This window comes from Rhopalosiphum maidis, chromosome 1 (assembly GCF_003676215.2).
Source record: "Rhopalosiphum maidis isolate BTI-1 chromosome 1, ASM367621v3, whole genome shotgun sequence".
NCBI classification, from domain to species: domain Eukaryota; kingdom Metazoa; phylum Arthropoda; class Insecta; order Hemiptera; family Aphididae; genus Rhopalosiphum; species Rhopalosiphum maidis.
The window spans coordinates 25,410,621-25,539,064 of record NC_040877.1 but is presented as its reverse complement, the minus strand read 5'-3'; the positions used below and the strand labels follow the sequence as shown (position 1 = coordinate 25,539,064).

At 25.9% G+C, this 128,444-nt stretch overlaps 9 protein-coding genes across 21 annotated transcripts; 5 read left to right on the top strand and 4 right to left on the bottom strand.

The window, feature by feature from the left end:
• The first annotated feature begins 2,921 nt into the window (after positions 1-2,921).
• Positions 2,922-16,784, top strand: LOC113560384 (beta-glucuronidase-like). 4 transcript variants are annotated; one of them, XM_026966222.1, is made up of 13 exons: positions 2,922-3,235; positions 5,995-6,221; positions 6,435-6,617; positions 7,533-7,708; positions 7,807-7,952; positions 12,738-12,928; positions 13,023-13,160; positions 13,890-14,062; positions 14,228-14,371; positions 14,587-14,671; positions 14,911-15,087; positions 16,260-16,401; positions 16,471-16,784. In XM_026966222.1, the coding sequence occupies exons 2-13, from the start codon at positions 5,997-5,999 to the stop codon at positions 16,611-16,613; spliced, it is 1,923 nt and encodes a 640-aa protein (XP_026822023.1). In that variant the 5' UTR covers positions 2,922-3,235; positions 5,995-5,996; the 3' UTR covers positions 16,614-16,784. The 4 variants fall into 4 exon arrangements, with proteins under 4 accessions (XP_026822023.1, XP_026822022.1, XP_026822025.1 ...); XM_026966221.1 differs by lacking the exon at positions 2,922-3,235 and adding an exon at positions 4,492-4,644; XM_026966224.1 differs by lacking the exon at positions 2,922-3,235 and adding an exon at positions 4,526-4,587.
• Positions 16,785-20,712: 3,928 nt separating this feature from the next.
• LOC113548076 lies at positions 20,713-42,083 on the top strand. Of its 2 annotated transcripts, XM_026948742.1 has the most exons (6): positions 20,713-21,081; positions 21,855-22,181; positions 33,302-33,454; positions 36,416-36,599; positions 38,518-38,684; positions 41,389-42,083. In XM_026948742.1, exons 1-6 carry the CDS (start codon positions 20,713-20,715, stop codon positions 41,572-41,574), a joined length of 1,386 nt encoding a protein of 461 aa, XP_026804543.1. In that variant the 3' UTR covers positions 41,575-42,083. The 2 variants fall into 2 exon arrangements, with proteins under 2 accessions (XP_026804543.1, XP_026804544.1); XM_026948743.1 differs by lacking the exons at positions 20,713-21,081; positions 21,855-22,181 and adding an exon at positions 29,614-30,487.
• Positions 42,084-52,885: 10,802 nt separating this feature from the next.
• Positions 52,886-57,446, top strand: LOC113548822 (acylphosphatase-2). Its single transcript, XM_026949901.1, has 3 exons — positions 52,886-53,024; positions 55,455-55,581; positions 57,199-57,446. The coding sequence occupies exons 1-3, from the start codon at positions 52,958-52,960 to the stop codon at positions 57,311-57,313; spliced, it is 309 nt and encodes a 102-aa protein (XP_026805702.1). The 5' UTR covers positions 52,886-52,957; the 3' UTR covers positions 57,314-57,446.
• A 253-nt stretch (positions 57,447-57,699) lies between these two features.
• LOC113548821 (WD repeat-containing protein 26) lies at positions 57,700-65,641 on the bottom strand. Of its 2 annotated transcripts, none has more exons than XM_026949900.1 (14): positions 65,488-65,641; positions 65,266-65,398; positions 64,840-65,186; positions 63,578-63,677; positions 63,266-63,325; positions 62,293-62,429; positions 62,049-62,183; positions 61,810-61,929; positions 61,597-61,735; positions 61,279-61,539; positions 61,056-61,201; positions 60,787-60,995; positions 60,539-60,730; positions 57,700-57,959 (listed from the first exon to the last, which is right to left on the bottom strand). In XM_026949900.1, exons 3-14 carry the CDS (start codon positions 65,025-65,027, stop codon positions 57,919-57,921), a joined length of 1,728 nt encoding a protein of 575 aa, XP_026805701.1. In that variant the 5' UTR covers positions 65,028-65,186; positions 65,266-65,398; positions 65,488-65,641; the 3' UTR covers positions 57,700-57,918. The 2 variants fall into 2 exon arrangements, with proteins under 2 accessions (XP_026805701.1, XP_026805700.1); XM_026949899.1 differs by having other exon boundaries at positions 65,348-65,398.
• Positions 65,642-70,246: 4,605 nt separating this feature from the next.
• On the top strand, positions 70,247-75,460 carry LOC113560895 (Golgi resident protein GCP60). 2 transcript variants are annotated; one of them, XM_026967016.1, is made up of 9 exons: positions 70,247-70,511; positions 71,274-71,415; positions 71,477-71,617; positions 71,688-71,792; positions 71,858-71,945; positions 73,801-73,993; positions 74,050-74,174; positions 74,292-74,484; positions 75,108-75,460. In XM_026967016.1, exons 1-9 carry the CDS (start codon positions 70,421-70,423, stop codon positions 75,344-75,346), a joined length of 1,317 nt encoding a protein of 438 aa, XP_026822817.1. In that variant the 5' UTR covers positions 70,247-70,420; the 3' UTR covers positions 75,347-75,460. The 2 variants fall into 2 exon arrangements, with proteins under 2 accessions (XP_026822817.1, XP_026822818.1); XM_026967017.1 differs by having other exon boundaries at positions 70,248-70,511; positions 74,292-74,469; positions 75,108-75,455.
• A 2,240-nt stretch (positions 75,461-77,700) lies between these two features.
• Positions 77,701-79,823, bottom strand: LOC113548210 (uncharacterized protein PFB0765w-like). Its single transcript, XM_026948967.1, has one exon. It carries the CDS (start codon positions 79,797-79,799, stop codon positions 77,772-77,774), a length of 2,028 nt encoding a protein of 675 aa, XP_026804768.1. The 5' UTR covers positions 79,800-79,823; the 3' UTR covers positions 77,701-77,771.
• A 5,175-nt stretch (positions 79,824-84,998) lies between these two features.
• LOC113548570 (hydroxysteroid dehydrogenase-like protein 2) lies at positions 84,999-91,760 on the bottom strand. The gene is made up of 6 exons (XM_026949516.1): positions 91,707-91,760; positions 87,498-87,661; positions 86,402-86,615; positions 86,086-86,291; positions 85,292-85,492; positions 84,999-85,186 (listed from the first exon to the last, which is right to left on the bottom strand). The coding sequence occupies exons 1-6, from the start codon at positions 91,718-91,720 to the stop codon at positions 85,080-85,082; spliced, it is 906 nt and encodes a 301-aa protein (XP_026805317.1). The 5' UTR covers positions 91,721-91,760; the 3' UTR covers positions 84,999-85,079.
• Positions 91,761-96,286: 4,526 nt separating this feature from the next.
• Positions 96,287-112,854, bottom strand: LOC113551288 (UDP-glucose 4-epimerase-like). 4 transcript variants are annotated; one of them, XM_026953477.1, is made up of 7 exons: positions 112,832-112,854; positions 100,227-100,406; positions 99,283-99,401; positions 98,091-98,204; positions 97,803-97,982; positions 97,424-97,738; positions 96,287-96,593 (listed from the first exon to the last, which is right to left on the bottom strand). In XM_026953477.1, the coding sequence occupies exons 2-7, from the start codon at positions 100,357-100,359 to the stop codon at positions 96,384-96,386; spliced, it is 1,071 nt and encodes a 356-aa protein (XP_026809278.1). In that variant the 5' UTR covers positions 100,360-100,406; positions 112,832-112,854; the 3' UTR covers positions 96,287-96,383. The 4 variants fall into 4 exon arrangements, with proteins under 4 accessions (XP_026809278.1, XP_026809262.1, XP_026809253.1 ...); XM_026953461.1 differs by lacking the exon at positions 112,832-112,854 and adding an exon at positions 102,746-103,013; XM_026953452.1 differs by lacking the exon at positions 112,832-112,854 and adding an exon at positions 100,795-100,937.
• LOC113551265 lies at positions 111,803-122,764 on the top strand. 4 transcript variants are annotated; one of them, XM_026953432.1, is made up of 17 exons: positions 111,803-112,622; positions 114,240-114,360; positions 114,455-114,538; positions 114,615-114,809; positions 115,170-115,349; positions 115,428-115,643; positions 115,815-115,976; positions 116,049-116,262; positions 116,326-116,480; positions 116,551-116,631; positions 117,360-118,676; positions 118,748-118,915; positions 118,977-119,123; positions 120,063-120,133; positions 121,017-121,260; positions 121,884-122,001; positions 122,056-122,252. In XM_026953432.1, the coding sequence occupies exons 2-17, from the start codon at positions 114,259-114,261 to the stop codon at positions 122,250-122,252; spliced, it is 3,651 nt and encodes a 1,216-aa protein (XP_026809233.1). In that variant the 5' UTR covers positions 111,803-112,622; positions 114,240-114,258. The 4 variants fall into 4 exon arrangements, with proteins under 4 accessions (XP_026809233.1, XP_026809216.1, XP_026809224.1 ...); XM_026953415.1 differs by having other exon boundaries at positions 114,187-114,360; XM_026953423.1 differs by lacking the exon at positions 111,803-112,622 and adding an exon at positions 112,990-113,456 and having other exon boundaries at positions 114,187-114,360.
• The last annotated feature ends 5,680 nt before the right edge of the window (positions 122,765-128,444 follow it).

Sequence of the window (128,444 nt, the reverse complement as noted above, 5' to 3'; positions counted from 1 at the left end):
ATATATATTCATATTATAAATGGTATTGTCATAATATGTAAAAAAATATACAATGCTGCACTAGTATATATTAAAAATTACCCATGCTAGACTTTTATTTTTAGTTATATCTTGCTAGTTTTTTTTACAGATCTCTATAAATATTGTACCTATGTTTAAATTTTACTAAAAATAACATATTTTTTAATTTTAAATGATATGAAAATTTATATTACAGCCATTTTATTATATAAATATTCAAAATAGAGAAAAATGTATGATAAGAAAGTTTTATTTTTATTTAAAAATAATTAAAATAATCTATACATTTTATATGTTTTTAAAACGTTTTATAAGGGTTTTGAGGGTCAACTTAAGAAATTTAAATAGGAATATCTATATAGTTTTTTTACTTTTTTTTAAATATAATGTGAAGAAAACAACATTAATGGAAAACTGCTTGAAAACGATTTAGTTTTTTGATTAGACAATATACGAATGTGAATGTGATAAATAACGTTACCATTAGCTATTAAAACATAGTATTAGCCCATTTGTGGTCAAAATACAATTACTTAAACGCTGTCAAGCATAGAGTTTAGCATTAATTAAGGCTGTTCAATCTAAAAAATAAATTTGAAAAAAAGCAGACAAGTGGCTATCGCTCCGCTATATATACTAGGTGTCGAGTGGATCACAGTTATTATTGTGTAAATTTTGAGTTCAATGATATATTATTGTAAACAAAAAATTATTTTGAGTAGATGAGACGATCTGGCCTATATCACGAAGTATATTTCAATATTTCATGATATATTTTTGTTATAGCTATTAGAGTAATTTATTTTACTTTTAGTATTACAGTATATTAATATAATTTTTACAATCATTTTGTGAAAAATCTAACTTTAAATGCTTATAAAAAAATATTATGACTAAACATTTCTTATATTTTTCAATTTTAAAATCAACAATGTATTAAGAACTTAGTATTAAATTCAAGTATTTATACTTTATACTCATTTTAAAGACATACATTTTTATCGGCATTTATAAAAATAACTAAAACAATTTTAATCCTCAATAATTAGCTTAAAAATGTCAAAATAATTTTAAAATTAAATAATGCATAGAAATTAATTTTGTTAAAAATTGGATATCCATAAAATATCCTCCTTTTCCTTCTATTTTTTGTTTGTTTTTACAATTATTTTAAAAAATACTGGTAAATTTTACCTTTCTTAAGTACAAACCTAGTACAGAACCTATTTACTATCCAAAATCATCCTCAAAGTTCAAAATTGTACTATTTTTTCGACTACTCATGTATGTATAATGTATATACAGACAAAAAATAATAATAATAGAAACACACATCATTGTAAATCAATAAATTTATCGCACCGCTCAGAATCTCAAATTGAGGTTTTATTTTATTTTAAATTATAAAATTAATAATTATTTTATATTTATAGGTAGAATTGTTACCTATTAATAATTATGTACTTATAATTGTTATTATTTATCCATAAAAAATGCAATACTACCATTTTTATTTATTTATTTAAAGCTCTATTATTAAATTGATAATTAATTTTCAGTCGTAAAAGGACAGTCAGAGGGAGAGGCTAGACTTAATCAATCAATTATATTTTTCATTTTTTTTTTAAATAATGAAACATTGAAACGGATTCTATCTATCGCTTATTCTAGATAGTAAAATGTATCATATTAAATTATAATGATGTGTACAAATAATAATAACTTAACGCATAATAAATATATAAAATAAAATGCATACCAACTGAAAGTTAAATAATATAGCAGGTTTAAGGTTACCTTACCTATAAATGTTTTGTAAGACTGAAGTATATAACTCTACAAGAAGGTAAAAATATTGTGTCGTTTTGACAACAATGTTGTTCTCAAACTAGATTCTTGCACTTTAGCCATGTTTTTCTGTAGATACTTACCTATACTCTTATAGCTATTACCTGATGGGCATTATAAATTATAATAGCCGACAACAATAGGTATAGCTGATTTTCACTTTTATTTTATCAATTTGAGAAGTGAGTGCCTATACTTAAATAGGCGTATTATCTATTTAAAATAAGGACATTTTATACTTTCCGATTTTCGCAAAGACCAGTCAGGCAATGCCCGTTCGTAACCCAACCGGGTCTACCATCCATATGCCTGCCGTGTACTGAAGCTTTAAACCTCTATGCATATGCAAGTCGACAGATCGGGGTACGATTTCATTCTGAATACAATATATATCTGTATACCCTCTAGTCTCCACTACACTATTGTCTATTAGCTATAATATTATATTCCAGGAAAATAATTTTCTGTTCTAAGAAAATGTACAATACATAAGATATTTTTTAATTTTTAATAATTGTCAAAATTTACAAAGGTACACTTGCCTAATTTTTCATAAAGTAAAAAAAAACCTAGGAATACTCTTAAAATAAAAACATATATAAAAAATACAAAAATACTAAAATGTCATTAATTCACTTTGCTAGTAATAGTAATTAGTATACCTTATTGAAGGTACACGTTGAAAATTACAAAATATAATGAATATTGCAAAATTCACGTTTTTAGATAAATAAAAACATATTAATAAAAATAGTGTTAAATTTACAATATCAAGATTTTCAAATTTTAGAAGAACAACGCGTGATAGTATAAAAAAAGTCATTATATTTGTAGGTATTTAAAGGGCAGGAGACTAAAGATAGAAACGCGTCTACCCGACGCCACGCGCGCTCACAGTTTTAGCTGCGACGCTGCGTTCATATCTATATTCCTAGTTGATTTAAATTGAGTAGGTAGTCGTAAACGCACTCATAAAAACAAAAGTTAATACTAACTTATGTTTATTAATAAACGCAGACGTGAATGGCGTGCTCAGAACACACAATTATGTAATTGTGTATCGCCGGTTGTCGTTTGAGCATCATTATTAGGGTCTTTTTTATAAGACAGTTGTGCTTCGTTTGATTTTTGGGTTATTCATCGTTTGCGCATCAATATCATTTAACAATTGGACTGAAAAAAGCTGTGTGCCCAAAAGCGCAAATGGTTTTCTAACTTTAATCTTAAAATTTGCTTATCTCTAAATTTACAGTCAGATGAGACATGTTAAAATTAAAGATTAAAGATATTTCTAGTGGTATCCATCATTTACAACGGGCTCCTGAACGTCAAAAATTAGACTACATTCAAAGACATTAACTTACTCGTAAGTATACCACCGGTGAAATGAACAGGTTTCATTTTGTAAAAATTATGGGATATTACAATATACCAAGCATTGATTTATATTATTATTTTTAATACTTAAGAGGACGTTATTATACCCGCATGTGTTGTCTCTGTCTTACTAATGTAGATCATAATAAATTTTTGTTCAGCAGAACACATTTTGTGACGTTAGCTTTAATATTAGAGTAAATATACCTATTATCAAAATTAAAGGTAATAATGTAATCTAGGGCATCTCATAGGCTTTTATTGGTAGGTATTTTAATTTTTAAGCGAGTTACGACCATTTTAAAGTTTTAATATTTTACATAACCATAACTCACTTAAAAATTAAGATATCAATAAAAACCTATGAGATGCCCTAGATAATATTCTTACCTTTAAATTTGATAATAGGTAAATTTACTTTAATATTGAAGCTAACATCACAAAATGTGTTCTGCTGAACGAAAATTTGCTATGATATACATTAGTAAAACAGAGATATGACATAAGTGTTCATTTCAATTTGTGCATTTATATAATTATGACTAAAATTCAATTGAATTAATCCAATTTATTTTTTATTAAGTGTATCTATTTATTACATGTGATTTATGACAATTATTAAATTTTCAACCAGAAATTATTTTTTATACTTTTTTATTGTTCAGAATTTGCATGCATAAACGATATACGATATTTTGGAACATGTAAACAGACGATGTGCAAATGATATATAGCCATTATGTATATAGTCGCTATTATTTATATTTATATAGTTTCATATTGTGATTTGTGAATAATTTAACTTAGGTAGAAAAATATAATTTTAACAGTAGTCCGTTTGAGGCCGAGGCAAATTCTAGCATTATGTATACTTCTGTAGATCCACCTCTCGAGTGAGTAGGTATATTGTCATTGGTTATAAATATACGTATATGTTGATAATAAATTGTTTTATATTTTTTGTTTTTAAATTGATAACAAAAAATAAAATATACCTAAAAATTATTATTATTAAAATGTATTATTTATTGTAATAAATTTAACTATTAGTTGTTAGCACAGATATGTATAATAAACATATATTATACATATCTGTGGTTGTTAGTGGTATATTTATCTTTTTCACGGGTACCAACTTGTAAATTTAAAAAATGTTACCTATCATTTTATTTTTTGAATAATTTTTGTGACTTAAACATAAACAAGTTACAAAAAACGAATTATCAGTAGGTATATATTATATTATATAATTAATAATTATTAAAAGTTTCTAAATCATTATTTTACATGGACCTGCGAGATGCGACAGTCCACAAAACTTCGTGAACCATTATTTTACAAGTTACGATCATATTATACTATCAACATTCAATCAGCAACACCGTAACATATTTTTCGGTTATTATTAAACTTTACGAAATTATAAGTATTATTAGTATAATTTAATGTCCTCTTTATATTTGAGAAAACAGTTATAGATGCACATGCATTAGCATTACAATTTACAGCCAGTAGTTTTGGATTACAATAATATTTAAGTTATATATAAATGCCTATGTCTTATTAGGTATACGTATACTTATTCATTTTTTAAATTCAGGGTATTTATTTTATTATTTAGTTTTATATATTCTTTAGTACTCTAGTTTAATATACTAATGTACTATTATACTATATGCTATAGGAATATTATATAAATATTAAATTTAGAATTGATTTAGAAATTACAATTTCTGGCAATTCCACATTTTAAACATTATATATCCTCGAATAATCCCCCCTCTTAACGATAATCTATTATATTACACTTATATCAGTTATATTTATAAAATATTATCACATAATATGTACTATTGAATATATATATTTTGAAAGAAAATAATAATAGGTACATTTTAAATAATTCTAAGATTAGTTAAACAAAAAATATTAAACATCTATATGTTTTTTAGATAATGCATCTAAGGATACCATGTACAAGTTTATTCAAATATATTTCAATTATTAATATTAAGGGCGTTTTATGGTAGAAAACTGCATCTCGTATGTACTACCTTTGTAAGGTGGGGTTAAAATTAAAAGTAGACAATTCTTAGTACTTATAAAAATTATTATAAATTTATATTAGCATTTTTATAAATGATTAATTTAAATTTATAATACATGAATTTGAATAAAATTTTTTTATACAAAACAAAAAAAAATATATCAATATTTAGTTTGGATTTTGTTATTGTGAGAGGTGGGTTCATAAATTGCCTTAACAAAAAAAAAATACTTATTCAGCCACAACTGATATATGTTAATCACTAGATAGATTAATTACATTACCTTACCCCCTAAATGCACTAATGGCTAAGTGAAACATATATTTTATGCTAATACAGAAGTAATAAAACTAATTATTTTATTCCATTGTATAGGTTATATTTAGTTACCTACAGAGTTGATAAATAGATTCATAATAAACTTCACTTATGTTTGTTAAATTAGTTGGTATAAATACCTTTGTCTCAGTACAAATGAATATAATTACGAATACTATTCAAATTTAATTTCAGAGTTCAGCCGTATAAGCATCAGTTTTGTGTAGGTGTATAAAAAACGACCATTTTTTTTCAATACTCTTGTTTTATTTTATGGTCGAACCTCCTGCTATTTAAACCGGTTATACAGACGTAGGTTCCCATGAAACCCGAATGTTTATGTTCACTCTTATTCTTATAAGTATGTAAATAAATGTTTCAGATATGTTTAACTCACACTTCACTATGGCCAGACCATCAGAAATCATGGTGTTTCTACTTCTAGTGATTTTAGTAGCGCCATCTTTAGCTGCAAATATACTGTATCCAGCGGAAAGTGAGAGTCGTGAAGTTCGTACTCTACATGGCCTATGGAACTTCAAAATATCTCCACCATCAAACCAACTGATCGGGTTTGATGAAAAATGGTACACAATGAGATTTGAAACAGTAAGTTATTGTAAAATACTAATTTTACCATAGGTATAATAAGTTTATGAAGGTTAATATTCATTTTAAAAGAAAAGTTGATTCAAATATAAATAAAATCTAACATGATAATGTCTGTGGAAAATAAAAAATAATTAATAATAATGCTTTATAAATTAATATTTGAGTAGATACCTAGACATATATTATAAATAGTAATGCTATATTTTTTAGCTTGGTGATTATTGGAAAATGCCCGTTCCATCTAGTTACAATGATATTTCTACAAATGCAACCATACGAGATTACGTCGGTTGGTCATGGTATCAATACGAGTTTTATGTACCTAAAAGATGGACTGTTGATCAACTGAATGTATTTTTACGTTTTGGAAGTGTACATTTCAAATCAAACGTGGTACATATTAATTTCATGTTAATTTTCAGCTTAAGAAAGTCTTGATATTTATATATAGGTATGATAAACAATATGAATTTTAAAATTCCTTTATAGTTTATTTAACAAAATATATAAAGTATGGTATTATATCGGTTTATCTCAGTTTATATATATATATATATATATATTATATTAGATATCTGCATATCCGATTATAAAATAATTTTAATATATTATAAGTAGTAGTATGTATTTGTATGTTCATAGCACCTTTTTGCATAGATATTTTTTAAGTTTAAGAGGAAATTTTTCTCTCAAATTTTACCGTGTAATTTACAGTATTTTTCAAAATATGTTATGAATGTTCATTGTTCACAGCTTTTTAAAAAAAAGAAATTACACAGTCTTGATCGTCAATTATTCCTTTGCACACAAATATTTACCATACAAACATTATCACCCATATTGTCTATACAAACAATATTTATCTTGCATATCTAAATTTTTGATTTGTTTCATAAAATCTAAAATAATTATTTATAATAATAAAAGAACACAAACCGTCTAAATGAATAATTTATAATATGGTTTATAAAATTAAATATAAAACATGTTTATAGTTTAAAAAAACAAAATATACCTGTAAAAATTTGATTTAAACAATTGTGTTATTTTATTTGTTAAAACAATTATTTCAGTTTTTATTAAAAGCTTTGAAAAAAATCTCAAGTTTACATAAGATAGATATTTTTTTTTGTAAAAAGGTGCTGTGAAAGTGTTAACTACGGTATATTATGATATACCGTGATGTTAACAAATACATAGGTACTACTAAGTATAATTAATATTATTATTATTAGTACCTACCTATTTTGTCAGCATTTTAATTTATACATTTACATACATTGGCTAAAGTGAAATGTATGGTTACAGTGGTTAAACGGTCAATTATGTGTAGAACATGAAGGCGGCCACTTACCATTTATAGGCGATGCTACTAATTTTCTTAAATATGGTGAACCTAATCTAATTGTAGTTGCTGTAAATAATACACTGACACCAGATACTATACCACAAGGATTTACAACATACCCGAACAACACATACAAGTAATTAAATATTATCTAAATACAAAATTAGAAATTAATTTAGTTGTTAAGGTTAATTAGATTATTAAATTATACAAAATTATGAATAATATTTACAGATATCCAAACAATTATAGAAAATATTCTCATGACTTTGATTATTTTGATTATTCTGGTATAAACAGAGCTGTCCATTTATATACAACGCCTAAAGTTTACGTTTGTGATATCACTATATATACAAGTTTTGGAAATAATTTAGAAGGTATAATTTAATTGGTATTTAGTAATGTATGTGAATGCTAAAATTTTGAATAATTAACTAGCTTAAAATGTATTTAGTATTTTGTTAATTTAAATTTAAATCAATACTAATAAAATACTTCCCTCCTATTTCACCTGTGTTTATGAGTCATTTACTTCGGAACTTGAGAGTATCGTTTCCAATAATAATGGTTGTGTTTTTATTGTCTGTGGTGATTTTAATCTTCCAGATGTACTGTGGTCAAATGATGAAACGGGGTTTATCTATTCTTCCCTATCAGGTGCGCGTATTTCTTGTATCCCTGAATGCTTTGCCTTTCTCAATTTCTTCCAATGAATGAAATAAGAAATACTTATGATATCTTATTAGATTTAATCTTTAGCAATGAGCGTAATATCGTTATTAAAAGATCGGATATCGTTGTTGTTCCCGAGGATAGCTATCACCCATCTCTTGTTTTTGATGTTGTCTGTTCTCAAATTGTTCCTACCTCCTATGCTTCGCGTTTTTTTCCAGATTTCAATAAGACATATTTTGTAAATGTTAAATCTTTTTTGGTAAGTTATAATTGGCGTGACACTATTTTTGCGTTAAATACTAAAGAGGCGGCTCTCGTTCTATCTCATGCTCCTAATTACTGTGTTTCTAACTTTGTTTCATTAGTAAAATACAAAAAGTCTACGTATCCGCCGTGGTTTACAGGTGATCTAAAGAGCCTAATTATCCATAAAAAAAGTCCATGCTCTTTTTAGATCCACCTTGGACCCCTTTGATTATACTTTTTTTTCTTCTCAACGTGTCCAGTTCAAGCATGAGTCTGGTAAATGTTACCAACAGTTTTTTAAAAAAGCCGAATCTTCCTTCATCTCAAACCCTAAATCTTTCTAGGACTTTGTACGCAAAAACAAAAATGGAAATAATGTTCCATCTACAGTAAACCTTAACGGTGTCTCTTGCACCGACAATGTAGATGCATCTGAGCTCTTTTCTAAGCATTTTAGTTCTGTATTTTCGTCAACCAACATATGTACTGTGAATGCTTTACCTAATGGTCTACCCTATGACCTATCTTCTTGTTGTTATGTTGACATTGAAGACAGGCCCTATTATTTGTAAAATTTTGGATTGCACACTTAATTTTATTATTGCTACCGTTTTAGAAAAAAGAATGTATTACATATATATATATATATTATATGTATATGTTGTAGGCCATATGGAAAATTAGTTTTTTTTTAAAAAAAACTAGGCTCTTTGCAATGGGGTAGCCCGTTTGTGAACTACTTATTATTTTTCCAAACAGCCTACTGTTTTTCAGGTTCATTGCATACAGAATAACAGTAGTTGGGCCTTTTAAGAACTACAATCATTTTATGATAAAAACTATTTTAATTATTTTATTTTTAGGGTTATTGGTAATAACACAGTACAATATAATATGTAACATTGTAAAATGTAACATTATTATTCATTACTTATTAGATATTACTTATTAATTTTGTACAGTTGTTAACTATTTGACTAGTTGTTTGATTGTTATCATATTATATTGAATTACCATTCTATACCTAAAATTATATTTTTGTATAAACTTTTGTAAGATGTCATCTCTACTAGTACAGCAAGTACTAAGCCATCCTGTTGTAGAAATTTGAACACATTCTTTCTAAAACTTCAAATCATGAAAAATTTAGATTATGTAAGAGTAAGTGAATATTAATATCATACTCATATTAGGGTTAGTAGGGATTTATATTGTTATCATCACATTTATTGGAGTTGGTATAATATTGCAGTATATTATTATTCATTCATAATTAATAATCATATTTGAATTTTAAAACATCAATAAGTACTTGACTTAGTATTCCCTACACATGATGGTAAGTTATAATAATTTTTGACGTACTATACCATTATTATAATACCTCCATTTCTAAAATATTGAAATAGTTACAGATTTTAATTTATTATAGATTTATTTATTGATTTTCTTGCATAGGTAATATTTTATAAAACTGTTCTTTTCAAATGTGTTAAAACCGAGTAGATACTAGGTACCTAACTAGTTTAAAAAAATAGTATGTATTGATTAACATAGTATGATAGCTGTCGTTGATAGCTTTGACATTTATAAAACCAAATTAGTGGGTGTTATTACTTATTACAGCTAAGTAATACATGCAAAAGGTGTCAAGTTAGATATTGTTTGTGTCATTAATGTCAAGTCACCTACAAAAGTTAAAATGATTTAAGATTTAAAATTAAATGAAAATCTGAAAATTAATATGTCTATAATATAGAAATAACTATTCCAACAAATTAAAAACAAAAACTAATGAATAGAAATGTTTTTTTCTTCTCCTGAAAAATTAGCATTTTTGATTTGACACATTTCTCACAACGTCCGTCCAAATAATAATAATACATGTTTTTTTTTTTTTTTTGTAATATAATATAATAAAATTAGTAATTCAATTGTTAACAACTGTATAAAATTAATAAGTAATAAGTAATGAATAATAATGTTACATTTTATATTTATGTTACATATATTGTACTGTTTTATTATCAATAACACTAAAAATAAAATAATTAAAATGGTTTTTACCATAAAATGATTGTAGTTCTTAAAAGGCCTGCCTAACTGCTGTTAGTCTGTATGCAATGAGCCTGAAAAGCAGCAGGCTGTAATAAGTAGTTCGCAAACGGGCTACCCCAATGCAAAGAGCCTAGTCTTTTTGTAAAAAAATTAATTTTCCATATGGCCTACGACACACATCAGATACTGTATCTTGCTGAATGTTTGAAAATTGATAAAAATTAATTATAACTAAATATAATTTAGATTTAAAAATATTCAGGAAATACTCATATTTTCTAGTAGCTGGTATATTATTTAATTTTTTTTTTTTTTTGTTGACAGTAGTGCACACACGTTCAAATCGTAGTGCATACTTGTACATTCGTAGTGCACATTGTGTGTCATGATGCACATAAAAATAGGGTCTGATTGAAGATGTTGAATCTAGTTTGGCTAAGCTACGCTTGGTTAAGTCGATTGGTCTTGATGGTTTTCCAGGAACTTTTTTGTATCACCTAGGGTCGGTCTTATGTTACCCGCTGCTTCTCATTTTCAATAAATTTCTTAGTGAAGGTTTATTCCCAGATACTTGGAAAGTAAGTTCAGTCTCGCCTATTTTCAAATCTGGTGACAAGTTTAATGTCTCCAACTATCGACCCACCTTCAAAATTTGCCATTTGGCCAAGCTTTTCAAATCCCACGTTCTACAATCGATTCAAAAGTCTCTGAATCACGTACTTATTGATGAACATCATGGTTTTCGTTCTGGCCGTTCTACTACAACATGTAACGCTATTTTCACCAGCTATATACTTGATTTCTTCAGTAACTGCTCTCAAGTTGACGTAATTTACACTTACTTCGCCAAGGCTTTTTATCGTGTAAATCATAAAGCCTTTTTACAAGTACTCCGTGCAACCGGGTTCGGTGAATCGATCCTTATCATGACTTAAGTCTTATGTAACGGGTAGAAAGCAATTCGTAAAATTCAATGGTGTGTGTTCGAGTATGGTTAATATTACGTCTGGTGTGCCGCAAGGTGGTCACTTATCCCCGGTATTGTTCGCTCTATTCATTAATGGCATCAGCTCCGTATTAAAGAATTGCCGATTTCTCGTATTTGTTGATGATATAAAATTATTTCTTCGTATTGATTCCTCTCGTGATTGCGATCTGTTCTAGAGTGAACTTAATACCTTGGTATCTTGGTCTAGGCAGGTTGGTTTAGAGTTCTGTATTCCCAAGTGTCATTATATGTCTTTCACGCGTTCTCATAGTCCCATTCGGCATGATTATCTAGTTGATGGTACTAGTTTAAGTTTATCTGGTAATCATGTAGTTGACCTAGGTGTCACAGTTGAACGGACTTTAAGTTTTAATTTCCATATTGAAAAAAATCACGTGCAAGGCTTTGAAAATGCTTGGTTTCATAAAAAGAATTTCATCTGAGTTCAATATGTGTAGTTCTTTAAAAGCGCTTTATTGTGCATTTGTCCAATCCCACCTTGAATACGGTGTAGTGATCTGGGACCCTCAGAATTTACGTGACTCTTGCCAAATCGAGCGTGTTCAGTGTAAATTCTTGAAATATGCTTCATTTGTACTGCATATTGACCATGACAAATTAAATCTAATTTGTCATGATATTGACTGCCTTGCACACGATTATACACCAGCTCTAGTGAAATTAAATTTGGAGACATTGAGTGCTAGAAGAAAAAAGGCAAATTTAGTTTTGTTATCGAAACTCATGAGTGGGAAAGTTGCCGCTCCAGATATGTTAGGGAGAATTAATTTTAATGTTCCTGGTGCTAATTTGCGCAACTTTTCTCCTTTCCGGGTTCCGTTCTGTGCGACAAATTATTTATTTAATAAACCCATTTTGCGTATGATGACATTAGCAAATGGATCCAATAATATCTAAGCAACTTCTTGTTCTAATTATTTTTTAATATATTATTATTTGTTAAATATTATGTATGTAATAGTGTATTGTTATTATTAATTATTAATGTCATATATATGTCAAGGGTCTATCCCGTTTACTAAAAACAAAAAAAAATAAAATATCTATGTAAGTATTCCGTAAGTCATTGATCATTATCATAAATATTTAAATTATATGACTTATGCAGTCTAAATGTATTGTTATACACTAATTTATATTTAAAAGCATATAAAATAAATTTTAACTTTTATAGGAGTTGTTGACTACAAGGTCGATATTTGTGGAAATAATGTTTCTGAATGTAATATTAAACTTTTGGATGCTAATCGAAATACAGTAGTTAAATCGAACACGTGTTCTGGACAGTTAATAATACCAAATGTAATACCTTGGTGGCCAATTATGTCTGGTAAAAAACACATTGCATACCTATATACTTTTCAGGTATTATACTATTTAATATGTCTATTGTCTGTCTATAAATATTAATTACATAAACTATAATATTGGTAATAAATTAATAAGTTGTGTTTATTAGGTGAAGACCAATAATGTAAATAGTGATTATTATCGTTTGAAAATCGGTGTTAGAACACTTCAATGGACATCCAAAGAATTATTGCTAAATAATGAACCGATTTATTTAAGAGGATTTGGAAAACACGAAGATTCTATAGTTAGTTATTAAAACGTTATGAATACAGATAACTAATAATGAGTTTAAATGCACCCTACCTAATAAAATTAAAACTGATGAAAATCTTCGATTAATCAATTATAACGGTCTATTATTAAAAATTATTTCAAATGTATAATATTACGCATGACTAGTGAGTTATGACTTAAAAACTTAATTTTTTATTTTAAATTAAGTATAAATAAAATATATTTATTAAGTAGGCAATAAAATTAAAACTGTTGAGAATTTTAAAGCAATCTGTATCTGGTTTACATAGAAAAATGTGAAAATTGTAAAATACTCCAAAATCTCCAATACTAAAATCAAAAAACTTTGTTTAAATGGAATTTGAAAAATAGTTATCGATCAAAAACTGCATGATCATGGTAACATTATTCAATGTTGATATTTAGGTACAATAATGTAGTGAAATATAACAATCTCGTATGTTTAATCAGAATACAATTTATACTATAATATCGATGAATCAATTTATTATAAATTATAAAAAATATATTAAATTAAGAAGGTTAAATAGAAGTACATGTTAGTTTAAACATTATTTATTTTTACTACAGGTTCTATGGTACTAAATACGTATAACATAAAATTCCTTGATAAATGATAAGATATTAATTAATAAATATTATAATTTTCTCAAGAAATGTAATATTTTATAGTGTTTATAATATTTATAACGAATACAGTTACCTTCTTTATACATAGATACGGGGAAGAGGTTATGATGATGCATTAAGTGCCAGAGACTATTATTTAATAAAATGGTTAGGTGCTAATTCTTTTCGTACATCACACTACCCTTATGCAGAAGAAACATTACAACAAGCCGATTCAGAAGGTATATTAGTAATTGTGGAAAGTGCTGCGTGCAGCTTAGGGTATGTACATTTTAAAATTATTTGCCTACTTAAAATCAATCAGGAACACCCATAGGTATATCAAGTATAAATAACGCTAATTGTTATCTATATATATATCAAATAAAATAATATTTGGATGGGCAATGAAATCAATAATTTTTTAATATTAAAATATGTTTAAAGGATATTTGGGCCAAAGTTATTGAAATTCCATAAAGGCGTAATGACAGAAAACATAAATCGTGATAAAAATCATCCGAGTGTTATTATGTGGTCACTGGCTAATGAACCACAAAACAATTTAAACTCATCTGTACCGTATTTTCAGTAAGTGCTGAGTTTTTATTTAATGAATTAAAATTTTTCAATTGTATATTTTCGTGCAGTTGATATTCGTAATTTGTTTCAAACATTTTAACATTAACATATTACAGCTTGACGTATGTCATGTACTCATATTAAACATCTGTAAAAAAAACTGTATTTTTTTATGACATTTTTATGGAAAATATATTTTTTAATGTTTTATTTGATTTTGAAAGAGAACTTTACAAACATGTACGGAATATCGATCCATCAAGACCAATAACTTTTGTCAATAGTCAACCAATTCAAAATGCTAAAGCGGTAAAACTATTATACGTAATTTTAATTAAATAGAATACAATCTAATACACTGAAAATATTTATTTATCAATGTTCTAGTGATCTATTTTAATGATCTTAAATATGACCTATATATTTGTATTAGCAAATTAAAGTAAATATTTTAAAACATTTCATCTTAACATTTTAAAATTGCATAAATTTAATTATATATTTATATATATTCAAAATATATTAATGTTTTACTGAAAATTGTATAGATCGAGTACATGGATATTCTTACATTAAACCGATACAACAGCTGGTATAGTGATTCAGGTCATTTAGAGCTTATTCAATATCAAACATACAATGAACTTAAAGCATTTACAAATAAATACAATAAACCTATACTATTCACCGAGTATGGTGCCGGATCACTTGCTGGGTTACATTCGGTATGGACTTTATCAATAATAGTATTTTAAATTTAAAAAAATACAATTTTTAATAGGTAAATAAAATTATTACTTTTATACTGGATAATTCACCAAGTATGCTCACCTCATTTTTTCTTCAACAATGTAAATAAAAATTTAATTATCGTGTGTAGAATTTTTAAATATACCTAAAGACTGTATTTTTAAATTCTCGACATTTTTTGTTCTACTTAAAGAGTGTCTTATAGAGATAAAAACTTCTGTTTTTTGAAAAGTATATTATTTAAAAATTCTAAAGATTAGAATTTGAATTAATTAGTTAGTATTATTGGAAAAATGGATTCTTGGTGAATCACTTTAAGTATTATGATCATATATAATGAATAATATTATTTACAATTATATTTCTAAATATATTTCATAATTTATTTATATTAATATAAGTTTTTTTTTTCATAAATAATAAAAAATAATTTAAATTAATCTTTACCAAAAACATCACTTATACTTTACTATATTATAAAATATAAATTATAATACCATATATCAAATAATAATTATAACACGCAATAGTGCTCTTTTTTAAGTTTCCATGTATAGTATCTACACGGGATTTAGTCCACTAATCAAAACTAATGAGTCTCGGTAATGATAACCCTTCCATCTTTTTGTTTTTGGTATATCATATTGTTCCTAATTATGTTAATTATAATTTATTTTAAATTTGCATAAGATGTTTTTGTATTTAATTATTATTATTTATTTTACATTGCATCTATTTTAATATTTATATTATCTATCATGCTGTCAAATTATGTACACCCGTATTCCATCCCGTTATGGCGTTTTATAATAAATAAATAAATAGGTAAATATATTATTCCTATTAACCTAAAAGTAATTACCATAAGACGAACTTATAACATTTTTGTAATTTAGCCATAAGAATAATTTATGAAAAATATTATACAAAATTTAAAATCAATTAAAATAAGTAGGTAAATAATAAATACAAATAAACAGTTCAAAACAGCCAAAATAGTTTTAAAGTTATAGCATGCTGTATGCATAGAAAAATATTCTAGGTAAAATTATTTAATACAGCCATAAATATATTTTAGTCAATGTTTAATAATTATCAAACCATTTTGAAAATAATATGTATGTTTATTATTACTATATAATTTAAGCTGCCAGAAACAATGTGGAGTGAAGATTATCATGTTACTCTGCTTCAAGAAAATTTTAAAACTTTTGATTCTTTAATAGCTAATGGAATTCCAATCCTAGGAGAGATGATATGGAATTTTGCAGATTTTAAAACACCACAAGGTAAACAATTAAAAAAAAAAAAAATGTATTTCTGTGCTAGTCATTAAGCAATAATTTTTTATTTATTAGAGTATATAAGACCGGGGTTGTGTGTAAAAGGATTATTTACCAGAGAACGACAACCGAAGATGGCTGCATACGTAGTAAAAGAACGTTTTAATAAATTTAAAACCAATTCTGCATGGCAGAATCAATCTTTAAATTGTGGATAAATTGCTTACAGACACATAATGTAACTATAAAACGAGTATAATAATATTATATTATGTTGTATCATTTTTTTTCTCTAAAATATAATGTATTGTATAATAGTTAATTAGATAAGCTAGTTAATACTTACGTATTTATATATTGTACACAACTATCAATCTATCATGCATTTAAATCACAAATAAATAGTTATTCATAAATGTCTAGTTAGTTTTTAAAAACCCTTCTAACATGAACATTAATATGTAAGACTTTTCATTATTAATCTACAAAAAACGTAGAACACTAATTTTTTAAGCTACAAGTGGACTTTAATGTCATCTACATATTTGATAGAGATTCAGTTTCATAGAAATTGATTTTAAGAAATCAATTTAAGTACCTATAAGATCATTTTATGTGTCTACCCTCTTTATTTTAAAACCATAATTATTTTTACAAATCATTAAAGAATAACAGTTTGGAAAACAAATTAAAGTTTTTTAATTTTTAAATCATAACATATTTTTAATTTCATACTTCTAATAATATTTTATTTTTCGTTATACTTCAATATATACAAATTAAATTTTAAATATATTACTTAATTAGTTATAACCATTTTAAATATTAATGAGCGGAGGAGTGGATCAATTGGACCAACATATAATTGTTGTGGAGAATAAAACATTTAATGTAATAAAAACCGAGAAGTCACACTGCTGTATAGTAAGTTTCGAATATATCGTGACACCTTGTTATTGAGTAATAAATATTACTGTAATGGATGTATAAAATTTGAATTCAATGATTAATGATTGAATGCAAAAAACGATTAAGAGCGGAAACGGTATGTCAGCACCTATTTCTAAGAATATTTTATAATATATTTATATTACTATAGGTAGTTTATTTTTCTATTAGTATATTATAAATGCATCATGACACCATGTGAATAGGATTATGGTACTTATAAATTATAGTTTAAACTTAGTTTAAATATTTCATATTCTGAGCGGAGCTATGTATGCATTGGTTCTTAAATAGTGTCTGCAATAATTACATTTTATGGCAGTAAAAATAAAAATGCTTCAACTTTTGTGTTCGTCAACAAAAAAAGCTTGAAAATTTAGCTCATAACTTCTCGTAAATTGTCCATATATCATAATATACTAATATAAAAGATTTGAAGATAATTAATATTAAAAATAAATAGGCGTGATTTTAATTTAAAAAGTATTTGATGTTCAAAATGTGTTAAAATCATGGAAATATATTATTTTATAGTTAACAATTTATAAAGCATTCAATTTTAGATACCTAATTTTCTTACAAATCCAGAAACAGAAAAAAATTAAGAAAGAATAGAAGTGTTTATATTATAATTTTTTGTATATTATATCATTTTAAAATTATTTTAACTTTTTTGAGCTATTTATAGGTATAGGCAATTTAATTTTTCAATTTCTTACAGTATAATTTTTATAAATAAAGATTGTGAATTTTACTATAGGTAAGAAATAATATAAAATATGTAAATTATTTTAAGATCTATTTATAGTTTAATATTATGAACCTATTATGACTATTTAACGAGAGATGGTATTAACTCAAAAGTTAATGACAATAATATCATGTTATGACATAAATATATATGAATAAGACAATATTAAATAGGTATTACTTACTAATAATATAATAAAGTCAGTTTTTTTGGAAAAAAATTAAATTGACAAACCGTTATATACTTATACGTGAATATACTTATCGATATAGACGGACAGAGTGAAATATTGTCTTCGCATCATATACAATGATAATACATGTATCATAAAATTCAAATTTAACATATTCTTTACAGAGACCCATTCGACATCAACTGTACAGCAGAGCGGTTATTATAATAATAATAAACAAATTATGAAAAATTTCAAGTCCCTACGATTTATTTATTTATGAATTACAACAAAATAATTTAAATCATTAGGTATTTATCATTTAAATATAAACTTTAAATGTCTATAATCAATGAGCATAATAGTATTTATTTTTATATTTTAAAATGTATGTTAGAACAACATAAGAAACTTTGTATTACATCTTAAGCCCTTAATATAGTTATTAAAATTAAAAATTGTATGTTACAAGATTAATGTGTTACAAAATAATTTGTAATTATACATGATTTCAACAAATTTTGTTAATATTTTTCAAACGCTAAGTATAAGAAATCTTTAATCAAGACTATGTATTCTTGATATTTTATATGTTTACTAAAACAACTTTTAAATCACCTCGAATTTAATTTTCAAGTATTATCTCGACTGAAAAACAAACATTTTATCAACTTGAAAGTCGAAAATTGCAATTGTTTTATAATATTCTCTTCTAGCCAAAATATTTTAAAAATTGTATCATGTCTAAAAAATATTATAAATTTGAATATTTAATAAAAAATTTAAGCATCTATCATGATTAATAATTTTTAAATTACAAAAAAATTAAAAATTAATTTTGTCAAGAATTTATTCTATGTAAATATTTTATGCTCGTTTGTATATCCGTGATCATAAAAATCATATGATTATTATATGATTTACTTATCGCATAGAACATACAAAGTAGCGATGGAATAATGAAGCTCAGGAAATATTTTTAGTATTACATTTTAGTACTCTTTTTATGTAATTATATATTTTTATTTCACTGTGTGAGTAGCGGAAGTGCTTTATTTAAATTACGTTTTATATACATGAGCCTGTATTCCAAGACTTTTATTTGAAATTCACGCCCATATAAAGTGTTTTAAAGATATTTTATATGGTATTTTAATACCTACGTAGGCGTGCACTCAATTTTGTCTTTATACTTTTAATTTACTAAACAGACCATGTTATTATTATTGTTATTTATTGATCAATTAGAACAATTTAAGTAAACGGGCATCGGATTTTTAGGATTATATTATTTATTAAGCCTTCGTCGTCCTCGTTTCTTTTTGTAGTTTCCCATTGAGAAACTGTCCCGCTGCCATAGTAAAACTATAATGTTCGGTTTTGAAAATAAATCTTATAATTGCGTTTTTTAATCTTCGTAATTGGATTACGATGATTTGTTATTATTTACGAATTGCAATTAATCGTGTTTATAATTACTATAGACATAATTATATCTGTAATAATATATTTCGAGTACAATCGTCGAACGTGTATGGTACAAACACATCTAGGTCGATTGAAAAATACTTGAAATAATCCGCTGTGCTCTCAATATACACGATGCGTAATACATAGCAACTGATACGATATGATATACGTAGAAATAAGATTTGTTTTCGAAATAATTCACACCTAAAAATATTAACGGTATTCCGTTTGTTTTGCTCGCAAAACAACACAACAGGCTGCGACGGTGTTAGAAAAACATCACGCCCTGTGTAATATAGGTGCGGTGATCAAAGTATACCAGATTAGTGAACGCGGCGGCGGTAAATGCCCGGTGTATCGGAGACGGTTGAAAAGCTGACCGTTTCGAAAAAAGAACGCCGACTGTTCGAACGAGTGCTACATGATGTGTTAATTAGGCGTACACCGCTATCGCCGGTGTTGCGCGATTGGCGAGCGCGCGTGACGCTGCGCCGTCGCCTTCTCCTCGCTCTCCTCCCGCCACTACTCCTTCTACTCGTCGCCACCACCAACACCGCCATCATCATCATCATCATCATCATCATCATCATCATCATCATCATCATCATCGCTCATCATTCATCATCATCGTTGCGCACCGAACAGCTACACGCGTTCACGCGTTATTGCAGCGCATGGTCGCAGTAGGTGCGCGTTCGAACAGCGATAATATAATATAATAATAATTAGCTGATATAATAATAATAATAATAATATATAACGACCGAACGCGCGCCAAAGTCCATTCGATTGTGTCTCCGGCCGGTGCACTTGGTTCGCGTTTTTCGATAGATTATGATGGTTTCTGAGAGGAAAAAACGTAAAAACGTTCGGGCGCATCGCGATGAGCACGTGTGGCGTTCGTTTCGCGCGAGTGGTGGGAGAGCAGCGTTCGCGACGGGGACACCGGCGGAACCGCCGATAAGATTAAAACGAAATGCACGCGTCGGAGGCGGAGGCGGCGGTAACGAGGCAAGTCGTCGTCCAACGTCTTCGTCATAGTTCGCACGACGTTCGCGAATCCCGTTGTCCCATGTCGACCGACGAGCACGTGGACCAGCAACTGAAATTGCAGCAGCACCGCCGGCCAGAGCTGCAGCAAGAAGCGCGCCGGTCTCCGCCGCGGCCCGGCATAGACCCCGCGTGGACGTACCGCGCGCTCACCGTGCTCGACGTGTTCCTCCATGTGTTCGTCGCGTCCACCTTCGTCATCGGGATATGGCGCGCTTCGTACGAACTGTTCGTGCACTACCACACGGCGATGAACCCATGGCTGGCCACCAGCGCGTCCGTTCTCGTGCAATTGGTTTGTATAATAATAATAATAATAATAATAATAATAATAATACAATGTAAAACACACGTACACGCGTCATAATAATAATATAGTCGTATAGTATACACCGACGTATGCATTTTACTATATTATGTCGACAGCGTCGCACAGAGCCCCGTGAGGCCGGCTCCGTGGACTCGTGTGAGTGCGTCAGCTTAGAATTTTCGTTTTAACTATACATACATTTTCCCCTTTTTGGGCGGAGGACATTATCTGAATTTTACGCCCCCGAGTCTCTTAGCCGGTGGCCTGCAACAGACAGATGCAATAGCATCACCGGTTCTATCTTTGGTTTGACCCTCATACCCGCCTATTATATGTTTGTCGATTTCGTACGCCGCGCACTATAAATGTACGCCTTTGTGCAAATTTTTTTATTATTATTTATACACTGGTAGTTAAATTTACGATTTCTGTGACAATTGCTACAGTACATAGTACAGTAATATTCCATGTATCCGTTGTCGTGTGTGACTAAATGGCTAATGCATAAGTTCGGCACTTACCTACTATGCACCGCTTACAATATATAGCACCTAGCACTTTTGGCGGTATTGTATGAACCTTAGTTGAACCAACAGAATCGTATAAATTTCGATCACAGTAATTCATAATATGTTATTTCACGATTATTTAAGCTCGTATTAAAAAGCTGTAGTTAGTTTATTAACAACACAAGTGTGTAATGATTGTTGTTTTTAATTTTTTAATAATATTAATACAATTTTTTTTTTTATTATTAGTTGCTATCAATATTGAGTGATCCCTTAGTAAGATATTTCAAAAGAAAAAACCATTCAAAAATTGCATTTTGGGTGGTTTCTAGAGTATATATATATACAAGATTCGTGATTGGCATGGTTATGTTTGTATACCAAGAATGGTTGCTTGAAGTGACGTTAAATCATGTACACATCGCTATACCACCTAGCATTGTTCTTACAATTGCCATTGGTATATTATGCTCTGTTCGCATGTTGGCCACAATCATGGGGCCACCTACTTGTGGCCTTGAATTTGATCCCAAACCCGAAGAAATATTTCAATTTGAAAGAATGTTCTGGCCTGAGGTAAGATATCTTATTATATATAATTTATAATCCAGCTGTCATTAATATTGCATAATATATGTAATACCGCATCGTAATGCCGTGTCTTTAAATTATAAATTAGTTTTCTTTTTTTCTTTCTTCATTTCAAACAAAATCGTTAAAAAATAATAACAGTCGAATAATCCCTAGGTATAAATATTAGATTGGTTAAATAAACCGTTGATCTTCTTATCGTTAAACAAATATAAACATATCGAGAAAAATAATTTTAGAGTGGCATGAATAAACATAATACCTATATTCTCGTTTTTAAAAGTTTAAATGACTCACCATTAATGGGTTTGACTAAATCTTCATTATACATTAAAGGGATTCAATCAAAGAATATTATCATCTTAATAATATTTGACCTTTGATATTAAAAAAAATGTACCTATTACTTAAAATTATATGAATCATAACAGATATCATGATATAATATCTGTACTGTGACTTGTAAGCAATTTAAACATTGTATTGTATATTATATTTCTTACGTAATTAAGTATATTATAATGCAATGTCAATACTTGGGTAGGTACACTTGATTCATGTATATTTCTAGATTCTCGTGATAAATATAAATTAATTACTTTGATAAATTATTATGTTTGATTGTATAAATAGTCATCAATTTTGTATTTATTTCGATTAATCATTACCTAAACTAATTATAATTTTGTAATTCTGTATTAAAGTATTATGATGATAATATTATTTCAGCTAAGTACTCTATTTCTTATTTATCAAAGTAATTAAACATTAAATAAATAAATATGTTACCTACAGTTCTTTAAATATTATGTAGATTACGAAAAGATTAAAAAAAACTAGGAGAACATGACATACAACATACATAATAATATATATGTTTGAACGCACCTATACAATTAATTACCTATATAATTATTTATTATTTATTATTTTTTTTTAAATATTATTATTATGCAAATGATTTACTTTTATTTTGAAATATATATCACAAATATATATAAATTGATTAACATAAGTAATAATTGATTTATTATCTATGTTAATTTCTATTATAGTATTATATACTTATACAAAATAAATATATTAAATATCTTAGTTTTCTTAAGTAAATGTACCTATATATATATATGACGTAGTTACTTAGTAAAATAATGTTTTTCATGAATTGGAAATTGATTTTTACATTTTATGATAGATGAAAAAAATTGTAATAAATAATGGACGCTATTTCGTGAAATAGTCACTATAATAGGTACTTATTGAAAATTGAAATTTCTGTGATCAACCCTTTTGTGTTACGTGTATACGATTTGTAATATTTTAAAACATGGTTTTTATCACAGCATATTATAGTATAGATCATGTAATATAGATGTGTATTATTAAAGTAAAAACCTATAATTTATAGAAACGAAAAAAGGTATTTTAAAATTCCAACTCTATAGGTTTAATCGCTGTAATTATTAAAAAGTTTCAGAAAAGTTCAAATTAGAAACACAATTATTACCACAAAAAGATTAAAAAAATTATGTTAAAAATGTTGATAATTAAAAGTGTATTGCTTTGCGTACTTCAAATTGTATATTAATATGAATAAGTACCTACTATTATCTAGTATAGAATAAATTTAATAAATCGAAAATAATAAATCATGTCAGGTTGTAATAGGACGCATGCAGCATAGCACTTCATATTTTGTTAAAATATATATATATATAATAATTAAAAATTACAAAAAACTCCTCTGGCAGCGGAGTATGGCATTTTTAATGAAACCTATTTTAATTATGTAAATTTTAATATTAAATAATAATACTAAAAATAAGTGAATAATACCTATATAAGATTAATGATTATAAATATTAAAAACTCAGTAGTAATTCTTACTTTTTTAATATTGGTGATGTTCCCAACTATTGATCTATTTTTTTTTTGTTTAAAGCAATGTCATAGTTATCTGCGGCTAACACAGAATACTAAATAAAACTATTATCCAATCATTGTAGCAACTAACAGACAACAATATTTTCCCAACCAAATATTTCGAATAAAAATAAAATGGATGAAAATAACCAAAAGTATTCAATACAAATAAGAATTTAATAATAAAAAAAAAAATATTGAAAATATCATTGAAAATGCTTCATGCTGAAAGTATTCAAAAAGTTATTCAATACTTAAAAAAAATATTTGAATACTTTTACTCAAATACTTCACAGCACTGGTAATAACGATTAACGGAAGACGGAACTTAGAATATCATAAAACACAGGTTTTACAACAAAAACTTAACAATAAGCAGAAAGTCGTAAACTAATAAGTATTAAATAATCAGATAATATAGGTTCATCGCGTATATTAGTGTGGGAAATCAATATATAAATGTTTGATTTATCATTTATAATTTTCAGTTATTGTGTACAGCAATACCACTAGGCTATTTTATATTCTGCATAAGTGAAAAGTGATATATGTCAAGATATCTCTAAGTCAACTTGTACTAGTAAAAAATATTTTATTTTAAAGAATAAATTAAATCTAGCCTTTATTAAATAAGATAATAACCATTTTGTTTAAATAAATAAAACCAAATTTTTTTCAAAATACAAAGTCTGTTCTATAAAAATTTAGTTTGCATATGTATTTGTTAGATTTTTTGGTTTATGTGAAACAAGAAACCACTCTAAAAGTTGAAAATAAAAAATAAAAATAATATATATAAATATATATACATATATCGTAAGTGACCAATGATCAATACTTGAAAAAGCATCTTATTTTGTAATTCTTTCTTGTAAAATAAAACGATTTTACTAATTGACTACGATTTATATGTATACATATAAATATATTAATATTATAAACACGAAGTGATTGATTTAACGAAAAACACTTATAATAACACAGTACGCGATAAGTTATATAAAATATTATATTATTAAAATTAGATAAATTATAAATTCTTGTAAAGTATAATGCAAATTTTGATAATTCAATTTTATTGATAAGAATATTTAACTTTATTTTATTTTTCTATTAATAGATAACCTTGAACCTTACAAAATAATATAAAACTGATCAAATTAACTGTAACATACAAATATCAATACATTTTATTAAATTACACTCAAATTATACATTTTATAAAAAGCTTCACAATTTATAAACTTTTAAAACTTTATTTCAAGATTAATTTTATAGTTTATAACATAATTAAAAGTGTAAAAAATAATTATTCACGATATTTTTTAGGAATACCTTTAATTTGAAAAACGACATAAGAAGTGCTTTTCTCGGAATAGTTTTTCCATATAAAACTGTGAAGATGATCGAAGCGAGTTACTAATCCCCTAATAATAATAGTATGTATTCTATGTTATAAACCTACCATTATAATTTTTATTTTATTCATAGATGTGAACTCGGTTGTTGGGATGTTGATATTTTAAATAAGTACATCCACACTAAGTTTTTTTTATTGGGTGGTATTCAGGCCTAAGTTCTATAAAATATACATTTATAAGTTTGAAAATAAATTTAAAGTTATTTGAAGATTATTTAAAAATGATTATTTCAACCTTTAGGTTCAGTGGAAAATAAAATAATACTGTATTAAACAACAAGCAGCTTAAGTAAAAATAAACACTACAATAATAATGTTTGTACTTAATATAATTTTAAACTATTCAAAAATATTTAATCAATTCAATAATTTATCAATAATTAGATTTTTGTATAACTCAATATTTATTATAATATTTTGAATACGATTTGTAGTATTTAATTTAAAATAAATTATAATAATTAATAATAAGTCATAATAAGACTGTTTCCATTTAATTTAAATTAATTGTGTCGCCATTGGGTGGCTATTTTTCCTACGTGTCCAAGTCATAGAGTGTATCCTGTATCCGCTAACGTGCTTAGTTATAGATTGTTTTATAAATAATGTAAAAAAAAAATAATAATAATAATAATATAGAAAACATCTGTTAAAATGTTAAAAAAAATAAATTTGAAATATTTTTAACTAAAATTTATATTATTTAATAACATTTATAAATCATTGCCTAATTATTTATTCACTTATATGATATCTCTATTTTTGTCTTTGGATATAACAATAAAACAAAAAAATTAAAGCAACTATAGTTTGTTAAATTAAATTTAGTCAGACGCCTCATTTATGTGAGAAAGGGGTATGCAGAGTACGTGTTTACGCCTATTTTTTACCTGGCAAAAATAAAACAAAATATGTGTTTTAAATTTGATATTGTGTTAGTATTGTGTATTTCATATATTTTAAATTTTCAAATATATCTTTGATGTGTTCTGAAAATAGTTATAATAAAAAATATATAACAGTAATATATTAATTTACGTATATATTCGCAAAATAGTACTTAATAACAAATATTGGTAAAAATACACAAATGTGTATACAAAAATTTCTTACCATAATAAATTAAAATATCTGAATAAAACAATCACACATACGTAATTTGGATTGAAATGATTTCTATGGATATAAAAACTGCAAACTATTTAGATAATATACCTGCCGAAACATCGAGCATATATACATATTATTATTAAATTATTTACATATTCTGATAAATTGGCTAACCGAGGAAATGATGAAATAAGATTCATTTATGACTATCGATGGGTTCTTTATCTAGTACTATAATTGGTATGGAAGTAGTATAGTTGTATAATAGCTAGGTAGTGTCTTAGGTATATGATCAAAATGATTAAATGGCACGATGTTGTTGTATGTACGAATTTCAACCATAGAAATATGAACTGAAATTCCTAAACTTGTAATTAAAATAATATAAAACAAAAAAATGTTTAATTTCTCATTAAAATATCAAAAACAATAACATAGTCTGAAGATTGCTTTTCTAGTTATTAAACAGCTTTGTCTACTGTCAAAGCTATTTTAAGTATATTGTAGCTTTATAATGGTTTTAAAATAATTTGTAAATATTTTGACAACAGCGATTAAAAAAACTATGACTCGTCTGAGTTAGGTTAGGTTATGCCGTTGCGTACTTATCATTCCTTAAATGCATCGCGTATTTCTTCGGACACCTACAACTTTTAAAAATAAAAACTCCAAAAAATTATATACATAATACTATTATCTCTTAGAATATAATTTTGATAACCTTTAATGTTTCATTGTGATACACTTATGCACATAAAATGAAATAGTATAATAGTATAATAGGTGCATCAAAAAAAAAAAAATAAATATATTTTATAAACTTATTTTAGTGTAACGACTAACCAACTAATTAGAGCAAATTCGTTATGACTTATTGAGATAATATACAGTTAATATTATTAAATAATTAAGTTATAACAATATCACTATCAGTCAACATTTTATTTCCTCCTTTTAGATTATTTAGTGTATGCAAAAAATATCCTACGTAATATTTAAGCATTTTTTATTAAGAAATAATATAGTATATGTAATAATTATGTTAATATACAATACTACAATAGGATAAAAATATCTGTGTTTAAGCTAACAGTGTATTTGTTCTTTTATTAACCAATTATTTTGCTATTTAATATTAGCTTATCAAATAAAGAGTTATCAATAAGAAGAAATAATGATTCAAATTCTATCATGTTCAGTTTCACAATATTTATTTATGTATGTTAAGCATAAATGTATAATTTAAAGTTTCTGCCGTCTTCAACGAAACAGTGCAGGTGCGCAAAAACATTTTTTTATTCAAAACATACAAATAACACCGAATAGTATTTAACGTAATATAATATTACGTATTATATTATTATACAGTTATTCGCATTTTATCTCCTTCAAAATAGACGCCTTCTGGGTTCATACAGTCTCCAGTATTCTTGACGCATATATAGAATCACATCTGAAGTAATTTTCAGGAATTCTCTTTAGCTGTTTCGTATCATCGTGTTTCATTTCATTCATACTTTGGAAATATTAGTTTCTTGAGATCTTTCCAGTAGCCTGAATAATGATCCCGAAACGTATTTTTCATGTGTCTCGAAAACAGCGGATATTATCAATCATATTATATAGTATTAATTTGTTATATTTAGTCTTTATTGTTAGTCCATTGTAGTGTTTTCTTTATGGTAGTTTAAAAAATCAAGTAAGTAATACTTCATATTGTTTAGGTCTTGTATAATTATTGAAATTATATGCAATATGAATATTTAAATAATAAATTACTTTATAAATTAAATTTTAATTAAAAAAAAATTGTGTAAGTCACATTGCTACCAATTTATATTATATAACAATGTCATTTATAAAATAGTAACATTTAAAAATTGTTAATTTACATTGATATACGTAATTTAAATAGTAATACATAATATACATAATGCATATTATAATATATACTAAACGCACTATGTATGGTTACACAATAGAATTAACATTAGTAAACTTTACAAGCAAATTAATTCTCGATAATATGACCATGAAAACAATTCAGAATAATTAAAAGAAAAATATATTTCATAAAAAGTCGATTATATTACGTAAAAAATAAGTTATTTGATAAGGTAAACAAAATAATCTGTTTTAAAATCTGGACAACAATATTATCATCCGCGTTGTGTAATAAATGGAATATTAACAATGTGAAAAGAGCGATTTCTTAAATGGTTACGAAAATATATGAGATATGATATAAAACGTCAGTTTTGTTTCTTTGAGATTAGTTCGGTTTATAAAACAAATTATTACCTATATGTTACGTTTAGTCTAAAAGTCTCGATTTGAAATCGGTCATTTCATTCGACCGTTTAAACGTTTCGTTATTTTTTTTTTTTTTTTTCAAAAAGCAACCGAAACGGCCAGCCATCACCTAGAAATCAGTGTTCAGTCACTACAATACTCGTACTTACGTCACACTAAAATACGTTACCGTCGTATAACGTTGACAGCACAATATCATTACCTCTATGTTTGCGGGCGGACCGAAAAAATTGCCGAACCGCCCGGCGACGGCAGGATGGCGCGAACCACACAAGAAACAACGGATACACGCGCACTGTATACCTATACAGAGACAATAATAATTGTCCCTGTGTGCACGAATAATGGATATAATAATATAATGTGTTGTATATATATATATTATTAACCGAACGTCGGCGGCGGCGGCGGCGGCGGCGGTGGCGACACAACACAATAATGACGTGCCAGACAAAAGCGTTTCGCACTTGTCGTCGTCAGTGGGGAGGGCAGCACAATGGGCCACCGTCTAAATGTTATGAGTGTATATTTTTTTTATTTATTTATTTATTTTTTTTTTATCGGCCGATTGAGATAAAGCCGCGCAAGTAGCAAAATTGTTCCATCCGCCCGCGGCAGCGTAGTATAGCAGTGTGGTGCGACCATGTCACCGTCAGTCAACAGCGCGCGCGCGCCGCCTTGTGTCCTCCTCATCTGACCGGCTTACTCAATCGCCACCGCGTGTTCGCAACGATCGCGACGACACGGTCGCATCCTCTCCCGCGGTCCGCTCTGCGACGATGACTGCTGCACGGCCGACGACCACGACCACTGACCGGCCGATCGGCTGCCGTTGCCGCTGCTGCTGCTGCTTCGACTTCCCGACCAGCCACTAAACGGACCGACTGAACTGCTCGGGCGTCCCGTCGTCAGGTTAGGTTAGGATACCTAACCCGCCCCGGCGCCGCTGCACGACGACATCGCGCGCGCCGCGACCACTGCGTTTTGCACACCATCACTCGCCATGGCGACGTCTGCGCGACGTGAGCTCGGCAACGGGCCCGCCGCCCTGGTGGCCGTCGACGCCGCACTGTCCACGGCGGTGATCACGCCCGTCGTGGTCACGTACTGGCGGATCACTTGGAAGCTGATGGACGTCTACATACTGCCCGGGCACCTGGTGTGGAGCACCGCCGTGTCCGTGGGCATCGGGTTCATCGGGCTGTTCATGTTCACGCTGTTCCAGCACCGGTTCAAGCGCTACCTGAAGCCCAGGAAGCACACGGCCACGTACTACGTCATGTCCCGGAGTTACACGGTCGCGTTCGCGTACTCTTGCGTCAACTCGTGGCGCGGCATCTGGAACACTATGGACATCGTGACGGGCACCCGGCCGCCCATGGTCGCCGCGTCCGTGGTGCTCGGCATATGCAGCTTGGCCTCCATGAAGACCCTGCGCAACATCATTGCACCCCCCATAGCCATACTCACCGACAACTACGACGGATATTTCGAGGTGCCCACGCTGTTTCGCATTGGAGTTCGAGTGAGATTTGCCTGCCCGACATAAATTTGTGCATCATAACCGAGTCACTGTTTTTATGTATATACACCGCACTTATGACGATACGACCATTAGTCGTCGTGGTTTTTACACGCGTTCATTCGTTACTGTCGATTTTTTTTTTCTCGTCTGAGGGCAAAACAATGCCTTACCAAGTTTTCACGAAAACGCGATAGAGTTTTTAATCGTACGAGTCTCGTAAAGGCACGATGACCCTATAAAAGTTCAGCGACATCTCATAAAACGATTATTTTTAATCAAACCTAACTTAACCTCAGTACAACGGCTCTTTGAAATATGTAAAATAAATTACAAATTGTTAATTCAATTACGAATTTTCCACACCGATAGGTGCTTCAATATTGAACATTTATTTTAAATATTTCAAAATTACTGCTAGTGAATTGGGGAACTGAGGAATGAATTTTATTTTAAAATAACGATTTATTTTATAAAGGCTTTTTTTTTAGGCTGGATCACCAAAAGAGTGCTCTGAAAGTTAAAAATTTAAATTGGAGGTACACAAATCTAGTTAGTTGTTTGAAAGGTCTACTAATAATTTAACAAGTCTCAGTGCTTTTAAAATTTTATTTCAATTAATTACAATTATCATGTAACGTTTATTTAACCTATGTTTTTATGTCTAAATATTCGAAGTGGGTTAATGAAAAATATATTAAATAATATAATATAGTTACTAACATTTTGGAATTTCTAGGATGATTTCTTGAAATGTAGTAATTAATTAAAGTTTTATAAAATAAACTTATTTAAATTGTACTGATTGATATAGTCTATACCATGTGTATTGTATTATACGTAGGCTGCTTATAGATGATTATAAAATGTTTATAAAATTGTTGTCAATGCATAAACGTAATTAAATTTTTGTTTAAATTATCTAAAATATAATTTAATTAAGACATAGCATCAATTGTGTACACGGGGACTACTATATAGCTACTTTTAAAATAATGTGTTTAAGTTTTGGTTAGGTTAAATTCGATTTAGTACTTGTTATCTAAATTTTCCTAATAAATCCAAAACATTTTAAAAGGCTAATTATTTTGAAATATATCTCCGACCAAAAATTAAAGATATTTGTACAGCTGATTTATTTTTATTTTTTCAAATCCAAATAAACTATTATTCCCTTCAAGTATTTAATTAAATTTATGACTACATTAAGTTTTAAAAGCAATTTAATAAATTGTAAGTACAATTTATTTTAAACTTTGGGTTTAAAATTTGTTTATAATTTAACGCTATATTATGCTATTTATTAAAAATGTGTTGAAAAAGTATAAACAATGTTTATAAATACCTATTGGCTATTACATTATACACATTATATCATATCATTTTTAATTATTATTTTTTTCACTTAATTTATGTTATTTTTATATTAATATATTTTTTTTTATTTATTAAAATAATTTAAAAAATTGCATTCGCTGGTGTTTAAAACTGCCAATCACAATTGTCTTGTTTATATAGCAAGCATAAACTTTTATTTCGACATGAAATGACCAAATATATAATGATTAAATAAAATAACTTAAGGGCCATAACTAATAACGCTTATAACATATATATATATATATATATATTATTAATTTAAAAATGTATACCATTTAACGATTAAGCTATATGTAAAAAAATAATTGCTGCGAAGTATTTAAAGGTCGTTGGGTTCGTAATACGACATTCATAAGAGTCTATGAATCCCTCATTCTATTAAAAGTCTTTATTGTATGTTAGTTAGGTAGGTATATGTATTAGAATATAGATCCCATCATTTATCATTCGTTTGCGGAAAGCGAAATTATTTATCTTGATCCAGTTCAAAACCGATTCCATAGTGTCATTGTCATCTTAAAAAACACTAATGGTCTTACTATAATAATTTAAACATGGTTAACCATCATAGATTATTAAGGCCAACTGAATTAAAACTTGTGGGTTTTTTTTATAAATGTCCCAACCTGAATATTTGTCATTTTTATTACTCAATAGATGAATTTTCAATTACTGTAGGGTTTCTACTACTAGTAAGGACTACCGTATCAGTAATTGGGCCATGTCATAATCCGATACGTCCAGTAAACTGGTCATATTTTATTTTCGATGTTAATGATTACAAATAGCTATATAATTAATTCATCCAGGAATAAATAAAAAATATATATACATAATTTTTGATAACACCAATCTATATAAAATATGTGATTTAAAAAAAATAATAACATTAGTAGGTACTGTAGATACATAATACATGTAAGATAGAGACAATTCAATAAATATTTTAGTTTTATTTATAAATTCCAATAATTCGATTACACTCTGGTCCCATACTATACATGTAGACCCTACTGTAGTTAGTGATAACTTTCAAATTACTCTATGTCTTTAATTAATACAAATTTTGATTTTTGAAAAAAGGTTTTTAAATTTTTCCGTTAAATTAACTAAATTAAAAAAAGATTGTTAACTAAATACCTAAAATATACAAGATTTTTTTTTCCGCTAAACAATTAACTATTTTAATTAAGCAAGACAGAAAATGGTTATACATAATAAAAATTTAAATAAAATATACCATAATTTTTTCCTAATTATAATTTTAAGAAAAACAGTTTTTATTAACTAGTGAGTTTACTTAATATTAATTTGAACTAAACTCTGTAGATAGAAATGGTAGCATATTATACATGTCATATTATTTATCACTTGTTTATAAATATAGTCAAATAAATAATTTTTTTTATTATGTATATTTAATATTTTGTATTATAGGATGGTACTGGATCATGGCTATATGTATTGGATAGCTTTTTCAGCGTTTGTATTATTGGCTCATTAGTAGTCATTGTTTGGCGAGGTGTTTGGAGTCTAATGGACGAATATATATACCCGGGAGATGATAACACATCCGCAATTTTATCATTGGTAATGTATAAATAATAATTTAAAAATTTATTTTATAAAAGAAAAGATTCTAGTGTTAGGAAACCTATAAACCATTTTTATAATCTTCAAAACTGATTGTCAACTAAATATTAAAAACAACCGTTTTTAATTTGAAAACAATTTGAGTAAATTTAATGGTTTATGGACAAGTTATGTTATTAAATTAATTATTTGTAAAATTGTTATTATTTATAAAACATTTGTCTTAGTTTTTTTTCATAAAAAATAAGAGAAACAATATTTAAAAAAAATATATGAACCAATAAAATAAAGTAATAGAACTACAATTTATATCAGTGATACCTAAATGAGCACGATTTATATTTTTTAACATATGGCCGGCCATATACGCGTCTTGTGAAATACTTGTAAATTACGAGTATTATTGTATTAATACTATCAAACGTATCCATCGTTTATTGATGAATAACTGAATACGATTATTATTTGTTATCTACACATATTATGTTTCTGTGATTTTCGAGATAGACTAATACGTTGGTCATTGTCGAATCCGATTTTTTCATTATTATAGTGAATAGAGTAACTTAAACATAACTGTCATAATCAGCCATTGCACAGTGCATATCGTTTATTTGACATTTCTGAAATTGTCGTAATAATATACATAAAAACCTACATAATATTAAAATTTAGTTATTTTTAATTTTCAAAAATATTTCTTTAAAATTATTAATTTATTTCAATGAATAAATAATAAATTAAAAACGAAACATTACACGTATTTATGTGTTTAATATCGTTTTTTTTTTACTCCTATTGTTTGATTGCGTCTGACTCAATTGCATTGCAGTCAATTCATATAGAACATATTGTTAATTATATTATTGCTAGTTAAGTTAGGTTAAATATGTTAAATATTTGTTTCAAATAATCAAAAATATAATTTTAAGAACGCAAGGAACTTAAATTATTATATGCCTGTAGAAAACAACATTTGCTTAATGAAAAAATTACAATAATTTATTTTGACGTTTGTTAATTGGTCTTTTCCGTATTCTAATTGACCGTAATCGTAGTTTGTGTTTCATTAAATGTTTTCAAACCACACACGTTTATCTTTGATCTTAACTTGTCCATTGCTATATTACAACCATAGTCAGCTTATAAATTAATGGAATCACATTATATAGTGTTTTACTGTTATGTAGTATTAAACCAATCAACATTAAATTATTCTATAATAAGTACTTAACAACCATTGCCCTAACAAACGTATGCACGTATTACATATTAACATAAATTCAATACTTCTATTTTATAAAAAATATTTTTGATTTAAATACAAGTAGGTATGTGCCCTGGTCTACTTGATCGGATATTTTTTTTTTACTAAGAATAGTAACTGAGATTAAATCAAAATTATAGTATTTATGAATTATTCATTAAATAGGTGCATTAAGTAATTAAATAATTCTATAGATAAAATAATTAAAGATTTTTTAGAAAACATTACATCATGATTTATTATCTTTGACCTTTGTATGTTTTACTCGAGTGACAGTGGTATATCATAAAAACATTAAGGAAGTTTAATTATAAAACGCTGATATTAGAACTTTATAATACCTATTCTACAAATATAAATTAAAACAACATTAACAAAATTTTCTGTCCTAAAAAATAAATTATAAAACATTAAAATACCTTTGCCAATATATTTTTGGATCCATAAATATTTAATATTAATTTTTTTTATACAATCTAATATGTTGTAAAAAAAAAATGACAATCGTCGTTTGTAATGTATTATATGAAGACTTGTAAGTCATGGTAACTATATCTACGACTCACAGACATAATTAAAGATCGTTGTAAATGCACTTAATGAAAAATCCTCCCATTGTAAGAACTTTGACATTAATAATTATTATTTATTTATATATATTAATTAATTATTATTACCTATTATAATATTTATAATGATAAGATCACTACTCCACTTCCAGAAAAATTATTTTGATTGTCACTCAGGAATTGCCCTTTAATATGCGTTGGGTTTACGTTACTTACTATAAATACATGTTGAAACACTTAAAACTTTTAAAAATCTAAAATACTTAAATGCCAAATTAATACAAAAATGTATTTTATCCTCTTTTCTTTAGGTATATTTTCGTAAAACTTTTTTTCATAAGACTTTTAGGCAGAATACTATTTTGAATCTACCTCGTTATTAAGTAAAATAGGTCGCACTCAGAATATAGTAAAAAAATATAGTAGACAATACATAAATACCATGTATGTAGTATTTATTTATACATTATTTATATTTAAATAGATTAATATAATACTTATAAATTATTGATAATGAGTGTAAGTAATAGAAAAAAAAATGAGGAGCTCAAATCCCAAAAATTCCCTTCTTAAGCACACATTTGATAACGCATTTTTATGAATTTGATAAACTTGAATTTAATGATGAATTATTATGTATGAAAAATCTATTCTGAATAATGAGACTGATAATTTGAACTTAAAACCCTTATAAAATTACCACCTATGTGTATTTTATTTTTGGAAATAGCTGCAAGTATAATTTGAACAATCTTGTATTAAATTGTCTACATATTTTACCGATAAAAAAAATGTTTACTCATATTGTATTTGATTGTATTGTATTGATTGTAAAATTATAATAGGTGCATTCCTCTTCTCAGTAAAACTTAATAAACAATATTTTTCTCTTAATAACCGGGTATATATAATAATAATTTAAAACCTTGCCAAAAAAGGCATACTGCCATACTATTTCGTGTTTATACTTGAAATCTTTTTAATCACTTTCAGATTTATCTTTAGTTTATAAATTACAAAATTATGAAGTTATTGATAAAAATTGTTAAAAGTAGTATATAATATATATTATATATATGTATATGATCGTAATTTTAATAATTATATTATTTATATTCATAGGTTATAGGATATAGTGTAGTACTACTTGCTTTTGCATTACAACCAGCTGTAAAAAAATTGGTTAACAAAATTAATGGTTTGAAGCGAATACTGGCTGTGGATGTATACTTACTGTTTTCATTTTTTGGTGCTGTAAACGTGTGGAGAGGAGTATGGATTATGTTGGATATTCACTTTATACCAGGTTAGATATTCAAATAACATACTATTATAGTATATATAATTTATGTATACATAACGTATATAAATAATTTATAGTAAGTATATTATTACGAAATTATATACATTTAAAATAAAAATATACAACGCAGAAACACAAAACAAAAAGTTATCGATATTTTCAATAAAAGAGTTAAAAACTATATAGTCAATATTATGTTCTCAATATTGTATACGTAAATAATTCAAAATTTTAAGTTTTTATGACCAAATTTTTTTTTAAACAAGTATATATGTTATTATAATTATAAAATAATTATAAAACTGAAGTTATGAGTAAATAGAAATTGGTTTTATGTTCTAGATAAAAAAAAAAAATACTATTTTTATGTACAAATTAATTTATAGTTCTTTTTTTTTTTAATATTATTACCAGGCGCAAACGCAGGGGGGTTTGGGTGTTTACTAAATTAAAACGCATATACTTGAATACTACCAGCATGTGTTTTATTTCACTTTATAATACGTCTTTGATAGTTTGATTTATCTTAGAGAATCGAATAACATCCTAGTTACATTATAATATATTAGTTGATATTAGATACACGTTTGAGTAAAGAACCGTTAAGAGAATAGGAATAAAGAGAGGTAATTGGCTTAAATAAAAAAACATTATGTCTTAAAATATTAAGAGTAAGTCCAATCCGTAGAACACAGTAACAATTAGAGTTAAGATCTATCTGCAAAATAGTACAGTCATTAAGGAAAATTATTTTCGTTTATAATTATATATCGTCAGCAAATAAAAGAATTTTACAATATAAAAGATAGCTATTGAGAATTGATGAAGAGAATAAAAAAAAAATGAATTAGGTGGCCTTGAGAAACACTAGAAGGAAGACGAAGAGATTGAAATAGCGCCATAAACTGTTGCGAATTGTTTTCGAAATATGAGATAAGTCAGGTTATAATTAATCATATCAAAATTTTCCAAAAAATGACTACTACTTGGCATCAGTTTTTTAAGCTTTCCAACATCTAAACTAAAAAAGGCATTGGTAGATAAAAATCGTAAAAATGTTGACTTTACTACCTAAATCTCCAGAATTTAAGAACTGTACCTGTACGTTTTTTCTCAATGGAAATAAAAAAAAAAGTTGAATGTACCTAATGTAAAAATAATTTTTCATTAGTATGATTTATTATTTAATTCAAATTTAACGCATCAATTACAGTGACCTACTCAAGACAAAGTACACACTCAATTTAGTATTTATTGTACTTGCCTCTATACTATACATAAAAGCAACTTACCCGTTTTTTTAGGATTATAAGATAAAAAGGACTACACCTACATCGACTACCTCTATCTTACAAGCACAAACATAGGAATCTATATTAATTAGAACTCATTTATTTTGATTAGTTTTTATTGCTAGTAAGGATTGACTTGGTTGTCATATTTAAAGCTAAAAACATTATCTATGTATTCAATTTTTTGACGTATTAATTTTAAAGAAAGATACGAGAAGTTATAAATTTAATATTTAAGAATTTCTAACTATTTTAATTAATATAATAATAAATATATTATATGAATATGAATATAAGCTATAACTAAATATTAGATGATTACAATTAAATAAATAAATAGAAACACCTACCTGAAAACATATTTAATATTCTAAACTTAAAATTTGAAGATGAATGAATTCATAATAGTATCATTTATTTTTAAAATATTTAAAAAAAATTTTTTTATTATTTCGATGTTTGCTACTTTTGAAGCACAGCTTCTTCTTATTTCTTGATTACAACTGATCACTGATTACGCCTTTCAGGTTTATAAACAGATCAATAACTTCTAAATAAAATTATTAATTGTTTAAAAAATTATATAATATACTGTTTTATTTTATAAAAACCAAAAATTATTTTTTCAGATGCTCCTATTACCAGTTATTGGATATCGCATATTGCATGTTTCGGCTTCTTAGTCTTATTAAATTCTTCTAACTCCATATTGGTCCGTGGTGTTTACATAGACGCTGAAGAAGACGGTACACAATGTGTTGATTTTCCATGTTATTATGTACGGCTCCTAGTTCAGGTAAGAGACACAATAATGATATATTTCTAATTGTATTATTATATGATATCTTTCTTTTTTTTTTTACTCATAATAAGCTACTATAATAATAATAATGCATACTATCTAATATTCTAATACATTAACATCATTGATAATTCCCAATTACAAGTTACCTGTTTAAATATCCATTACTATAATGAGCACATTATTATATTATTCATAAACCTACCGAAAACAACGTACCCTATGCCCCAATTAAATATGTTTTGGCAGAGGCTCACAATTTCACAATTTGTAATAAAATATATGTTAAGTATGATTTGTGTAAAAAATTATTTAAAGAAAAGTAGGAAAAAATGTCTAAGTTTATTAGTTAATTAAACAACTATGATAGGTATGATTATTTAATATCAGTTAAATAGTATAATATTAAGCTAATAAAGCTAGAATAATTTGCAATAAATAACAATAATTATTACAAAAGCGTTTAATTTACAAGTATCAATATAAGTACTGCTATACATTTGTTTTAATTATCTATTTATATTTTGATTTTTGTTAGTCAACGTCTACTCAAGTTTTAATTTTTTTTGTCTTTCATTACCTTTTAGAATAAAAATGCTTTCGTTTTCAACTTTTGGGAATGGTTTCAAGTAGCAAATTAGATATTGATAGTACTTAGTGGTTTAAAAGTAAATAATGCACAACGTATTTCAACATAACTAAGGAAAACAAAAAAAATTAAGAAAAAACGGGAATTTTTCATAAAACCATTATGCAGCAAAATCGATTTTGTTTTTTTATTGTAAATTTATAATTCAAAAACGAATAACCATAGATCGACTGGCAATTTTCGGAAAATGTATATGTTAGCGTTTCCTACAAATAACACAACTTTTTAAATATTTTGGAATTGTTAATGTTTTTTTTTCCTATAAATGTCGATACAAAAGTTAAATGGGGTTAAAATTCATAAAAATTTAATATATGATTTCATATATTTTATTCTTAGATCTTTATAAAAACATTAAATATATAAAGATGACATTTTTTTATGTGCATTTAAATTTAAAATTTTGACAAAATTTGTCAAAATCACGAATTCACGACAATATACAAACTACGATGTTTATTTTGTAGTTAAAAATGTATAAAATCTTCAATTTATATAGCTAAGAATTAAAATTTTAATACGTTTTTCATAAATAGTTCATAAGGAAACTAAAAAATCTAAAAATATGTAAACACAATTATTTTCATTTTATAAAGAACAAATTTAGACAAAATGATATGTATAAACTATGAATAACAATATTCATTATTTTGTTATAGTTCAAAACACTATTCATAGGGAAATAAAACTTTAATGTATGTTATTTATCCAAGTTTTAATGTATCAATTAGATTTGGAAAGCATACATAATTTTTCTTAATTTTTTTTTTTTAAGAGTTGTCATTCCATTTAAATCAGTGATCGGCAACCGGCGGCCCGCTATTGTTACGACCTATTTTAAATTTTAGAACGAGGAAAATTGTCTTGATTTTAATTTTTTAGCCATTAATTATTTTTCATAGTACCTAAATAATTTTAGAATATAAAATTTTTATTTTTGTTCGGCCCACGAATTCTATTTAATTCGTGATGTGGCCTGAGAGACCAAAAAGGTTGTTGATCACTGATTTATATGACTATGGCTAAATATTTACAAACTTTCACTATTTTCATGAAAATTTGGAATTCACGTATAGTTTTGAGTGTAAAGATAAATGTATTAATTTTACAATGCTGTGTATTTTTTTATTTTTTTGTATATATGTACGCGAAAGTAGTCGATAAGTATTCAATTTTTCAACTTTAATAGTGATTTTGGAATTTTGGATATCAAATAGGATTTAGTTTGTAGTGTTTATACTTTAGGGAGGTCAAAATTAAAAATTCTCAGAACTTTTTTATAATTAGAAAAGACAAAAAAAAATAAAGGAAAAAAGAGTTAGGTTGAGCAAATCCAATTTTCGACAAAATGAATTTTGACGAAACTCGAAAACTATAATAAGTTATTAATAATAACCATAAATACTTGAAATGTTCATCAAATGTTCAAAATATTTCGACTCTTTCTTCTATTTGTAGTAATAAAAAAATTTTGATTTTTTTTTTTAAATTTTATTTCTATAAATGTCATTCAAAAATAATTATATTAACCTACTATAATACTAAAAGTAAAATAAATAACTAAATAACTCCATTAAAAAATATATTATGAAAAAATAAACTTATAGTCTCTAAGTTAGAAATATTTATAAGCTTACACTCTGATAAACCGCCTCTGCTCGGAATCGTTTCCCGTATACAGTGATATATTATTGAATTCAAATTTAACAAACCTGTAAAAGTGAACCACTCAACATCTAATGCACGGCAGAGCGGTACTAGCTTGCCTGCCTTCTCTTATTTTAAAATACTGAAAAATAATTATAATAATTAACAATTAGATATATAACTGTTTAAATTTATTGCTAAAAATTCTTAATTTATATATTCATTATACACGTAAATAAAATTAACATCTAACAACTCATCCTACAATCAAAGTACATATTATTCAAACAATATTAATATTTTTCTTGTTCCGTTCAAAATGTATTGAATATTATTATTTTGAAAAATTAATTTTTTTTCTACATTTATGCCTTAACCCGTTGATTTATTCCTTTCTTTTAGAAGAGAAAACGGAAAAAACAAATACGCATCGATGAAGAAGGTAAAGAAATGACACAAATAAAAATTGAAAAAGAAGAGAAAACAGAAGAAATAAATGAGAAAATGTTACTTACAAGTGAAAATGGTGATATAACCATGTTAAATAAAACTGGAGAAACAATAAACAACAGTAGTAAAATCGTATGACATAACAATAACCAACATTAAGGTTTGTACTTTTGGATCTTAGAAGGTATCGTTTTCAAAACAAACCGATTCCTTTGTGTTCGTTTAAATTAAAAGATTTTTTATATTGAAACAATATTTATTATTTATAATCATGTACATATATTTAGCTCGTTTTATTTGTATTGTTTTTCTTTTTTAGTTGTGAAAAGTCATACATTATTTAGTTATCGTATAAACCAATGTGTTAATATTATATTTTAAATGGACATTGAGTTATGCATTTTGTAAATAGTACAATTCAAATATTATATTCGTAGTTGATAATATAATAAAATGTATTAAATTCACAGATGTTATTAGTTTGTTAAATGTGTACCATTATTAATATTATTTTTTTAATTCAGATGTTCATAGATATATTAAAATGTTATTTTAGATTTGAGATTATAAATTATCAAGTAAATCACCTAATTTACTTGAAAATACCTATTTAAAACACATTGTATTTAATTATAATATATTATACAAAAATGCGTTGTTATACTCAATTGTATAAATATTTTTTTATCATTATTTGAATTATTCCTTTTATTTATTATCATCGAACAAAATTTCTAATAATATACGTTTATGCTAATTATTTTATATTTTTTATTTAGACTGTTCCATGATTAATCTGAATAGTTAGCAATTAGTAATGCTAATTATTTGCAATTTTAATAAATTAGATAATAAGGTCTGTGTAGTTAAAAAAAAAAGAATAAAATGGAAAGGATAAGTGGATAAGCTGTTATAGGGAGGAAAAATTTGTTGAGCGTTGAAGGGAACATCAATAAAGGAATTAAAAAAACGAACAAAAGGTGCACGTGTTAAATCAGTAATAACTAGGATTAGGATGTTTATGATGACCTTATAAACACTTTAAAATTACATGCAAATATATCCAAACAATAAATATGATACGATATTATAAAATGCATTGAAAATTGTATTATTAATTATTCTTTAAAAATATATTAGACATAGGTAAATGTTAATAATAACTCATGATTGATAATTAAAAATAACTAATAATTTTTTAATATTAAACTACTTTTACGTCATACCAAGTATATTTATTATTTATCTACAAAATGTGCATGGCGAAAAAAATATCTTAAACTCATAAATATCATAATTTTTAACCCTAGTAATAAATAATAATTAATGAATTTTAGCACGTTATTATTAATTTTTTCGTCAAACAAAGTATCTATATAACCTATGTGCTATAAGTATTAATTATACTCCTATAGCAGTATAGCGTTTATAATTAATGGCTTATAGGTACCTACTAAAAATTTATTTTGTATTTAATATTTGTTTAAAAAAGTAAATAATTCTAATTATATTATATAAACTATGAGTGGTACATTTACATATTTATAAATAAATGTAATCTTGTTTAAATAAATATATAAATAAATTACAAGGACTTCAAAATAATAATACATATTAAAAATAAATATACAAGTATTTGATAGTCATTACAAATGCATTATTTATATTGCAGCAAAAGCATATTATATTATATGCCATACATATTGATATTTTCAAGTATAACATTAAAGATATCTACTAGCTAAAATCATTACAGTTTGTGAATATATTTTGTCTATTTAAAACAAGTTATCGATTGTTAAAAAAAAAGTGCTATTTTAATTTTTAATTAAATTTATGTAGATCGATCTGTAAAAAAGTAGTAATCCATTTACACAAAAAATGTATTAGGTACTTTAAATGTACTCACTAAATGATACATGTATTTGCAAATAATAAAACAATATAACGTATACTATGTAGTGCACACTTCCACGCCACACTAAAAACTTGGTATATGTTTAAACTGTTTAAAGTTTAACTATTAAGAATAAAATAGTTTTTACTTATTCAAAATATAATAAAATGTAAGAGGTTTTAATCAATTTTCAAAATATTAGGTACACAACAAAGTTTGTATTTGTAATATCTTAATTAAAATGTAAAATTAATATTCAAAATATTTATAATTTTATAAAAAAACTATGCTTGATTGATATTTTTTCGACTCATCAATAAGTGCCATACATTTGGGCCTACTCACTAATTATATTTAATACATTTTTTTAAATATAAATAAATTATATTAAATCATCAACATCCGGTGTATAAAAATAATGCTGTATATTTCAATCTTACTTTGTGCGACTTTTATTTAAATAGGAAATAAAATATAGGATGTTGCATAAATTATACTTCCAGCCAATCTGTTCCTCAACGTCCGTTTCGATGTTTTTAACTCTCGGATAGGTCCCACATACTTGTCAAAAGGGACAATTGAAGAACAATGGCTACGTAAAATAAAATTGCGCTCTAATAAATTAGTTTAGTGCCATTCATCAATGAATGATATCGCGGCAAGCACGTTACTTAAGATCTAAAAGGCTAGTCTGAACTATCAGCATACAACATTCTTAAAGTATATTTTGATAATATAAAAACAAAATTAAAAAAGTTTTGAAAAAGAACAGGTAAGCCACTCACGATTCAACCTAGGTGTATACCCAGGCATAATTATAGAGTAATATTAAATTTATAAAAATTATAAATTTTTGTAATCAAAAAACTATTTTTTAAACAGCAAATTTGGATTGTACTAATAGTTAGTATACCAAAGACTATAATCGATAGTTCGGAAAATAAATTTGTCATCATTTATTGGTGTTTATTATGGCGAATCTAATACTTTTTTTTTATTTTGACAAAATTATTGTAATTGTACATTACTGAAATATTCGCTTTACAATTTTTAAGTAATGACATAATGTGATTATAAAGAAGCATATTTTTTTATACAAATTAAATGTATACAACTAATAAATTAATTATAACTCAAATTTATTTTCAAACGGTAAACTAGGTAGATACTGTAGCATTCTGAGTTAGGTACATATTTTATTACTAGAATAAAGGCTAAAGTATTAGACTTGTATTTAATTTTTTAAATACTAATATATATTTTTTAAAAAACACCCGAGGATCGGCGCGTATAATCTCATCTCAACTATACTCAACTACTGTTTGAAAGCACACAAGAAAACACAAAAACTGGTGGTGCGGGCTGCGATAGCAACAACAACGGGATCGGCTATGACGTGAAAAGCTCGTTCTCTCGAACGCAAATACCGAACGTCGCCGTCGTTCTGTGATAGTTGATTTCCATTAACACCTTGGTTGTTCCGTGCACCACTTCGGTATAACCACGGCGGTTTTTCACAGCTGTATTATATTATCAACCGTATGATAATAAATCGTATCATAATTAATAGGTTTAAAATGTTTTAAATCAGTTCATATTTACTATATTATTTGTATAGTTTTGCTTTAAATAAATAAATTATATGATGTAGGTAATAATAATTATTATTATACCTAAACTTATTATTATTATTACTAAGATTTATTGTACAGTAACACTCCGCGTTAAGCACACCCACATACACTTTGACTGGCCTGAAACTCATTCGTAGGGCCCGGATTTATATGCACCAAAAATCTTAGATATATACACTATAAAATATGCATTTATGCTCTTATTGTTTAGAAATATCCTTTAAAATAATAGATATACTTAAAAAAAAATTGATTTTCAAAGCAAAATTATTTTATATTTATATAAACATTTAATTAAACATTAATTTTAAAGCATTAATAAAATAGAATAACATAAAACAAAATTTTTAACATTAATTTTAGTATTTTTGAATATGAATATTTTTTTAATCTGAAAAGCAATATACAAAGTTAGCCATTACTAAGCGGGCTACATAAACAGAATTCCAAAACAATATTTAGAACAATTCTGAATAAACTATTGCATTTTTGTAATAGACGATATATTTTAGTCATTAGTAAAGACAGGATTTTTGTACAGCTGACATCTAAAAAACGTGCAATTAAAATGATGAAATTTATCATATAGAAGTTGTGAAGTATGGAAATAATTAGTTTATCCTAATGACCTTCCACAGACCTTGCTGTAAATATTAATTGCTAATAACTGCTGGTCACTAGGAGACTAGGAGACAAAATATGAAGTACTGTTATCTATGTAATCTCCATTTTATTGAGAAGTAATTTAAGACTAATTTAAATATACTCAACAATTTTTATATTGAGAAGTGTTTTTTACAATGTAGGTACTTATTAATTGGGTTTTTAAAAGGTTTTATAATAAATATAAATTAGCGAAGGATAAAATATAAAATTACGTAAACGAATTTATTTACTTTAATTTAATTTTTTAGTGTTTAAAATGTCTTAAAAATTAAAATGCATGAATATGCATAAAAATTACTACTTAAATTTTATATAAATTTAATTTGGTAACTCACTTATGGTGATGAATTATTATAATATTCAAATTTGAATAAGTATTTTAGAAAAATTACCCAATTATAAATAAACAGAACTATCTAAAGATATTGATCATTTATTACCTAACATATTATACTATTTATACTAATGTGTTATTTAATTATCTTTATTAGTGAACATAGTCTCAAATATATATTAAGTAAGTTAAAAATTAAAATAATTATAATTCATAGTAATAAATAATTGTAATCAATAAGTGTATTAAAGTGTTTATCCAAATTAAAAATTTACTTTATACTTTATCTAGTATCTGCGTGTATAAAATTATCAATTATCATTAATTAATAATTAATACATTTTAAATAAAATTAAAAATTATCAAATGCTATAATATAATATACATAATGTTTCACTAGTAACAACATAATTACACGAAATAGTAGCAAAGTTATTAAAATATAAAATATGATGCTATTTAAAATATATTATTACTTTTGAACATACCTTTATGCTTTAGTGCTTAGCGTTTTAAATGTAGTTTTTTCCCTTTACATTACATTTTTATTACTTTGAGCTTAACTATAAGAAAAAAACCAGTAATAAAAATAATGTCAAATAAGATGAATTCATTTTGAATACTCAATTGAATCACAGTTTTTACAAACCTAAATTTTTTTTATAAAAGACATTTACATCTGTATACATAAAAATAATACAATGAGTAAATAAGTTAACAATTAATCTACTAGACTTGAAAACGTAAGGGAAGGGAACGTCCGACAAAACTACTTCAAATGTATGAACCTAAAGGAGTAAGTTGTTATAGATTATTTAATAGATTACATAGCCATTTACGTTTGATACAACGGAGAGGGACAAACACAAACCTACTACAAATAAACTTCTTAATATTATGATAATTTTTTAGTTCTACTGAAAGTCTATAATATAGATATAATAATATTATATAAACGATAAATATTTAAAAAAATATGAAAGCCTTCCAACAGGGTGGCGTCCTCTAGTGGAAATTATATGAACTAAAAGGGTACCGTCAGAATAATTAGTAATGCATAGGTACCTAAATAGATTAAAGTTAATCATCGTCTCTTACACGTATACATCTCTATTCTCTACGTAGTGATTGATAATGAATAATGATAAATCATACTAATGTAATCAATGTGTAAATAGTATAACACTATGATTTATAACTGACAAAGTATGAACTAAAAAGAGACTGGTCGAAAAAATTTTCCAAAACTCAAAGTGGTATATTATCAGTAACGCCCAGGCGGGTTATCAAGTACCATCACTGCGTGTGCTCTTAAAAGAGTGGACGTAACTGACTAATGTCACATAAAAGCTTAATAAAAATATTTAATAATATTTAATACAAAATCTTACAGAAGTTGTTCTTTTTGAAATTTAAAAAATAAAAATACACACATTTTATTTATATAGATATATAATCTGATTCCGAGAAAAAAATTCTTAATGTATGGATTTCTTGCAAATATAAGTAAATATGTTATATGTTACAATCGTTACATATAAATAATAGAATAGTCGTTCCATCTTTGAGTAAATTGAATGGCCAAACACAAATTACAATTAAAAATATAAAGAATAATTTTAATTTTGTAAACATTCAAGATACCTACTATTAAATTTATCAAAACAACAATTTAATGAATGTAAGTAGATCGTTTATTTTTTTCAAATTGGTCTTCAGGTGGTGAATCAAAATCAATCCTTTTACATCCCTTAAACTCTAATAAGAAAATATTTCCTATCCAAAATCTACTTTCAAAACAACCAAATCCCAACTATAGCTCAAACCAAGTATCTCAAATTCAAATTCTTAATTAATAACAAACTATTAATGTATACCTATATAAATCAATGCAAAGACTCATCTGGGCCTATGGCGTCCAAATGATAAATGAAAGGATGTTCCTAAATACTTACCATCCAAATTTTTCAGCCAATCTCTCTTCAACAAATAATTTATACCCCAGGAAAGGTACGTGACAAATTTTTTATTTTACAAAGGCCTAAAAATTAAAACAATTTCAATAATCTATAATCTATTACTGTTAAAAGCTACTACAAAAATGTTCACACCAAATCAATCATCTATACTATAGATTCTAAGCGGTTCTTAACCTGTGGTTCACAGCCCCCTGGGGATCCCCGATACTCATGTCGGGGGTCCACGGCAGTTTTAAGAATATTAAAAATAAAATAATTTTATATTATTTATAATTTTTTATTATTTTATGCAAAATTAAGTTTTATAAAAATAATTATAAATGTGTATGTTTTGTTATGTTTACTTCTATAATTTGTAATATAAAATAATTATTATAATTTTGGTTAGGATATCATCAGATATTTTGTAAAAAAAAAAGTATTCGATAAAAATTGGTAGGGGTCCGCGATTTCTAAAAATCTTTCATCGGGGGTCCGTGTTCTCCACAAAGTTAAGGACCGCTGTTGATAGTTACTATTCAAATACACTATCAACTAATATCTAACTTGACCAATGAATCCATATAACCCCTCCCCCACCCCCAAATCGTCTAAAAAATAAAAATACATTGCAGCCTGCAGATGTTGAAAACTCTTGAATTCCAACCTATATTAGTTATCTTAATTAAACTTCTCTCCCCAAGTTAATTTGTTTCCACATTGGCGGGCCTCCCTTATTGCGTTATTTTATATAGGTACCTAGTTATTTAATCTTAGTTAAGCTACCAAATTTACTTTTTGTATATAATAATATGACAGATTATAAAATTATAAAATATAATAACTATAAAATGTATTAAAAGATATTAAAATTACTTGATGAATTCGCTGTAATAATATAACAATCGATAACATATATACTTAACTACAATACTACGTTTTCAGAATAGGTACACGTTTATCTTCGAATTTTTGTATATTTTATTAGAGTATAATTGTTTATTTCTTTTGTTATACAAAAAATACCTAGAAATAGTACTTAAACCCTAAATTAGTAAAATAACTCGAGATACCGTAAATATACATAAAAAATTTCTTATATGACATCAGGAAAGTGTGAAACAAATTGGTATAAAAATACTTTCGATGTTTTATAATTTCCCAAAAAAAATATGCGTTTACAAGAACTTCCAGGACCTCGTATACAATAAAAAGGTCTAAAAAAAAGCTTATTCATTTTTTAAATTGTTTAGTTTCAGTATAAAATATAAATGAGTAACTTAATATTAAATTTTTAAGCCTTAACATAAATATTGAACATTTTATACATTTTAATAAATTTATAAAATGATTTGCAAATTTTGTGATTTTGAAAAATTTTGTCAAAATATCAATATTAAATAATTATAAAATAATTGTGACTGTATTTTTAATAACTTTATAAAGATCTAAGAACAACTTGTAAAAAAAATCTTATATTACAATTTCAAATATTTTTACCCATAATTTTTTATCAACATTTATAAAAAAAAAAAAAACTAAAAAAATGGAAAATTTCATGTCTTGAAATACCACAAAAAGAATAGAATAGAAATATTTTGAAAATTTTATCATGTAAAAATGTTATTAAATTTTCAAGTATACTGTAATTTGTTTTTGAGCTACACTAAAAAATCAAAATTTTGTCGATAACTAGATTCTCATGAAAATTCCTATTTTTTCTTAATTTTTTTTATAGGGTTTCCTGATTATTTTGAAAAGTACTAGATCTTCTAATTTTAACCTCTCCTTAAACAAACTAAATTTAATTTTCTATCCGAAACCCACTCCAAAAATTTAAAATTGAAGCACTTTTTGACTACTGTTCGACACTTACCCTGCTCCGCTTATAAAATTAGATATAATATTTAACTTTTTGGCAATTTTGATAAAGTGAAAAATATTGATGAAACATCAATAATACTTACCTACCTACTTACCTAATATAACTTCTAATAGGTAGTATCTATCTACTTATTGTACTTAAAATTAAACATCAGTCATAATTTAATAATTTAAAAATATTTTTACAAAACTTCATGTAGAAAACATAATTTTGTAATTTCTAGTATATATCACGAATTTACAATTGTCTACATAAAGTGGTTCCCAACCTCTTCTATCCTATGTAGAATTTCAAAAATCTCGCGCACCCCCTGCTATAAATAGAAAAAATAATCACCTTTTTTTTATTCATTTTTTCATTTTTTCCCTACATTGTAAAATAAAAATAATTTAATAAATAAGATTTTATTTCGTACTGACTGCTTCCACCTCCCCAGCTATGTTTTCACGTTCCCCCAGGTTAGTATACACTGGTCTACAATACACACTTTCAACTTATAACACATTTTAATAATTGATTATACGTTACAACTAATATGTATGGACCCATAAAAATCCATTGAGACCCCTATAAAGTAGAATATACTATTAAAAATAAAAAAAATGATTGTTAGGAAGAATTACAAAAATGCATAAAATACAAATGAATGATTTGAGTTATAATTTATGGCTAATATTCATAATATAAATATTATTGAAATTCTATAATAATATAACTGTATAAGTAATATAATAAGCATTAAACGTAAGCACGCTTCGGATAGTGATTGGAAAAACAATGATAACAATTTTTTTACATATTTTTTTGTGTTATGGATTCATGATATTCATCTCCCCACTTGAAATCCAAAGCTTAAAGTTTTTTGTAAAGCCATTACTGAGTGTGGGATGAAATTTAAAATTTGAAATATATGACAGGAAATTTGGATGGTTACAAATATATGTACAATGAAAATAATATAATTATTATTATATGATCATTAAATTATATTATTTCTAACTTAGATATGTCGACGAATAACTATATAAGTGGGTAACAGTACATATTATATTGTATACAGTATATAGGTATATTATATAGCAAGCGCAGATCCAAGGGGGGCAAGAGGCCATGCGCCCATGCCCCTCCCCCCCTAGATAGATTAAATTAATTTTTACTAAAAACATAAAATGTACTATATTATTAGTTATTAATATTTAAGTCGTAATATCGACTTAGGCACCTACCTCGCCTATAAGAGCGTCGCCTGATTGCGGCCCTAAGTAAACTTTTTACCTTTTTACCTATCCTGATTACGGCCCGTACATAATAGGTAGGAAATACTATTTAAGTGGTTATCAAAACTAAATAAATATTCGGATTGCGTTCGATACGTATTTTGACATTAATATAACTATCGATTATACACAATTCACACGATCAGCAATACTCGCCACTCGATGCTGCCATATATTTAGCTTCTATACAACGGCTAAAATACAAACATTTTGTGATTATTTGGTACACTTATATTGATGATGATTCTAATTTTCCTACTGAAATATGGGCTACTTATAATTCCAGTATGTATTTCACAACGATGTGTGTAAAAGTTTCCATTCGAAATTAAATTCACTTTTCAAGTATATAATTTTTGGAAATTTTGAAAGAACGCCAAACAGATACTGAAATAAAAATGTAATCTATTATTTGGGCTCAATTAATTGTATTTTATATTGTATTTCATATATAATTTCAAATACAAATACCTCCAAATGGCTCCAATACAATATTTAAAAATTTTAAAAATTACTTTATTTTATTAATTTTAAGCTATTTTGTGAATCAATGTGTGCTTGGACGTAATCAGGATACTTATATTTGGGATAAAATACGATTACCTGAATTCGGGCTGCAATCGGGCAACTCCGGCCTATAACGTTGATCATAGGTTCATGGTATCAACAGTATAAAATTAACCTAAATATTAATTATTAATTTTCAAGTTTTTTGATAAAGAATAACGATTTTATTTTTATTAATATTTAGACATTTATATATAAAAAAAAAAACCTAAAAAATTCAAAAATACAATTTATAAACCTTGTTATGTATTAAAATTAAAATGGTATACACTTTTAATAACAAAATAATTTTGAAATGTTCACGATTTTAACAAATTTTATTATTTGTCTTTGTCAACTAGGTAAGTAAGTAGGTACTTCTAACTGCCAACTGGTTATGTTGTATTCTCGATAATATTGAAAATTACTAAAAATATCCTAATTTAACTATTCATTAAATAAATAATAACTATAACTAATACTTTAATTTTTAATTAGTTTAAAGAAAATATTTGGCACGAACTAAAAAACTCGTTTCGAAAACAATCGTTTAAGAAATTGTCAATGAATTTATAATTTAATTTGGGTTTACTATTTTGGTTTAATGCCAAGAATATGTTTCAAGTAAATCCTTAAATCTATTTTAATTGTATAAATTATAAATCATAATATTGGTAAAAACATAATATATTGTGTATATGTAAGTATAAGTAGCGTTATTTCATAGTTGTAGTGTAGGTATGGATCATATTATGAGTTATGACACATATAAACATAGCTATGTATATTTATTAACAAGTTCCTTTTCCACATCACATGACTAATTTGGCTTTTGTTTTGTAATTTAAATTGATTTGTAAGTCCCTCTCTTAAAATCAAAAAATTTGGCAAGTGTGAATCTCAATGTCTATACTCTTCACACACCCATTTATCAAGCATATTATATTAATTAAACAAGTGTTAATCATGTCAAGTGGATCTAGAAAAAAAGACACTGATACGTACATATACTATATTATTGTATAATATTATCTAATAACCCCTAACTTGCGGAATAATTATAGTTCCGTCTTCCGTATTAGATATATAAGTTATATTTGTTTAATGTTCATATGTATATCTACTAACTAATAAATATACACATCATTTTTAGGCACTGAATTTAGGCGGATTGAGAAATTTTTGAGAGCTCAAGGTGAGTTGATAATTGACATGGTAAACATCTGTGTTGCTTAATATAGAACACTTATCAAAAATAGAAATCGCAAGAGAAAAAATATCGTGAAGAGGTTTGACAGACTTAGTTTGTGTTTTGGCATGCACCATGGCACTTCAAGAGTTAGGTCATTCATTCGTCTCGGTTGAGTTTGAAGTATTTGGAAAAGTACAAGGTAAATTATTTTCCCATACTTTTAATTTATTCATTTAATACATACTTAGGTGGATAATGCATAATTTAAGTTTATAGAAAATAGAAATACAAACGTGGTTCTAATATACTTTAAATAACAATCCGATTAATATTAGGTACTTTAAATTGTTAAATGTTGGCATTTAATATAACTTATTATATAAAATCAGACAAATAATTACAAAATAATTGTATAACTTTAATAGGTAAAAAGTCGGGTAATAATTACCTCATAATTTATGAATACGAAATTATATAAATATGTTATTTTACTTATCACTGAATGTGTAACTTAATCATTAAAAAAGAACAGTTTGGTGTGAATAAATATTTTTAAATTGTATTAATAGGTCATATGATTTTATTAACAATAGTCATGAATCATGATGCAACTTGCAAAATCAATTATACACTTATTATAACTTATAACTCTAAGTAGGTAATAACTTTAATAAAATAACACACATCTAAATTGTAAATGTTTAATTATTATTTATTGATATTTTGTAGTTTCTACCGTCAGCAAAACTGCATTGTGCTCATTTAATTTAAATAATACTTAATTAATACTAAGACAACAGTTACTAATACCAAATACAAATTGAATGATTTACTTAATTTATTTTCATTTGGACAATACCTACTTAACTAAATATTAGTTCAAGATCAACAGTCAGGATCTTTTAACCCTAATTCGTCACTTTCGAAATTTCGCGGTTTTGTTGATATAAATTATATTTTATATAAACACTACCTACACCATTTTAGTATTTTGATTACACAAGAACAGTGTACACAATAACCTAAATTCAGAACAGTAAGCAACTATTATTTTTTTGAAACTATTATTTGGTGAAGAAAATTTTAATACAATATTAGACAATAGTGCTCCAAAATGTTCATCAGTCCCATATAAGTAAAAGTAATCATGCACTGGTAGTCAGTAGGTACTTAAATATTTATGAGAAAGCTAAATTTTGAATATATACAGTAAAACCTCGATAAGACGGAACTTAGGTAAAACAGAAACCCTGTTTAACACGGAAAAATAACATGGTCCCAAGCAATTCCGTCATATCGAAGTTTTACTGTAATATATTTTTAAAAAAATTAAAGAAAAATTAAATTTTGTAAGTATAGGTAATTAAAATATATTTATTTTAAAGATTTTTATAGATATTAGTGCTCTTCTGTGATGATACTTGAATGGAATTAATATGAAATATTCAATATGTTGGTTAGTTATTGTAAAAATGTTGAGAAAAAATTGAAATAAATAATTTAAAATTAAATTCCATTGCCCAATAATATTATTATTATATTAAAATGGATCTTCAAAGGCAATGAACAAACTTGAAACTATAATTGTTTCAAATTCATAATTATTATATAGGTATTATGTTATGCTTAATTTTGTCAATAACATACAAATTGTAAAAAAAAAAAAATAATGAATGTTTAAACAAAAATTATTTTAATTGGAATTTTAAACAATTCTCTACAGATATATTCACAACAACAAATTTAGAAAATAATATAATTAGGTCTAACCCAATGTTTCCCAACTGGTGTTCCGAGGAACCTAAGGGTTCCGTCAACCGGTGCCAAGGGTTCCGTGAGAAGTTTGGAAAAATATAAATTAATCAATAATGTTTTTGATTTAAATTATGATTTGAATATAGAAAAGCTCCAAAGCTTATATGGGGGTTCCACAAAACGCTCAAGTTCCTGCAAAGGTTCCGCGAGTTAAAGAAGTTAGGAAACACTGGTCTAACCTACTAAAATAAATTTAAAATTTACAATGAATATGAGAAACAAGAGACTAGAATCTAGAATAATATAAAAGGAAAAAAATTATTTATACTGTCTTATTATATTCTTGAGCTTATAAATAAACTTTATAACTATAAAATTAACTAACTGAAAGTATATGAAACATAAAAAAACAACAATGTATATTAGTTGGCACTTGATATTAGTGTTTCATATATATATACTATTGCCAAATATCATTAGTCATTACTCATTGGTATAAGAACACATTTTAAAATATTTTAACTCATATGTTAGAAAAACTAAAATAATTAACATGAGGTGAAACCAATATTTTCTATATCACCTCAATTTAAATTTTAAATACTTTCTTCATATTTAATTAATTTAATCAAAATGAAACAGAAAATGTTCTACATAGTAGAAAATTTCTTAAAGTATACTATATAATACAAACTATATTCTACTTTTTTTTTAATTAAACTTATTCCTAATAAGGATAATTAATAATTACCTATTCTAGAAAAACATATTTATATACAATTTAATCCCAAACATTTCTAAGTTAATTATAAATGGTAATATACTAAAAAATAAGTTTTACATGTATGTTTATAATTTTATTCATATTATTTAGGTGTTTACTTCACCAAATATTGCAGAGACCGAAGCACAGAACTCGATATTGTCGGGTGGGTAAAGAACAGTAAAAGAGGCACTATAATGGGTAAAATGCAAGGACCAAAATCAAATGTTGAAGTAATGTAAGTTACACTTTCAGACTCTATATAATACAATTAAAATATTTAATACTTTGGCGTGTTAATATGAACATTAACACTAGGCACACATGATACACGCACAGGAAAATACCCACAATGTATATTTTTTAATAATTATAATTATTTATTAAAGATCAATTTAAATACAAAATGTTTACTTTCATATTGTTATTTCATGTTTTAATATCCAATTTAGAACAAAATTAAACACTAAAATAAATAAAAATGTGATCTTTAATTTTTTTTTTACATTCTAATAGAAATACTTATGAATAATTTTGTATTAAATTTTCAAGCCAAAAAAAAAATCTATACATTTTAATTACACATTTTGGTGATTTTGATAAAAAATACTGGATTTTTTTTTACTTTTGACTCCCTTAGTACTATCTATCTAGTTAAATACAACTATCTACAAAAAATAAAACAAAATTAATAAAAAATATGTTACTCCATTTAGAATCTAAAATTCAAAAATGTCAAATGTACATAAATAGCTTAAAATTTGTCTAAATATTAGGAATATTAATTCATTATGTTTAAAAAAAAAAAGATAATTTAAATAATACTACAGTTAATATTAACATGTTGATGGACAGTATATGCTATAATACTCACCCAATAAACACCCCTTTGAGTATCAGTTTGATATATCACGTTCCATGATCAAAATTAATTAATTGCTAAAAATTGGCATAACATGTTATAGCATTTATGACAACGTACAACTTACTCTAAAAAAAAACTCTTTACAAAGAAAAACTCTATACAACATAAACATTAGCTAATAATGGTTGGTTTGCTTTATAACCCATTAGTCAATTCATTCTTTATAACGTATAGTCACTCTCAATAACGAAACAATATTGTATGTTTCATAACACAATTTACCTATTAAATATTATAAATTATAAAAATAATTGGCAAAAATGCCGACATTTCCAAGAACGATTACATTCTTTCATTATATACTTTTAATATCGTAATAATACCATTATTATCGATATCGAATATATTCATTTTATTATATAAACCTTGTTTTTTTTTTAACCTTCTCTATTATGAAAACTCTCTTTAATGAAAGAAATCTCTTGGTCCCTTCAGATTTGTTATAAAGAGTTTTCACTGTATTCTTAAAATTATGATAATATTAAAGATTTTAATGCATTTTAATTATAAAAATTTTGATTATACAGCCTTGTGACTGACCACAAAATTGAGTTTCCTTTTTTCTTGCTACCCGCATGTCAAATTCTGTATCATTAGTTTTATATTATACTTTACTATAATGATTTCTACACTTAACAGTGGTTTTTGTAAATTTCCACTTTACAGTGGTGTTTTTTGAATTATACAACATATTAAATAAATATAGGTATCTTTGGTAGATTCTAATAATAGCTTTAAATAGGAGAAGAAAGGAGAATAGGAGACTCTAAGAAAACTCATTTTTTTTTTGCTAGAAATTATACATACTCTAAATAAAATAATTTTTAAATAAACATACCTATATTAAATCAGCAAACTTATGTATGCAACTTGTATCATTTAGAAAAGTATATATAATATATATACACACAATATACTTAATTGTTACAGGATCGCATGGTTGTCTAATGAAGGAAGTCCTGGCAGTAAAATTGAGCGATGTGATCTGATGAACTTTGAATACTTGGCAAGGAAAGAGTTCAATGGATTTAGCATAAGATTTTAAACATCCTTAAGAAATAATATTTTATTTATGCAGATATTATAAGAAATAACCCTAAATTATTGATGTAAAAAAAAAAAGACATACTCTCATATTGTTAAATTTTTATACATTATTTATTATTTTTAAAAGTCGATACTAGCTCGAAAGGCAAATACATAATACATAATATTTTATATATGTAAATCAAATCACTTATATATTATAATGTATTAAAAAAATGATTAAAGTAAACTATTGGTATAACAAACTATTTAAATAATATATAATAAGTATTGTAAATACACATCTTAAACTCTAGGAATTTTGCAATTAAAAAATATTTACAAATTTTTAATTTTGCTATTTTATTATACTTTATTTATTATATTTTATTTTATTATATTCATACACACTATATAAGTATTTCTAAGCAGCAGTTTTTATTTAGAATTATGTTCTATAAACTTGTATTTGAAGTAAATGAACATGGAGAAAACAATAGTTAAATAATATAAAATATGTATATGTGTATAAAAAAAAAAGACTTTTAAATTATAAAGTTTATTAATGGCAAAACAAAATTTACTATACAATATTTGTTTTCAAATAGTCTCAATAAATTTTTTTTACATATGTTTGGAAGGTGACCCAGAATCGCTGTTTATATCTGCGTAAAAAAAAATGTATACATTTTAAAATAGGTTTTATAAAGTGATTTAGTGTGACAAAATATAAATTCAGATATTATTTGAAAATGAACAATATATTTTTTGTGATCTATTTAATTTATGTTAATGAGGATAACTAAATTATAATTCACAATATTTTCTACTATGTAAAAATGATGAAATGTGTTCATGTTAAATGCTTACTTTAGTCTATTAAACATGAACATTATATTATCTTAAATACAATAAATTATTATTAACAATACAAATAAATGAATAAGTTCATTAAGAGAATATTTATCAATAATAATGAATTTTCAGATATAATTTTATAATATAATGGTTAATTATTAATAGTTGATAATCACAATATATTTAGTAAAATAACATTATATAAGTTTATATCAGTAATTAATAACTAAATACTTATCATAATATGTCACATACAAAATATTGTGTAATATGGCTGTTAACTATAAAAAATTATTTATTTATTATAATAAAGTGAATTCTTTTTAAATCATGATTTTTAAGAATAAATGTGAAAATAATAAAAAATAAATGATATAAACAATAAATGTTTAATATATCATAAATTTAATTAAAAGAATATCTTTAAATAATAAATAAGTATTACTATATCTACAGTTCTATTTGAATAGCACAGACACGCATTGACTAAACCCTAACTTCTAAAAAAGTTCTCAGACTGGATTAATTGGGCTGAAGAAACCAATATAAACTTTAATTAATAAGACCTTAAGGTCTAAATAGACAAGCACAATTTACCAATTATTAGTCTATTTATACAAGTATATACTATACTGCCTTTTTGGGATATTATATTCTCATACATTTTAAGATAAGGAATATATTATAATTTATAATAAATGATTTGTGACTTTAATAAATGTGTAGGTTTCATAATAAGTAGATGATAGACATATTTTTAACAGAAACTTTTGATTAAGTTCATGTTGAAACTATAAATGATACCTGACTTTGGAATTGAAAAATGGTTGTCTGTAAGCACTGAGGGCCTAATATTACACATATAAATGCAAGACATAAAATAGAAACAATGTCACAAGTGGCTTTACGCATAGATACCAAATAAACAATCCAAAATTTAACCCTACTCTAGTAGCTTGGTACTGTATAGTTAACAAAATGTTTAATTATTCTATAAATGTTTAGAATACTAAAATTGTATCCTTAAAATTAAATAGTAATAGTAATAAATTATTTAGATTCAATAAACTAAAACTTAAATTTCATATTGAACAATTTTAAATTAAAATGCTTTATTTGTATTCAGTTCATTACATATGCAAAGAGTATTATTTCTTTATTTAGTTTATAGATTTAATTTGAAATTATTTATACATCACTAAGTGAATTAATAGAAATAGGATGCAAAATAAAAAAGTTTAAATATAATATGAAACATTCAGGTACAGTGTAATTTTTTTAATCATAGCACTGCAATTATTTTTAAAACTTAAATTAGTTTTTTTATAGTTTTTATTTATTGCTAATTAATAATTATGGAATCATTTGATAATTGTATTAACAACATATTAAATTGTTAAAACAAATTTTTAAAAGGTTTTAATTTTTTTAAATGGCATCATCTTTTATTTTACTTAAAAATAATTTATATACATGTTAATTAAATAGAAAATTTTTTAAATTTTATTAACATTAAAAGTTAAGTAGATACATTTGTTGTACCTGTCTTACAAGTGTACAATATTGTAAATTTGAATTCGGCAGAAACAATTTTGTTATTAAGTTTTATTAATATTAAAATTAGTGAAACCCAATAATAATAATTAAGGTTAAGATCATAATATTTTAATTATTAAGTGAATTATGAGCATTTTTATACTATAATATTTTATATACAATATAACTTGCTTAAACATGGAAGTTTCAACAAAAAAACTAATGTATAAATACAAATAATAATCTCAACTTTATTTATTTAAATTTAATAACTGGATGAGCATAATATCTAAAGTTTGAATATATTAATGTATATTTAAAATTTAAAAATAGGTTAACCCATTCCAATAATAAAACTAACTACTTTGTTCTACAGAACAAAAATGTTCTATTATGTATGTTTTTAAGACTAAGACAACACATGTAAAATTATATATCAAAATGTCAAGGCATACCTGTTACTAACCTACATTTTCGCAAATAAATTCTTAAATTTATAAATAATAAACTATAATTCAATATTTCTTATTCATAAAGCAATAACTTATATCTTTCTGAAAAATATTCTGTTTTATCACATGGAAATATAAGTTAATAGTTATTTTAAATATCACAAGTTGATACCACTTTATAATACCTATAATACTGGATTGTAAAATTGTATGTAGCAAAATTTTTACAAAAAAAATTTTAAAAACATCTAAATATTAATTAATATTGTTTAGTCAATGATAAAATAATCATCCTGCATATATTTTTGACTAATTTAATGATTAATATTAACAAATTAAATTAATTTTAATGAGTCTTTATATTTAATTACAAAGTAAATCATCAATATAAAACTTACCACTTTTGTTAGATTTTTGTTTACGGTATTTAGCAGCAGGACCCCAAATACGAACAGTACAATCATCCGAAACAGATGCAAGCATTTGATGATAAACAGGGTTCCAACTAACACATGTAACTGCTCTTGTATGACCGGTTAATGTTGTTATTGGTAATTCATTCTTAATGTGCCACAAATATACTTTGTTATCTATAACAAAACAATATTTTTATCATCTACAAATTGTATTTTATAAAGTGACAAACCTTCACTTCCACTAGCAATAAAATCATGATCAACACCACCAAAACAACTATGTATTGAAAAATGGCCCTGTGTAACTCCTTGAAATTTTCTTACTAAACACTTATCTTGGAGATCCCATAAATGAACACCTTGTGTTACAACATTTAGAAGTGCAAGACGATCAGTTTTATTAACTGTGAATGACATTATAGGATGTTCTTCTTGTATTCTATTTAAACATGAACCATATTTAGACAAACATATCAAATGCATTTTTTGCTTTACTTACAAATTTTGATCACTTAGCTCATCAAAATTGTATGAGCGAATTCGATGACGTGTGTCTGCTGCCAACACAGTTTTTCCATCAGATCGACACCAAAGACAATTTACACGAACACCTTCCCAAGAATCTAATACAGAACCTTCTAAATCCTAAAATTGATTTATAATTGAATTAAAGTTACTATAAAAGCACTATATAAGTTAACATTATTTATGTATTTATTTACACATTGATAAAATTGTCCTCGGATTCCCCCACATACAAATTTTTGGCCATCTTTGTGCCAAGAACAGGCAGTTAATGAATCGTCTGATGAATGTGAGAGTTTTAACCTCAAAACACCAGTACTAACATTCCACACCCATAAGTCGGGACAGTCTTCTGGCCCACAAGCCATGAGAAGTTCGCCATCTGGAGACCATGAAAGGTAGCTAACTCCATATGAATGGCCATCTAAAGTGATTGATTGTTCTACAGTTAATGTTTCCTGTAACAAATAATATTGTGAAGATATTACAAGTAAGAAATTATTTATAAAACATACTGGATCAACATCATATATTATAATGGATGCATCTTTTGAGCCAGTAGCTAATTTTTTTCCATTAGGTGAAAACCGACAAAACCATACTTCATCACAATGTTCAGTTAGTATTTGGACGGTTTCATATGGAATTTGTTCTCTGCAATCAGAATAATTTATTTTTTTTACATAAATATTTCATTATAATATTAACTTAAAACACAAATGACTTACAATGAACACTTATGGTCAGTAAGTAAGGAAACAGTTTCAATGGGATCATCTAACGTTGTATTATGGAGTAAACATTGCTTTCTCTGCAGTTCTACTGCCTGAGTCAATAACATATGTAACCTAAAACAAGTAAAAAATTATTTAATTAAATAATAATAAAAAAAATGTATTGCAATACAACATGTACACAATTAATAATAAAATCATACAATACATTATTGAAGTATATAATTATTTACCTTTTGGGGGGTAGCATAATATGTGGGGGTAAAAATTGTTGAATCATATCCATTAGTAGAGTTCTAGATTTATGTCCTTTTCCCTCCCAATTCGCTCGTTTCATTAACTCATCTCGTCCACTACACATCATATAGCTAAAACAATATAAAATAATTAATGAAACACAATAAAACCATAAAATATATAATTATACAAAAAATGATCCAATTATCATCCAATCGTTATTTATTAAATAAGCCAAACCTGCTGAGAATATGAACTTTGTCAATATTGTGTTGCAAAGGTGTCAACTCATTACGCAACACATGTAATGCGTCCAAAACTTTACCATCCTCTAAATATTCCAAATACTTTTGTTCACATATTAAAAATTTCATATCCTTAAAAAAAAATAGTTATAATATTAATAAAATAAAAACTTTAAGCAAAAATATACAGTGAAACCTCCCTTAATGGACACCTCTAAGTAGCAGACATTTTTTGGGGAACAGGGACATTTTCAGTACTTTCCTATAGGAAAATAAATATCGGACACTAAATAATAGACACTTTTATGGCATTTTAACTTTTGATTTTAATAATTTTTATCATAACTTTGCGGAAATAACATACAAAGTGACTTCACGTCAAAATACGAAACAATCTAAAATAACTGATTTTTTCAATATATGTTAGTTTTAATTTTTACATTATCAATTCTTTTTATCTTTTTACCTTCTCATTTTTAAAAATACATAATAATAAATTTAATTTATTATGTATACTTATGTATATATCAGTGGTTTACAACCGGTGTGCTATGAGCGCTATTGAAGTGTACTGTAAGAAATCTATTAATAGTTTTATAAGTATGTATTTATTTGTATATATTGGTATATATATAAAATATGTTTCACATATTATATGGATTGGTGTGCCGCAAAAATTTTGTAGGAGATAAAATGTGCTGCATGGTTAGAAAGGTTGAAAACTACTGGTATATATGTATAAATAACTTTAAATAAATAAATCAAATTTTTATTTTTATAATATTATATTTCTTCCTCTGGACACCCCCACAAAGCGGACAAAATTTCAGCGGCAGAGGGTGTCTGTTATTTAGAGATTTCACTGTACATACTTTTTTAATGACACAAAAATATTATAAATATATTTAATATAAAATTTACTTTCTTTGAATAAAAATAAATGCTGGAAGTATAAGAAAAGTACTCACTGAAAAATATTGGCATGAATTCCCTACTAAAGCTTGAAGTTCGTTCAGATCTGCACTAACCTAAAATGTTATAATTGTTTTCATTTAAAAAATAATGTTAACTTTAATAAAATAAAATAAAGGTGGTATCAATTAATGTTTTCTAATTTAATTTAAAATTGTGTTTCATTTTTTTTTAGCTTGTTATGATTAAGATAAATATAAAATATTAATTCCATATTTTTAAAGCATTATATACCAATTTATTTTAAGTAAATAAATTTTTTTCAACTAAAATAATTGTACTAGTTAATAATTAATATTGATTGATACCTTGTGCCATTCACCATCCATTACATGATGGCGAAATTGAGTGGCAGCAGGATGTTCCAAACGACATCCAGATTCTTGCATTAACACTTCTGCAGTTTGACTAAAATTTAAATTTAAAAAAAAACTATAATTAACAAAGTTCATATTTTTTTTTATATATTTATTTGATATGCTAACTTATCATCAAATTGGGATTAATTTATGCTGCAACTATAGCTAATATAACCATATTTGCCACCAGTAACAACCCTACAATCACCACCTAAGAAATCCAATCCATAATTAATTTTCATATGGTTTAACAAGACTATCTTAAAATTAAGTATCTGAATCTTATGATGATCAAAACACCTATAGTACTTACCATAGACACAATTTTAGTTTTAAATTTGAGGGGGGGTGATTATAATTTTCATTTATGTACTGTGTGTATGCTCCCCGAGATATATAAAGATGGAGGGGGTATATACAAACCATTTTTGGGGGGGCTATGATTGATTTTAAGAGGGCTTAGTCCCCCTCTCAAATTGCGCTTATGTTACTCACCTCGAGCATTAATACAATTAACTAAACAACAAATTTATCTGATAATAACATAATTATGGCTTAAAATCAACATATCAAATAAATAACTCATTATTATATTAGTCTTTTGTGTCCAAAACTTCATGTCAACCAAATAATCATCACCTACAACCTCAAATCAAGATTTTTATTTGATTTATGTATGTACCTATTATCGCTTAAGTACTTTGGAATATAACAAATAAACTATTTCACAATGATCTCCAATTTAAAATTATAAACAAAACAGCTATCACGATTTATAAAAGATATGGTCAACTACAATCAAATACAAATCTCCTCACCTACTAGCTACGTATTTTTTCCTAAGCAGACCGCCTAATCCGATATATACTAAACAGATAGTTTATAATGTCCTATTGACAGTATGTATTATAAAATAAAATAGTATTATAAATTGTCTTAATATGGCGATGTTTGCGTTACTGCTTACTAGTAATATTGACTGTTCATTTTCTGAAATTAAAAACTAAAATAAACTGTGGATACCTTCTACCTAATTTTTATAGTGGGCCAGTGAGTTTTCTCATTTTATTTTATGAAACTATAGAAACTACAGGTTAATTTTGTTTATTACCTATACAATCTTAAGTTAATAATTTAAACAAAATTTAAATATTGCAATATAGTATAAAAGTTATTTTTCAAATAAATAGAAATGTCTAATTGACACTTACTTAAGCCCAATAAGCTTTAAATGTTGGCCTATTAGACGAACGATCTCCTGGCTTGACCTGCCCTTAATGTTACAGCTATTACTTTGTTCCTGACCATCTCCATTGGCTGATCCATTAACGGTGGAACTGGATGATGGCTGATCCACCGATCCATTGTGTTGCAAACACCCATTGGTTGGCTGCAACATGGTCTCTTCCGTATCCAAGTGCCTTTTCTTACGCGGTGGTGGAACAAGCCCACCGTCATCAGAATCGCCACTCGAGGCCAGTCTTGCTACGCGATGGCAAGATTTAAACGCTTTTCCCTCCTCTACGATAATCTATTATTGGACTACGACACATCAAATCTAAAATAATGAATACATCGATAAACATAATATTATATTATGTACTCTTGTTTCTTTTTTTTATTTATTGCATTTTTACCCTCAACAGCTGTGCGAGATAAACATTAAACACACACATACGCGCGCGCGCAAACGTACACGCTAGTACGCTACACACATACCTTTGTTTTGGATTTCTTCGTCCTTGAAAAATCGTCGTATCACTAGGGTAACTATAATCAACAGTAACAAGTCCGAAATATAATATGAGTGAATAAAACTTAAAAGCCTTAAATGTTTATGAATATGACTACAAAAATACCTTTAAACTATTAATTAAAATAATTGGAGCTTTGAAGATGCATCATGCACGTATAGCACTATACTTGAATTTATTATTATATTAATTTATTTTGGTTTTTTCTCTTTTTTTACGCAACAAAATTGAATATCAGATGACGGACCATAACAAGTCGTTAAGGAGAAAATAATATTTTATCATAAGAAATGATATGATGATATTTTATTATACACTGATGAACGATTTACTTAACCTCAAAATTGTTATAATATTATTATCATCAACTAGTGACTACGGACTATGGAGTAAAAGCTAATGTCACCAATAAAACATTGTACAACCAATATTCACTATTCACTATTCACTATTCACTTATTCAGTGAGGCAGTGAACATGTTATATTTGGTGATATACATTTATCATAGAGTAATAAACCATTTATACACTGTTAATATTTGTAGCCTGTAGGCAGCTAGTGAACACCAGGATCGAGCCACACCAAACCCTCGGTTTTTCCATATCAATCCGTAATAGTCTTATATTACACACAACGAATTATTTATACATTTAAAATGAACGAAAGTCTAAACATCTCGTAAATTACTTTATTTATTTATTCTCTCAAATATTGCAACATGAGTTAAGTGTTAATAACAAAATATATTACCTTTAAGAAGTTTTCTTCGTAATGGTTTATTACCAGTCATTTTTCACATTAATATTCGTATTATAAAGAATATAATTTTTGGTTTTTCGGTAGAATATACGTACATGCCGAACAATCCAATACTTGGCTAATTATTATTCTAGAGGTGCTTAGTTAAGAAGAATTAAAGAAATTTTTAAATGATCAATTACCCGAAAACAGGCAAAACATCAATTAAATAATTGATAATAATAACGTAATATAAATACTGTTACATCCTGACTCGTCGATTCATGCATGAACGCAGGAATAATAACGTGATGTATAAAGTATACAGTGCAATTTTTAAAGGCATTTTTACTAGGTAATAAAAAAAATAAATGATCAATTATAGTATTATAGATTTGTAGAATTATTTCATGCTCACCCAGTCTTTAATAATAAAGTCAACTATATAAGCGTCAATATTTTCTTTTGTGTCGCCTTATTTACTAGTTTAAAAATGTATAATATAGTTTTTATTTAACATTTACTTAAAATATAAAAATACAATATTAAAATATAAGGTGATGAACGATGTTACAACCTGCCTTTGAGCTTTGAACATCTAAGATGTAGGTACAGAGATACCTAACCGTTTGCGATCTGAGGTAGTGAGACCTAAGGAACTAGTGGATGATGATCCCTCTTATGAATCCCGGAAAAAAGAACAATTTTTAAAAATATTATTATATTAAGTATATTAAATGATTATGAAAATTAAAAAATGATCACTTACTACGTACATATTTATATGATGTCATGATCTGTATGCACACACATAGAAATTGTCTACATTGAACTCTTTAAAAACGATCGGTGTTAAATGTATAATATTTAATATATTTTTTATGTGAAAAAATATAAAAATATATATCTTTCATTCTTCGTCTTTATTCTTTATATAGGTATATAGTATATTTGTATAAATTTAGTACAACTTCAGACGCGGATACAAGGGGAGGGGGTATAGGAGCGATGGCCCCCCAAATCACAAAAAAAAAATCAATTTACTTTATTAATATGTCAAACGATGAAAAAAATTAAATTTTTTTATAGTTTAGAATCTTATATTTAGTTTTTATTTACATTAAATAATAATAAATACATCATTTAGCGAATAGTATTATTTATAATTCTGTAATTTTCAATTGTGCCGACTGACGATGCTACGGATGCCGAACGAAGTATCAGGGTTTTTTTTTTCATAATCCTAAGTATGTGCTTAAAAAGATGATGTGATTTAAAATTAAATATATCTTGTAGTTGAATACATATTATAAATTATAATTTAGTAAAATTATTGAGTTCTCGACTCGCGTTGTATTGTCGTGCAAACCAATTTTTTTCCATTATTATTTAACGCCAGTATCTCTTTGAATAATTAGTAATTAAGTGTGAGACCCACACCATTTTATTAATAATAGATGTATTTTAATCAACTTTTTTCACACACTAACACATATAGTAATAATAATTTATTAATGCAGAGATAGTTGTGTAGATAACATTTACAATAAACATTTCTTCAAACAAACATTGAATATTTCGAATCAATAAATATAAATTTAACAAAATATGTCGAATATTTTTCATAAACAAAAAGAAAATTAAATTTTGTCTTATAATTATTTTTGGTTTATTAATATTCAATAGCTTTTTAATAGTTTTTACTAATTGTTCTTAAATAAAGAGTGTTCTTTTTAATGCAAGTACCTAGATTTTTTTTATTAATTTTTAGTTGTAAGTCAATTCCTTTAAAATTTAAAGAAATATTTATAGTAACAGCATTACTATGGTAATAATTATAATATAGTAATATAATTATTGTACAATATATAATTAGATATAAATGCCCCCCCTAATAATTACTCTGGATCCGCGCCTGTATAACTTCGTATATTATACCAGAGAGTAAAATACATTTTTATTAAAATATTACAACAATGTACATTATAAAATAATTATTTTAGTTTTTTTTATGACCAATTGTACAAATGTTACCAGCAACATTCTAAATGTTTTTATATTATATATTTATTACGCTTGTAAAATTATAATACGATATTATCCTAAATTGATAAATAACTAGGTAATAATAATAATTTGATATTTACCAATATTTTGGGGAGGATAATTATTTTTATTCAATTTTTACGTGTTTACATATAAATGTGTGTAAAAAATTAATTGTATAGGTATGCAATGCGTCTGTAAATACTGCATTGATAGAAAAAAAAATTAAATAATAAATGTGTTGCGGAAGACGTGTAGTTTTAAGGGAAAAAAATAAAATCATATTGTACAGAGTTATTTAAATACGATAATATTATAATAATGATAATATTTTAAATTATATGAAAACAAAAATTAATTGACCTAAAAATTAAAAAAAAAGATTTTAAGACGTTTCTGACAAATTTTACTTACTATATAATTTATACATCTTTTTTTAATTACCCATGTGACCATGTATTAGTATTATTGTCATTTAAATATTAAATTGATCATTAAAAATAAACATATTGGTTACCTAATTGTCAATGAAATAATGAAAACTAATCTCAAATATATTTCTAAATTTTTCTAACTATCTATTTAAATTTTATTGAAGACCTTCATAAAAATAATGATAAAATAACTTTTAAAAAGTAAAATCACAATTAAAGATACTTAAGTATATGTTTAATTGTACTCAGGACACTCAGCGGTAAAAATTTCGTCCAGTAAATTTTTATAATTCATAAAGGGCTTAATGTATAAAAGTAAAAATCCGCTAGGTTAACTTAAATTATAAAATTATTATTTAATGTTTTAGTAATATTAATAATTTTAATATTTTAACAATACAATTATTAAATTTGGTTTTTGAATTAGTTTTTTATTGTTATACTAGTGTGGACTTGTTTTTTATAATCATTATTTTTAAATTAAGTTTGACATATGTGTTTTCTCTTCACAGGTATTTCCATTGTAAAGTAGTAAAAAATATCCCAATTCCTCAAAAAACATCCATTAGAGAAAATTTAAACAGATATAAATGTTGGAATAAATATTGAATATTATAAATAAAAATTATTTAATTTACTGTTATAAATCTTATTATAGTAAGTAACTTGTACTTTTTGGTTCTCCTAATCTTACCCAGTTCTATTATTAAATATGGTAATACTAATGTACAAATGATGTACAATAATTTGACTCAGGGTAAACAAATGAGGAACAAACTATGCATAATCAAAAAATTGAATGGGTAATGCGAAACTGTCTCATAAAAAGGTCTAAATTATCAAAAGTTACCACTGATCAACTAGTTGGTACCTACCAAATTTTAATAATTAACGGCGACGAAACAGTTAATAGAATCATTGGTTTCAGGCAATATTAACACACGAGTACAAGACCATCAATCATCATAATCTTAAATAATTTTCGTATTTTTCAAGACCGTCATACAATCTCTTTACTTTTTCAGTACTATAAAATTCTTTATAATGTTGTCATGTTGATATATCCTGATATAGTGATATCCATCTGCTAATTGCTACAGTATCACATCTACTAAACATTAAATTCTAGTCCGTAGAACACTAACATCGTGCTATTACCACAGATGGAGATACCTTTGTATATATCTGTGGCTATTACAGTATTACCTACATCTATTCTATTCTGCGATCATGTAAAGCCTCTAAACAAATGTAAGCAAATCGAATCGATCTACTTTCGCTTCTATCGTGTCTATGCATGTCGCATGATAAAAAAAAGTTGGGTAAAAAGTATTTTTCTTGTCATGGTTCTGTCTTCTATTCTACGATTGTAGCTATAGAGTATAGAATGTAGATTAGACTATTGGAGATTTAGAGAACCGTAGTATATCTTAATTCGTGCGTAGTACCGACACCCAAGGTGGATTGATTTGTTTATATTTTTTTATCAAACCACCTTGCGTACACCACCACACAAACAATTATTTTCAGAGATAAGTGTATAGAACCACACTGTATATTATGATTATTTTACATTATCATTATATTTTATCAAATGTAATTTAATATCAATACTTCTTGTTTACCTATATATTAATATATCATAGTTTTAGCCGATTATAAAATACATCATTCGTATTCTACTATAGTGTATTTATAAAATTGTGCTCATATAATTCATTTCATATGAAATACAAATCATATTCATCATCAAATCATTATTCGTTAAACGAAATTGCTATTTAATCATCTCTTTAAATAATATTATTTTATTTAAACGATGTGTAATAATACCAAAGAAGAAGACATTGTTGAAAAATGGGGTTTGCCATTGAAAGAATTATATACATTGGCGCTTAAGTTTTTCAAGGGTATGTCAAAAGTTTTTATTAATATAAGAAATGTCACTCATTCCATTAGTTTAAGACACAACTTGACTATGTTTAAATTTTGATACATAAAAATTCTTAATAAATTAGTTGGTATCAAATAAAAATATTTATCCTTTGCTTGTTTTAATTTTTCTTTTTTTCTATAACTTTTATTTGAAATATATAATCTGTAATTATAGTTACAATAAGTATAGAGAGAAGAATCAAGGCACGAAAGCTTGAGAAGGGTAACCCAACGGTAACACTCAGACTTGATATGATTTAATATAATTGTATATTTGACTTGAAAAAAAAAATTAATTTATTCCTAAATCTGGAGTACCAATCTATTTTCTCGAATATAAATATAATTTATTAATTTTTTGGAATAATTGGAAAAGTATTTAGAATCATATATTTATTTCTAGTTATTGCTACTTACTTATTATTTTGCTTTATCTTCATTCAAATATATTTTTTTAATAGTTTTGGTGATCTTTTTAATCAACCGTCAATATTTATATTGTTCCTTAAATTTGCCTTTTTTGAATATATCTCTTAGATTATATATATTTTAAATCTTTATAAGTAGTACCTAACTACCATAATTTATAAATTATTTACTTAATATACTTATGATTAAAATGTCAATGTACTTAAGTATTACTCCTGTTTTCTTTTGTATTTAACAAAAAATAAAATTAACAATTTTTTTATATTTTGAAAATAGTCATAATTACTTTATTATTTATTATTTTATAGAAAAAGAAGGTAAAGCTATACATTTTACTTATGACGATAAATTAAAACTTGTTGCATATACACGTCAAGTTAGTCATGGAAAGTTAGACGAATCAAAATTACCACCTTTAGGTGTATTTGATGTTATTGGAAGAGACCGGAGGTAAATCAAATCTATATTGATACTTCAGATATTTGTATTTAAGAATATCAAAATTTTATAGATTAGCATGGCAAGCACTTGGTGACATGTCAACAGAAAACTCAATGATTAATTTTGTTAAATTGGTGAATAAAGAATGTATTTTATTCAAACATACTGTTGAAGCATATAAAGCTGATTTGATTGAACAGAAACGGATTACGTAACTATTATTTAGTAATGTTATTAAAATTATATTTATATACTATAATTTAATTTGTATAATATTTAAGTGATGAAAATATGAAAAAAGAACAAGAAGAGCTAGAAAAACAACTTGCATTAATGGAATTAAAACAAAAAGATGAAGAAGAAAGGTGTAGACAAGAAAATACCAAGTAATTAAAATATTTATATTAAATACAATTTTTGTTAAGATTCTAATTTATTATTAATATTTTAGACAACTTATTCAAGAAGCTTTAAATAAGCAGACCTATAGCCAGTTTTTAACTTATGCTCAAAATCAATTTCCAAATAATCCAGATGAAGTAATGATTTATTAACTAATTTATTTAATGTTTTTTTTAAATAGAGTACAAATATTTGGTGTTCTTGTTATTAGTGGCGCACACTAGAGGGTTCTAAGGTAGCAGTTGCTACCCCTGAATTTTTTGGCTTAAAATTTTAATAGTAATTTCGTGCAAATATGATATTTAAATTGACACAGGCACTGTTATTAACACTTTTGCCAATTATAGCAGCTTATAAGAAAAAGCATTATTGTACTAATTTCCATTTATTTATTATACAGCAGTATGTAACAGTGCCTCAGTGAGCATACATTTAATTATTAAGCCTGGTAATAATCATATTAAAAATAAAATAATAATATTTGTTATTATTGAAGTTTTATTTATAGTAAACCATTTATATTTTATATATTTTAATAAGTTTAAATAAAAAAAATTGAATATAATTTGTAATTTTAAATTTAATATATTATAAATATTAAAGTTATAATTATAAATAAGACTTAGTTAAAGGATGTTAGTTAAGAGGGTGTGGTGATAAAGCCCCCGTGGGTCTGTTATTTGAAGGCAATTTGGTGGGTGGTATATTTTCCATTCAACATGCTACCCCTATTTATATTTGAGTGTGCATCACTCAGTGGCACTATTATCGGGAATGTTGGGTGTGCAATTCACAGGGGCCCCCGGTTTTGAGGGGCCCCTAGATTAAAAATTTAATATATGATATTCCTACTATAATCTGTAATATACACATATTATATTATTTGTTTTGATATAATAAATAATTATGTCTTTACTTTTTTGAATTTAGAGAATAATTCATATTACGAGTACTTATATGAGAAACCAGTTAAGTGAAGTGTATCATAACACAGACAATACACTAATACAGTATAGGGACCGGAATGCGAGTATAGAGTATAGAAAATACCACAGTTAGGGAAACGCTGATATAAGCAATTGATGAACTTTTAAGTATCTACAGTTATTCACAATAAAATAATAAAATATTGTTTGATAGAAATCATAATTTTACTCTTAATTATACTATTTTGTCAAAATTTAAACTTATGATGCTTATAAAATATATTTATGAAATTACGTTAAAATTTTTTTTTTTAATTTAGTAATAACTTATAAGAAACTTTGTATTAAAATTTCAATTCTTAGGTATAAATATTAAAAATGTCATAAACTTTTAACTTTTTTAATAATTTGTAAGTTTTTACAATTTTTTCAAATTTCTTACTTAAAATACTTATTAAAAAATATTGTGACTGTATTTTCAATATTTCTATGTTGGTGTATAAACAGCTTATTATAATCCTACAGTACCCATAAAAACAAATTTTAAAATATATGACAGACATAACATTAATTCTTAAAATGGAATAAAAATCAAAAAAACAACAAATTTACTAGATCGCCTACTAGAAAAGGAATGGTGCCGGTAAATTATTAATGCAGTACACAATAATTTATTAAAAGCCAATTGGGGTAAAGCAAAATCTATTATTTTTGAAACATATTTTAATATTTAAAAATGATAATTATCAGCAAAAAATAATTATGCTAAATGATAATATAATGTAATTAATTATTAGGTAATATGATTTCATATAAAAAAAAAATTTAATTAATTAAAATTAATTATGTTAATTAGCTATGACATGTGAGAAAACAATATTTTTCAAAGTTTTTAATAAGGTATGACTGTTTTTTATTTTTATTATTAGGTAAGGGCTCCGGTCTATAAATTTTCACATAGGCCCCTCATTATCAAGTTGTGCCACTGATACAAAGATTACATATTTAACTTTAATATTTATTAGAAATATATAATGTTGAAACAATCTAAACATGTTATTTATAGCAAGCTGTACTTGTAAGACAATTACAAGAACAACATTATCATCAATACATGCAACAGTTACAACAAAACTATGAACCCGGTAAAGAATTAGAAATAACAACTAATTCTGTAACTGTTCCTGAAGATAAGATTATTGAACACGAGAGTATCTGTAATGAACAATGTGAAAATGGACACTGTCTTTCTGGAGAATGTATATATTTAATTGATTTCTTACATAATTTGTCCAGTAATTTTTTTTTTGTATAGGCTCTGTTCAAACATTGTTTCCTGCTTCAATGTGGACAAGAAAAGATATTGATGAATTTAAAGCTAATTTACTACGAGAAGGTGGAGAAGCTGTTATTAAAGTAAATCACGGAGAAACAGTTACGGTAAACATTTTAGTTACCATAGTATAGGAACATTTTATCATAGGAAATTATTAATTGTTTTTAAGATGAGAAACAATTTAAAGAATTTATTATATTATTTATTTTGTGATCCTGTAGGTGAGAGTTCCTACAGCTGAAGGTGGAAACTGCGTATTTTGGGAGTTTGCAACTGATGGTCATGACATAGGTTTTGGTGTTTACTTTGAATGGGTTAAACCTAGTTCTAGTCAAGTTTCAGTGCATGTATCTGAGAGTGAAGATGATGATTGTGACGACTTGGAAGACGATGATGACGGTAATATCAGTCAAGGTATAAATATGTATATTGAATTAATGAATGATGCCAGGGCCGTATTTAGGGGAGAGATGAGTTTGAGGACTGCAGTCCTCAGGCCCCACAGTTTCGTAATTATTTAACATTAAATACTGAAAATGTATTATAGAACTAATACTATTGGTACATATACTTCGGCCCATGAGAGAACCCACCTAAGGAGTAACCAAAATGAATTCAAACTCATGTATCTCCCGCCAATTTTATGTACTGATTGCGTTGGTATTGTTTAACATCAGTTGCTGCTTATCAGTCTACATGCACTATACGGGTGCATTCTATTGAGGATCAAAGTATAGTTTTATGAGTAGCGAGATGAAAGTATTAAATATTATTTAATAATCATAAAATGTGGTATCTTGTAAATAGTTTATTTATTTAGGACCTAACATAACATTTATTTAAGGCCACCAATATACCTAAATTCACCACTGAATGATGCCAATTCCTTTATATAATATTAACTATTAAAAACTCCCTAATGTTTAAAATATTGTAGTCGTGACTTAAAAAAAGTAAATAATGTGTTTAAATGTATCATATAAATATATGTACTTGAAATATATATATATATTTATGTAAATAATTATTTGTATTAGATTTACTTCATGAATTAGAACAAAATGGTGTTACAATTAAAGACATAAAAAAAAGTAATCAGATGAATCGACCGCCATTATCAATAATAATACCAGTATACCGAAGAGATTGTCACAAGGAAGTATATGCTGGAAGTCATGTATATCCTGGGGAAGGAGTTTATTTACTTAAATTTGATAACTCCTATAGTTTATGGAGGTCAAAAACATTGTATTATAGAATATACTACTCTCAATAATGTATTCATTTTGTTCTGTATAAAATATCAATCAATATAATAGTCAGCTTAAAATGTTATAATCTTATAAACAGCTTATTTTTAATCCAAATTATTGTTGAAATAACTGAACCAATAATATAGTATACCTACATAAAAATATGCTTCAAATAATAATTTTAATTATTCATTAATATTTTTACAATATGCAAAATATAAAGTTATATAGTATTGAGCTGCTACCTCTAAAAATCACAATACATTTTTAAAACATCTATAAAAATCATTAATTTGCTTATCCATCTAACATATGTTATTTTAAGTTTAAATAAATATTTAAACGTTTCAATTTTTAGTGCACAGTAAAAATTATTGCTATATAAAGTATATTTTATAAGAAATATCTATAAACTGTGTATTTTAAGATACGGAAAAATGATTTATATTTATTATTATAATATAAAACTAATAACTATTAAATTCAAAGTTATAACTATTGTAAATATTTTAGCTAAAATAAAAGAATTTTAAGTAGCAATTCAATTTTTTTTGTTTTGCAATGTTGTTTGATTTAATATTTATTATTATTAAACTATATATGTATCTTTTTTAATGTTTTTGAAGGATTTAAAATGTTTTCAGAAAAATAAATTGCTTGTTAAATATTTGTATTTATCCATCAAGGTTGCTTAGTTTAATATATGAAGAATAATAATAACTTATAAAATATATAATATTTTACCTTACCTATAAACAAAAATATAAATATTTATTGATTATAACGAGGAGTATTACTTAATTTGTATATTTTATATTTATTTCAAGTATCTTAATTAATATACATTTATTAACTTTTATCCGATCATGTAAGAATATCTATATAAAAAATTGATGGTTAGTAATGTTATACTAAGATTCTAATAATAATATTAAACTTAAAAAATACTACTTAAAGCTAATTATAATTATGCAATGTTTTAATTATTTGTTTATCCTATATACTTAAGTATTTAATTGAAATTTGAACCCAGTCATGTTAGGATTAATTTTAAATGTAAATAAATATTTATGTATCAACTCTACTGTATATTATACAAATTATTAAAAATTATATATATACTACCTATTGATTTTAATTATTATTTATTTATTAAAAAACATACAATTTCCCTTTTTTATACAAAACATTCAAGTATAAAACTATAAAGTACATCCAGTACAGGTAACAATGTAGATTATAATATAGCAAGACGTTCAAGACACTAATTAAATAGAAATTATGACAAATAGGTGCAATAGAAAAAGAATAAAAACAAACCTATAATCAATGGTGGTGGCTTCATTGGAAAGTGATATAATACATTTCGGAATCTCATTTTGTAAATAGTTTGTGTCAAATCAAGGAATATGGCAGATATTTTGGAAACGAAATACATGGGACTTTAAAATTGATTAAAAATATCTAAGATCTTGAGAGAATAAATTTGATTTGTCTAAAAAAAACCATAAATACATTTTTAATTTAACATTTTTTTGCATTCAGGAAGGATAGGTAGTTTAAGTGAACTTGAGGTATTGATACAATTGTGATCTCAATAAAGAATACCAACCACAAAACAAGCAAATCTCAATAGTTAGTATTGTATACACTGAAGTTCATCGGGATCAGCAACAGTATAAGGATCCCAGAGTAGGTACTGATCCATATTCTAAAATATGATTTATTATAAAGCAAACTATTTTATTAAGCTTTGTATTTTGTATATACTTTTATATTCTGATTTGAGTAAATTATTAATTTTACTATGATGGCGTTTTTTTTTTTTGTCTGTATACATAATAAGTATTAAAAAAAAAAAATAATATTTTTCTATAAATGTCAATAAAAAAAATGTAATACTAATTTCTTGTAAGTTGTTCTTATTCATCAATAGGCAAGTACTCAGTAAGCAAATAGTAGTAATACATTTTTAAGTATCACATTGTTGACTTTTATCTCAAAGTTGTTGATTTATTTACAATAATATTCTCAAGTGATGATTTATTATTTAAGAAAGACAATCAAACTTTATAAGTGTATACTTTTTGAGAATAACTATTGTAGGTACAAATTTTACAAACTATTTCCATTATCAAATATTATACAGTACAATAATTAGTTACATTATAATATTACATTGTACAATAAAAATATAAAATACTGTAGATAGGAACTAACGATATTAATCGATACTATAGTATCCAGAAGACCATAAAATATTATGTAGTATTTCTTATGTAATATATTTTAAGATTTATAATTTTATGAAAATAACATACTTTATTAAAACTTTAAATAATTTTACATATATTTGAATCATATCATTTTATTTTTATTTTCACAAAAAAAAAAATATTTAAAATTTGGTTACATAAAATAAAAAATAGTTGTTTAATAAATTGTTATTTACCAAAAATTATAAGGTATTATACCTTTAGGTTTTTCAATGTAACCTACTTGAATAACTTTACTGATAAATGTTTTTAATCTTTGTACTGGACCTCCACAACCAATTGGTGTAACTTCATCAATCTTTTTCATATAATTGGTATTTATGTATTCCAGCATTTTGATAAATTGCCTTCCATAAGCTTGTTTAAGTTCATAACCAGTAATTATTAGTATTTCATGTAATAAAATGGCTGTAATATCTAATTGGGGAACTAAATTAACAGTTGCTGCAATCAACATCCAGGCTTGTCCAATACCTAAAGCTTTACCACTTTTGGATTCAGTTATTATGATTGCTGCAAATAATCTTACAATACCAGTCATTCTTTTTACATACTTATCCTGTTTTTCAACAACTCCATTTGTATAGTTATAACATAATGACTTATAAAATTCTTCATCAGTTTCTTCATTTGTTTTTACAGCATTGTATGGGATAAGACAAGGACATTTTTGTTTAAATCTTGCATATAACAAAATACCAAAATCTGGATGAATATTCCAAAGTTCTGTAACAATTGAAGCAACTTCAAAACCAGTTTCTGTTTTTACACTAACCACTTGCTCTCCAATATTTATTATTTTTTTAGCCAATGTATCTTTACAAAATATCAATGCTTCTGGGTGACTATTTGCTGTTACAGTAGAATTACCAGTTTTCACTGTTTTACACTTCAATAATGCATCAAGTTTCTCAAATTTATCTTTCATATGCCAAGAAGAAATTGAAGATATACTATTAACTGGTGTATTAATTGATTTTATTAATTCTTGTCTCAAAGATTTTAGGTTATCATCATAAAGAAAAGAAGAATACATATTTTCAATTTTTTTCAAATATTCCTGAATAGTTAGATGATTTTCTAAAAATTGTTTGTATTCATCCTCAAAATTATAAGAACAATTTTTCAAAATAGTTTCGGGTTTAGAATCTTTATTGATTCTAAAGGAAAAATCTGAGATATTAGTATCATTAATATTTTTATTACTGTTAAATTTAAAAGTGAAGAATTCATCAGACTTGACAACAGAATTTTCATTCTTCTTAAATGAAAAATTTTGTATTTCATTTTTAGTTGTTTCACAATTATTTTTTGTTTCAAGAAAGTTTTTTTCGAATATCTGGTTGTTATGACAATTTTCGTTGCTTTTAAGTATATTTTCAGTTGATATATTATCATTATTTTCATTTTTATGACCATAAGTTCTAAATGAAACATCTTTAACTTGAAATTCTAATAACTTTTCATTTAATAATTGAATATTTTGTTGAAGTTGATTGATAGTCAAGATATCTTGTTCATTAATATTTGAAGACTTGGTTTTTAAATTATTTAAAGAGATTTCTAAAAGCCTATAATTGTCTTTATGACTAGTAAGTAATTGAGGTGTCATATTAAAACTATCATTTAACAATTTTTTTATGTCACATAATAAACTTGATGCACTATTTAAAGTCAGGTTAAATTTCATTTTATTAAATTTATTTTGATCTTCGAGTAATCTAGTTTGAAATTGATCATTATTACTGTCCAGCAGTTTATTGTTATAATTTTTGTCAATAATAAGTCCCTCACGAAAAGAACGCTTAGAATCTTCATCAATATTAGTTGTTGGTATTTTAGAAACATTTTTTTTTGTCTGTTTCCATGTATCAACTTTTTTATTCAATACATTTCGTACATTCATTTTTCTATTTACTTCGATTTCATTCATTTTAATTTTATATAACTCATCATAGAAGATTAAAGATTCATCAGTCGTTTCATGGGGTGATTTATTTGATTGTTCACGTTTCATGACTTGAGAATTATTTTCAATTGGATGATAATTTTTAGAAGAGTAATATTCATTAACTTTTATTAAGTCTTTATAAACTCTTTTCAAGTTTTCATCAAATAGAGAAATATTTTTTCCGTTATCTTGATTTTGAAATGAAAAATTCTTTTGATGCATATTTGAAAATGTATTATTAAACTGCATTTCAACTTTTAAGTATTAATTAATACCAACAATTATCTAAAAAAAAAAAAAACTAAGTACTATACTTTAAAATGTACCTATTTAAAATTTGTAAATAATAAGAATAATGTGACTTACAATATCGTAAGGATTGAATAATTAAACACAGTTCTTCGACAGAGTATAGACTAATTATAATAATATAAATTTTAAGTACTGTATACTTTTAAATTAATGATTATTAGTACATAAATTTATATCATGTTTTGTATATTTATTTACTATTTATACTAGTAAGTTAAAATAACATTAATTAATTAATACGAATATTTTCATAATATTATTAAACGTATTTGTTAAAACACTTCAAACGTTAAACGCTTAATATATACAAGTTTATTTATTAGAAAATTGATAAGGATATCAGGAATTTTTGCATTTGGAGAATTACCAACGTAATAAAAACTTAGCTTATACAATAATTTAACACTTAACACTCATGAATCATGTATTATGTATTCAGCATTCGCATAAACCTACTTATTTTAGATTCTGAACGGATTGATTATACAATATGTGTTTTTTTTTTAAATTTTTTTTTGTGTCTGTCATCACGTTTTGAAGTAGTAATAATGCTTTGATTTTTGACTTCAGCCCCAGTTTGAAAAGGAAAATTAATCTAGTTGATACTTTGGGGGGGTCAAAAGTAAAAAATGTCCAGTAGTTTTCAAAAGCGTCAGGAAATATTCCGAAAAAATAACAGAAAAACGGGAATTTTTACGCATATTTTGCTCATAGGCGGAAATTTGATTGAATTTTAGGGGGGGGGGCTTAAATATGTCTTTGCAAAATAAGCCGTGGGGGCTTTGCCCCCCATACCCTTTCACTAATATCAATATGTACAGGGGACGCTATTTATAAGACTCACGGATATAAGGTTCAGTCGCTTATTGGACTCAACATTGTCTGAAACGATTCGGACATATCCAAATACATTATAAAAAAATTCGGTTATAAGACTCAAATTTCTTAAGAAATAAATATTTTTGATAAAAATTTAGAAATAAATTGGTTTTTAAAAATTACATATTTTTGGATTATTTCTGGTTTCAATTCATGCTTTTTAATGTGTATATTTACAACAAATTTTATCGCATTTTTTGCAATTATTGTTATTGTAATATGAGTACGAGAAATATATTTTCGAAATATTAATACTCAACTCAAACCAAAATTACAATTTTTTTTCATAAATAATAAATACATCATACATCTTTTATAATTTTTTATTAATATGTAATAATTGTTATAATATGTATACCTATGTATTATAATTTTAACTTTTTTATCAGAATTTTTAAATGTATTCAATAATAGATATGTAATATGTTATATTATATGTATTAAAGTAAATTAAAATTAAAGCTAAATATATAATTCAATTTTTTTCCCCACTTCGCCTATAAGATTCATTCGATTATAAGACTCACTTTGTGCTGGTCCCAAAGTGGGTCTTATAAACGGCGTCCACTGAATTACCTCCAATACGCGTTAACTATACTAAATAATCAACTAATAATTACCAACTAAAAAGAAAACCTATTACATATGCAATTTTTCAATCCGTCGCGACTATAGTAGGTATAATAATATGTTGTAACAATTATTATATTGATTAAATTTCGGGAAAAAAAATATTTTGTAAGTTCCAAGATTTTAGCAATTCTTGTAAAATAAATCCGACATCCGGCTGACCACATTACTTTGAAAAATGTTCAATTATTTTTATTTTTTATTTTTTTTTGGGGGGGGGGCTAAGCCCCCAAGCCTCCCCAAATCTCCGCCTATGATTTTGCTGTAACTCTAAAATGAATCATTGTAAATACTTGAAAATGTCACCAAATGTTTATATTAGCGTTATCCATTTACGATAAAATTTTCAAAATATTTTGACCTTTTTTAGCCTACTTAAAGAAAAATTAAATTTTCTACTTTTTTTTTTTGAAATGACTATAAAAAAAATCTGACTAGATATCCAAAAATCTTTAAAATTGAATACAAGATTTATTATAAGTTGTACTTATCGTAGTAAAAAAAATCAAAAATCGTTTTTGTTTATAAACATTTTAAGTTCAAATGTTTACAAAATATATCAAAATCGCGAAAATTTACAAGGAATTTGAAAACTAAAAAAATTTTTGTGATTTATACCTAAGGTTAAAAACCCCAATACAAGGTTATCCATAAGTTTTCCTTCAAGTAACTGGAAAAAAAAATTTCAGCGTCAATATAGAAAAAAATTGATGAGCGTATGAAATTTAATTTTTTATGAAATCGCTTAATCGCGTAAAATAACGATATTTTACAATTTAAATATAGGTATAATAATATAATATATCCTTTTAATTATCATTGACTAACAAATCATCTTCGTTCAGAATCGTTTTTCGTATAAAATCTGTCATTGCATTCAAATTTAATACATCCATTATAGTGACCAGTGACCTATTCTACATCTCTACTATACAACAGAGCGATACCCACTTGCCCACCATTTTTTAAATAATAATATAATATTATCGTTTTTTATTTATCTGTCTTTACTACTGTATAGTACTGTCTACTAAGTCTACTACAATTTATTTCTCATATGCATTATCTTATCTCTAGTCCAGCGTTTCTTAAACTTGTTTTATCCGTGGAACCCTTTTTGATGTCCACTTTTATCGCGGAATCCCTACCTTTTTTTAGGATTTTTTGCAAATAAATTATAATCATATAATATTATTGTGTAAAAGGTATTTAATTCAAAAAACATGTTAAAATCAAAATAATAATAATTGTATATATATATATATATATACATAGTATTATATATACATAGTATTATATATATATATATATATATATATAATACTTTAATAATAATTACTTTAATTAGACTAAGTATACATTTTAATGGGATAAGTGAAATTGCTTTTTATTTTTACAAATATTCCTAATATTGGGCTTTATTGATGAAAGTTGTATTATAATATTAAAGTTTGTTGTGGTATTTTATATACTGCATATTTTGCCGCATATTCTGCTGCGTTTTCCGTCGAATTTAAGATTTATTGTCTTATATCGGAGTAGCTATACTTTCACGGCGTAGGTATCTACGCCGTGTATAGTCCCGGCTTAAAATATTGTTATCGACAAGACAAAAACAATTTCGTTATTTTTATTACCTACCTATTCACCTATTTTTGTAATTTAAAGTGCAATAAATATAAAGGTGGTGGAAATAAAAATTAAAATCTTAATCGTTCAAAATTTTAACATTTTATTCAAGTAAACATTTAGCAGTCATTTAGCAACAATTTTCAAGCCTATTTTTTAATTGGAAAAAATAAAAAACTTAGGCTGAGGCTGGAGACACATGTCTCCAGCCCCACTCATATCATTGAAATCATATTTTCAAATTTTTCTTGAACCATCATTTAGCAGCCAATTAGCAACGTTTTGGAAGCTAGTTGTCGAAATTCGCAAACCAATATTTCGCCGGTAAAAAACTTTTTCGCAATTCGCGCATGTCTCCAGCCCCATCACTCCGAACCCAAATATTGCGATTTTTGAATCTCAGGTCGCATATTGCATTTGCCCGAATCTCAAGATTATTTTTCATATTTAAACCTCAACTTCTGCAGAAGAGAATGATATGTTTTTTTGTTATTTTTACATAAATAAATCTAATCTATAGCATTTTTAAATCCGACATTCTTTTTTAGATACCCTATATATGAGTAAATGTATACCAATTCAAATACTTTTTTTGGAATCTAATATTTTTTTTAATATAATTGATTTTGAGTATTAAAAAAATATTTTAAATTCGTATTTTTTGTATCGAATACTCTATAAAAAATAAAACATTTAGCTATATTTTATCACTGCTGCCTACTGCAGCTCTTGTTTTCATATAATTTCATATAGGAATATAGGTAAAATGTAGTACATTTATTTTAATAGATTTACTATTTAGTAACTTTAATCGTCAATAATTCACTATTCAGCAGTTAATTCTTTAATATAATAGGCCGCTACACCAGCATTTATTTTCTCTGTCTATATCTCCCACATAATATAGAAACAAAGATACTTCGTATTTCCACGATTACGACTCTTTGGTTCAGTTTAGGGCAAAAGCACCAATTATATATTCTATAAAGAAAAGTGTTTTCTTTGTATTGACCGGATAGATTTTTAATATTTACCAATTTGAATAAATTATTAATGATTAAAAATAATCGAAATTATTTTAAATTAAAACATGCTTATACTTATAAAAAAAAGTAAACATTAAACATCTATCCAGTCAATGCACAGGAAATACTCTTCTTTATTGCCGAAAAATACTATCAAGATCAGGACGACCGGGAAGCGTTTTATCGGTAACCGAATCAGCTGTATCCAGAGAAAAAGCGCACGAATCCTTTATGATTTGAAATATTTTATTGAGTAAATAATAAATAAGAAACTATTTTTTGATTATAACGATATATATATATATATTAATGGATGGATAGATATGCAAGTATTCACGATTACATCAATGTGATATAATCCACAAGACAGAACAGTAGGTAGTTGATTATTTTTTTGTCGTGTGTTTACTTAGCGTAAAACTAGCAGTTTGAAGCATTTTTATACAATATAATATACATGATTATACATGAATATAATATACAATACATTATCACTATATTATATTATATTTATTTAATTTTTATTGTAATATTGTAAAATAATTATTTATATATGTATAAAGTTTGTTTTCCACTAATAAGAGAAAACATCAGTAATTAGATAGGTTTTAAACCTAGTTTTGGCATTCACTTATAAATATTTCTTGTGACCAGTGGCGGATTTAAGGCGATCGCCACGCCCTCCCCTTGGGCTTTTTGATTGTTACTTGAAAAATAAGCATTATGAAATAATGACTATATGAAATTCATAAGTCATAACTATTAACTGTAACAACATATAAATGATACGAAAAAAGATACAGTCATTCTGTTAAAAATATTTGTAGACATAGGTAAATTATTTAGGAGTATATAGGCAATGTCCCACGACTCTATGCATGCTATCGGATATTAAAGCTGCCCTTAATATTTTTCAGAATATTCAACTATAATTATATTATACTAATAAATGATTTAACAAAAATTTTGGAAATTATTGAGTGATATTACTAATTTACTATATTATATTTATATACAGATACAATTGGTAAATTGTAAAAAATTATTAAAGAAATTACAATTTTTGTTGAGCTTGTCTTTTAGCCACTTCTTTACCTTCATTAAAACCATCATGAGGATATTCTTCCAGAAAAAAATCCATCATAAGATTACCATTGTTTGCTAAAAAAAATATAAAATAAATAATCTTATACCTACTTATTATACTTTTTATATTTTGTCAATATTTAAATATTTATTGATAAATAAACAATATACTTTTCATACCGGGATCACTTAAATACTGATTAAAATCTTTTATTCCTTCTTGTTCTAATACTTCGTCGTCAATTAAAAATTGACCGTTATAACGATCAAATGGCTTAGTAATGATCGAATAAGCTGCATCAGCCATTATATCAGGTTTTCGCGAATATGATTTTGCTTTATCTATGCCTGATAACATCTCCACAGCTGCTGTATGAATTACTATAACAAATAAATACTTTCAAAGATTCAGATCACTTTCTGGTATTGTAAGTTGTAACCAATTCGCAGTGTTTTGTTTTTATTAACATATTATTTTATATATATTGTATATAATATAAAATAATATGTTAATATTTTAAAAAAAGTTAAACTTTTTGAAATAATAATTATAGGCATAATGGATTATTTTGTATCTATAATATACGTATAATTATATTATATAAGTATATATATACATATAATACTATCAATTAGGACAATAATATGTATTTTATATTCTATGTTCTATGTATGAAAGTTGAAACAAATAATGCAGACTCTAAATTAAAGGATTTTTGTACAACTCATTTACTCACGTCATATTCACTCTAAACATACGATTTTTATCCCAGATGACGATTGGTATGAATTTTTATAAATTGTAAAATGCCACGGGCGCGCAGGTCATTTTTAGTAGAGAGATTAGACATTAGAAAAAATAAATTCAGCAAAGATGAATCTTATTAATAATGATGTTAAACTATTAATCAAGACTTGAGAGGCCACAAATTAAAGGCCTATGATTTTAAATTATATTTAATACTTAATATTACCAGTTCTAGGCCATAAAGCATTTACGGCAATGTTATATTTCTGAAATTCTGCAGCCATTCCTAATACACACATTGACATTCCATACTTGGCCATTGTGTATGCAACGTGGTCCTTAAACCAATTAGGATTCATGTTCAACGGAGGACTAATATTTAAAATATGACCGTGCTTGCTTTGTTTTAAATGAGGCAAACATATTTTTGATCTATACAGATAAAATGTAATATTAAAAATTATTTATATTAATTTCATAAATGCCAATTTCCAATATAATAAAGATATTAGATAATACAGTACAATTTTTAAATATATTACACAAGAAATGTTCCTCTTGTATTAATGTTATGCATTAAGTCATATCTCTTCATGTCGGTATCTAATGTTCCAGTTAATGATATTGCACTAGCATTGTTTATGACTATATCTATACCTCCAAATAAATCAACAGCTTTATTGACAGCATCAATTATTTGACTTTCATTTCTCACGTCAACAACACAAGGTAAACATTTTCCACCTGCTTCTTCAACTAAAATATAATGTAAACGAGATAGCATTTAAAATGTACCTATATCTACATTTTTAGTAAATCAAGGATGAAGGTAGAGGTACTAGTGTACTACATATTGTATATAACTGTATTTATTAGTTTTACAATTAATTTTTTCTTTGTTTTGTATTACTTATTAGATAATTATAGTTTATAATAATTTAAAGTAAAAGAGTACTTCTACAATTTCAAGTTATCCTCTCAATTTTTAGAAGCGTACAACTCTTTTGATTGTAAACTTTGGCTAATACCTATTTTGGTTTTCTTATTGAAGTTTATAGTCACATAAATTTCAAATTATATAACACTATAACAGTATATAATTGAATGAATAAACATTGAATGTTTTTATTAAAACATTATTATGTTATCACATTATCAAGTATATGCAGATACTCGAGGTACTTTATAACATAATTAAATTTATAATTGGCTTAACGAAAAATAAAGTAGTTATTCTGTAGGTTACAACTTCAATTACCATGTACCTATTTATTTTAGATAATTATTTTTTTTAATTTTAAATTACAACTATAAAATGGAAACTTGTAAATTTTATATAGTTACTTACTCATGTTAATATAAGTTACATTTAAAAAAAATACAATTTGATTAAAATTTATGATTAGTTCATGAAAAGTTGGTCATAATAAATGCTTTTAACTAATAATATTGAAATTTCAGATTTATCAGAAATGAGAAATAAATTTTAAATGTTGTCAATTGAATTAAAAATTTTGATTTTTAAAGTTTATAAATATAAAACTTGTGTTTTGAATAATTTGAGGAAAACTTAATGAAAATGCATATTACAATCATTATAACTTAAGTTATTAACATTAAACTTTTTTTAAATATTACTTTCTTTCGCAGTAGTGTATATGGTTCCTGGGAGTTTAGGATGTGGTTCAGTAGTCTTAGCTGCAATAACAATGTTGGCGCCATCCTTGGCTGCTTTCAAAGCAATTGCCTTACCAATACCGCGACTTCCTCCAGTAATAAATAATGTACGTCCTTCCAATTTTCTAAATGATTAACAAGATTATTTTAAAATGAAAGATTTCAAAAGTATGATGAGTATATAGATATAGCACCTAATAAATATTTTGATTTATTAATTTAAAAAAAGACAATATTTTATTTTTATAGCTTATATATAATAAATTGTTAAGGATCCTAGAGCTAACAAAAATAATTTAAATAAATAACATTTATTTATGCTTTATTAAAATATATTTATATTTACTGTCCAATACTTTTAGATTCTGAACGAAGCTATGAATGTACTGATTTTATAATTATGTGTTATTGTTTCTGTTTGTCATCAGTCATCGCCTTTTGGACATTAAAAATACTTCAATTTTTAACTTTAGAGTAGTTTCTGGTAGTAGGAAATTGAATCTAGCTGGTACTTTGGGAAGTAAAAATTAAAGCATCCTTCTGTACTCATTTAAACAAAATTACGTATTTTAACGGTATAAATCAAAAACATTATTCGTGGATACTTAAAATATTTATGTTTATTTTGTTATTATGAATTCTACTATACAATCCGCGATGACATTTTTAATTTATTTTATGATATTATCTATTTATACTATGAATCTATTTCAACAGTTTTACGGTATTCACAGAAAGATTTCATTAAATTTTGAGTTATAAAAATGGTATTATATAGTATAAATAACCATTAAATATATAATATTATAATAATTAAATAATAATGATTAATGATAATAATATTATTATTATATTATTATTTATTTATTATTTATTATATTATAATAAATGCAATATTTTCGAAAAAAAATAATTAACCTATCGTAATACTGCAGAATACTAAAAGTAAAATAAATAACTTTACCATATTATTACTGTTTCAAACAAAAATATATTACATTTAATATACTTATATAATGATATAGACTGAATACGTGCAGAATTATATTTCGTATACAAATAATATACAATGATAAATAATTTAATTCAAATTTAACACACCCACAACAGTGACCCACTCGATACCAAAAATATACAAAAGCGGTTCCCACTGGCCTACCTTTTTAAATATGTTTATACATATTATCAGTTTAAACTTTAAAATTAATAAATATGGTATAGGTACGTTACTATATGTTTCCATGTTAGTAATTACTAATTACTAATTAGTACCTATAAGGCTATAACACACAATATGATTATTAAGAGGACGCTATTACCCGCATGTGTTGTCTCTGTCTTATACACGCGTAACATAGTTAAAAACTGTTTTGCGCTGGATAACTTTACTCCCTCGATATTTTAATCAAAACAACCAAAATTATAAATCCCATTGGGAAGAACTTTACCAGTAACGTAGCGTTTTAATTTTTTTGATAACATGAATGTAATTAAAGATATTGGTTTAAGAACTAGATTTTTTTCATTTAATTATTAAAAATTATTGGTTACTACTATAAAAAAAAAATTAAAACGCTACAACACAGGTATAGTTCTTCTCAATGCGATTTAAAATTCTGGTAATTTTTATATAAACATCGAGGGAGTAAAGTTGTCCCGCGCAAAACAGTTTTTAACTATGTAACGCGTGTATAAGACAGAGACAACACATGCGGGTATAGCGTCCTCTTAAAAATAAATTATTTAAATTATATACAAATGATAATTATTTTATATTTTTTAATTATGTAGGTAGACAAATAACAAATTGCAATTATCGACAATGTTAAATGCAGACTGCAACTATATATACTTATAAATATGCTAAAGAAGTGTTACATAGATAAATGTAATGACTAATGATTATATTTAATTATGTAAATCATAATAAAATAACAAATAATATATTTAGTTGGTACGAGGCTTTTTTTTCCTATGCTGGGGTTATTTTTTGCCGAATACCCAATTTTTTAGTAACTTAATAAATAATACTAATTACTAATATATACTAATAAGTTTTATTTTTAAATAAGCTATACATAGATTATTAATATGTAATTTTTACGATAGGTTGTAATTTATATATACGGGGTGAAGTGGTATTATTATACTCCTCACTCTATATCCAGTGTTCTATAACAATAAAAGGCTTACCTAAACTTATTTTATATTCTAACAATTGATTTTAAAAAGATATTAGTTACTTTTTGGCCTAATATGATATCCGATATAAATATATATAATATACTGATACGTCTTGTAGAATCCCTGAAAATATTCAACTATTAAACTATATACGAATAATATATATAATACACAAGTCACAAAGTTTAAAGGGACCTATCAATTCCACCACCTATTAATTATTATAATTATATTTTTTTATTTAAATAAATAATTATTAATAATTTTTATTGCATAATGTATGAAAAACGATTTTGAGTGGAAACTGTATTTTATTATAAATTAATAAATCACAGCTATTAGGTATATACAAAGTATTAATTTATTTTACTACTTTTACATATAGGTATACAGTAGAGAAGAGGTTCCCAACCTTTTTTGACTCACGGCAAACTTAGTCATTTTCTAAAAATCCGGAGGCACCCCATGCCCTATAGCAACGGTTCCCAAACTTTCTTAGCCTCGGAGTCTTTTTTTAAGTAGAAGTTTCTTGTGAAGCTTCCAAGAAATATTTAACATTAATTTTTATCTGCTTGTGTTCTGTGTAAATATTTTGTTGTATTACGAACGGAGCCTTGGTAAACCATTGCGGAGCACAATTTGAAAACTGTTGACCTATGACTAAAAATATATTTAAAATAATTTCGCGGCACCCTGGTTGGGAATCTCTGCAGTAGAAGTTTAATTATTTTTTTGTAAACATTTCGCATTTACTACATTTACCATTTATTCGTATATCGTATATTATTAGTATACATTTATATCATATGATATTGTTATTAATTGTTTTGTCAAAATAGTATTTGTGGTAAAAATAAACAACAATAGACAATAGCTTAAAATGCTTAAAATTGATTTAAATATTTTGAAAATTTTATTGTGTAATGTAAAATAGAATAATTTACGTATGATAATCAAGTCCCCACGAATGATACGTTTGTACAAAATAATAAATAACTTATTATCATTCGTTTATATAAAAAAACAAAGTGTGCTTATTTTAAATACTTTTTTTAATTTCACTATAAGAACTTTCTTATTAAAAACCTTTTAATATATTTTCAATCTTTGGTTTAAACATTTTATTCTTGAGCTACAACGAGCTTTTTTCATAATTCTTGTAAGAAAAACTTATTTAGAACCTCGTATTAAATTTTCAAATCTTAGATAAGTATCAAAATAAAAACATTTAATTATTTTTACTTTCAAATTATTTGGATATTTTAGAGATTTTGACGCAAAATTCTAACGATCATAAAAATTATTATGGACAATAACAACTTACTAGGAACTTGTATACAATTTTAAAGCTTTTTGACCGATATTTAAAAGAAAAAAAAGGTGTATAAATAACTCGGACGTTAAACTATAGACTAATGTATCATAAATTCATATGACTACAATTTTTTTAACACATGCATTTTGTGCATGTGCAACACATTTTTTTTTTAATTGCAACCCCAATTTTGAATATTGTTTTCGAATTAATCAATATTTTCAAGTAATTTTGATCTATCAACTTGTATTCTTAACCCAAAATTGGTGAAATTGGAGTTAGGTATATTTCGTTCTAAACACCATGTTATATTATATATTATACATTAGAGGTACTAAGTACAGCTATTTTTATCTACAGCTGATTTTGGCTTTATTATATCTACGTTCCTAAATTATATACAAATTACTTATTTACTCATATTCTTTATAGATATATAGATTACTTAAATAATAATTATATCGAATTTGCGGAAGTATTTTTGTGATGATTATATAATGTAAATTATATAATTAAATATATATATATATATAATATAATTATTATAATTTATCAATAACAATGAAAATAATTTTTTGTTAGTTTAATCAAAAATTAAGCCCAATAGCATACATATGTATATTAACTTTTACTGATATCTGATAGCAATAATAATATAATGGTTTACGTACCCAGTATTAAGCATTTTAAATTTATTTGAATAAAGTTTATAAAACGTATATTGTGTGGTTAATTTCAAAAACACCAAATCCAAATTTCAAGGTATTAGTATAATTTATAGTAACTACCGATATGAACAAACTAACAACTAATAATTATAATGATAATTTACTGGTTAAACAATTTAAAATTAGTGGAAAATCCCCACTTATGTTTTTCTGAAATGATAATGCAATGACGATTCAAGCAATTCAAACTAATTAGCATACATTTATATAAAATATTATGTACCTATCAGGAATTGAAAATTAACGATTAGGTACCTATTAAATTTAAATTGTACAATATAAATTATTTTTATTTTTATTTTTAATATTCATTTTAAAGTAAAATGGTGATAACAGAATATTAATTGATACATAATTGTAATTACTAGGTAGTATATTATATAATAATCATGTTAATACATTGATGGTTCAGATTAGGTTTATTTTAGATTTGACTTTTTGAACTTTTGATTTTTACCAAACCGGCAAACTATGTCTTTATGACTAAATATGTAATATTATTTAATATTAGTACCTTTTTAGTTTATTTTAATCTGATTTCTGATTATGGAATAATACATTTATAGTTGTAAATTGTATATACAATTTATAACACTGTTAGGATAGTTATAAGGAAGTTAAAAGCTCCTCGGTCTTCCTCTCATTAGAGCTGAATCAGGGGTTAAGTAAAATACATTGTACATCATCCACGGTAGTACAGAACTTATATCCAATTACATATGACTAGAATTTTTCCGAATTATTTCACTTTCATAAATAGACAGATAATGCATTATTTATTTTATCAGGATAAACATTTTTATATTACCTGTAGGCTAAGTTGAATTTTATCTTTTTTTCCGTTCAAATCATAGGACTTATGTAGAAACTGTTTGTCAAAATACTGCTACCAAGCACTATATTTTATATTTACCAATTATATATAAGAATTAACTACCAATCTACCAGCTACCAGAATTCAGAGGTCAAACAGATAATTTTGAATAGAAAATGATTTTAGAGGAATTGTGGCCCATGTTTAGTAAAATCCAATTGTATATAATCGCATATTCGCATGTAAACATTGTTATTGTACATTTGTACGTCGACAGTTCGACACAATGATTCAGTAAACGAGTAAAGAGTAAAATATGAAGTTTTAAATTATCATGAAATAAAAATAAAAGCATTAATACAATACATTAATATTAGTATATAAATATAATAACAACTAATAAATAAAATATATATATTTTATTACAGTATATATACAATATTTCCGGCAATATTAAATTTGACCCGCTTCCGTTTGTGTATTTGATGGTAAAATAAGGACTAATATAATAACTACTTAGAGTCTTTTTTTTTATAATAAGTTGAAGAATATTTTTTTTCAAAATTATTATATTGTAATACTTTTAAAAAACGTCAATATTTGTTGTTTCTTGATATAAATAATGATTTAATTGGTATTTAATAAATAACTAAATGTAAGATACTAAGATAATAACAGTGTTGTGTAATTTTCCTCACCACCTTTATTTTTACATACAATAATATCGTCTGTATTGTTTATGAATTTATGAGGAATTACACGAGGGGCGTTTTTTTATTGTAGTGTCCCCAGTAGGCCTAATCCACATCGTAAGCCAGAACACGCGAATGCCGATCGATTAGGTATAATATTTGATATAGATAGCTAGATTAGTAAATGCACTTTCTCGCATATAAAATGCGTCTTATATACCAATATATATCTAATATATAAAGTATAAGTAATACATAATATATATGTCATAATAACAAAAATATATCGAATTATACATTTAATAAGATGTTAGTTGAATTAAATTTATAATTTTAGTTTTGTCGTATCGCAGCATTCGTCCATTTCTTGCTTACTAGTATTGAATTTAAATGGTTGACTTAGCTTTTCAAAAAATAAGTGAGACTGTAGGTGCTGACTGCTGAGTAATTATTAGTCACATCATATTATAATGTCAGGGAGTTAAAATAATTTTGGGTACCTACTTTTCGGTTTTTTTATTTTAATCCCGGTAAAATGTTATGTGGGTTACGGGTTTTGTATTCAAAACCGGGTGCAATTGTTTGAGGGCTAAAGATGTGAGGTACAAAAGTGGAACAAATCGTTTATAGATTGTGGATTTTGCATTCAAAACCTGGTAAAAATGTGGTGGTCTATGAATTTTGCGTTTTAAACGGAGAGCAATTGTTTGTGGGTTTTGTTTTCAAAACCGGATACAATTGATGGCGGGCATGGAGTATGGGATACCAAAATTAATAAAATTGTTTTTGGGTTGTAGGTTTTGGGTTTAGCCCTTGTTAAAATTATTAGTGGGTTTTGCCTTCAAAACAGGAAAAATGTTTGAGTAGTGTGCGTGGGCATGTCCGGTTACCGCCAAAATAATATTAGCCGTCTCCGCCAAAAACGAAAAAGGTACAATTCCCGTTTCCGCCAAAATTTATTTTTGTGAAAAGATGTTTTCACCAATTATTATTTGGGAACCATGTACAATTGTTACATATTCTTACCATTATACATTTTAATAGAAGTAGATAATAATAATAAATTAGTCGAATATAGGCACAATTATATTAGTTTTTAAAATATTATATAATCAAAAATAATAAATAAATAAAAATATATTAAAATATAGTCACAATAGAGTTTTGAAAAAACACATATGGTCATTTTTAAATACTTAAAAATGTCACAAAAAATATAAATTATAATACAAGTATATGTCAAGTTTAAAAAAATTACAATCGTAAGCATATAGGTTATAATAGGTTTTAAAAAATCTTATAATTAAAAAAAACAATTTTGACAAAAGTGTACCTACTAATTTAATTTAATTTTTTTTTTTGTAATTGCGTCTTCTGTAGTTTTTAAACGGTTTAATATTTTTTTGTTTTTTGGAATTTTTTTTTATATTATTTTTGGCACTGTTAATTTTGATATAAGTATCCGTCTGTATCGTATCTTTAAGTATTTGTAAAAATAATTATAATTATAATTAAATTAAGAAATACATTGTATGCTTCCTTCCGTTATCGACGATTATCGGTGTATATACATTACAAATTTCATTGATATTAACTGCATATTATATTATTATCTTTTATATATACCACAAGTCATAACATTTATTTAATATTGTTTAAAAATTAAAACCAATGGTTTCCAAACATTTTTTGGTGAAAATGGCTTTTGGCGGAAACAGGTATCTCCCGTGTGCGTAGCTAATGCTGTTGCTGTGTGAGTTTCAGGTAGGAATATTAGGCTAACATTTTTTACGGTTAACCCGTTTTGACTCCCTGAATTGATAGTGTGATGTAACTAGAATATAAAAATTATTAATTATACGCTATGATATAATAATAACAGCCATTTTAAATTACCTATTAATAACCAAAAACGTTCGATTATAAATTAGTAAAGTCAACATATTTAAATGCATACATCGCAAGTTTTTGTACTTGTGAAATAAAATTTATAGAAAACAAATTATTTTTGAAAAAAAAGTAATTAATTTACATAAAAGATAATACCCTTCCTCTAGTGGTTATTATTTAAACACACTTTTTATATACACTACGCGTTAATTTAATAATCAAATGAGAATCGTATATGGAAGATCCTAAATTGTTCCATTAATTATTGTTAATAACGCGTACTTTTGTCAGTCTTTTTAATTGGTAAAAAGGCGTTGTTTTCTTCTAAGATTGCCAACGGCGCTAATGAGTCTTCCTAGTACCTGTACAACTGAAGATAATTATTGTATCTATAATCATGTAAAAGTATTAAAATTTTACACTAGCTTTGTTTTTCATACTACTATTTTCTTATCGGTAGTCGGTACCTATCTAATCGTATATTATAAAAGCAAAACCAGTTTGTTATAAGGAATAGTACAACAAAATTCATTATGTATAAAACAACAATCAACGGTGGATTAAAATTTGAAAAGTCAATGAAAAACACTTCAAAACACAAAAACATTTCCGTTTTACGTATTTGTACAATTGTGTAAAATACCATCTCGATTAATTTTGACTTGAATAAACTTTTGTAATAATATTCATATTAAACTACAAAACTACATATTATTTTATATCATCAATAAAAATATTCAAATAATACTTAAAATCAGTGGCATAATTTGGTGGGTGGCAAGGTTGGCATTTGCCTCCCCCCTTGTCATTAGCGGGCTTGGTCGACTTCCAATTTTGGATTCAACACAGAGAGATATACATGGGCGCCGCGAGGAGGGTGCAAGGGGGATCACTTGCACCCCCCTGGCTTTAAAAAAAATGAAACTAAATTAAAAAATTTGTGAAGATTAGTGAATAGATCTTTCAACATAGTTATACTTTAAACAAGTTTAAAACAATAAGGTAGTCGGAAAAAAATTATTGTAAGCAATATACAAGTATATATTATAATATCATACTAAAACTGTATATTTGATTGTATTATTGTATAATAATATATTAAATATAAATTAAATAAACATAAAACAGTTTAAAAATGCCCAAAAATGTTTTATAAATAATAATAATTATAATAAAACAATAACAATAATAATTTGTTCATAATTTTAAGTAACCATGGTATGGTTATTTTTTAGTAGAAAAACCTTGAGGATACAACGACTGCCATCTCCATGTATCTTCACACATTTCCTTTAAAGTTCTCTTAGCTTCCCATCCAAGATATGATTTTGCAAACGATGCATCACAATAAGAAGAAGCACAATCACCAGATCGACGATCAACAATAGCATATTTTACTTTTTGTCCACTAACTTGACTAAACATATCAATTACCTGAACAGAATAATTAACAAACATGTATAAATATATGGTTCATTTTTTTTATAAAATAAAATACAATTGTATTTTGTAAATTTTAAAAAACAATAATTTAGGGATAACATAAATCAGAACTTAAAAATTTTCTAAAACTGTCCTAACTTAAACTTATTTGTACTTGCTTTTTTCAATTTCTAAAAATGTATATATGACAGGTTTTAAAATAAAATAGATATATAACAGTGTTTTAACTTAACCAACAATTTATTTTTATAAATCTTCTGTTATATTTGAACATAGTGTAATTATTATCTTAACTAATATCTTTAATGATAAGTTTCTTTAATCTGTTAATCCTATTCTGTTTACTATTATATAATGTTAGCATTCAAATTATAACAGATTGCTAAATAATAAATTGTTAAAAAAAATTAAATAATATTTTAAGTTATAAAACTTGATTGTACTTAAACTATTCAAACTTAAATTTTTTTCCCCAATTTATTTTTCTAAGTTTAAAATGTTCAGAGGTTCTAAAACCCATCCCTAAATAACATAGTATATTTAAATATATTAAATTCAGGTAAAAGCTATGTATAATTTGATAGTATTTCTTTTAAATTAAATATTTATAGGGATCTATTCAAGTTATTATTTTATGTATAAATATTTTTAAATATTTTTCAAATAATTACAATTTCTTTTTCTAAAATATATGAAATTCATGTGTTAAAATATAATTTTACAGTTAATCAATGACTTTTTTTATGTTACCAATTCAAAATTTCTTTTAAAATTTGACATAATTCTTTATCTAATTGCATGCTTTAAAAAAATATCATTACTTGTAATACTGAATATCCATTCCCCGTGCCTAAATTTATAGCTATAGCTCCTTTTTCATCTGCATTTTGTAACTTCTGTAATGCACTAACATGACCTTCAGCTAGATCCATAATGTGAAGGTAGTCTCTTACTCCTGTTCCGTCAACAGTATTATAATCATTTCCAAAAACATTAATACATGGTCGATTTCCAACAGCAACTTGAGCAACATATGGCATTAAATTATTAGGAATTCCAGTAGGATCTTCTCCCAAAATTCCAGAAGGATGAGCTCCAACTGGATTGAAATACCGTAAAATAATCACAAACCATTCCTAATGATAAACACACATAGGAGGTAAGTAATGAATAAATTATTATGGTGATTTTAAAATATACTTTATCAGAATTGCATAAGTCTTGTATTATTCCTTCAATATAATATTTTGATTTAGCATATCCATTGAGTAAATTTTGACCAACTGGATGCGATTCAGTTATTGGTAAAAATTGTGGTTCACCGTATACTGTAGACGAGGAGGAAAATACAAGTTTCTTTACATTGTGTTCTTTCATAACCTATCAATTAATTTTATTAGTGTACATAAAATATTTAATAATTTTACTTAGTGATTTCTTATTAATAAAGCAATTATCTATACAAGTTAGTAGTTACACTTCACATACTTGAAATAAATTGATTGACCCTGAGACATTGACTCGATAATAAGTCAAAGGAATGATACATGATTCACCAACAGCTTTTAATCCAGCAAAATGAATAACACAACAGAAATTATGCTAAAAAAATCAATAAATATAATTTTTTATATTATGTATAAAGTATTAATTAATTATTGTAAATTATTTAACAAAAAATTTATATTATATTTCATATACTCTTAATATCCAACTACTCATCATAAGTATTCACTTATCCACACGACCACAAAGTCCTATAAATATAAAATCTCTTCCTTATAACACATTGAAATTAACTACCAGTTTTATAATATCTAATTCTCTTTTGAGAAATAAAGAATACTCCAGATTTTCTTGAAAGTCTTCTTTAGAACCCTCTTTTATTCTACTCACAATCAAAATTCCCTTTTTCTATACCATCACATCATATCCAGTGGCGTAAACATAATTTATGTATGGAAGGGCAGGATAAAAAAAAAATTTTAAACCTAAGTACATACAAATTAAAATAATAAATAATAAACTACTGTAAATATTTAAAACCCATCCGTGTATATTCTGATTTCTTAAAACTTTTTGTAGGAAAATATATTATTAGCCGATACGGGTGTTGTTGTTATCGTTGGTGGTATCAAATTTTATTCTTCTAATAATCTTATTAAATAAAACTAATATACTATGATTACTGATTAGTCATTAGTTTAGAAATGTACTATTTTTTAAATATGACATAATAAAAACTTACCACAATCCTGGCTATTTTTTATTTTTGTTTTTTTGTAATGCTCTTACTTTAGGAACACTATTTTATAAAATTTAAAAAAAAAGGCCTATAGGAGGGTTTTCCGCATTGTTTACACCACTGATCACATCATATAGCCATAACTAGCTCCTTCACCACATGCTCAGAAACTTTACCCCTGAACCATCTATATTTTTGCATTTATATATCCATTATCTATATTCATCTACAGAGGTTTATCTAAGTTTTTAACTGTATCATATTTATTTTCTACATTCTTATTGTGAACATTTTGCTCTTACTACATAAGTTTTAATGAGAATAATGTTATGTAAATGTAACAAATAATCATTATATGTATACAACTATAAGCTAAAATTGTTTACAAATATATTGTAACATTTATAAATTAATATAATAAACCATACAGCTAACCTTATTGAACACTTTGGAGAGAGAATCGTAGTCCAAGAGATCAACGTTATAGAATGTGATAGGCTTACCAACTAATTTTTCCACTTGAGATATAGGAACTGGATTTTGTCCTTCATTTCCTTTATTAAAAGTATTTTAAAATACATTTTTTTTATAGTGAATATTCAAAATAGAACATAACAAATTGTTAGTTATTTTTATAAAGAAGTGAATCAGTGTTGGAAAAGTTCACTTAAAAAATTAAACTTGTTCGTGTTAACATTTATTACTTAAGTTAATGAATATATTCATTAGGTTATTTTTTTAAATTATTCATTAAAAAAGAGAATTGCTAGATGAAGAAATATGACAAATATTTTATGAGAGTATAAATACAAAAAAAAATATAAACTGAAATTATTTTAAATATTTTCTATTTTTTCAAGTTTTCTTCAAACATGAATTCTGTTAATATTTTATTTGGAGAAAAAAATGAATGATGTTTAATACTATTCATTTAATGTACATATCAATACTCATTTTTTTCCAAACACTGATTTAAATATAATATACAAGTGAAAAGCAAGCATAATAAATAATAATACAGTTTAGAAATTAGATTAGATGTAAAGCATGAAAAACAGTTATAATTAACTCTATTCAGATGCTAACCTGATTAAGGCGTAAATATGTAACTATATAAATATTATGAAATTTATTGAACAGGTTAATGTAAAGTTTTAAACCATTAAATCTACTTTTAATGCATTTAATTTACATTTAGAGTTTAAAAATTATAACGTGTATGTTAACTGACTTGTTAAATACATAATAATAATAATAATAATTTAAAATTTAAATTACCTATTAAATAATCATTTTTTTATATAAATATTTATAGAGGAATGAATACAGTATCTTGTTTAATGGTTTGACACATATTAAATAAACGTAGTATAACATACCTTTACATGCATTTGACAAATTATCTAAGACCACCACCTCATACCCGGATTCAATTAAAGGTATAATAGTATGGCTACCAACATACCCTGCACCGCCAGTTAACAAAACACATTTGTTTTTGGTATTATTCATTTTGTAAATAATAATTACAACCGGGTGTATTTTTTATCAGCAATGTTCTAAAAAAATAAAATGTATTTATAAATTTTTTTATAAAAAAATAATTAATAAATGTATAAAAGACAAAAAACAAATCCCTTTATAGTGGTTTTATTCAATAATCTACCTTAATAATATTGTTATTGATTTGTAAATAATAAATTCAGAACCAGAAAATATAGATATATATATAGAATAAAATTAAAAACATATAAAAAAAATATTTTAAATGCTATTATATCTACATTATTAAAACTCTCCGTATTTAAAGTGAGTATACAAATGTATTAACTACAATTCAAACAAGATATTTTAAATGTAATATAGGTAAATAGCCTATGAAAAGAAAATGTTTTTCTTTTATCTTTATTTTCTGATTACCATTAAATTTAAAGTTAATATAACTACCTATACACCACTAATTCAACCTGTATTTTAAAAATAATTTGATAATATAATTAAATTAAAAATTGTTAGAAATTAGTTAAAAAAAAAAATTATATATCACAATATAGAAACGGAAATTGTGTTTAAATAATGCCAAGTCATTATATTGAACACAATATAAGTGTATTTGTAATAAACCATAATAGAAAAAAGATAAGATATTCTTAAACTTCAAGGACATAAATATAATGACGTTAGTGTTTAATCTTTTGACGGAATATACATATACTTACGATACATCAATGCTTACTAATTAAGTAATACATCGTTTGTTATTTTTAAAATATGAAATATGTATGACCTTTTTTGACTTTATTTATATTTATACCTGCATTTCTATATAATTGAATTATAAATAAAAATACAAAAATTAAAAAAATATATTTTCTTATAACTCGTTAATTTTATGTATCAATATAGGGCGATAAACCAAGAATATTCATCATTGAAACCTATATTTTCATTCAATTATTTAAATTTATATCACTTAAACAATGTTTGAAATTAATGTTAAATTGAGAATCAATCTGTTTTACTGCAAAACGTCATGCAGATAATTTTTATGAGTTACTGAATGAATAATAAAATTAAAAAAATTAATAATAATGGTTTTATAAAAATATAAAATAGATGTTATATTAAATATAGTATTTATAATAGGTACTCATTTTTATTTTACTTTTATTTATGAAATGCTAATAAATTAATATTAATTGTTATGCTTATAATTTTGAAACTATCATAGGCTTAAACATAGACATAACTATAGAGCCATTAAAATGGGATCAAGTTATAGTTAAAATGTTTATTTTTTAATCTTTATGCTTGTTTTAAATTCATATTTAATTTTAGGTGGGCTTGAGCAACTGAAGATAGATTTATAAAAAGTTATTTATAAGCTTTTTTTTTGGTGGGGGAATTTTGAAACATAGCTTTGTAAATAAATAATTTGAATTATGTAACAACAAATCCATTTATGAAACTTTTATTTTGGATTTTTTGACATTTATCTAATCTATTGAAAAGATCTATAGGTCACATTTTCTATTTTTAGTTCATTTTCTGATATTTTTAATTAAATTTCATTAATTAATATCTTTGAAAACCTATTCAAGTGTTTCAGGCAAATAGCATTATTAAAGAATTAATCAACTTCAAAATCAAACTTAAAATACCATAAATCTTTTTTTTTATTAAATTAATAAGTTTTTATGTAAATAATATAGTAATCAATAAAAATATAAAAATTCAATTTAGAAAATATTTTAAGTGCATATTTTATTGCATTTATGTGATATTATTTGATATTAATATATTTATGGATTTTAGTGCATTAAATTCACAGCCCTTAAAATTCTTAAACCCTAATACATAGGTTAATTTAATATTAATAGGTTAACTTAACCTCAACACCAAGTTATTAAAGTTAGTAGTTATACAGAATATGAGTATTTATTACAAAATTAAATTATTCAAAAACTACTTGTTAAAATTGTGATTTAGATACATAAACATTTTCAAGTCATCTGGTTAACAATTTACAAAAACAAATTAGTCGATATCCCCATAAGACATTGGAATAATAATCTAAGTATTTAAATGTTTAAAAATCTGGTCCCCATAAAAAATAATAAATTACAAAAATGAGGTCGAACATGCTTAGTGAATCATTATGAATTTGTGTATTCAGAATTTTAATTTTTCTTTTTTTCTTTTAATTAAACCTAATAAGCTACAACTATTTATGAATATTGAAATAAACAAAATAATTTATTTAAAAATGTAAATTCTTTATAAAAATCTAATAATATATAGGTAATATAATAACTAATAATTATATAGATAATATTTGACAAAATGACACTTAATAAGTTTTTAGAAATATGAAGTTATGAAATATAGATATACTCACGAAAAATCTCTGAGTGTAACAATGACACAAAATTAGTAGAACGCGGTTTACCCATAACACCCAAAGACGAAATAATAAATACACGCGTCAATGCGATATGAGTTGGTCAGAAGTTATTAAAATCAATTGACAATTTGACCACTAGTATTTACTATTTTGTAAATACTAAATGGCGGTGAATAATTATGATATTGTGATAGTGATTAGTGAATAGTGAATACTGAAAGCATTGATTAAATATTTAAGTATCCAGTTAATCAATGCTGGAAGATATTATTCAGACCACTTAATGTTATATTGATAATAAATGTTAAAATGTTTTAATAAATATTATAGTTATTTTAATAAATGTAATATTTTTTTTAACAAATGTTTATTAATTATGTGTTTATAATAATTAAATTTGTGGATAGCGGTTAATACAAAATATTTTATTTGTTATTTGTTTGATAAGATAACATTATTAGATAACATGTTATCACAATTAAGGAAATAAAATAGTATAACCAGCTACTATAACCTGATGGCTGGTATGCTGTCACACTGTCAAAGTATTCAGTACCATAAAAGACAACTGTCAACTTCCAACTTACTAAGGTATCTAATCTTCTACACATTCACAGTGTCCACTAATATTAGAGGAACAAATTTACAAATTAGTAATAATTACACAAATATCTTTAATGTTTATGCCTGCTCTTATAAAATCATATTCTAATCTCTCAAATTGAAAAAAAAATGTTCTAAATCATAATTACTATGTTGTCAAAAATGTATTTCTAATAAGTGTATCATAAATATCTAAATACTCAAAAAATTATTCTGCTTTGAAATATGAAATAAATAATATGTTGTCATTTAAAAATTTAAAAATACAAAAATTGATTAATTTTTGATTGAATTTTTTTCAAAAATATTAACAGACATTAATACTTTTTGAAATTATGTCCATTGATATTAGTATAGGCATTGTGATATTTGTCGTTTTTTATGTGAATGATGTGATTCTTCAATTTTAATTTTGTAGTTTTTAGTTTATAGATATATAGTATCGAAGTGATAGGGAATATTATACAAGCAGTATGTACTTTTTCGATTAAGTCAATGAAACACATAAGAAATTACATTTTTGTATAGTGTAGTTTTATATTAGTTACATTTCTAACCGAATGGCCGATAGTCTGATTTCCTTAATTGTCAATATGATGTCTTCGACTGGAGTGGACATGTGGATATTTTTAATGACTACTCTTTGAGGTTTTGATGACTAAAATTAGTAAGTATAGTAAATATGGAATTGAGCATTAGTGTCCTTAAAAAATTGGATCAATTTTCTATAGGTTGTCTAAATTGTCTATTTTGATTTTAAGATGGAATGAAGCAGAGACTAATCATTAAAATAAATATTTTTTTATAGTATCACAGTATCATAATACACAATTTGTATAAAACTTTGTATTGCTGTAAAGAGCAAGCTCTCCGCGCCTATCAAAATATATTTAAGTCTTACACATAAAAATGAATTATTCAAAATTTCTTTATGAACAATATATAATACGTTATTTATTTATGTATACATAGTTAACAGCAGAAGCGTGCCTAGGGGGGTGTTTACCCCCCCCTCCCCCCGCCCGAACAAAATTTCTAGGCACGTCACTGGTTAACAGTTAGTATATATGTTACGAGTAAACAGAGTTGTAACCAACCTATAAAATAAATATTATTGCTCAAGTATAATAAAATATGAATAAATATCCATGAATAATAATGCAAATATAATGCTATTAAGTATAATGTTAATTTTAAGAATTAAAAAAACTAGTATATTTAATTATAAAAACACGACAAAAAATATTTTTGGATGCTTTATGTACATACATGATACATGGTTATTATCCTCCAACCAGAAATATTAATCTAATTAGATAAAGTGTACCTATTCTGTAAATATAAAACATAAAGAGTAGATAAAATACGATAAAAACAACAAAATTTTCTACAAGTGGTAATTTATAATCGTAATAAAATCTTACAATATAAGTTACTACGAATTTGCCCAAATGAGGTTGTTTTGTGGTTTATCAGAGAAAAAGTTGAAATATGACAGTTTGCCAAAGTATCGTAGATAATTTGCGTTTTCCAGGGCATTTCTGAGATTTACCTAATTTTGATTTTTGTCCGTAACATATATATTATGTAGAAAAGATATTTTTACAAAATGTATTAATATGTATTTATAAATCAATCAATCAAAATAAAATAAAGGAAAAAACTATAAAAACAGTTAAGCCAATACACACTTTTTAATTTCATACTATAGACAATTATAGTCCCTGGGATAAGGTAAATTTAGAAGAGAAACTGATTATGCCAAATAATAGGTTTTAATTCATTTCCAATCTATATAATAAACAATGCCGTTAATGAACATCAGAAGAGGCAATATAGTAGTCTTAAATGATTTGTTGGAGGTATGCGGCTGCCCCTGACTAGAAAATTTCGGTGAGTTGTAAAATCGATTAGGACTGGTTCATACGAAATAGGTAAGAACAGAGTAATGGTTTGACATTACAAATAGTAAGCACATTTTTGACAACTTGGCAATTTTTAAAGTTTGAGAAAACATTTAAGGAGATGTAGATTATAATAAGATAATCAATGTTTATTTAGAGCCTTATTAGTCTTATCGTTGTTGTTAATATTTTTAAAAATTTTAATTAGAGATTATGCCTGCACGTGATGGCATCCCGGGTATTATTGTTATTGTGTGGGACACTGGGATTAGACACTAGAGATTAGAGAAGCCAGAACAGTAAGCAGTATTGGTACAGAACTATAGAAAAAAATAAAAGTCCTATACATGCACTTAATTTTACAGTTTATAATTGGGTACTTGAATTATTTGGAAGGGTCTGAGTTTGATAGGTGTGTATATTATGTAATGGTAGAGATTTAAGAAACTCTTTTAAGATCGCAAAGAAAAGAAATTTTTCGTTAAAAATGACGGTATAAATTTGTACCCAATTCGAGAATGACGTAAAACGTATGCATACTCTACGGCTATCCACGCAGGAACATTATGGTTGTATAAATAAATCCACTGGAGAAAATAATACATGCTATCATATAATCGAATATTGACCATGTATTTATAAAACTTAATAATATCAATAAATTATATTATATACTATTTAATTCATGTCATATTACGGTCTATACCAATTACCAATTATTATAATATAATATGTAGATTGATAAACATAATGACATTAAAAATAACAATTAAACAGTAGTTAATACGTTATATATCATATTTATAAATCTTTAATATATTAATTATTAGATATTATTAAAGATCAAATTTAATTTTTGATCAAACTAAATTAGGATTTAGTCCTAAATAAATTACATTGAATTATTAATAAATATGTAAACTGCAAATTTAATAATTTCAATAATTTACTAAATGTATATGTTAAGGTGTATGACCGCAGTAGGCGAATGTTGACAGTCACCGGTGTATGTTGACATTTACCAAAAATCGTAGTGAATGTTGACAAAATTGTCTTAACGCGTTCATACACCGGTGATTGTTGACATTTACATTCAGTGTTTGATAAATGTTGACCACACTAAGCACGATGTATGTAAAAGGTATTTTTGTATTATTTTGTAAAATTAAGACGTTATTGCCCAATTACAATATGCATGGAGACGTTTGGACATTAGTAATGTTATTACACGACTGCATGAGACAATCCGATTGTCAATCGTTAAAGTTGTTTTGTTATTTTTAAGTTTATGTGTTTTATGCCAAATTAAAAAAAAAGTTCTAAAAAAGATATTGAATCAAATCTATTATAAGTCGTGAACTTAATTCTCGGTATCAAGTAGACTTGGTAGATATACAAACTTGTAAAGACGGTGAATTTAAATTTGTATTAAATTATCAGGATCACCTAACCAAGTTTATTCAATTAAAACCTCTAAAACCTAAAACTGCAGAACAAGTTGCACATCACTTATTAAATATATTTCTTATTTTCGTCAAGGTATTAAGCAAATATCTTTGAGACAGGTATTAACAGCTGCTTCCGAAAATGGTGGCAAAGGTTATATACGATGCAATTGTAAAAAAAAATGTAATTGTAAGAATGGGGGAATACTTTGTAACAGTAAATGCCACGATAGCTTACCGTGTTGTAATAAATAAAATTTAAAAAATAATATATACTACCTACACTATAAATAAAAAAATTAATTTGTTAAACTATATATATTTATGAATTTATTAGCTATCTATTTGATTATATATGTTGTCAGACATGTCAACATTCACTAAATAACTATTGCGCATGTCAACAAATACTGGTAAATGTCCGCATTGTAAAATATTTGAAATAATTGAAAACATTCACAAAAATTATTAGTAAATGTCAACATACACCGATGACTGTCAATATTTACTGTCATGCGGCCATACACCTTAACATATACGTAAGATAAGTTCTATTAGAACAAAATACTGAGGTAATTCATCAAATAGGCGAATAATTAAATCTTGATAACCAGGGGCGGATTTAACAATTTTCCCGTATAACAAATTAAATTTGCCGCTCCTATCCAAAAAAAACTTATTATTTAATAAAATATCCTCAAATAAATTAATTTTTTCAATACCTAATATGCAATTATTTTTTCATTTAAGTAAATTAAAAAAAATTCTGATTCAAATATAACATCTTCTGTTTATTTTTTTAAAGTAACAACATTTATAAGAACAACATAATTATAAAAACATAATTTAATTAATATAATAAAAATAATTAATTATTTTAATTAATTTAATACATTTTATTTAATTTTAATATTTAAATTTTTAATTCATAGTTAATTTTTGCAGTTTATATAGGTTTTTTTCTAGATTTAATTTTTGAGAAGTCATTAATAATGTCTTCATACTCTAATGATGACGTTAAATCACTTTCTATAGTTAATATGGCCAAGGAATTTAATCTTTCTCGCGACATAGTTGATCGTAAATAATTTTTCATTCTTTTTAACACCGAAAACGAACGTTCGGCAGTAGTTGAGACAAATATTCGAAGGGGCAATTTCAATATTTGGATATAGATCCTTCATATTACATTCATAAATTACAAGAAATAATAATAATGGTGTAATTTTCTTTTCATTAAAACTTGTAATATAATGAGAACGAAAATGTAGTATTAGTTCATTAATAAATTATGTACCTAATTTTACAAAATCAAAATAAATATTCAACATAATTTTGCCGCCCTCCAAAATTTGTCACCCTATACGGCCGCATAGTTCGCAGTGCCTTAAGTCCGCCCATGTTGATAACAATTATAGCTAAGTTAATTAGGAGATAAGTGAGGTAAAACGGTGTAAAAAAGTAAAAATTATTTTAAATAATAACTGTGACTACAAATATATAAAAATATTATGTTTAGTGTTTAATATAAGAAGAGCGTAGAATTAAAAATATAAAATTAAAACTTAAAACATCAGTAATATTAAACAAGTTTAAAATATTAATATGGAGATTAAGCAATAATTAATACAGATTAAAAAAGGTTCTCTTAAGTTAGTAATAAGAACATTTAACACCTACTTCTATATAATAATGAAAATAGTAAAGTTTACTTTATATAAATTATAATATACATGTTTTATTGAATATGAAGTAATGAATTAATTACAAATTAAGAACAATTTTTATAAAATGATGTTATTTATTATAAGTAGCTTATCAGAAATGGGAATTTAATTGTTATTTATGTAATTAGTAAATAAAAAGTTACTTAACAGAAAAAATCCGATATAATTATTTATTTTTTTTTTTTTATGAAAAAAATTATTAATAATATAAAAAATGAATGATATAATAATCAACATATATAACATATAATAATATAACTTAATATGTTAATATACAGTAAAACCCAGTTACGTATTTAAAAACTTATTTTTTTGATTTTTTTTTTTTTTTGGGGGGGGGGAGTCATAATAGAGAAATATTTTTTTCATTTTAATTTTCAAAATAAATAAAATAATTATATTATTGAATATTGAACCCACCATAAATACGCCACTGGTAAAACCCATTAATTATTTAACTAATGTATAAGCTTTCCCAAATTTTTAGAATTAAAGAGCTAGGTAATCAATTACAATTTAGAGCCAAAATTACTTAACAGTAGGCCTTTATTAATACCTTAAAAATTAAAAAAAAAACAATTAGGTACAAGCATTTTTCACCAAATATTCATAATAGAATTTTATTAGACATCCAACATAATATAACTTTTAAAATACATTGAAATATTTTTTATGCTATTCAATGAAATTTGAAAACAATTTTTGAAAAAAGTTATGATAAATTTATGTATAATGATATTTTTTTTTTATTAAATACTTAGTAATTTTGTAAAAAACTTTTCATAATTTTTTTATTACCGTAATTAAAAAATATCAAAAACAGAAAATTTTTTTATATAAAAGCATTATTTAAAGTAATTTGTTAGAACTACGATAATATGTAATTATTTTGTAGTTAAAAGTTCATAAAATAATTTTTAACATGAAAATTAAAAACAAGTTTACTTTTTTTCACTGAAATTAAAAAAAATAATAGCGTTGTCACATGTTATATGAGCTATATGACTATTACTCTGCAAAAAAATATTAAACGTAAGAACTCGAACATTTTAGTATCGCATAAATTTATCTTTTTTCTATACACAATTTAAAAATATTTAGATAAATTATAAACTATTTATAGGTTTTTAGCATTTTTGTTTTTACATTTTTTTCTTAATTTAATAAAAATATTATGCTCAGTCTCAAAATTTATAAACATAGAACATAGATATCTTAACGACTGTTTTTATTGTGTAGGTATAATATATAAATTAAAATAAATGTATAACAATTTTTACTATGAATCATGATGAATGTAAAACAAATAGCCAATACATTTATTTTCAATTTATGAAATTTCCCAGTGGTTTCAAACTTCCAACTCCGAGAGAGCGGAAATAATAATCTTAACGCTTGAATCTTTTCACTTGAAGTGAAAGGGTGGAGATTACGAATCACCACACGTAATAAACATTTGGTTATTTATAAATCAAAATAACTATTATAGTAGAGCCTTAATAGTCCATAAGAATTCCGACCTAGTGTCGTCCGGATTACCGGAGGTTTTTCAAGGATAACTCAAATGGTTAGGATTTTTATTTTTATTCATAATTTAAATAACGTTAATACTAATATGTTTATAAGCACATACATTTACCCAAAAATTCTGGGGGGGCTAAAGCCCACCAAGTCCCTCCTTAGTTACGTCTATGATAATAAATAATAATATACATAAAAGTTTAAGTTGGTACACACGAATAATGTTTTTAAACTATAATCAAATAATTAAAATAGATCGTTATTTATTGTTTAAATAATTGATTTTGTCCAAATTGATAGGTAGGTAGCTAAAAAGTCTACAAAAAATAATTGTCTTTATAAATTTTTTAAATGTATGGTTCCAGACGTTCCAGTATGATTTACTTACGAAGAATATTGTATTCAATTTTCAACTTAGATAACAAAGAAAAGTTTTTATGAATTTTTAATTACAAAATAGCTTCAAATACATAAAAAAAATTTGTCTATGTATTTTTAATATTTTTATACATATACAAAAATAACTTTTGTGGGATAATGTATTAAATTTTCAATAATTTTGACCAAAACAATAATTTTTTATCAACAGTTATGAAGTAAAATAAAAATATTTGATTTCTCATGCCTAAAATAACTCAAAAAAAGTTTAACTGTTGAACATATTATCGTATAATGAAAATGATAAATAAAGGGAGAAATGACTTATTCTATTTTGAAGTACTGGAATTTTTAGTTCCCCTATTGTGTTTATAAAATTATATGATATGATACATATGAAAAATAACCCCCCCTCCCTCAAAAAAAAAAATGTTAGTTCTGTTTCAGGTTCTATACGCTGTATGCAATAATTAAAGCCTTAAAGGCAATAAAATACTACTAGAAAACAATTATTCTTTTTCAAAATCCTAAGGACGTAAGAATTAGTCCTTTCTCTCTGTATCACACCAACATGGCCACATTGTATACTTTATTCTTTATGTTACGCATGATAATAACTATATATTATAATCAAGTGTCCTTAGGAATGCAAGGACTGCAATACAATAAATACGTCGTGTCTTAAATTTGTATATCATTATAATATAGTCTAGATTATTACTCTCTATAATTTCTTCCTTCTCCACAGCATTGCTCGACATTGTTAAGTATATAGTATACAATGTGCGTAAATAAAATATATCCATTCATAATATTGTACAGGTAGGTATAAATATAAATAAATAGTATAGTAATATAACTAATATAACATAATATATAATATTAATGTTATAAAATTTTGACTTGTGATTGTACTACTCGTGTTTTTAATTTTTTTATATTATGTTTAATTATTCCCAGCAATATTGCATTGCACAAAACAAATTCTAAACAATAAATGAATTATACCATAAATATTTAAAAATAAAAAATAAATGTTATATCTCGCGCTTTAGAAAAAAATACTATAAGATTGTAAACAGAACTATTATTCAAAATCCGTGGTGGTGGACTAATTAAACAAAATTTAATAAACACGCGCGATTCATAACGATACGTAATTAGTACCAATAAGTAATTACTAATACTGCTAATTTAGTAATTGCACTAATGTAGTAATTAACGAGTAATAAAAACGACAATTAAGAACGTGTGATAGGTATGACAACGAGTTAACGCAATAAATTAGTCGCATCGTGATAGCGGAGCGGACGTTGTGAATGGTGATATGATTTATTATCGTTGTTGTTGTCGTAAACGACGTAAACTTACTCGTAAACATTCAACACAACAGACGAGACGGTAGTATCGTAATAATATTATATTAATAATAATAATAATAATAATAATAACAATATTATGTGTATGCCGGCTATAGGCGAGACTGCGCGGCAACAATGACCGTGGGGCGCGAACACGGCAGTGACGGATCGTCGGCCGCGATCGGACGGGTTTCTATAAACTGTTTTGGCAACACTGGCGGTTTTATGGGATGACGGATCTGTAGCGGCGGCGGCAGCAGCAGGTTTATCCTTTCGTGCGTTGTCGTCGTTTGCAAAACAATAAAATGGCCGTTCGATTTTTGTTGTTTGTGTACACGCGCACACTAGCGCACATCGTCTTCGTCAAATGGGAGGGGGGCGCCGCGCGCGCGCACACACACACAAACGTACGCACGGGCGCCCGCGCGCGCGCTGCTAACACTACGGCACGGCGCCGCGCGATAGCGATAGCGCACTCACGCACGCACACACTTACACACGCACGGCGGAGCGCGAGCGACTCGCACACACGCGCATACACACACACGCGCGCGCGCGCGCGCTCGCACACACACACACACACACTCGCTCATCATCAATTATGTGGCCGTGCCACCGACGACGGATAATGTATTATAGTAGTAGTGCCCGAAATACGTATCGCGCGTCGTTGTGTATATTGTGAATATCATGTTATGTTGTTGTTATCGGCCACGCTAATTGCCGTCCGTGTATCGTTGTGCGACGGCGATGTTATTGTCCGAACTACCGCGACATTAGTGCCGCGCGCCGCCATCGAATTATCGCGATCGTCGCCGTCGCCGCCGCCGTCGTCGTCGTCGTCGTCGTCGTCGTTATTATTACTATTATTATTATTATTATGTAACGGAATCGAATCGCCGGACACTGCTGCTGGCGTCGTGCGAGAAACGGTAAGGGTGCTAAAGCAATAAATAATAAATAGGATCACCGTTTGCCGTGAAAACCGGACGAAAAATAATCACGATATTTGCATTTGACAACAACAACAACAACAACAACAATATAATAATAATAATAATAATAATGATGATATCTGCCCTCATCTACCTACTGTAACAACAAAAACAATAACAATAAAGTATAATAGTACTACGATTACCTGTACGCCGTCGAGCCCATTATAATAGGTAGACGTTGTAACTGGACGTATTGGTGTTATTGCCGTTATACGACGTGCGTCCGTGTGCGAGCCTCTTCTGCACACCGCAAGTCGCACCGGTACACGCTCGAACGGCACTTTGATCAACGGCAGCGGCCCTTGGACCGACAAAGACACGTATCTCGCGCGCACTTCAGTACGTGTATGCTCCCCAGCGGGCAGTTTTTGTTTTGTCAACACGACAACGCCGCTGATAAAGTGCTACGTGCGTGTTCCGGTCACAAGTCGTTATTGGGTAATCGATAGTAAACTTTTAATGCGATCGCAGTTGTCCGTGACCACCGTAGCTCGTCCCATCACGACGTTAAGGACGTGATCGGTTTTCGATTTTTAAAACGTTCCGTTGCCATTTGACTGGAGCTAAAAGACGTTATGTGCCGAATTTTCGAAACGAATGGTCGAGATTCTCGTCTCGACGATAGATTTGATAAATCGCGATCGACTATGAAGTGCGAATCGTGCGTGGATTCTCTCTAGGCGGGAAATTTATAGCTTCGTTGCCGTTGCATGTCTGATATATTCCTTTTTTTCGGTTTTGTTTACAGCAGTTTTGTATTTTTCAAGGGTAGGTGTACAATTTCTATATGACAATAATTGTCTTCTTATCCGCATCTCACATATTTTATCTTTTCTGTTATGCAACCTTTTAAGCGGTCTAATAATTTTGAATGTTACTCCAAACTTTTTACAATTTTAATATCACGACTCGAGTTACGAATAACCAAATTTATGCATCTTTATTTTCCGTAAATCCTAAACCAAATTTAAATTGTTTCATAAAATAAGTAGATATATGAAATATTTATAAATAATTACATAGATACTCAGCCATAATCATTTTTTAACTATTTTTACAAACCAAAGCAATAGATATTGATGGATTTGTCATTTGTGAACCTAGTCCTCAATGAAGGCTGCCCAATTTATTTTGAAAGCATACTTTAATTTCGATTATATTTAACTGACTGGCCATCTTATGAACAATAATTGCTTACACTTATAATTATTCTATACATTGATAACTAAATAGGAAGGTATTTGAATCAAAAAAAATTTTTTAATTGCATATGTTGTAATAATATCAAAAAATCTATAAATATATAAATTATACTGATAAGCTTGCAATAAATAAACATATACCTAATGCTAACTGGTTAGTATTATAAAATAAAATGCATTGATAGACTTAGGTTCGGGCAGCCTTGTACTAGATCTATTTGTTTCTCTCTGAAATGAGTGATCAAATTAAATCAATTATATATTATATACCTACTTACTATAAATTTATACTTTAGGTAGCTGACAGAATTCAACGAGAAAAATAAATCAGAATAAAATTCAATTCTAGGTGGCTAAAGCGTAATTGAATGTATGGTGTGTGCTGCAGACTGGAAGGCACCGTGGATTCTATACCACAGGGCCTATTAGACGGCCGCCCTGCCAGTTCAGTGCTTCTCACTCATCATCAGGTATGTAACTTGTTTTCTATTGAATTTTGTCTCTTAAATACCTATGATAAAATAAATATAATACTCATATTTGTAAATATCAATTTTTGTACAGTATCAACAATTACAACATATACAAGCACAACAAGAACAAGCTGCTGCAGGAGGGTTAACATTAACACTTCATCATCAAACTACAGTAAATATTTTTAATATATCACAATAATTATTGAAGTTTTGTGTTTATACCTAACAATTATTAATCATATTTTCAGGGTACAGGAAATAATGGTGTACTTGCAGGAGGACCTCAACTAGTTCTCGCAAGTTCTCAGGGACAAGGAATAACGACTTTCCCAACTGTAACCACACAACAAGCTGCAACATTACATCAACATACAAGTTTTCAACAAGTGCTACATCAACATGTTCAGCACTCAAACATTCTTCACTCAACAAGCATACGACAGGTATAAAACTATATAAATTAATGTATTTATTTACTTTATATTGGTGACATCACTTCTAGAAAATCTAAAGTATTGTTTAAAACTTACCAGCCTCCTACATTTTGCTTATTTACAGCAATTGTTTATGTATATTTACAAAAATGTTTTATGATACTTGTTTAATTAACTGATATATACTAATTTTTCCTTATAAACTGTTATCCAAATAATTCCCCAATCAGGTTATGATAATCAATTTACAATTTTAATATTTAAAAACTAAAATATTATTTTAGCAAGAATAATGTATGATTATGTGTATTAAATGTGTTGTTAGTTTTAATCTAGTAGAAATAACACTGATATAATATTATCTTTAAGATGGGTGCCCAGCAGCACACATCTGGTACAATGGTTCAACAACAACAGGCTACAGCAATATTGGATACCACAAACACAAAATGTATACCACAATCACCTTCATCACCATTCTCTTCTCGATCACTTACTCCCTCTCCTCAACAGAGGGTTATTACACCCCAACCACAAGTTATCCATCAGGTAAACAATTTTTGCAAATAATTAATTTATAATAATTTTATATTGTTTATTAAGTTAATACATTTTTTTTTCATACAGATGATGAGTACTAATGGGCCGGTTTTACAATTTATTCAATCAAATAGTCGAAATAATGTAAATAATGTTCAAGTAAAAAATAAACCGCCCCAAATATTACCTAAACCTAATAATCATGTACAGAACCATGCTAGTATTAACAGCATTAAGTCGCAACAAACACATCATTCAACCTCAATACATAGTCAACAACAAGGTGCTTTCTTGATAAATCAAGTAAGTTTTCATCTTATTAAGAAATATAATTCTTTTATGTTAGGTAATTTAAATATATCATTGTATTATTATTATTTTTCTTTATCTTATAATATAATACATATAATATATTATACTTTCCTAAATAAATTATTATTTTTTACTTAATATTTTTATTTTTACCAAAATTAGATTATGCCAACTGCTGGTGTAATAGTTGGTCCACAAACAACTAGTGGCCTTCAGCTTTTTCTTAGATCCCCTAATACTCAAAACCATAATACCCAACAAGCTCAAGTCACTTGCAATGGTACTCAAATTTTACTTCAACAGCCTAGACAACAGTCAAACCAGGTTAGTAGTAATGTAATCATTTAAAGAAATATTCATAAATATTAATATGTTATATAATTCTTTTAATATCAGGTTGTGAGGTTGGTAAGTGGCCAAAGTGTTCAATTACAGCAAATCCAAACATGTTCTGGTCCAGCATTAGTTGCATTATCACCTCAATCCACTATCACACAACCATCAAATAATAGGTCAATGAATATTAAAAAAAAGAAACCAAAAATGCATTCAAGGCCACAAGATGATGAACCTGTACGATTAGACCTTGCAAATCTAATCAAATTATCTGGTTAGTACTACAAACAAATCAATGTTTTTCTATTTTGACTAATCTATTTCTGATTTTGTTTAGGCATTGATGAAGAAGAATCTGGTACACCTATAATGCAACAAAATCAATTAAATCAAAATAATAGAATACAACAAACTCCAACCCCTCCTCCACAATCTCATCAGCAATCTGCGCCTTTATTAGCTCAATTACAAACTCCTACTTCTTCATCTCAGGTAATTGTTCAGTGCTGGGTGTTATTATTTTCAAATAAAAATCTAATTAATTTCTTAAATAATGTTGTAGGGAGGTTTTCGTTTGTCTTTAGTAGAAGATGGACGTATGATTGTACACCAACCACAGATTACCACTAATACATTAACTCAGGTAAATTGAATTATGATATGGTTTTTTACCATGTATATTAAAACTGACAGTAGTTGTGTTTAATAATTTTATTTCTGATGCTATATGCCCATCATCAACCAAATATACCTTTATTTTCTAAATTGTATTTGTTCAACCAACACTGATATTATATATCATAATATCATTCACTTTTTTCAATTAGTAAATTTTAATTTTTATGTAAGTAAAGTTATCAAAGTAGCTAGCTCAAGTATGCCAAATAGGCAGCATATTACTGATCAATTAATGATAGTGAAAAGTAAACAATCTTTTTGTAAAGAGTTGAGTGATTTTAGTGATTATATCATATTTATTTCTAAATTTAATTATGCAAATGATATTTTTGTTATACCAAAATAATAATCATTATGATTTCCTCTATACCGTGACGCTATTTTAAGGTTATACAATATGAGACTCAACTTGGACATTTTCTAAGTTGTATTTTTTATTCGGGTTTATATTTATATGCACTGGCAGTGATGTTTTAGTGATTATGTGAATCCTGCACCTACTATATTTTTTATGTTATTTTCAATATATTTCTTGTCCTGGAAATGGTTTGAAATTTAATTTGTAAATGTGCAAATTTATTACTCTTAATATTTTTATATTACTAATTTGTATACTTATGCAATGATGAAATATTGTTTTTGTTGATTATAAATATTTTTATCAACCTGATCAATATTGGTTTAAATTTATAGAATGTTTCTGCAAGTGTTGCTGCTGCAGCTCAAACACAGTTAGCTCAGTTAGTTGCTGATCATGGTGGTCACATTCTTCAAAATGCTGTTTTGAGTGTGGCTGGTGCTGAATCATTACTTCTTAAAGGAGGAAATGCAACATTACCCACCCAACCGCAAAATGGTTCTGGCATGCGCATTTTGGCAGATGTTTCTGGTCGTCTTCAAATTGTAACTGTATTAGAACCTCAATCATTACAACAAAATATTATTAATGGCCAACATTTGATGTTCCCCACTGCTGGTACTCCTGTAAGTGTTGAAAATCGACAAAATCATCAGCAATTTGTCATGTCAACACCTGTTGAAGATCAAAATAAAGTAATGCAGCAAAATAATAGTATTCGAGTAATGCATAGCAGTAGTACAATGGTGTCAAGTTTAGACCATCAACAAAGTAGTAGTATTCAACTTGTATCTAACATGATGGATAGTCGGCTGTTAGTAGCAGCTAATAATGATTCTTCAAGAAATAATGATATTTTATTTAATGAAGAACAAAACCGATTGCAAATAGTAACTAATTCTTCTACATTAAATAAAAATGTAGAATTACAAAATCAAACTCCAATAATCCATACTTCTGAAAGAGTAATGCAAACTTCAATATCAAGGTCTAAAACCGTACCAGTATCTTCTCATAGTCCTAGAAGTATTCAATCTGTGATAAGTCCTCAATGTAGCCCAGCTATGTCTCATAGTTCTAGAAGTAATTCTAAGAGTCCTGCCTCATATAATTCTCCTATACCATCACCAAATGTTTCTCAGTCATTTACACCAATGTTGCCAAATCGACCAAATTTAACTATTGTAACATCACCACAACAAAGTAATATGCAGTTTTCAAAACCATGCGCTGCCGTTATATCACAATCAAATGATAATCACACGACATTGTCTAATTATCAAACGTCTGTAATTAATAGAACAAATAATAGAAGTCCATTAGCGGTTACATCAAAAATATTCAGGCCAAATAGTCCTCCTAAAGCTTCTGTTCCACTAGAAGTTCAATCTCAAAATGCGTTTTTAGATAGTATTGCCCAATCTCATCCAAATATATTGATCAATAAAACTATGGTTGTTCCACCTTGTGCTAATAAAGCCCCTATTAAACCAAGAAAAGTAAAAAGAGCTGCTGTTGTGAAACCAATGGTATTTCAATGTGATGAAAAAGAGAAAGAACACCACGATACACCAGTTCCATTAAATTCACCAGAGAGTAGTATTTCAAATCAAAGGGTAAAAACTATACAACTTACACCACAAAAACAACAGGTTTGTCAATAGTTTTAAATTAAAATTGTGTATAAATAAAAAAAGTAATTATTATTTTTGTCAATATTTAGTTGTTAAAAGCAGTTCAAAATCAAATATCTGCTCTGAGCGCAAAAAAATACCGTACAAGTAGTGAACAAACTGCTTTACAAAGATTGTTTAATGAACAACAAAAAATTTTACAATGTGGCAAAATTGTTCCTACTGTTTCTGGACAAAATTCACAAGGAATTACCTATGTAAGAATTTAATTATTTATCTATATGCAATTCAATATATAATTAATAAAATATTTATTAGGTATCTACACCTGTAAGATTAGTGCCTCCACCTTGTCCAATGGCATCAAGTCCACCTCATACCTTGTCACCTCCTCTTACGGTACAAACATCAACTACTGCATCTCCTCCAACTAGTAATAAATCAACATCTCCCTTGCATGTACAAGTGAGTAATTAATAATTTTTAAAATAAAATTTATATCTTGAACATCTATTAATTTACCAAATTTTACTTAATTATCATATTATATTAGTATTAATGGGTTCAAGACTATTTGTACTTAAAATTATCAAAATATAAAAATTAGGTAGGTAAATAATAAAAATTGTAAAAAAAAAACAAATATTAATTATTATTAATTATAATTAATAATAATTTATAAAAAAAACTGGCACATATCCTGAGTTAATTAGGAATAACATAAATATGTGATGTGCGATCAATTAACCATCATTATCGAATGAATAAATACTACTTTTCATTTTGTTGTACAATTTAGAATCAGGATGTCATTAGATTTGATTTCAACTATACCATGTCAATTAAAAGGTTGATTCTTAAGCGACAAAGAACTATTATAAACACAAACTATTGTAAACAGATGTACGAGTCAGATACAACAGACTATGACGTACATACAAATTTAAAAAATGCGAAATATGCACTAATACCTATGTTAATAATTGCTCAAATATGCACTTTTCCTAAAATATGGAAACTGAAGGATTTAGTTTCACCATTTCATAAAACAAATTTATAATGCCTAGAATAATCTATGATCACTACAAAAAAACATTCAAATGCAAGAAGTCTCAAACCCTATATATTGGTTTTAAAGCTCAAAATTACATTTTAATATTGAAAAATATGGAATTAAATTAGTGATTTTATTTAATTTTAAAAATTTATAAAAATACATGTTAGGTGGGTACTAATAATTCAATTAAATAAATCTCATTGATTTACAGAGCCTAAATTTATAGATTTATTTTTTCATTAATTTTTTATAGAACAATATTAAAACATTATATTTATAATTTTAAACATAAAAAAAATTGTTAAATTAATATTATAGTTAATAATAATTATTTATTTATTTTATAGGTTGGAACTCAAACATCTTGTGAACCTTCTCCAACTCTTCCTGCATTCAGTGCTTCAAAACGAATATCATTGTAAGTGTTCAGTGTCCAATTTTTTTCTTTTTTATCCTGTATTTGAATTTTTATAAAGTATACTATCATATTTTTTTTTCCATCTTAAAATATAAATATACAGTCCAAACCATTTTGTATTTAAAAGGTTAGAAATTTTTGGATTACGAAGTATTTCTGTTTATTGTGTATGGTGTAATCTATTTAGTCCACTATGTCTTAGTAAAACAAGTTGTTTGTCCAATTAAAACCTTATTAGGAAGTCAAAAAAAAATATATTATCTGGCTAAATTTCAATACTATTTACATAAAGATATTTGATAACTTATGTATTTGTGAACTATGTTAAATCAAAGACATATCAAAATTGTTGATGAAGTTTTTCATTCAAAACTAGGTAAAGTACTAATGATACACCTCTCAAATATTCAAGAAAAAATAGATTATACAATTTTGTCAAGTGATTATAAGTTTATGTATGTAACAAACCATCAGTTTCAAAATTATTTACTGATAATCAAGTTATAGAGGTTAGGTCTTTTATCATTTGAAACTTGAAAGTAATAATGACATAGAACTCTATATTGAGAAGTTAACAATGATAATATAAATCACTACATTATAAATTTATTGAATATTCAATAATATTATATTTCGGACTTAAATTTAATTAAATGTAGTACTTGTCTATGTAAAGCATGTGTTATCACAATAGAGGTCATATGGTCAAATGCAGTATCTTGGATGATATGCACAAAATCGGTTTGTTTTCTCATGAAATAGGAATATGACTAAGAAATAATTATACTAAAAGTCAGCTAACTGATTTTTTAGTATATTCTATGTATTAAGATATAAAAGTTATTCTGATGTGTTTTCTTAAATATAATATTTATTATTATAGAATTTCTGAGCGAATAGCAGCTGATCAATCTGGTGCAACTAATCCTGATGTTGTGACGCCTTTTAGTTCAGTAAGTGATGCTGTAAAACGATTATCGCGGTACCACTGCTTAAATGAAGCCGTATTATCAGAAAGAGATTTGGAGTTAGCTGATGAAATATTTGAGTCAACTGCCAAACAAATGTTAGATAAAAAAGCATCATTATTTAATAAATACCGTTATCTATTATTTAAAGAAAGCATGGTAAGCATTATACTTATATTGTGTTATATGTTAATGTTAGGACTCAGAATTATATGCATTATTATTGTTATAAAGTATTCTATAGCCTTATTTGCATGAAATAGCATTTACTACTAATTAAATATGCTCGAAATGTATGAATGATTTTGTAGTAAATTAACTTTTGATTTATTATTTTTTATTAAATCATCTCTAAAATATACCTGTATAAATGACAGTAAAATAGTTTATATTTTATATAAATTACCACAAAAAGTGTCTTTTACAAATTCCGAAAATATGTATTTATTAATAGAAAATGATTTTAGTAACAAAAAATGTATTGTTATATTTCTGAATAATAGCGTGTATTGACATAACCAAGAATTTTGTATTCTGTAAGCACCATATAAATTTAATTGAGAACAAATAATACATTAATAACAATTAAATTAATTCAATAAACAGTAAATAATTGAATCTAAATGTGAAAAATTATATTTTTTTTCTTATTAAATCATGAATTAAGTTATATTTTGTCTTACAATTTTTTAACTATTAAAATAATATGTAAATGTGTATAATTCTGGGGCTTATATTTAATGCTTAGAACGTTAAAAATTATTTTAATTGTGTGTTATTAGAGAGAAGTGCAAACATCTGAATTGATCATGTTGGGACGAAGATTTGATGCTGATGAATCTGCACAATTACAACAGTTAAAACAAAATTTGAATACAAATTCAGTTAATACTGCTACAAGTAAGTTGCATATTAATGTTAAAAAAAAGTTATTCTTATTAATTAATAACTTAGGTTGTAATGATGAATCCATATCTAAAAAACGTGAACACCAATTGGAGGATGAGCAGTCTACATCGGAAAGCAAACGTCATTGTCCTGATGATGAAGAAATAAATGCACAGGTGCAAAGCGCGATAGACAGTATTTTGAATTTGCAACGCAGTGATCCGGCAACAGATGAAGCGGTGCGCAGCATTTTACCGTCCTAGCATACTGGTCATAGGAAATGTTTGACCACAGCGTGAACATTAAAATATTGGTTCCTCAGTGTATGGATTTCCTAAACGCAATTATGGTAATATTTGACTGTGTTAATTTAATTTTTTCCTTTCTTTTTTATATAGATATTTTTTCTTTAAAATACCTTACACTTAATTAAACAAATGTTTAAGATAAAAAATATGTTAAGATAGAAATTTAAGATAGTGTAAGGATGGGCTTCAAAAATTTTATAAGAGATTTGAAAACCTAAGTATATTCTTCCTGACAATTATTTTGATGTTACCAAATTTTTAGTTTAAACAATATTCTTTATCTAGTCTACAAACAAGTCGTTGCATCACATATGTCATAATGGATTATACTTATCATTTTTCAAAGTTAAATTAATTAAAATTATGCAAATAATGAACTTGCTTCATTAATTAGATTAAATTATTTTTATTTTTACTCTATTTTTGAGTTAAAAATATATTGCCACATATTTTGTTGTATCACTTCATAATTTTCAGTCTCTTTCATTATTTTTATTATATTATTGAAATTATTATAAACCACATTTTTGAAAATAGTAAATATTCCCAACAATATTTTATTGTGTGTATCCAATTTCATTAAAATAATATGAGATCAACTTCATATACTAATAGTTATAAAGATGTATTCTTATATTTTTTTCAACTTAAATGTTCTTGTTATAGACTCAAGATTAAATATAATCTTTTACAAAGTTTCTTATAATAATATATATAAGTTATATATCAAGTGATTGTAAGCTTATTCATACCTTAATTTTCTTTTAGTAATGAATTTATACAAATTCTGTTTGGATACTTAAGTATATTAAGTAGATAGTATATCATTTAAGAAATGTCTTGTGCCATTACAAATTTCTTTTTTTTAAAAGAGAATCAACTTTTAAGCAAATAATTCTTAGAAAATTCTAATCTGGTTAAAATACTAGTTTAAATTTTGATATGGGTTCATACAATTTTTTTTTAAAACACCTATTTAACAATTTATAAGATTAAGACGTATTCATACTTAAAAAAATAATTTGATATTATCACGGGACATTTCTTTAATGGTATAAAAAATTAAGTATACTAAAAATCCAAAAATCAAGAGTTTTTATAAATCTATAATTTAATTTAAAAAACAGAGAGTTTCATGCTTGGTGAATTACCTTGGATATTATGTGTTTATGTATTTTTTATTCTTACCATGCATTATATGTTGTTATTAATTGTAACCAAACAGTATTTTTTTATATTAATAATAATAATTCAGATATTTTTGTAAAATTAAATACATTTCTGGAATTCATAATAGATTCCTTAAATGCATTCTGTTAGTTATCTTCCCAGTTTATTTTTATCACATAGTCAATATCTAATATTTTATGCAGTATAACATTAAATTACCTACCTCACATGATTTAAAGTTGATTATATTATTAATTTTTCAATCACCCAACACTAGTTTATTTTAAAATATATATTTATGCAGAATTATATTGGAGTGGTTATTACATACTCGACTCCGTCCCTTAATGTTTTTATATATCTAGTAATAAAGATAAATCAAGTATTACAATGAATTATTCAATAAACCCAATATTGTAATACCATTTAACTATAGTATTATTATTTTTTTTGTGTATTACCCTGATACTAAATAATTATAAGTTAGGTGCCATGGCTTGTCTTATTCAAATTTATTTATTAATAATACCAAAGTAGTACTAAAAATATTATCCTTTTTATAATATAGTTTATTTTGAATTATTTATTAGCATGTTGTGTACACTATTAAACAATTTGTCATGTGCTATTCATTTTAAAACATCTAATTTAACTTTTATATTGATGTAAGTTAATTAATATATTTTTAAAATAATCTTCCAAAATGGGTTGCAATGAAAAAGATTTACCAAGTTGACTAGTCTTTACTACTGTAATTGACTTTTAAGTAGATACAATTTGAGTATAATGTAAGTAATACTAAATAAATTAAATAAGACTTCTTCTTTGGAATTTTAATTAATTTTTATGAAATTAAAAGTAATTTGTCTTTCATTTTTCCTCGTGTTGAGATTATAAATTTCTGTTTAAAAGATTAATAACTTTTAAATTTACTAAATGTATGTGTTATAATTTAGTAGACATCAAATTTTCCCAATAAAGTTTTCTAAAAAATTTCTGAATGGTTAAAAGTTGTTTAATATAATCTATCCAGTTTAATGGTATTAAATAATAAATTGAAAAAACTAAGGTAATTATTCTATAAATGATAGCATATAAAATGTCCCAATGTATATTAAATTTGTGATAAAAATAATAACAAATTTATAACTAGAATTATATAAAGTATATTTATTTTAAAATTATATTATTACATTGGCAATTTGTTTATCATATAAAATAATAAAGAAAATACTGTTTTATTATAACAATGTTAAACATTTCATTCAAATTTTTAAAATTTAATGTTTTTGAAAACTGCTCATAGTTATATAACACTGAATTAAATTTGTTATGTAGATAAGAAAAGGGCCATAATTAATAATAATTTGGTTAACAACATAATTTTTATTATAATTTATAATTTTGCAATTCAGGTAAATAACTCAAAACATTTTCAGCCCATCCTTACTATTTTTTTTTTTTTTTTTTGCACAAAAGTCACATATTTGAAATATTAAAAATGTTATTATTTTAAAGCATCACTTAATTGACTTGAATAACAGAAATTCACTTGACACCTAATTAGGTACCTATTTTATAGTTGTAAACATAATCCCTATAATTTTCTTTTTTTTTTTGTATTTAATTTATGATTTATTTCTTCTGGCAACTATCCTCGCTTTAGTTTTAGATTTTGAATATTTAAATGTACCTTACCTTAACTGGCACTAGTTTCAATTTTAAAATTGTCATTGGCCAATTGTAATTAAAACTAGAAAAATATTTTGGCCTGTGTTAATCATCTAAAGTTAAATGCAAGACCTCAAAGAAATGGTTGATTATTTCTATAAACTTAATATTAATAAGAGTTATGAAGAAAGTGTATCTCATTATTACCAATAATCAACATTAATTATAGGCCAAAATATTTTTCTATTATGCATTTCCCAATTGTTTAGTTACCAAAAGCATTTATAATTTAAAAAAATAAATTGTAGTTCTTCTTTTGTGCAAAATATTTTATTTTTGCCGAATGTATCGCAGTTATATTAAAAATGTATAATGTACTTTCGTTTCTGTTATTTGAACGAAAAATTTTTCCACAGGGTAATTTAAAACCTAAAATAAATTTTTAAATATTTATTCACTTTAGTCAAGTGTACTTAAATATAAACTAATGTAACTCACTAAACGAGTAGTATTTTATAATATGCACGTATGTTTTTTTTCTACGTGTCTTGTATAAGATCTCAAAAGCACAAATCTATAGAATTTGGGCAAAAATCTATGTTCTAGATAAACATTTTTCATTTTGCCATTAATTATATATTTATATATATATATATATATACATATATTTTTTTTTAATTTATTTTAAAGTTACTTTATTTGTATAATTGTTTAGTTTAAGTGTGTATATGTAAATTATTATTGTGCTTAAAATGATGTTTTGTTGTGTATATAATTATTTAAAAAATAAACTGTGAATTATTGTAATAATTTTGCATACTTGACACTTGAGTAATTAGAAATAAATTGTATCAAAAAAATTATAATCAGTTGATATTAATTATTCATATACTATATTACGGCGGTTCCCAACCAAGAGGAATTAAAGTCTGCTCGGTGAGGAGAGGTTATTATACTTAATATTATTACTTTATAAATTGATTTATAATACATTTTTAAAAAAATGAAAATAATAAAAGTAAATAGTTAGTTGTATGTTATGTATTATATAGTTATTTTGTATGATTTATTTGTATAGCTCAAAAAAAAAAAAATTCGCCTAAACTCTTATTTAAGGGGGTAATGAGTTTTAGTAAATTTATAAGGCAGGTGTAGAATGAAAAGGGTTGGGAACCACTGTATTATAATAACATAAATATAATTCTAATACCGTACTTCAGGTTTCTTCCGAGAGCTTGAAAAATATTAAATAATATATTACTTATGAGAACACTATATACAACTAGTAACTACATTGTGTTATCTTACATAAAGTAAATTGTAAATTGAATAAAGTGAATGTGTAAGTTCTGAATATAATGCTAATATTGTAGTGATTTTACTTATCAGATTTGAAAGTAAGAATATTATCTAGTGAATCTTGTATGTTTTTTTTTTTTTATGCTAGATTCTGAACGGAGTCTAGTTGGTACTTTGGGGGAGAGGGAGGGGTCAAAAGTAAAAAAATTCCGGTATTCAAAAGCGTCAGGAAAACCCCTAAAAAAGTAACGAAAAAACAACGGGTATTTTAATGCATAATCAGTTTTCGACAAAATCGATTTTTTTATTGTTCTGTAACTGAAAAACGAATCATTGTAAATACTTGAAATGTTCACCAAATGTTTATAATAACGTTATCTATTTACGATTAAATTTTCAAAATATTTTGACTTTTTTAAGCTATTTATAGACAAATTAAAATTTTTGATTTTTTCTAAGTTTTTTGCTGAAATGCCTATAAAAAAAATTTGGCCTTCCAAAAAATCTTTAAAATTTAATACAAGGTTAATTATAAATTTTACTTATCGTGGTAAAAAAGAAATCAAAAATTGTTAGTCACAATTTTTGTTTATAAGCATATAAAATTCATATGTTTACGAAATATGTCAAAATCGAGAAAATTTGCAAGAAATTTTTTAGTTGTAAATTCATAACATTTGTATGATTTATACCTAAGGTTAAAAAACCCAATACTAAGTTCTCCATAACTTTTTCTTCAAATAACTGTAAAGAAATACTCCAGCGTTAATAAAAAAAAAATTTTATGAGCCCATGAAATTAAATTTTTTTACGTAATTGTGTAAAATAACGATATATCCTAAAACGATTTAAAATATTTGCTGTTATTTTCAAAAGACAAAAAGTATAAGTCATAGAAACTTGAGACTTTCACTAGTAGTTGAGAAAAATAAATTACAATTTTAATATAGGTAATAATGTAATATAATATCCTTGACTGACAAATCACCTCCGTTTAGAATCGTATTTCGTATACAATGATACCTGTCCCAAACAATAATAGCCGATTTTTAATAAATCTCATTAAACGCATTTAAAATACAACTTCTCAATACCGAACAAGAAGGTTTTATTTTCATCATTTTTGGCGAAAAATCCAAACTATTTCCGAAATGATAGAAATATTTAAAACAAACTCGGAATTTTCATTGCAAGTCCATTACTTGTCTTGGCTTTTGTCCCGGAAAATGACGGAAAGTACGTATTACATTGATAATGAACCAATGAATCATTTATTTCCTATTTTAAAGATACATGGATTGGTAAGCCAAATAGACGTAATAAGAGAAACCACCTCAGGTCAGTGGCGGTTATAAAGGGGTCGATAGGTGGATCGCCCCCCCCTTGGGATTTGGTTTTTTAAATTTAGTATATCACTGACCCAACCCTAACCATACTACAAATTTTCGTACTTTATGGTTTGATAGAAAAATATTTTTTTCGTTTTAAATACGGATAATATTTGGGGTGGGGGAGGGTTGGTTTTATTTTCGCCCCTCTCCCACTTGAACAGCATGTATAACCGCCACTGCCTCAGGTCTCCTATTTCTCTGAAACTGCTATACGACGTCTACTGTATCTACTATCTGGTTTACCTAAAACAAATAATCATGTTGAAAGGTGGTATAAAGCAGTAGTTTTCAATCTTTTTAACCACGCAGCACACTTCATTTCTTACAAATATGATAAGTAGCAGAGACTAACATAATTTTAAATATGACATGATTTACACGAGGAGGGAGACTATCCATTGACAGAATCAAGCAAGATTAAAGCAAGAGCAGTTAAAACAAAAAGAAATTAAATCAGTATACAACCGGTCGTGCCGTCAAGAAAATGCAAAAGGAATACTGCTAATCAATTAGTAAGTTGATTAAAAAACTAAGGACAAACTAGAATACCTAGCCACCTAGGGATATATTTTGTAATAATAAAATAAAGAATAAGCTTATGAAATACATATTGAAT

Excerpts from the sequence above, each read along its gene's own strand:
- LOC113560384 (XM_026966222.1), top strand. The coding sequence starts at position 5,997 with ATGTTTAACTCACACTTCACTATGGCCAGACCATCAGAAATCATGGTG. Across the intron at positions 6,222-6,434 it reads ACACAATGAGATTTGAAACA|CTTGGTGATTATTGGAAAAT; the intron begins GTAAGTTATTGT and ends TATATTTTTTAG. Across the intron at positions 14,063-14,227 it reads AGTGCTGCGTGCAGCTTAGG|GATATTTGGGCCAAAGTTAT; the intron begins GTATGTACATTT and ends ATATGTTTAAAG.
- LOC113548076 (XM_026948742.1), top strand. The coding sequence starts at position 20,713 with ATGCACGCGTCGGAGGCGGAGGCGGCGGTAACGAGGCAAGTCGTCGTC. Across the intron at positions 21,082-21,854 it reads CGTCCGTTCTCGTGCAATTG|TTGCTATCAATATTGAGTGA; the intron begins GTTTGTATAATA and ends TTTTATTATTAG. Across the intron at positions 33,455-36,415 it reads CATCCGCAATTTTATCATTG|GTTATAGGATATAGTGTAGT; the intron begins GTAATGTATAAA and ends TTATATTCATAG.
- LOC113548821 (XM_026949900.1), bottom strand. The coding sequence starts at position 65,027 with ATGTTGCAGCCAACCAATGGGTGTTTGCAACACAATGGATCGGTGGAT. Across the intron at positions 61,202-61,278 it reads GAGGACAATTTTATCAATGT|GATTTAGAAGGTTCTGTATT; the intron begins GTAAATAAATAC and ends AATCAATTTTAG. Across the intron at positions 60,731-60,786 it reads TATTGCTAGTGGAAGTGAAG|ATAACAAAGTATATTTGTGG; the intron begins GTTTGTCACTTT and ends GTTTTGTTATAG.
- LOC113551288 (XM_026953477.1), bottom strand. The coding sequence starts at position 100,359 with ATGAATAATACCAAAAACAAATGTGTTTTGTTAACTGGCGGTGCAGGG. Across the intron at positions 97,739-97,802 it reads ACTTATGCAATTCTGATAAA|GAATGGTTTGTGATTATTTT; the intron begins GTATATTTTAAA and ends GTTTATCATTAG. Across the intron at positions 96,594-97,423 it reads ATGGATATTCAGTATTACAA|GTAATTGATATGTTTAGTCA; the intron begins GTAATGATATTT and ends TATTCTGTTCAG.
- LOC113548570 (XM_026949516.1), bottom strand. Across the intron at positions 86,616-87,497 it reads ATACACTACTGCGAAAGAAA|TTGAAGAAGCAGGTGGAAAA; the intron begins GTAATATTTAAA and ends ATTATATTTTAG. Across the intron at positions 85,187-85,291 it reads TCAGTATTTAAGTGATCCCG|CAAACAATGGTAATCTTATG; the intron begins GTATGAAAAGTA and ends TATTTTTTTTAG.
- LOC113548210 (XM_026948967.1), bottom strand. The coding sequence starts at position 79,799 with ATGCAGTTTAATAATACATTTTCAAATATGCATCAAAAGAATTTTTCA.
- LOC113560895 (XM_026967016.1), top strand. The coding sequence starts at position 70,421 with ATGTGTAATAATACCAAAGAAGAAGACATTGTTGAAAAATGGGGTTTG. Across the intron at positions 71,793-71,857 it reads TGTAGACAAGAAAATACCAA|ACAACTTATTCAAGAAGCTT; the intron begins GTAATTAAAATA and ends TTAATATTTTAG. Across the intron at positions 73,994-74,049 it reads ACACTGTCTTTCTGGAGAAT|GCTCTGTTCAAACATTGTTT; the intron begins GTATATATTTAA and ends TTTTTTGTATAG.
- LOC113548822 (XM_026949901.1), top strand. The coding sequence starts at position 52,958 with ATGGCACTTCAAGAGTTAGGTCATTCATTCGTCTCGGTTGAGTTTGAA. Across the intron at positions 53,025-55,454 it reads AGTATTTGGAAAAGTACAAG|GTGTTTACTTCACCAAATAT; the intron begins GTAAATTATTTT and ends CATATTATTTAG. Across the intron at positions 55,582-57,198 it reads AAATCAAATGTTGAAGTAAT|GATCGCATGGTTGTCTAATG; the intron begins GTAAGTTACACT and ends TAATTGTTACAG.
- LOC113551265 (XM_026953440.1), top strand. The coding sequence starts at position 114,259 with ATGTATGGTGTGTGCTGCAGACTGGAAGGCACCGTGGATTCTATACCA. Across the intron at positions 120,134-121,016 it reads GCTTCAAAACGAATATCATT|AATTTCTGAGCGAATAGCAG; the intron begins GTAAGTGTTCAG and ends TTATTATTATAG. Across the intron at positions 122,002-122,055 it reads TTCAGTTAATACTGCTACAA|GTTGTAATGATGAATCCATA; the intron begins GTAAGTTGCATA and ends TTAATAACTTAG.